The 144,179-nt window shown below is 37.9% G+C and overlaps 1 protein-coding gene and 1 pseudogene across 3 annotated transcripts; both read right to left on the reverse strand.

Annotated features, from left to right (window-relative positions):
• Positions 1-5,149: 5,149 nt before the first annotated feature.
• Positions 5,150-5,420, reverse strand: LOC116866525 (annotated as a pseudogene).
• A 22,774-nt stretch (positions 5,421-28,194) lies between these two features.
• On the reverse strand, positions 28,195-119,939 carry PPP2R2A (protein phosphatase 2 regulatory subunit Balpha). 3 transcript variants are annotated; one of them, XM_032855791.1, is made up of 10 exons: positions 119,623-119,939; positions 117,704-117,778; positions 61,563-61,660; positions 45,107-45,272; positions 38,725-38,837; positions 37,762-37,939; positions 36,370-36,534; positions 35,271-35,440; positions 32,245-32,336; positions 28,195-29,194 (listed from the first exon to the last, which is right to left on the reverse strand). In XM_032855791.1, the coding sequence occupies exons 1-10, from the start codon at positions 119,627-119,629 to the stop codon at positions 28,915-28,917; spliced, it is 1,344 nt and encodes a 447-aa protein (XP_032711682.1). In that variant the 5' UTR covers positions 119,630-119,939; the 3' UTR covers positions 28,195-28,914. The 3 variants fall into 3 exon arrangements, with proteins under 3 accessions (XP_032711682.1, XP_032711683.1, XP_032711684.1); XM_032855792.1 differs by lacking the exon at positions 119,623-119,939 and adding an exon at positions 76,797-76,935; XM_032855793.1 differs by lacking the exons at positions 45,107-45,272; positions 61,563-61,660; positions 117,704-117,778; positions 119,623-119,939 and adding an exon at positions 42,686-42,731.
• Positions 119,940-144,179: the final 24,240 nt, after the last annotated feature.

A 144,179-nucleotide genomic window follows, 5' to 3' on the forward strand; every position in this document is an offset into this window, starting at 1 on the left:
AATCCTCGTGCACTGTTGGTGGAACCTGCAACCTCGTGCAGCCACTCTAGAAAACAGTATGGAGGTTCTTCAAGACAATAAAAATAGAGCTACCCTAGGATCAGCAATCACACTACTGGTATTTAACCAAAGAATACAAAAACAATAACTCAAAAGGATACATGCACCCCTATGTTTCCTGCAGCATTATTTACAAGATCACAATATGTAAGTTTCTGTTAATAAAGTGATAAATGAGGTGATAGATGTATATACACACACACACACACACAAGGTCACACACAGTGGGATCTTATTCAGCCATAAAAAGAATGAAATCTTGCCATTTGCAGCCACACGGATGGATCTAGAGAGGATTATCCTAAGTGAAATCAGTCACTCAGAGAAAGACAATACCATATAATGTCACTCTTACGTAGAATTGAAGAAACAAACATACATAAATAAGGGAGAAAAAAGAGACAAACCAAAATACAGATTCTTAACAATAGAGAACAAACTGAAGGTTACCTAAGGGGAGGTGGACGGAGGGATGAGTGAAACAGATGAAGGGGACTAGGAGTACACTTTTCTTGATGAACAAGTAGTATATAGAATGACTTAATCACGCTATTGTAACCATGAAAACTAACATAATACTGTATGTTAACTCAACTGGAATTAAAATAAACAATAAAAAATATTTTTCTTTCAGTAATCTATTTGAAAAAGTTTTGGTACACAACATTCATATGCCCTAACTGGGAGTATTTCCTCAACAATATTTATTCACTTTATGCCTCAAATTCAAATTTCACTGAATCCTTAAACTTTAACTGTTAATCCTAGCCCACAGGAGCCATGGTCCCTTTCTGTCCAGGATCAACACCTATACATTCCAGAGAGTAAGTAGAGATAGGTGCCACTTCATAATCCAGAAAGCTATTATTGTTTCTGTTTTAGCATGAGATGCTCAGAGAGTGTGGGACAGGTTTCAGAGCAGGCACGTTCTCTATCCTGGATCACTAATTCAAGCGGTCTTTACCTGGATCCATTTGGCTAATAGGTTCCCTGTGGATGAGCTTGCTTCCAATCACATCCATGGGAAGGCAAAAGGTGGGTGGGCTCAGTGTGGGATAGGAAGAGGAACAAGTAGACAAGGGTATGATCCCTCCCCTGATCTAGAACTGCCATGGGTGTGGGTATGGGAGACAGAAGCAACAGGAAACCACTAAGCTCACCAGCTGAATGCAGGAGGCATAGGTCAAGGGATCTCAAGATGCGGGGCATGGAGGCTGCTCTGAGCTACCTCTGGGAAGGAGAGGGGAAAGGAACGAGAAAGAGAAACTGCTTGCACCTGGCCCATGCCAGCTGCCCACTGCTCCTGGCACTCATGAGTCTACACAACTGACATTGGGCTCCTGATGGGCTGGGTTGGGTCCCTCAACACTCAGTGGGATAGCTGGCTCCAGGGCTCAGGGACATGCTGAGGGAGGTGGTAGGGAAGGCTGCCCCTACGAGGTCATCCCCTACTTGAGCAGACAGCCCTGCAGGACTGCTGAAAACCCACTGAGAGTTTCAAAATAATGCCATGGAGGAACTAAGGCATGGAGAAACAAAAAATAATATTGGATTTTAAGGTCAGAGCTGTCAGCTCAGGAAGTGGAGACAGCTTCCCTGAGGAGGCTGAGGGGAGGGCAGGCCAGGCTGAAAAGGAAGACATGGCTTTCCTGATTGGGAACCTGCAGCTCCCTTCCAAGGCAGGGTATCGTCCTCACCTCACAGGGGATCCATGGAAGTGTTCTACCAGGGGACTGACAGAGCTGCCTCTTGAGAAGGCTACCCTGGCATTGGGTTGCACAAGGTAGACGTTGAAGGCCAGATGGAAGGAGGGCAATACCCCAGGGGGCCAAGGGGAACAGCAGAGGCTCATTACCATGAGGATGATGAAAAGTAGGAGGCAGCAGCATGGATGCCGGCTTGAAAGTGCCATGGGTACCCTGCCCACAGGTAGATTGACTGGGTGCTTTCTGAGCCAGGCATGGCTGACCTTGGTGGGCTCCAGACTAATCCTGACCACAACCTTAGGAAGTGTTCACCACCACTGCCCTCCTCTCCCCATGCTGCTGTTAGGAGCCATAGTCACAGACCCCCGATCAGTTTGTATGAAAATGAAGGAGTGGATCTCCGCCCCCCACCCCCCAGCACATTGCAACTCTGGTGGCAATCCAGTGCAACCCTGGTGCCTGACCAGAAACTGCTGTCTACCTGTCTCCACACAACTCAAAAGCCAGGAGGGGCTCCCTAATTCCACAGGATATGATGAGACAGATCCACAGGCCCCACTACCCCATTTACCAATAACAACCAGTGGGTCACTCAGAACCTTGGCTATTATCACAAAGCACACCATGCCCCGTTTCTGTCACTTCCAAAGGAAAATTGGGTTCTGATCTCCCAATTTACCTATATCCTGGTTGCTGACCTGGGACCATGCCATGAACACACATGGCACCTTTTTGTTAGAGAAGGCCACCCTGCACCTCCTACAAAATGTTTCTAAAGAAATACATGTCCATCAGGGCTACAGTGTGAACAGTGGTACACAGCCTGCATGGTCAGTAATTTGAATAAGGTTGACCCTGCCCCTCAACTCCAGTCTCACCAAACGTTCCTCTGTCTCCACATAACATGTGGTCTTCCCTCAGAAAAAAAAGCCCAGGAAACCAACCATTAAACTGATGCTCCCTTCACCCTCTGTTTCAAATCTTGTCCAACCACAATGGTATGAAAGTAGAAATCAGTCACCAGAAGAAAATGGACAGTCAGAATTATGTGGAGATTTAACAGTATGCCAATAAACAACAAATTGTCAAAGAAGAAATGAAAAGAAATTTTAAAAGTACTAATGAGACAAATGAAAAAGAGGACCTATGAAAACTTAGGGGATACAGCAAAAGTAGTTCTAAGGGAGAATTTCATAGAAATTCGGGTCTTCATCAATCCACCCGAAAACTCTCCAATAACCAACCTGATTTTACATGGGAAAGAAGTGAGAAGAAAAAAAGAAAAAAGCAAAGCCCCATAACAGTAGAAATAAGGAAATAACAAAAAGGAAAGTGGAAATAAATCCAATGGAGACTAAAAAGACAAAAGATCAATGAAAATACAAGCTGCCTTTTTTGGAAAGATAAATAAAATTGGCAAACTTTTAGCTAGACTCACAAAGAAAGGGAGAGGACTCAAATACATTGGGAAAGAAAGGTAATTGATTCCTGTCTCACATCAAGATACTAGAGGAAAACACAGGCAACAACCTCTTGGACCTTGGACACTGCAACTTCTTAAAGACATGTCTCTAAAGGCTAGGGAAACAAAAGCAAAAATGAGCTATCGGGACGTCATCAAGAAAAAAAGCTTCTGCACAGCAAAGGAAACAATAAACAAAACTAAAAGGCAACCTACAGAATGGAAGGAGATATTTGCAAGTGGCACTATGGATAAAGGTCTGGTATCCAAGATCTACAAAGAACTGCTCAAACTCAAAACCCAAGAAACAAAGAATCCACTCAAGAAATGGGCAGAAGACAGGAAGAGACACTTCTTCAAAAGAAGACATCCAAATGGCCAGTAGACCATGAAAAAAATGCTCCAGATCACATGGCATCAGGGAATTCAAAGCCACAATGAGATATCACCTTCCAGCAGTTAGAATGGCTAAAATTAACAAGACAGGAAGCAAGTGTTGGCGAGGATGTGGAGAAAGGGGAACCCTCTCACATTGTTGGTGGGAAGGAAAGCTGGTGCAATCATTCTGGAAAACAGCATGGAGGTTCCTCACAAAGTAAAAATAGAGCTACCCTATGACCCAGCCATTGCACTCCTGGGTATTTACCCCAAAGATACAGATGTAGTGAAAAGAAGAAACACATGCACCCCAATGTTTATAACAGCACTGTCCACAGAGCAGAACTGTGGAAGGAGCTGAGGTGTCCTTCGACAGACGAATATATAGAGAAGATGTGGTACATACATACCATAGAATAGTACTCAGCCATCAGAAGGGATGAATACCCACCATTTGTGTCAACATGGATGGAACTGGAGGAGGTTATGCTAAATGAAATAAGTGAAGCAGAGAATGACAATAATCATGTGGTTTCACTTATATGTGGAACACAAGGTATAGTGTGGACGACCACAGGGGAAGGGAGGGAAAACTGAATGGGAAGAAATCAGAGAGGGAGACAAACCATGGGAGACTAAATCATAGGAAACAAAATAGAGGAGGGTACATTGGGGGAGGGGTAACTAGCTGATAGGTATTAAGGAGGGGACATGTGATGATCAGCCCTGGGTGTTATATGCAACTAATGATTCATTGACCATTACCTCAAAAACTATACCTTGGCTAATTGAATTTAAATTCAATTTAAGTATGAAAAAAAAGAAAGATGAGCTATTACAATGAATACCACAAAAATACAAAGGATTGTAAGAGACTACTATGAGCAAGGAGAGGCTAACATCTTAGACAACCTAGAAGAAATGGGTAAGTTCCTAACAACAACCTAGAAAGACTGAACTGCATATATACATGTGTGTGTATGTATATATATGTATATATATATACATATATATACATACACACACATTTTGTATACATACACATGTATGTGTGTATATATATATATATACACATTTTACACACACACACACACACACAATAGAATATTACTCAGCCACCAAAAAAAAAAAAAAAGAAAGAAATCTTGCCATTTGCAACAATGTGGATGGAACTAGAGGGTATTATGCTAAGCAAAATAAGTCAGAGAAAGACAATTATCATATGATCTCACTGGTACATGAAATTTAAGAGACAAAACAGAGAATCATAGGAGAAGAGAGTAAAAAAATAAAGCAAGATGAAACCAGAGAGGGAGACAAGGCTTAAGAGACTCTTAGTCATAGGAAACAAAGTGAGGGTTGCTGGAGGGAAAGGAGGTGGAAGGATGGGATAACTGAGTGAAAGACATTAAGGAGGGCATGTGATATAATGAGCACTGGGTATTATATAAGACTGATGAACCACTGACCTCTACCTCTGAAACCAATAATACATTATATGTTGATTAATTGAATTTAAATTTTAAAAAAGGAAAATTCTTCTTTAATCAATACTTTCCAAACCCTTGGGCCCATAGCAACAATTAACTCCAGAGATGTGCCTATCTCTCTCCATCATACTCTGCTGATAGGAATAATAGGCAATTTTTTTTCTTGCCCCCCTTAGTGAACCTGTGGATGCGCACAGTGGCTATGTTGAGCATGAACAAGCACACAGCTAAGACGCCGATCCCAGGCAGAATCTCAAACCAAATTGCACCTTGGTTACCAAAGCTAAACCTTTCCTTTGTGGCCCCTTTAAAGAAACCCAGCATCGTTCATTGATTTTCTAATGTGAATAGCCTTGCATACCTGAGATAAATCCCACTTGCTTGTGGTATGTAACCCTTTTTATGCATTGTTGGATATGATTTGACAATTTTCTTTTGAGGAGTCTTCTCAATGAATGTGTGTACGTTCATAAGAGATATTGATTTGCAATTTTCTTATGAAGCTTTGTCTGCTTTAGATTTTGGTATTTGGTATTTGGTTTTAGGGTATGCTGGCTTATAGAATGAGTCAGAAAGAATTCTCTCTGCTTTTGTCTTCTGGAAGAGAGTTTAGAAAATTGATATGATCTAAATGTTTCACTTAGTTTATCACTGAACAATTCTTGGCCTGGTGCTTTCTCTTTTGAAGGGCTATTAATTTTAGATTCAATTTCTTTCATAGACATAGCTTTATCTCTTTTTATGTCAGGTTTGGTAGATTGTGTCTTTCAAGAAATGTATCCATTTTATCTAGGTTATCAAATGTAGGCAGAGAGTTGTTCATAGGATGCCTTTATTGTCCTTTTAATGTCCATAAGATCTGTATTAATGTTCTTTCATTTCTGATATTAGTAATTTGTGCCCTTTCTTTTTTTTTCTTAATTATCCTGTGTAAAGTCTTATCAATTTTGTTGGTTTTTTCAAAAACCAGCTATTTGTTTCATTGAGTTTATCCATTAATATCCTGGTTTTGATTTCATATTTTTATTACTTATTCTATTTGGTGTAGTTTGGGTTTAATTTGCTCTTCTTGTTCTAATTTCCTAGGGTAGAACCTTAGATTATTTCTAATCTTTCTTCTTTTCTAATATGTACATTCAATACTATAAAATTCCCTGTAAGCACTACTTTCATTGTATCCCACAGATTTTGAGAACTTGTGTTTTCATTTTCATTTAAGTCAAGTATTTTAAGATTTCTCTTGAGTTTTCCTCTTTGACCCTTGTGTCACTTAGAAATGTGTTGTTTAGGGATGCGTGGCTCAGTCAGTTAAACATCTGCCTTCAGCTCAGGTCATGATCCTGGGGTCCTGGGATCAAGTTTTGAATTGGGATCCTTGCTCAGCAGGGAGTCTGCTTCTCCCTCTGCCTGTAGCTCCCCATGCTTGTCCTCTCTTGCTCGCTCTGTCTGTCTCTCTTTCTCTAGTTGACAAATAAATAGATAAAATCTTTTTTTTTTTTAAGTGTGTTTGATCTCTGAGTATTTGGGGAATTTCCAGCTCTCATTCTGTTATTAAATTCTAGTTTAATTCCACTATGGTCCAAAAGAAGTCATTATATGATTTCTATATTTTTTTTAATTTTTGAAGGTATGTTTTATGGCCTAGAATGGTCTATCTTGATGAATGTTGCATAGGAACTTGAGAAGAATGTGTATTCTGTTTTTGGATGAAGTAATCTATAGATGTGCATTATATCCAGTTGATCAGTGGTATTGCTGATTTCTACTATGTATTCAGTGGTTTTCTGGGAGCTGGGTGTGTTCATTTCTGATACAGGTATATTAAAGTCTCCAAATATAATATGGATACATCTATTTCTCCTTGTAATTCTTTTTTTTTTTTTTTTTTTTTTTTTTTTGCCTGATGTTGCTTGAAGCTCTGTTGTTTGGTACATATATGTTAAGGTATGTTATGTCTTCTTGGAGAACTGATCCCTTTAATACTATGTAATGCCCCTCTTTATCCCTAAAAACTTTCCTTTTTATGAAGTCTTCTCTGTCTGAAATTAATATTGCTGTTCCCCCTTTGTTTGGTTTGGAGTTAACATGTTATCTCTTTCTCGATCCCTTTATTTTTAATCTATATCTGTTTTTGTATTTAAAATAAATTCTTGGGGTGCCAGGGTGGCTCAGTGGGTTAATACTCTGCCTTCACCTCAGATCATGACCTCAGGGTCCTGGGATAGAACCCCGCATCGGGCTCTCTGCTCAGCAGGGAGCCTGCTTCCCTCTCTCTCTCTGTCTGCCTCTCTGCCTACTTGTGATCTCTTTCTCTCTCTCAAATAAATAAACTCTTAAAATAAAATAAAATAATTCTTTTGTAGACAACATATAGTTGCATCTCTTTTTTTTTTTTTTAGATTTTATTTATTTATTTATTTGAGAGAGAGAGCATGTGCACTGGAGTGGGGGAAGGGGCATAGGGAGAGAATCCCAAGCAGACTCTGCACTGACTGCTCAGCCTGACTCAGGGTTCAATCTCATGACTTTGAGATCATGACTTCAGCCAAAATCAAGTGTTGGGTCCTTAACCAACTGAGCCATCCTGGTGCCCCTGGGTCTTGTTTTTTGATTCACTCTGAGAAGTGGCACAGTTACACCATTTATATTCAAAGTGATTATTGATATAGTTGGATTAATATTTGCCATATCTGTTACCTTTTATAATTGTTGCCTTTGTTCTTATTTTTGTCTTCCAATCTTTTTTTGCCTTGTGTCATTTTTTAAATTTTTTTGTAAACATATAATGTATTATTAGCCCCAGGGGTACAGGTACTCTCCCCAATGTCCATAACCCCACCACCCTCTCCCTACCCCCCTCCCACCAGCAACCCTCAGTTTGTTTTGTGAGATATCTATATCTATATCATCTATATCTATATCTAATATCTATTAGATCAATTAAACATAAGAACAATAACTTTTTATTTTATCTTCAATTATTCCTTCTCCAGTGCTCTTCCTTTCTTTTAGTAGATCTGAGTTTTTGACTTATATCATTTTCCTTCTCTCTAAAGAGAGACATTTTTTGCAAGGTAGGTTTAGTGAGAAAAAATTCCCTCAATTTTTGTTTGAGAAAGTCTTCATCTCCTTTTCACTCTTGAAGGATAATTTCACAGGATACATAATTCTAGTTTGGTGGGTTTTTTTTCTCTGAACCTTTTAAATATTTCACATCATTCTCTTTATGTTTGAATGGTTTGTGAGAAGTCTTGTGTTTAGATGTGTCTTTGTTCCTCTATAAGTAAGGTGTTTGTTTTCTTTTTTTTTTTTTCACCTGTAGCTTCCTTTAGGATTTTCTCTTTATCTCTTATTTTCAGTTTTGTATTTGTTTGAAAATGATATGCCTAGGTATAGTTTTTGGTGTTCAACATTAATTTATGGAAACTCTCAGTCCTTATTGTTTCAAATATTTCTTCTATTCCTTTCTCTTTTCCTTTCTCATTCTGTTTTCATCTTCTGTTTTAAGCTGTATGTGTTATGACAACTGTGAGTTGTCACACAGTTCTTGGATATTGTGTTCTGCTTTTTTCAGTCTTTTATCTGTTGGCTTTGCAGTTTGGGAGGTTCCTATTAAGATATTCACAAGTTCAGAGATTTTTTTTTCTCAGCTTTTCCAGTCTATTAATAAAGCCATCAAAAACATTCTTCATTTTGGTTAGTGTTTTTAGTCTCTAGCATTTCTTTTTGGGTTTTTTATTAGAATTTCCATCTCTCTGCTTACATTGCTTGTGTGTTGCCTAATTTATCTATTAGAGCCTTTAGAATGTTGATTATAGTTGTTTTAAATTCCCTGCCTGAAAATTCGAACATCTTTGCCATATTTGAGTCTGGTTCTGATGCTTGCAGTACTCTTTTAAGAGGTGTTTTTTACTTCTCAGTATGTCTTGTAATTTTTTTTTTTAAATAACAGCATGATGAATTCGGTAAAATCATTTGCTGTAAATAAGCCTTTAGTAAGGTACTGCTAAGGTGTAGGCAATGGGAAATGTTCTATACTCCTATGATTAGGTCTCAATCTTTTAGTGAGCCTATGCTTCTAGACTGTGCATTTCACACCTGATTTTCAGTCCCCACTCCCTTTAGGTGAGACAGGATGGCTAAAGTGGGCTGAAATTGGGTAGTTTCCTTCTCCCACATATATATATAGAAGGAGCTTGAGTAGCTCCTTTCCCTCTCCCCTTCTTTCTACCCTTTCTGTGAAAAGCTAGAGTCATCTGGGGTTGGGTATTTCCTTCCTGGAGGCCAATTAGGCTCTGATAGGAAAAACAAAACAAAAACAAAAAACAAAAACAAAAACAAAAAATCAGCATATATGGATCTGGTTAGTTTCTCCTGAAAGTAGACCTTGTTAAGAAGGACAGAATGGTCAGGCATATTCTAAAAAGGTTTTTTTTTCCCCTTTTCCTGATAAGCACAAGTGGATTTTTCTCCAATATTCACTGCGAGAACCTGGCAGAAGCCTAGGAGATAAAACTCACAAGTGTGAGAACCTCCCAGCGATTTGGTTTCCTTGGAGTTTTTACTCTCAGCGTGTTCCACCCTGAGCCTCCAGCAATCCATCAGTTATGTTTAGGCTTTCCTACCCCAAGCACTGGTTCTCAGGAAAGTTTCAGCTCAGTTTCCAGTACAGAAAACTGAGTCTCCGTGTTTACCTATCAGTCTTTCCAAATTTGGGGGCAGTGCTTCGCTGTGTCCTCACTTCTCTTATGGATCTAAGAATTGTTGATTTTTTTAGTTTGTTTCGCTTTTTACTTTGCTTTACTTTTTACTTTATAAGATGGAGTGGTGACTTCCAAGCTTCTTATTTACTGACCATAAACCAGATTTGGAATTATTTCTTTCTGCTCCTCAGACTGGATTTTCAAGTGTGCTCCTCTAATCTGTTAATTTATTTTTTCATTTCAATTATCGTACTCTGAAGTTCCAGAATTTTATTTTTTTAAAGATTTTATTTATTTATTTGGTAGAGAGAGACAGTGAGAGAGGGAACACAAACAGGGGGAGTGGGAGAGGGAGAAGCAGGCTTCCCATAAAGCAGGGAGCCCAACACAGGGCTCAAACCCAGGACATCATGACCCGAGCTGAAGGCAGATGCTTAATGACTGAGCCACCCAGTAGTCCCATAGTTCCATAATTTTTGTTTGGTTCCTTTTTACAATTTATGTTTCTTTATTGATATTCCCTATTCATTGAGATATTATTTTCCCTGTTCCCTTTAGCTTTTCTTCTCTGGTTTCCTTTAGCTCTTTGAGCATATTTTAAATAGTTTATTTAAAGTCTCATCTAGTAAGTTCAATATCTGTGCCTTGTCAGACACCTTTTTTTTTAAGATTTTATTTATTTATTTGACATAGAGAGATCACAAGTAGGCAGAGAGGCAGGCAGAGGGTGGGGGGAAGCAGGCTCCCCGCTGAGCAGAGAGCCTGATGCAAGGCTCAATCTCAGGACCCTGAGATCGTGACCTGAAGGCAGAGGCTTAACCCTGTGAGCCACACAGGCACTCCCAGACACAGTTTTTGTTGATTTTTTCTATGAATGGGCTATACTTTTTGTTACTTTATATGCTTCCTAATTTTTGTTGAAAACTGAGCATTTTGAATATAATATGGCAACTCTGGAAAACAGATTTTGTCCGTTTTAGGGTTTATTTTGTTGTTAGTTGTGGACTGTAGCTGTTTAGTTTTTTAGTGGCCTTTAAAAACTATTTCTGTAAAGTCCATATTCTTTCTCATGTGATATTTCTGAAGCCTCTGTCCCTTTAGCTTGTGATCAGGTGGTGTTTTGACAGAGATTTCTTTAAGAGTCTTTAACCAAAGGAACAAGACAAGTAAAGAAAGAAATGAAAAAAAAACCACTCTCAGCCTGTTTTGGGGCACTCCTTCAGGGTTTTGACAGGCCGTTTACAATGCTGAGCCTCTACTTCTTGCTAATGCTGAGCCTAGAGATCAGGCATGGTGAAAGTTTAGTGTCTTTCCAAGTCTTTTCTAAGCACACATCCCACCTTGGGCATATGCATAGCTTTCTTGGCTCCTCGGCATACGTAAGTACTTTGAATGCTCTAATTCGAAAAAAAAAACAAAAAAAACAAAACAAAAAACCCTCTTTCCAGCTTTTCCTTCCAGGCTTTAGGCACATCTACTGCTTGCCTCAGCTGTATTCTTTTGCCAAGGCAATAGCAATAGTTCATTTGCCTTGCAAGGATTACAAGAAGTTCCAACTGTATAACCACTTTTCTGCCCTGATGACTTCCAAGTTAGGGGGAAAAAAAGCAAGACCTTCCAGTAGCCCCCACACAAGTTAGAACAGACCAACATAGTTCTTTGAAAATGTGGTGTACTCTTCTCTCTCTGAGACCAAGGCCAGGGGTCTCACAGTGGTAATACAGGCTGCCATCATGAGGACTACCCTGGAATGAGGGATGCATGGGGCCAGGGTAAGTAGAAATGCCGCAAATCTTTACTACCATGTTTTTGGTTGCCTTTTTCATAATTCAGCATTCCTTTTATTATTATCCAGAGTTCTGAAAATTTTGGTTCTGACAGTTTTTACTTTGTTTTCCAAAGTTTTGGAAAGATATTTTTGCTGGGTATAGAATTCAAAGTTTACAAGTTTTTTTTCCCCCTTTCAGTACTTTATTTTTGAGAGAGAGAGAGAAAGGGAGAGAGAGTGCCTGCCCTCACCTGCATAGGGCATGGGGGTGTGGGAGGCAAACAGAGAGAGGGAGAGAGAGAGAATCTTAAGCAGGCTCCACATCAGCACAGAGCCTGATATTGGGCTTGATCTCAAAATCCTGAAATCATGACCTGAGCCAAAATCAAGAGTCCCATGCTTAACTGACTGAGCCACCCAGGCACCCCTCTTTCAGTATTTTTAAAATGTTGCTCTGGTGGTTTCTCGTTTGCATTATTTCCAATGAGAAATCTGATACCCTTTTCTTTGTTCCCCTATAAAATACTGTTGTTTGTTCTTCATTGCCTTTAATATTTTCTCTTTATTACTTACTTTCAGCCATTTGACTGTGTTATCTTGATTCAACTTCCTTTATGTTTCATATGTTTGATCTGTTTCATATGTTTGGGATTTATTTAACATTTTGGATCTCTGTTTATCATTTTGATCAAACTTGGAAAAATTTCAGCCATGATTTCTTTAAAAAAAATTTTTGAAGTCTTCTGCTCTCTCCTTTCCTTGTGGATGCTATTTATCCATATACTCAGTTGTTTAATGTTTCTTATAGTTCACTGGTGCTCTTTTCCTTATTTTTTCCCTTTTATATTTCATTTAGAATAGTTCCTTTTGGAATTGCTTCAGGTTCATTAATCTTTTCTTCTCCAATATTTAATCTACCATTAACTCATCTAGTGTATTTTTCACATTAGATCTCATAGTTTTTAATCTCTAGACATATGACCTGAATCTGTTTTCCGTCTTCCATGTCTCTAATTTTTTTAATATATAAAACACAGATTTACAGGTGTCTATAAATAATGGTGCAATAAACATAAGGGTGTATATATCTTTTCAGACTAGTGTTTTCATTGTCTTTGGGTAAATACCCAGTAGTGGAATTACTGGATCATGTAGTAGTTCTATTTTTAATTTTTTGAGGACCTTCTATACTGTTTTCCAGAGCAATTGCTCCAATTTGCATTCCCAATAACAGTGCATTAGGGTTTGTTTCTCTTTCTCCACATTCTCACTGACATTTGTTATGTGGTAGAAGCATTTATTTATCGTGCTTTTAGTAAGCGTGTCTGGCAGTGGTAGCACTAGTAAAGGCAGGTAAATCTTGGCCACTGGTTTCCTGCTCAGACATCATGCTTCCCACAGTAGCAGCCACACAAATGCAGTCTTGACAGCATAGCATCTGTGGGCTCTCAGCCTGGGAGCAGCAGGCACTTTGGACTCATGGTCTTCTGCAGCATCAGAAGGAATAAGCATTCCTGGGTATAAGGTAGTGTTGGCAGTTCCAAGAACTGCCCCATCATTACAGAAAAAACTGTGGGCTTTGAATTTCCCACTTTGGTTCTTCAGCTTCAGAGCTGGTAGTGGCTTCTTGAAGTAACTAGTCTATATATAACTATTTGTATAATCAATATCCTTTATTAAATTTTCTCTACAATCTATGATATTTCTTCAAAACATCCGCAATACTTTCTTTTTCTTAACTGAACACAGAGTATTATAGTATAATTGGGCTATACTTTATTTAAAGATTTTTGTCAGCATTACTCCACTGTCTTCTGGCATTCAGTATTGATTGGGGGAAATGTGAAGTCAGCTTGATTTATAATTTTAAATTATAATTTTATATATGTATAAATTATATATAAATATATATTTTATATAATTTTTATATATAAATTTATATTTATATATAAATTATAATTTATATATTTTATATTTTATGATTTATATTTTCCTTTAATATTTTTAACTGGAGACTTATGAATTTTTTCTTCATTTTTGACATCCATTAGCTTTATCCATTTTGTGAATATGGATTGTTTTGTATCAGGTTTTCCCAGATATCTGTATGTCTTTTTTTTAATGATTTTATTTATTTATTTGACAGAGAGAGACACAGCGAGAGAAGGAACACAGCAGGGAGAGTGGGAGAGGGAAAAGCAGACTTCCTGCTGAGCAGGGAGCCTGACATAGGGCTTGATCCCAGGACCCTGGGATCATGACCTGAGCTGAAGGCAGATGCTTAGTGACTGAGTCACCCAGGTGCCCTGCAGTGCCCCTGTAAGTTTTTTTGGTTTTTTTTTGTTTGTTTGTTTTGTTTTTTTAAGTCTTGGGTCTTGTTTCTGGAAATTTTTCTTGAATCATGGAGTGTATTTATTCCATTATTTTTTTCCAGATACAAAAATGAGTTATATGATAGAACTCATTTTCCTGTCTTTAATAACATTTTTGATCATTTTCCTCTTTTTTCCTAAATATTTTACTTCTTTTCTTCTGAATATTTTATATTATAGGCGGAATAGCTGCCCCTCCCCCCAAGATGTCCAGGTCCCAATCACTAGAACCTGTGCATGTGTTACATTAGATGGGAAAAGGGATTTTGGATGCAATTAAGGTTATAGACTCACAAAGAGGGATATTATCCTGGACTAGCTGGGTGGGCTTAGTCCAATCACATGAGCACTTAAAAGTAGAGAATTATCTCCCTAAAAATGGATGAATCAAAAAAGGAAGTTAGAGATATTACAAACATGAAAAGGATTTAACTTGATATTTTTGATTCTAAGATATCAGGAACCATATAGGGCTAGTCCTCTAGGAGCTAAGAAAGGCCCAAGTTGCACAAGCAAATGGTGACCACCATCTTAATCTACAAGGACAAGAATTCTCTCAGAAATCTTGTATTTCTGAGAATGTATTTCAAAGTGGATTCTTCCTAGAACCTCCTGATAAGACTCCAGCCAGTGAACATAGTGATTTCATCCTTGCAAGATTTGGTACAGAAAAATTAGCCAAGACCACATGTATTTCTGACCTGCAGAACTGTGAGATAAATAAGTTTGTGTTGTTTTAAACCTCTCAGTTTGTGGTGATTTACTTGGAAGCAATAGAAAATGAATTTATTATACATCATGCTTTAATACAATTTATTTAAAAAGGAAAAGATCAAAGTGATACATTGAAATAAGGAATGAATTTGAAATTTTGAACTAATACATCTGACTGTATATCTTTTCCTTTACATTCTAGTGTTAACATATTACAAATTTTACTGTTATTGTTCAGAATTTCCACTAAAATATGTGGTCACCCATGTTGATTTTTTTTGAGTAAGACTTTATATTTAAGTATATAAATATAAAAGAAATATACAGCAAAAGTTGTGTAAATATGGGAGAAACAAGTAAAAAAGTAAAAAATGCATCATTGAAGAGGTGCATAAAAAATTTCTAGACAAAGTAAGTGAGAACATGGATAGAACTATTTAAGCAGGATATGTTATGAAAATTATATTACAGTGTATAATTTCATCATTCCATGCAATGGTGGGAGAAACATGAGTTAATTCAGCTTATCCAATTAATAAATTAAGTCCATTACATCTTGGAATACTAACTAGGACAGGAAATAAAATTTTTAAAGTTTTTATGAATCAAGGATTTCCACTTATAGCTATCATAGAATAACAGGGACTAGATTTATCTTCTGATAATATAAATTAATAAATTTGATCAAATATATAGAACAATAATTTTTATACATTGCATAAAGTCCTATCTATTGCACAATTGCATAGGACTTTGATACATGAGAGAAAGGAAACAAGTAAGCCCTAATGATTACCATGGCTTCCTACCTGAAGGGAGAACCACAGCAGAAAAGAGAATCAAAAGCAGAACAAGGAAGACTTGGTGAGGTGAAGATGACATTGAGAGAGAGATCTGAGTCCAGGGAGATAAGAGGGTGGCAGAGTTGGGCAGAGTTCTGGAGAGAAAGAACAATGCATGAAAAAGAAATCCCTTTTATTCTTTGCCTAGTACTAAGCTATGCAAGCATAGAGTGAAATTCTTTAAGCAAAGAAGGCTTGGGAAATTGTAAGCTGAAGAATTTCCAGGGATGTACATTACTTGGGAATAAGATACATTTAGGTTCTGATAAGACAAACTGTAAAGTTCTCAATGAACACTCAGTAAAGACCCCAGAAGGATCATGCCTTAGGAGTAGATCTAGGGGCTCCTGGGTGGCTCAGTGGTTAAAGGTTTGCCTTCGGCTCAGGTCATAATCCTAGGGTCCTGGGATCAAGCCTGGCGTCAGCCTCCTTGCTCAGTGGGGAGCCTGCTTCTCCCTCTGCCCCTCCCCCTGCTTGTGTTCCCTCTCTCCTATCTGTCAAATAAATAAATACAATCTTAAAAAAAAAAAAAAGGAGTAGGTCTAAATTATCTCTAGAGTAAAAATATTCTAGGCCAGCAATGTCCAATACAGTTGCTACTAGTTGTATGTGGTTGTTGAATATTTGAAATGTGTCCACTAGGGCTATGGAATGGAATTTTTCGTTTTACTTAATTGTAACTCATTTAAATAATTTATATTGAAACTTAGTCAAATGTGTCTAGAGGCTACCATCGTGGACAGTGAAGTTCTATGGCTGACCTCATGCACCTTAACAAAGACGAGTCTTGAGGAGATGAAATTGAACTGCAAATAACTGCTTGCCATAACAATTCCCAAAACTCTTTAAGAGAAGAAAACAAAATCTGTATGTTCAACTATGATTCAAAATGTTCAGAAACTAATACAAAAATCACTAGATATGCCGAAAAGTAGAAAAAAATGTGAGCCATAACTAGGAGGAAAATCGATCAATAGAACAGACCTACAGATGACAGAGATGATGGAATAAGTAGACAAAGATGTCAAAATAGTTAGTGTAAATATACTCAAAGATTTTAAGGAACACCATTAATATACTGAGGAGAAAAATGAAAGATTTTTTAAAAACCAATAGAACGCTTAGAGATGAAAAATAAAATATCTGAAATAACAAATTCACTGGATAGGTATTAAGGACAATTGTATATCGCAGAAGAGAAGACTTGTAAATGAAGAAAGCAATAGAACCCATTTTTTTTTAAGCCAGAGAATAAAGATGGGAAAGAAAATGAACAGTGACCTAAGGGATATTATCAAAAAATCTGGTATACATATAATTGGAGTCCTAGAAGGAGAGCAGAGGGAAAGACAGAGAAAACCAGTAAAGAAGTAATTTCTTTGAAGAAAAATTTCCCAAACTGATATAAACTATGGTCCCATGCTTACAAAATACTCAACAAACCCAAAGCTTGAAAAACATGAAGAAAATCATACCAAAGCACATCATAATCCCACGGCAAATTTTAAAAAAAGGTGATAAAGAGGGGCACCTAGGTGGCTCAGTCAGTTACACTCCTGTCTTCATCTCAGGTCATGGTCCTGGGGTCCTAGTATCAAGCCTTGCATTGGGCTCCCTGATCAGCAGGGAGTCCGCTTCTCCCTCTCCCTCTCCCTCTCCCTTTCCCCCAGCTTGTGCTGTCTCTCTCGCTCACTCTCTCTCTCAAATAAATAAAATCTTTTTTAAAAAGTGATAAAGAGGGGCGCCTGGGTGGCTCAGTGGGTTAAACCCTCTGCCTTCGGCTCAGGTCATGTTCCCAGGGTCCTGGGATCGAGCCCCGCATAGGGCTCTCTGCTCAGCGGGGAGCCTGATTCCTCCTCCTCTCTCTGCCTACTTCTCTGTGATCTCCGTCTGTCAAATAAATAAATAAAATCTTTAAAAAAAATGATAAAGAGAAAAATCTCAAAAACAGCAGCAAAAAACACTTACCTTCCAGAGAGACAAAGATAAGATGTAACAGACTTCTCATTGGAAACCATGGAAAGCAGAAAATACTGGAATCTCTTTAAAGTGTTGAGGGTATAAAAGTCAACCTAGAATCTACACCCAGAAAATTTCCCTCAATAAATACATTACAAAATACCACCTCATCATTAAAAAGGCCAACATCATACTAGCTACTGTTTAGAGCCATGGCCTATGCTAGGCACTTAACATATATTCACCTCAATTGAGCCTCATTATTAGCATCACTTAACCAATGAGAAATCTAAAACCTACATCCAGGGTGGCTCAGTCAGTTGAGTGTCTGTATTTGGCTCAGGTCCTGGAGTCCTGGGGATCTAGTCCCACGTTCGGCTCCCAGCTCAGTGGAGAGCCTGCTTCTCCCTCTGCCCCTCATCCTGCTTGTGCTCGTTATCTCTCTCAAATAAATAAAATCTTAAAAAAAGAAAAAAAAAATACATCCATGGGGTAGCTTGGGCAAGTCTATGGAGGACAAATAATAAAAAGCCAGAATGTATTCATTAAGTCAACCAATAAGCAATTCTTTGTTTATTAGGTGCCAGACATGTTTTAGGGTCCAGGTTACTACAGTTAAGGAGTCAGACAGCTGTCTTTTATAGCTTCCTGTCTCATTAGTGAGACAGGTAAGTATCAAGTGAATGATTGACACAATTTTGGATAGGAAGAAAATTGGAGGCCTGGAGGTTGGTGATTGAGGTTCACTGAAGGGAATTAGATAGACTAGGCTTTAGTCTGAAGAAAACTATCTAAGGAGTAGACATCTGAACTAGGACATAGTGATAATAGAACCTTGATGTGCCCTTGGATGGGAACAGAGAGCCCAGGGGAAGGGTTGTGGAGCTGGAGACAATGACCTATATTGGTTGTGGGTCTGTAAACTATAGCAGGGTTTCCTTGGTGTAGTGAAGCAGGTTTCAGTTAAGGCAAACTGAATTACTGAGTAAAGCCTGAATTCCTCCCCACTGACCTGGTAAAGGTCCCATTCCCAGGTTTATTATAATGACGTAAGCCACATGCAAGTGCAATCCTAGTGAGGGGCAAAACGCATAGTCTGGCCAGCTCCACTTTGGAGGAAGGCCTGAGCATTGGTCTGTAAAGTATGTTATCATGAGGGGAAATCTGTGTTTTACGTGTTAAACTGGGTCTGGATGCTAAAGAATTTGTATGTACCACATTACATTTTACTTCCCCCACTGCCTTTACTCAAAACCAGTTAGATAAGAGTCAGGAAGAGGAGGGGGTCAAACATGTACAAATGTTTATTCAAAACCAGTTAGATAAGAATCAGGAAGAGGAGAGGGTCAAACATGTACAAATATGTACAATCCAACGTTACTGTGCCTTTCATATTCACTAGATTTGGTAAGGACTTCATAGGGTTAGTGTCCTATTTAATTCTCTCAACAGTCTCATGGGTTAGGTATTACTACTATTCTATGGATAGGAAAAGCGACACACTTGCAAAGTACCATCCACAAGACAGCACTAGTAGAGCTAGGACTTGAATCCAGAACCATTTGACTCCAAACCACAGACTCACAGCTACTATGATCCCTTTGCATTTTAAGACAAATATGGGAGAAGTGACTACTGTATTATAATTGTAGTCTAGTTTCTCAGGCTCCAAGGCACTATCTAGAAAAATGGCTCTGGTTCAGCCACATTATTCTTTACCCAGACTTACAGGGATTCCACCTGGACCCATTTGGGTTCTCCTACATCATCTGCTCTGCCATGCACACTTCCTTCAGACTCTCTCATTATCAGAGTTCCTATTTTAGAGTCTTATGCAAAGTTCAGTCATTGAAGTTCAATGATGTAGTACTTCTCTTGTAGGAAAGAATTTGTTTCCTTTCAAATGCTCAAAAAAAAAAAAAAAAAAAACCACCAAAAAAACCACAAGCAACCTGCTGGCTGCCTGTGTGTTAATCCAAGGAATGATCTCTTTCAAATTTCCTGTCAAGAGAAAGAGTCACAATTATATTGTGCAGATGTTTTACCTTGATATCTGGAATTTCACCCAGTTCTAGAACCTTGCAATTTTATTGCCCTTGGAAAAATAAGGGTCAAATTTAATATAAGTCAGTAAGGAAATGGACATTTTGATCCACTTCTTTGGCACCTGTCATATTGATATCTAAATTAGAACCTTAAGCTTCTTATTCATTCATTCTTTCTGCTTGTTTTACTTTCTAATAAAGCTTTGTCTACAACCTTTCTGGTGGACAGTTAAAACACTGTGTCCAGATTTAAAATGCAGCTGCTTGATCTAGAACTTTCATTTTCAGGAAATTGGTCTAACAGAATAATCAAAGAGTACTAGATGTCTGTACATGGATAGCTATTGCAGAATTACTTGCAACAACAACAAAAAAAACCTAGAAAAAAATCTAGACGTGGCCAACAGGAAGTCAACTTAATACACCATGGTATAGCTTTTTAATGCAGCAATTAAAAATGAAAATGTGAGGGGCACCTGGGTGGCTCAGTGGGTTAAAGCCTCTGCCTTTGGCTCAGGTCATGATCCCAGGGTCCTGGGATCGAGCCCTGCATCGGGCTCTCTGCTCAGCAGGGAGCCTGCTTTCCCCTCTCTCTCTCTGCCTGCCTCTCTGCCTGCTTGTGATCTGTCAAATAAATAAATAAAATCTTTAAAAAAAATGAAAATGTGTCTCAGTAGTGAGAAAATGTGGGCCACAATGTGAAAATAGTTTATAAAACAGTGAGTAGAGCTCCATTTTTTTTTTTTAAACACATGAAAGCAAAACGAATGCCCTCTGAGAGGTCGCATTATGGATAAACTTTATTATTTTTTTTCTGGCAGGCTAACATAGCGGTTCAGACTCTGGGTTCTGGAGGGGTGTCTGGGTAGCCCAGTTGTTGAACATTGGACTCTTGGTTTGGCTGGGGTCATGGGACTGAGCCCCGCGTAGAGCCCTGAGCTTCTCACTCTGGCCTTTCTGCTCATGCTCTTTCTCTCTCTCTCTCTAAAATAAATAAGTAAATCTTAAAAAAAAAAAAAAAAAAAAGACTATGGTGGGCTCTGGAGATGGCCCAACTAGGTTTAAACCTTGACTCTACTATTTATTAGTTGTATGGCTCTCTAGGCAAGTAACTTTTATGAAAATTACGTGAGTTACTTTATGTAAAATCTTTAGTACAGTGAAATCATCATCATCACTATAAAATGGGAACAAAGTTAAAAATAAAAAGTGCCTTTAATAACAAAGAGGCAGTGTCTTTAATATTATACCAAAGGACACATGGGAATGGGAGTAAGAAAAACTGGGTTTGAGCCAAAGCTTACCAAGTGGTGGAGATTCTGCACAAATCCCATCCTCGGAGCCCTGATTTCAAGGGTCAAATGGGGAGAGTAACACTCATTCACCATCTCAGAAATGTGGCTGGGATCAAATGAGAGTTTATAAGAGGACTACATAAACCATGATACACTCGGCAAAATATTTTATTATTATATTGAACATTGAATCCTTAATATCATACGCAATTATAAATAATTTTGTCCTAATTGCAAAGCAGGAAAGGTGCAAACTCAAATGGTTACAGAAGAAAGGGAAATAACTAGATGTAGTGGAATAAGCTCATCCACAAGATACGTCAGCACTTGGCCACCAGCAGGGAGAGTGAAGCAAGGGTAAGAGGAGAGAAATAACTTTATAACAATATTTTCTTAGACTAGCAGTGTTCCTAGTGTGGCATTCCATCACATCCTAACCACCTGTTCTTTGCTATTTAAGATAACAACTATATAATCTGATCAGTGGATCCTTTCAGGCATCACTGAGTAAACTGCTGGGCAGCAAGGCTTTGATCTAGATTTGGGCCAACAGATTAACATTCTCAAAGTTACTGGGAAGAAACAAAATGTCACCAGTAAAAGTTCAAATTATGGTGCTTCATTCTGCTGACTTTGCTGGGTGATTCAGAGAATAATAAAGTAATAGTACATTTCAATTCCCAGAAGGGACATACGTTACAGCTCTCTTTGTAGAGGGACTCACAGTTATGTGACTCGTGATGGAACAATTTTATGTTTTGCCATTTTTCAACTGAGGAGCTTGGCTTAATGGGGTATGAGGTCCCTTTAAGCGATAAAGTACTTTATTGATGTATAGGTCAAGATTATGCTAATAGGACATAGTATGTGGTAATTTGGAGTAGGTTCTTTACTTATAATTATTTTACCTATTATAACCTTGATGGAATTCAGAATTAAAATAAGAAGGAACTTTTGGAGAAGAAAGTAACCACCACAGAAATAAAATCCCCTTACCTCTTGCCACCCTACCCCCACTCTGCTGGAATTACCAAGAGTACACCTGATTAAAAGAAGCAAAACCATGCTAAAGCATTGAGAGAGATGAGACCATCTCATTTAATTTTATGAAGCTGGCCCAATCCTGACAACAACTACACACAAAAACGTCATCTAGTATACAGAAGTAAATTCCAAAAATATTATCCATCAATTTAGTAGTTTCAAAGGGAACAAAATAAACTCAATAGACAGCCACATCATTTGATATTATTACATTTGATAAAAAGAAAAAAAAAATCTTAGTGAAAATAGGACCAGGAAGATTTTTCTTCTTAATGTGATGAAAAGTATCTCAATCAACAGCCCACGTTATACTTTAACAACAAACACCAAAGGTATTCCCCTGCAGTCATAAATAAAACAAACAACTTCACGTCTGTTTTGTATTTAGCATTACTTTGGAAGTTACTGCAATTAAAGCAGAAAAGTCAGAGATTTGAAAATAGGAAATTCAATATTGGAAAATAAATGAAATTATGTGTAGACAACATACTTACACAAAACACCAAAGAATCAATTGACATACAGAGTAGAACTACTAAATGTTCTAGTTAATGGTTAAATTTAAAATAGAGTGAAATTAACAGCGCTCATATGTCGTTATTAATAGAAATGAAAATGCAATGAATAAAATGATTCATAATAAAAAGCACTAATTGTAAAAAATGATTAAAGAACTTTTTCTCATTTTCTAACCATAAATGAAATTAACACTTTGGTTGGAATACAAAAGAAGAAGAAGAAGGGGAGGGAGAGACAGAAGAAGGAGAAGGGGGAGGAGGAGGAAAAGAAAATAAGAAAAAACACAGTCTACAGTATTTTGTTTAGTAGCTTGACCACAGGAAGATAAAACAGAATGTTATGAATAACTACACTCATAAGTTTGGTAACTTAGATGAAATGGACAATTTCCTTGAAAGTCAAACTGCCAAAACTCAAGAAATAGTCTGCATAATTCTATTTAAAGAACTGAATTCAGATAAAAATCTTCCAATAAAGAGGCCCAAATGGCATCATTGGTGAATACTATCCAAACTGTAGGGAAGAAATTATATGAAGTTTACCCACATTCTTCCATAACTCGTGAAGGCAACATTACACTGACCAGACAATGAAATTAAAAAGGTAAGGAAAACTACAGATCAACATCCCTTATGGACATTGATGCAAATATACTCAACAAAATACTAGCAAAGGAATCTAAGCAATATTCTGGAAATACAAGGCTGGTCCTACAAAGGAAAATGAATGTGATTCACACACCAACATTATGAAGGGAAAAAAAGACATGATGGTTTCAATAGATACAAAAAGAAAAAAAAAATATCAGATGAAACCCAACATCCATTCATGATTAACAAGTCTCAGAAAACCAGGAATAAAAGGGAATTTCCTCAGTCTGAAAAGGCCATTTACAAAAGTCCTACAAATAACCTTAATGAAGACTGAATGCTTGCTTCCCAGGACTGATGACAAGGCAAGAATGTGTCTAACCTCACCACTGCTTTCACCATCACCTAGAAGGTCAAACCAGTGCAACAGGACAAGGAAAAGAAATAAAAGGCATTTGAAAGGAAAATTAGAAAGATTGTAAAGAAAGAAAACATTTATTACAAATAAGCTGCAGACAACACGACTGAATAGAAAACTTCTAAAAATCTACATAAGTGGATTTGGTATCAGGATACAAGATCAATGTACAAAAACCAATTGTACAATGAACAATTAGAAATTGAAAATTTTGTACATATACACACAGTAAACTAGTAGCAATGTATGTGCGAGATCTGTATGCTAAAAACTAGAGATACTGATAAAAGAAACCCATGATCCACATAAAACAAAGTAATATGCTGTCTTCATGGATTGGAGGACAAATATTAAGATGTTCGCTCTCCCTGGTCTATGCATTAAGGGCAATTATCATTAAAATCCGAGAGGTGTTTGTTTTTGTTCTCATCAAGAGGCTGACTCTAAAATGTATAACGGAAAGTTAAAGAAACCAAAATCGCAAAATGTTTTTGGGGGAAAAAAAAAAAACACGACTTACTGGCTTATGGAAAGCTACAGCAACCAAGGCAATGTAGTATGGGTGAAAGCACAGATATATAAACTACTGGAACACTTTTTAGAAAAAGACTAACATGGTGCCAACTGATTTTCAACAAAAGTACAAAAAAAAAAAAACTCAACCCATCTGTGGTGTTTATGTAATGTTTATATGTACCATATGTAAAAAGTAACTTAAATGGATCCCAGACCTAAATGTAAAAAGTAGAAACTAGTAAAGTCCTAAAAATAAAAAATCTTTGTCACCTTAAGGTAAGCAGTTTTCTTAGAGAGGACGCCAAAAGTATAATCCATTAAAGAAAAAGTTGCTCAAGTGGACTTTGTGAAAATTAGGAACTGCTGCTCTTCCAAGGGCTCTGTCAAGAGTAGGAAGAAAAGAGAAGCTCAGACTGGAAGAAAATATTTACAGAGCACATCTTGTATCAAGATTATGGAAATTAGTATCTGGCTAGAAATTAAAAAAATTAGTTACCACTTTTTACTTTTTTAATTTAATAAAGATAAGACATGGGATTTTTTTGGTCCATTAGTGAGAGTGTGATGATTTGGGTAAATCCCGTATACTTGGTGGAGCTTCCAGTTTTGGAAGGAAATCTGACAAGTTCTGTCAAATCTTAAATATACCCATATCCTTTAATACAGAAACTATATTTCTACAAATGTATCCTTAAAAATCTTATACTCAAAAAAAAAAAAAAACCACCTTACACTCAGGTACTTGTTTGCAAAAATGAAAAAAAAAAAAAAGCAGCCCTTACAACAGACTGATGACATAAATAGCAGATCCACCAATATGAGGCTATGCAGACAAGGAACTCTTGTTTAAAGTGTCTTCTGATCTGGGAAACTGCTCAAGACACAACATTAAGTAGGGAAATAGGACATAAAACTGTATACAGGATCCCATTTTCTATGAAAAAGGAAAGACAAATATGTTTTCTCTGCATGATGACATTGCCGGTGGGGTATTTTTCCTTTTTTGTACTTCCTGAAAAACATGTATTCTCAGGATATAGAAGTTACTTTGTAAAAGGAAATGGTGTCCCAGAGTTTAACTCCACATAAATTCGACGTAAGCCAACATGTAATTCCTGGGCTCCTTGTAAAGGAGAAAGCGAGCATGGCACGTAAGGATGGGATTTTGCAAAAGGGTTGGCAGATTGCATAGGCTATGACTGACAGCTCAAAACTTTTTTTGCTGCTTCCCCAGTAAGACCGTGACACACACTGTTAACTGACATGTGGGATCCCCCTCTATCACTGAGCCCTCAGTTGAGTACTCCTAGTATTCATGTTGAATACTGGTCTTATCTGGACTTAAATATCCTTTGGACTTTCCCTTCACTTGGCTCCCAACTTAGTTTTTAGTAATTAAGATCTTACAGTACGGGAATAGAATTCTGCTGATGCATTCTTAAAAATACCTGTTTAGGACTTAAACATTGCCCTCTAGTGGGAAGCCCTCAAATAACTTATTGCTGTTCACAGATTAGAGCAGAAACTGTAGCTAGAATATTAAAAGAAAAAAACTACTAGCTTCCCCCTCCATGCTAGTTTCTTTGCCAGGTTTCTCCTTTTGGAGGAATCTTTGTAGTGCACTCATTACGGTAAGTTCTGTGCTAAAGAGGAACTTTTCACATGTATTAACTTTAAGTCTGTAAGGTGGGCACTTATGTTTTTTTAAAAGTGGCCACTTCTTAATGCTTATACACACAGAGGTAAGTCATAGCGCTAACACCATTAAGCAATAAAATGTCAGGGAGACAAAAAATTTATCTTTTATTATTATGGCTAAAAAAGTATCTTCAGCAGTTGAGAACATCCCAAGACCTTTAATTTCACTTTTAATACTACAGTTATAATATTTTGGTCTCATATGCATTTTTACAAAATGAAGCAGGGTCAGGTTCAAAGGTTTTGGGTTGAGGTGTGTAAAAGAACTTTTTAGCCACAGTCTCTCTCTCTCTCTCACACACACACACACACACACACACACCCCACCCCCCGCCACAGCTTCAGTTATTCAACAACTGAATAAAGAAGATACCCCATAGAGTAGTGCTCTCAAATACTAAATAGATTTAAGTTCTCAATTACCTAGCATTCACCTTTTTTCTCTTCTCTTGGTTTGGTTTTGTTCTTTCAGAAGTCTACAATACTATCTCCACTTGAATATGTATGTGATCTTTAAAAAAAAAAGGATGCAGAAGCAGTGTTGCATAAGAAGGTAATGATTCCACTAAAAATACTGTCAGTAGTGTTCAGGTTTCACATATAAATTTTCCAAGACTAAAAACCTATTACTTGAAATAAATCCTGTTACACACAAGAACGTGTTTTCGTATTTCTCATTTTCTCTAGGAGTATCTGTAACCAGAATCCTCACATTGAAGATTTGAAAAGATCCTCACTTAAAAAAAAAAAAAAAAAAAAAGAAAGAAAAAAAATCCTCACAATTTGAAAGGAAAAAAAGTACACGAATGTAGTATTTATTTCCAAGACTAGGCTTCACAGAAGAAAATTTAATATCCAGTAGTTGTTAAATAAACTTTTGTTTACATACAGAGATTCATAAAGTAACTATTGCCCAGCCACTAAATAAAGATCAAAGGAAATTAACAGAATAAGCGTTTTTTTCCTACTCCAATTTAAGAGGAAAAAAAGTTTTAGATAGAAGGGATAGGATATGGAGGTGTCAAGAAAATAGGAGAATACAAGCAATTTGACAAGACTAAGTTTATTCTAAGCAAAATTTTTATTAATAAAAAGATTAACCATGACCATATGAGATGAGTGGCTGGGCTTAGAGTCTGCTACATCAAATAAATTAAAAACTGATAATTGAGAATATCATTACAATTTATAATAGCATTCTTTTATAGAGGCATTTTAACTTTAGCAATGTTTCTCTTAAACATAAAAAACTAATCCTTAGTGTCATGGGTGAGAATCATCATAGCTACTGCTGACTCAAAAGAGAATTTCCAAGAGCTGTTTAGTGATATTACCTTAAGACCTACACCCGAACTTTAGGGAAACAATCTTCCAAAAGGATCTGGGACTCCTGACAGGAAATAAGTATCAGTGTTTGATACTGTGGCAGGAGGATATCCCACTTCAAGTGTGAAGAATAAATAACACAAATTAAGAATGCACCCAAGACCCCCAAATAAGTTAGCAAAAGTGCTGTTACTTTAAGAATTATCAGACATATGTGTTTAAATACAAATTCAAATTTGTTAAGTCCAAAAGATACAGTAATTTTATTACATAATTTTTTTCCTGTGTGCTAAAAATGTTAACTTACAAGAACATAGTATTTGTATAAGTGTAGAGGGAATTACGGTCGAATTGTCTAATCATTTTTCATTGATGAGAATAGAACAGTAGGTAGTGGACATAGTCAAAGCACTCAAGAGTCCTCGAAAATTCAAGGTTGTCTATTACTGCTCAGCCAAAACACTAACCATTCTCTAATAATATAAATGCCTACTTGATTTTTATTTTTAAAAATAAAGTCCATTTGTTTCTCCATTAAAGCTTCTGCAAGACTGACAAAGGTACATTCTACCTATTAAAAATAGGAGTACTCTTCATCTTTGGATAGGGAAATGTAATCACATACAGATTACTAAATTTTTATTTGAGGCAGCTCTTGGGAGTCCATTAAGCACTTTTTGAACACTATATCTTTAAAGTTTGTCTTTAATAGTAATACTTTGGAAAACCAAAAATAGAGGAAAAACATCTACGGCAAAATACATTTCATTCAGATTTGATAGCAGTAAAGTATAAAAAAAAAAATAGTGCAGTGTCAATTTTCTCTGTAAATCACTTGAGAATAGTTTTATGTTTTATGATTGAATGACAAAAAAGGTTTTAACCTGTTAAAAAAGTTTAAGTCTTTGACTTTAGTAAGGCAAAAATGAAATTAAGACTGTAAAAAGACTTTAAAAATGAAGTTCTACAAATTTGGTTCCCATTTACAATTTCATTAACAGAGAAGTTAAGTGTAGATACAATGTATCCAATACTCATAACCACAGTAAAAAAAAAAAAATCTCTAGCAATTTGTAGATTGTGAAATCCTTAGTAATACCAATATATATTCAAAACTTGTTCATACAGAACCAAGACCTCTCCTTCTCCATGTAAAAGAACACTTGTTAAAGATAATTAACAAAAATACCAATTAAACAATGGAAACTCCTTTCATTTCACTGCGCCCAAAAGTATGACACAAAATACTGGCTTAAAGAGGTAGATTAAAAAGAAAAAAGAAAACCAGATTCTCCATTCTTTGTCACTTTTATTCAGTAGTAGTATTTTTTTCCTTATTTTCGGTGCCAGACACGGCAAGGAGTGATTACAGCCAACTGTTATTAAAACATTTGTTCGCAACATATACCCCCTTTACCACTGACCCCAAACTGACTCATTTTGTGTGCTTTCGTTCTTCCTTTTTTTAATATACCACCACCAAGACTGGGTGGAGGGGGCAAGGGTAAAAGAGATGAAGGGGAAGAGTCCAGGAGGCCAGAAGAGGAGGAATGCTACAAGCCACAGTAAGAATGAGCTGTATTTAATTTAAAAAAGGGGGAGGGGTGTACCCCACAAATGATACAGTAATGAGGATACACAATTAAATCCCATAAGCATGACTGAAGGCTTTCACTGTGTTTGACGTCATCACAATGGAAGGCATAAAAAGTGGAGTAAATCAATGTTGATACAGTCCAATCTAGTCCATTAGGCAAGATGGTGCAAGAAGTCATTTAAATTAAAAGTGCCCTACCCTTACCTACATGGCTAGCAGACATGGAGAACACCACAGTGATGAATCCACAGAGATTTCTCCATGTAGCTATAAAAAATGTGTTGTCGAATGGCACATTGTCAAACACTGGAAAGGGGCGCCACAATGGACCTCTCTCTGTTTTAGGTACGAATGCTAGATTCAACTATCTCAACTAAGCAGGAAGTGGGCTCTTCTGCTGGGAATGCCAACCCTAATTCACTTTGTCTTGAAATATATACAGATTGTTTGTAGTAGCTACAGCAATGATATTTTCCTTGGGGTGCCAGGCTGTATGAAGGATTTTCTTGTTGAAGTCTAAGCTGTCAACACTTATTTCATCTTTCTTTCGCTTGCCACTTGCACAGACTTTTCGTGGTTTCAGAACTGTGCGAGGTTTGTTGTTTTCCCGTGATGCTTCTAGGGTTATGTCTCGCTTTGTGTTCCTGTCAAACATTCTGAAGAAATTATTGTAAGATCCAGTCATGACAACACTGCAAAAGCAAACAGGATGCAAGTAAGTGAACAAAAGTTTATTTCCAGTAAAATGATTCAGTGATGAAACCTAGCCTATTACCACATAGGAAATAGCTACTTCAAGCTGATCTGGATTTAGGGAGAGGGTTGCTGACACCAACCCAAGGACCAATTATTCAAATAAACTAGTACTAGTCTGGCACTAGTTAGTGGTAGTTAGCTTGGATTTCTATTAATAGCTCCTTTTCAGGACTACCAAAACTATCACCGAAGTTGAAAATATTCTCGAAAGTAGCTTCTTAGTAGTACTGAAATAATCTCTGCTGAATATATTTTTGCAACTATAGGTTTTGTGATTAACCAAACTGGTAGCTTCTTCAAATACCAACCATGGGATCACAGGTTCTAAAACCCTTCAAAATTCATGGTATATAGCTATTCATAAGAAACCAATACATTACTTTGTGATTTAAATTATAAACTACAGAATTTGCTCCCAGGATGTTGTCTGATTGGGAAAATGCTATCTTATGAATGCTTTTAAGGTATCTGGGATGCCTGGGTGGCTCAGTCCATTAAGCGTCTGCCTTCAGCTGAGGTCATGATCCCAAGGTGCTGGGATAGAGTCCTGTATGGGGCTCCTTGCTCAGCAGGGAGCCTGCTTCTCTCTCTCCCTGCAGCTTCCCCTGCTTTTATGTGCTCGCTCTCTCTCTTAAAAAACAAACAAACAAAAACCTTATTCTGTGACTATTAAGAGTAGAATATAAATTTTTTTCTTCACAGGAAGTCATTTTACCTATTGCATTAAATACATTTAAAGCACTTTTTCTGGGGACAAATATTTTTACAGTATCCGTTTAATCATTGCCAAATTTTAACCTTACCCAGGGTACCTCTGTCAGTTCAACTTTCCATCCATCACTGCTCAATGTTTGCTAAGTTTAAGCACCAACAAGCAAAACCACCCAAGTCTGAAACTATTAATTTAGAAAGGGTCTGGTGCTACTATTACATACCATGTTCTTCCACATGGTTCAAATTATTTTTTAAGTAAGATTACAGAATATCAAGGAACTGTTTAAAGTAATGCTTGCAAATAAGTATTTTTATGTTATCATACATTATACAGATCATATATGAAATATAAATGATTACCATCTATTCAGTAATGTCAAGTCCTCCAAAGGACACTTGACAACATTTTAATCAAACTCAAATTGGTGCACATACCTGAGGGTAATAAAACTCTCTTTTAATATGAATTATGTATTTGGATTGGTACCCCCATATTATCTGAATTTGTGAGATTTTAATAATTAGAACACCTAGGTCGATGGCTCTTTGTAAATTTTAAAAGGTTTTGGTAGGTCAGCATTTCTATGGTATACCTGCCCAAAATGTATAACCTGAATCAAATTATGAGAAAACATTAGGTAACACTCAGATTAAAAAACGTTCTATAAAATCATTGGCCTGTTTTTCAAAATGCCAAAGTGGCAGTAGACGAGAAAAACATGAAGAACTACTATTCCAGATTAAAGGAGAACAAGACAAGACAACTAAATGTTATATATACTTTGGGACTGCATATTTGACTGGATTTTCTTCTCTGCTAGGAAGAACATGGCCAAGAGGGCTGGTGAAATTTTAATGGGCTCTGTGGATTTGATGGGAGGACTGTGCCACGGCAACTGTTTTGCTTTATATGACTGCCCTGTCACAATGTGGAAGAGACTCTTATCCTTTAGAAAATGCTCATTAAAAAGTTTAAGAGCAATGGGCCACCATGTTATTGGTTCACAAATAAAGTATGTGTATCTATTTGCGTGTCTTTACAGAGACAGATATAAAGGAAGAGACTGACACAGCAAACAGTAACAGGAGACCCTGAGTAAAGGCTAAATAAGACTGTGTCACTCTTACAAATTTTCTCCCAGTTTGAAATTATTTCAAAACAAGTTTTTAAACAGTAAGGGAAATCAAGAATTTCTTTTTGATAATGGAACCTAAATTAAAACCAGCAGCAATATGTTTCAACAACGTGAGAAGAGCTGGTGCAGCGGTGCATCAGATCCTAGTGTATCAGTATCTTCTTTCTCTTCCTGTCTGCAAACTTCTCCTTTCTCTTCTTCCCTTTCCTTCTTCCTTCTTGATGGCTTAGGGTTAAGCAGTGGCATTCAAAGGCAAACCTTGCTTGTTCTGAATCTAGGTTTACTGTGGCCAGCCTACTTCTGGGTGTCATGTTACATTCAGATGAAGGTAATATTAAACATCACAGCAAACATAAGTGATCCAAGTTCTAGCATCCTCTATTAACACAGAACACCATGATCCTTGAATGTTCTATCAAGCTTCACTGATTAAACTGTTAAAAAGTACATCTAATGACCATAAAGGCAAGCTTAAGTAATTCCAAAATTGTCTTTTCTAACGTTTTCTGTTCTACTGGAACACAATAAATGATAAATAAATACTGATAAGGAAAAACTGAAAGATTAAGACTTATTTGTCCTTCGAAATAATGGTACCACACATTTTAATGATACACTAAAAATGAATCATACACTGTGGCAAAGTTGTAGATTATAAAAACTCTAATTACTCAGGTAATATGGTTAAAATGACATATGGTAATCCCACTTCTAGGAGATATTGATGTGATATCTGGAAAAAACTGGTGTTTAATATTCCAAATGAAATATCTATTGCCTAAATATTTCTCAAAAGTTTCATAGATGAACCACCAGAGTGAAATTTCACCATTTTAACAGTTGTCATGTCAAAGATGTCACTGCTCTGGTTCATAAAAAGGAATATTTAAAGATGTTTAAATCATAACTTAAGATAACTACATTTTTGTGTATTTTCATATTTACTAATGAGACAAAGTTTAATTTTTATTTGCTATTATTGCTACAAGATTACTGAATTTATTTCAAGCAAACTGAAGGAAAAATGAAGTAAGGATTTGTAATTTATGTCAATCATACTAAAAGTGAAACAGAACATTTTTTTTCCTCCAATAAAAGGCCGATTTGAATGAGAAGTTCAAATTAAAATCAATTACCTGTCAGATCCATTCCAACAACATTCAAATTTATCAAATATGCAGTCATTTTCATACAGTGAACAAAGTTTACTTCTGAGGTATTCATGAACCTGGGTTTTAAATATAAATATATTATTATAGATATACTTAACTTCAAGATCTGCTAATTGATATTAGAAAAATATTTAAACAAGTCCTTATTTTTTTTTAAAGGAATATACAGACACACATACATACTCTGTAATCTTACTAAAACTCAACTCTCTTAGTAACAAACAATAAAGGCATTTTATCCTTTTCACAAACAAAGCTCTCTTCCATGAACACACATTTTCCTACTGTAGGACAGACAAAAATACCCTTTGGGGCATGACACATGAACTCTACAAGCTGGACTAAAATATTTATGCTAAAATACATTTGAAAGTGGTGCAGATAACAGAATAAGTAAAGACTATTATATCAATAGTTGAATATGATAACACCTGTTTTTTTCAGTCCATTAACTGCTGATTAAAAAAATATTCAATATTATGTTTTACTTCCTTTTTAAATACCATTTTCGGGCATAAATAACTGAATCCTACATTATCATTAAAGTGCATATGCTATGCAATTATAACTGACCCTTGAGCAGCTCGAGGATTAGGGGTGTTAATCCCCCTGCACAGTCAAAAATGCACATATGGGGCACCTGTGTGGCAGAGTCAGTTAAGCATCCCACTCTTGGTTTTGGCTCAGGTCATGATTTTGGGGTCTTCAGACTGAGCCCCATGTGAGGCTCCATGCTCAGGGTGGAGTCTGCTTCAGATTATCTTCTCCCTTCCCTGTGCCCCTCCAGTTTGCGCTCTCGCCCTCTCTCAAATAAATAGGTCTTAAAAAAATAATTCACATATACCTTTTGACTCCCCAAAACTTGACTACTAAGAGTCTACTGTTGGCTAGGGAGGACTTACTGATGACAAAGTTAACACACCATTTTATGTCTGTAGTATGTATTATGTATTGCATTCTTATAAGAAAGTAAGCTAGAGAAAAGAAAATGTTATTCAGCAAATCACAAGGAATATACATTTGCAGTACTCTACTGTTTTTATAGACAAAATATGCAAGTATAAAGTGGACCAACCCAATTCAAACGCTGTTGGTCAAAGATCAACTGTATACAGTTACTCAAAGCATGCATCACTGAAAAAATCTTATCACTTGATATTCCTCACAGAATATCAAAAACTAATGAAAATGTACCTCTTTTTTGAAGTATAATTCACTAGGATTTCACAAGGGGATAAACCAAAAAATAAATAAATTTGGTATTTAAAATATACTCTGAGAAATAATGCATTTCAATATTAACACTGTTAAATTAGAAAGGAGGAAAGTTCCAAAGCTTTTGTTGTGATGGGGTGGGAGGGAAGAGGTTGTCTTGATCTCACTAACCCTTTTAATTTAAGAAGAAACTTAAAAAAAAATTAACGATAGAAGAGTAGGTACCTTCCCAATGCTTAGAATTCCCTGTTCCTTATGAAGCAGCCTAAAATCATTTTAAGTGCCCATTTCAAGTTTTAAGTATAATGGAATGATTCAGGCCAAGTCTATGTGACATTACGTGCAAATTTGTTAACTATGAGGAACTGCAACTCAGGGAGGGGTCAGGATAGAAGGCAAAAACTTAATGAGATCAAAATACCCTTTAGTCACACAAAGCTCAGGAAGATGCTTATATAAATTCAACAACAGCTAAATCTGCATACATTGAGTATAAAATGTAACTCTACTCTGAATCACTAATCCAATTCAGCATAAGCAGAAAAACTGCAAATCAGGTTAATCATGACAATTCAGCAAAGTTCTAGAATCCACATACAGGGTTTCCCACCAAACAATTTTAAGAGTATGAAATTAAGATCCAAATCAATTTTATTCTCAATGGCAACGGGGGTGGTGGTGGTGGTGGTGAGAAACACCAGGAGATAGATCACAATCTTGGAAGTTATACAAATTTAACTGAAAACAAAGCAGTATGTATCTCTTTGCCTTTGTTTCAACGTAGCATTTCCTTTAAAATTTCAAACCAGGGGCACCTGGGTGGCTCAGTGGGTTAAGCCTCTGCCTTCAGCTCAGGTCATGATCTCAGGGTCCTGGGATCGAGCCCCGCATCAGGCTCTCTGCTCAGCGGGGAGCCTGCTTCCCTTTCTCTCTGCCTGCCTCTCTGCCTACTTGTGATCTCTCTCTCTCTCTGTCAAATAAATAAATAAATAATCTAAAAAAATAGAATTTCAAACCATTAAGGAAGAATCTTTATAGTAGTTTATGCTTGTAAAAGAGGAGTAAAAGGCTTGAGAAACATCATTTTAATTTTATAGAAAACACACAACATAAAGAAGGTACCATTTACAAATTCTGTATTCTTAAAACAGTGTTAAGTGTCTTCTATACTGTAGTTTAGGGTTTACCCCATGTTTCTGCTTGCCCCCATTCCTGTCCCCAGCTGTGCATGTCTTTATTCTCTTCTCCAGAAGAAAGGGATAGGGGATCGATGGTGGCTGACTGACAAGAGAACCCAGAACTAATATCTTGGGCTTTCAAGCCCTTCTCCTTTAGCCTAAGACAACAGTCATCCGCCGAAAGGCAGAATGTCAGTCTATTTGACTGGGCACGCCAAAGTTAAGCTCTAGTTCAACTACTACTGCTCATACTCCAACCAAGATGGGCCATTCTCTGCAATCTTCTTCCCCACCTAGACCTTATTAGAGTACTCTTCCTCCTCACTTTAAATGCAGACAGCAGTGTGGAAAAATGGTGTCAACAGTGAACCAAACTGGTAGCAAAATCACACTTTAACTGAACAGACAACACAACCTCTATAAAAGTATACATAAAATCAACATATGGAAAAGCAACATACTTATGAATCTCTGAAGGAAAACGCCTAAGGGTCCACCCATGCTGTACTGGGATTAACACATAGTACAAAATCCTCTTCTATGAAGACTTTGGAGTAAATAGGGCATATGCTAATTGAAAGAAAAAACTGCAAATACCTGGTATGTTTCCACAGGCCTGTTTTCCATATTTAAGTCCCAAATTTTGACTGACAAATAGTCTCTAGTCATCATATATCGACCACTATGGCTGAATTTTACATCAGAAATAGAGGAGATGATTTCAGAAAAAAAAGACCTGTTACTGGGATCTTCAGGTTCTTCAAACACTAAAAACAAGCAAAAAAAAAAAATTTTTAAAGGGCAATTTGTAGAATATTCTGGCTTGGACAAAGCACTTGCTGAGAAAACCATTCACAAACTTCTTAAGAGTGAGCTAGAGATGACAGGCTAGTGCAGAAATGAAAAACATCTGACTGTAAGAACATAACCTTCCTGAAAGTTTCTTAAGGGGAATGACTTAACATTGATATTGAAGATACAAAAGTATACAGTATCTTCCCAGGGTCTTATAGCTGATTTAGCAGAAACAGGAATAGCCAGGACTTCTGATTTCAAAGTGCACCAGGTTTGTAGGTTCTGCATGTACCTCCATAACTTTGCCTTTATGTTCACCACAAGGGAACACACCATCCGTATTTATACCAGATTTTATTTTTTTTAGCGGCCAGGTATTTTGGTAACAGGCATGTACCCATTTTTATGAGTTTTAAAAACACTTAACAACATGAAGACAATAATAATGCAACCCCTTAATTTTTTAACCCAGTGTTTTTTAGAAATTTTTTTTAAACCAAGGAAATCTCTTCTCAGAAAAATCTTCCTAGAAAGCTCAAAACAGAAAGCAACAAAGGAAGAGCAGGAGGAAAAGAGAAAAGGGAGGCAAGGAGGAAAGGAAAAAAAAAAACAAAACCAACTCTACTTAAGAGTTAGAGAGCCCAGCCCCAAGTTCTCCCAAAATCACATTCCATTTAAAATATATATCCTCTAGGACAACAACAGACATGCTCCCAAGAGAGCCTTTTATGACCTATAATACCTCACGTGGAGTCAGGCAGTTTATTACCAAAGGGTACAGGAGGCCCTGGGCACACAGGTTTCCAGATTTGTAAACCCATGTAAATGTAGTCACTATGCCTGATGCCACTTTCAAAGAGCAGAAAATGTTACCATTTGAAAAAAAGACGAAAACACTTACGTTTAGAATGCCTATCACAGAGGGCAGAGGCCCTCATATCACATAACCGAATAGTTCCTTTACTGCTGCTGTATACAAACGTGTTGCAGCTGTTTGGATGGAATTCTGCCGCCGTAATCACCTCTGTTAGCTCTTCCATATTGGCAGGCTTGATATCCACAATATCTGGATAGCATTTTATTAAGGAATTTCCACTTAGAAAAAAGGGCAAATATAATTTTACATTTCTCAAGTTTGAAATTAATTCATAAACTTAACCACAAGGATTAATTCTGAATTGCATTCTACTAGGAGTACAAATCCCAGAGGGATAAAAACTTCTAATGCTTGGGAAAAAATCTTAGAAGAAACCATGTTAGAATGTAGATGGGCCTCTTTTTCTGAGTATGATGCGAATCCCAGAAGCCATAAGGAAAAGACTGATTAAGTTTATCTTCCTATATTAACAGGACTTAGTGTAAATTCTAAACAAAAGTAAAAAACTTCAAGGGGGTAAAAAAGGGAACCTATCTGCAACACAAAGGAGCTGATTCACTTAATATTTTAAAAAAGTGCTTTAAAAACAAACAAAAACCCCAGTATGTATATAAATTCAATGAAAAAATGAGAAGAGAACAAAAAGAAATATAAATAGTTGATAAATAGGACTTTTCACTAACTAGACTGGTAATGAAGGGAAACAGGCTCTTTTATATACTATGGGCAGAATATGAACTATAGTAAAGTGTTGATTTTTCAAATGATGTCTATTTAAAAAATATAACATTAACACTAGCAGCAATAACTACATGTAACAAGACCTTTAAAGAAAGATACTTAAATATATTTATAAACAATCCTAGGTTTATATGTATATAGCGTACTGTGTATGCCAGGTATGTCTGAATCACACACTTGTACATGTACAGAAAAATCTCAGAAGGATAGTATAAACAATGAAAGTGGCGTCTGGAGAAGTATTTCTATTGCCTTTATACCACGATGACTTCTATTAATTTCTTTAGCCAACCTTACTAAGAATATTTTTATAATTATAGATAATACTCTACAAATTTGTTTTATTAAAAACTCAACCATTAAAAAAACTTTTTATAGGTAAAACTGTATTTAATATACATAGTATTATAGCAAAGTATTTAGTACTAAGTACTAAACTTACTATAATAGTACTTATAATTCTAAGAATCCTATTTTTTAATCAATGTATCATGCTCTTTATCAAAGAACTTCCCCCACTATTTAATCACTTAAACACAAAGAAAAAGTGTTATAAAGTAAGAAGCTACTTTTAAAAAGAAGAAATAAAAATATACGGAGAGATGAAAATAAATCTAGTATGGGGCACAACATGTCTTCTTTACCAAACACCAAAAAAAGAAACCAAACGGATACTAAAACTCCTGTCTGTAATCTCCAGATGCCAAAGATTAATCCGTAAATCGTCTGCAGATAAATATGTTTCATAATCACTATTAATAGAAATTGAGTTGATGTGATATGTATGAGCATTGGCAAATATTCTTCGTGGACTGGCCTCAACCATTAGGTCCATGGGCCTAAAGACTGGCACCTGTCAATAAGACACATGAAAAACGGTCATTACAAAATGCTCACTATTTACAATGGCACTTAAGGTTCAGCTCTTTATCCTAGTTTTTGAGGGAACACTATAGTATATTATATACATATGCTCTTTATCAAAGATAATATATAGTATTAAAGATATATAAAGATAAAGTATAATATAACAGTGCAGTACAGTTTATATAGTGTAATATTACACAGATTTAGCTTTATAAAGCAATTGACGTTGATCTTTAAAGTGTTGAAATGAGAAGAAAAATAAATAATTTTGTTAATTTACCTTTTTTTATAGATAGCAGTATTATTAGAATTTGATGTGCTTTCTAGTTCCAATCTTTTGCTGGAGACTCGCAAAGCTAAATGTTTCTGGTTTGGACTGGCTAAGAAGGAAATTAGCTCAGAACACCTAATTCTTGGTATCTCTTAGCTTGAACTAGATCTGGTCCATTTTTACCTACTTTCTTATCTCCAAAGCAAATTAATCTTGATACTTAAGGTCAGAATAGCTGACATTCAAACTGTAAGGGCAAAAAAGAGTGTGGTATTGTATAAAACGGTCTTGCATTGGGTCCTGGGTCACCCCCTGGCACAGACAGACCTTTATGTGGGACAGTTATTTAAAACAGGAATTTTTAATGTCCTATCTGGTTATATACTTTTTGAGAGGGGGCAGATTATCGTTAATCCTATTCAAGTTGTTTAGGATCTAGAATATGTAGTATGAATACAGAACACTATCAGAGTTACCATCATTTTTTCTTAAGTACTTACTCGTAGTGTAGTGACTGTAGTAGGATCTCTATACCTTCCATCTTCCTCTTTCAAGTTATACCCTTCTGGTCTTTTGTCCCTTTCACTGATTTTCCATAATTTTATTGTTTTATCTGGAGAGAAAAATGAAAAAAGTCCTCAAAAAAAGAATACTGGTAATAGAAGAAAAACATTTTAAGGCGTATTCAAACACACTATTTCATATTTCACCCAAAAGGATCCCAAGAATACAATCTCTTATATGACTTAATAAAAAAACAAATTTCCTATTACCTGGCGAATAAAGACACATACATAGAACTACAATACAGAAATGACAAATTATACATTAGTGGCACTCAAGGTACCATTTTTTAGAAAGATTGTATTTATTTATTTGAGAGAGAGTGAGTGCAAAAGCGGGCAGAGCAGCAGGCAGAGAGAAACAAGCTCCCCACTGAGCAGAGGCCTGACACTAGGCTTAATCCCAGGACCTTGGGATCATGGCCTCAGAGCCAAAGGCAGACACTGAACTGACTGAGTTACCCAGGTGCCCCTCAAAGTACCATTTGGTATTAACATCAAGTCACAACCAGGTCCTTGTCCTTTAGAACTAATTAATCCGGGGGGGAGGGGGGAGTTGTGTTTGTGTGTATAAGCACCTACATGTCTGTAAATACAAACACATACATACACATACACATTTTTTAGAAAAGAATGGAGTTACTACTATAGCCTATTATCTAGAATAAAAAGGATAAAGGAGTATCCATCTCCTTTATCTCCTAGGATTTCTAACAGATCCTACCAAAGACTCCACAAATTCCTACAAAGACTGGATGCCTCTGTTTGGATCTACCTTTCCCTGTTGTATTAGGGATTCAAGTCAAGTTGGTCATGGTCTGAAAAAAAAAAAAAAAGTGACCAATTAAAAGCTGTGTCCCAAGTTCTTTAAGACAAAATTCCTGGTATCAAGAATATATTAAATAGTATTTTTATTTTTTTAAATAGTATTTTTTAAATAAATGCTTATTTTTGGAGTAAATTTTGACTTACAGTAAAGTTGCAAAATTGTCCAAAGTGTTTCCATTCTACGCTTCACCCAATTCTTCTAATGTCAACATCTTAAGCAACCATGGTATATTTGTTAAAATTAAGAAATTAACATTGTACATTACTACTAACTAAACTCTAGACTTTACTCAGAATGCACCAGGTTTTCTCCTAACAGCCCTTTCTCTTCCAGGATCTAAGCAACACTGTATTTATCTGTCAAGTTTCCCTAGTCTCTCTGACTTTTAACAATTTCTCAGACTTTCCTTAGTTTTCATCATCCTCACAGTTCTGAGAAGAGCGATGCAGTAGGTCTGCTGTTTTTGCATGATCAGACTGGGATCACTGGTTTTTAGGAAGAATACCAGAGGTGCAGTGAAAGTATACACAGTATCAACAGGACTTTCCCACTGGAGATGACAGTTCTGTTCACTTGGTTAAAGCAGTATCTGCCAGGTTTCTCCATTTCAGAGTTAATTTCCCCCTTGCCATACTCTAGTCTCTGGAAATGAATCTCTGAAGTCCAGTCCACACTTAAAGGAACAATTAAATTACAGTCCCTGTGAGGAGGAGCATCCATCCATGTATTTTAAATTCTCCTGTAAGAAGCATCTCCTCTCCCTGCTTATTTATTTATTCAACTAACTTTTTATTTAAATCATTACAGACTTGTGCATGTTTATTTAATACTTTGGTTATAATCTTCGAACTGCATTCATATAAAAGTATCACATTCTTAATGGTCCTTTCATAATCCAAAGGGTACAACTGAAAAAAAAAAAGAAGTGTATAGAGGTACTTTCTAATACATTGTCTCACAGAGAGGTACAGGACTCCTCTAAGCCTACCACCTCTCTCTGCCTGGTAGTGAAGAGGGTGCTAGCCAATCCTGTGGATACCCTTTGTAAGGATGAAATGTAAGAAGAAAAAAACTGCTAACTTTACTAACTTGTAATCTATTTTATCTAAACCCTAGTAATTTACAGTTAAGTCATATGTGTTTTCTATGTAGTATGTCTAGGTAAAGATTTATGCATTTTAGGATATTCTACTTGTCCCCAAATGTAGTAAGTCAAGCCTAAACTCTTAATTTTCAGGGTAATTATCCAAAAATAAGGATGAAAAGCTTCTCCTCACCCAATCTCCGAAACTGTCTTATTGCCTGTCCAAATTCATCATCCTTACCAAAGATCCAGATAAAGAAATCACAATATACTTACCAAACTTTTCAAATAAGATGTAATTAGTTTATGGTTCCTAATAGTGTTTTAGGAAGAAAAAAAAATTTTTTTTTAAATCACGAAAAACCGGGTAAAAGGATTTTTTAAACGTTATTACCAAAAAAGTTGTCACTTAAGAGGTTAAAATAATTTGGGAGTCTGGGTGGCTCAACTGGTTAAGCATCTGCCTTTGGCTCAGGTCATGATCCAGAGTCCTGGGATCGAGTGCTGCATCAGGCTCCTTCTCAGTGGGAAGCCTGCTACTCCCTCTGCCCCTGCTTATGTGCTCTGTCAAATAAAATCTTAAAAAAGGGAAGGGAAAAAAAAAAAAAAAAAAAGGTTTAAAAAATTTAGTAACATAGGGGCACCTGGGTGGCTCAATGGGTTAAAGCCTCTGCCTTTGGCTCAGGTCATGATCCCAGGGTCCTGGGATTAGCGCCCCCCCCCCCCCCGCCCCCGCATCGGGCTCTCTGCTTGGCAGGGAGCCTGCTTCTTCCCCTCTCTCTGCCTGCCTGCCTCTCTGCCTACTGGTGATCTCTGTCAAATAAATGGATAAAATCTTTTTTAAAAATTTTAATAACATAAACACAGGATAGAAAAGTACTATACAATTTCAGTGCAATGCTTGGGAACAAGGCAGGTCAGAAATAAAATATTTTAATACGTGTAACAATTTTTTAAAAAAATCAAATTCTTAAGCTCTGTAGTTGTGACTTTTTTAGCTGTAGTTTTTGGCCTATTGGAGGTATGTGACAATAATCAAACTCCATAGGACCACATGCAAAATTATGCAAATATACATATTTTTCTATAAGGGGATTATTGGATTCCTCAAAGAAATCTGTCATTTCCAAAAGGTTAAGAACCACCGCTCTATGGTGTTTCCCTACAGTGCCAATACTAACAAGTAAGGGCACCTGGGTGGCTCAGTCAGTTGAGCATCTGCCTTTTAATCAGGTCATGATGTGGAGGGTCTTGGGATCCACCCCTTAGTGAGCCCTGAGTAGGGTTCCTTGCTCAGCAGGTAGTCTGCTTCTCCCTCGTCCTTTGCCCCTCCCCCTGCTCATGCACTCTTTCTCTCTCTCTCACAAATAAAACCTTAAAAAAAAAAAACAAAAAACTAACACATAAAGAGGGTTCCTAAAGTCTGTAAGCCCCAGTGTTGGTCTCACCATAAAAAGAGGATTGGGACAGGGAAGACCGCACTACCATGTTTCCTTTGTGGGAATGCAGTTTTATGATTAAAGAGATTCTTAACAACAAGCTGTTAAAATACACTTTACTAGTAAACTTTTTATTACTCATATATATATTACTCATATATACAAGACCCACGGTCAACAGGTTAGAGGTAGAATGAGGAGCAATGAGAAGAGTTGAGGAGAACTAAGAGAAAGCAAAAGAAGATGAAAAAGAAAGAGTACACCCACCTGAAGAAACATTAAATGAACTAAAACTATGAAGTTATTTAAGTAAAACCGATTTGGGAGACATGGGACAGTTTATGATGACCGTGGAAAGCCAATGCATAGACAAAAGTAAGATTACTTTCGGTCAATCACAGGTGATATGTTTAGTCGTTTTCCACCAATCTCCTACAGGAGTTCATCTTTTATGAGTGGAAAGGCCTGTTGTTATACGTGGAGGAGAGGTATTATTTTGCTCAATCTCACAGAGACAACTATACCAAATAATATAAAAAGTATTACTTAGATTTAAGCGATGCTGACATTCTCCCATGATTACTTTCTCTCTTCTTAAACAATAAAGCTTTCCAGATATTGCTTAAGTTTTAGTCCATCCATCCTTTCCCCATCCCACCACATCCAGACACAGCAGTCTGTAAAATTCCCACACTGGTTTTATCCTTCCAAAGTGGGCTCTATTTTCTAGCTTAAAAAAAAAAAAAAATACACAGCCCCAAATAAATGTATTTTATTTACTATTCATTAACAGTAACAACAAAAGACAGAAACCTACAATGCCTTGTGCAAGTGCCCTTTAAAATAATTTGTATTATAAATCAAGGGCTTAAAATTTACATGGTAAACATACTGGGGAGACTGCTGTTTCCGTCTACAGAAAAATACTACATAGAGTCACATACTTGAGACCCAACCACTGGAATTCCCAGTGGCCTCTCCCTCCACTGAGCCTTTGAAGAGCTTACTGCCTAGAAAAGCTTGTCTGGCTAAACACTGCCTTGTGTATTTCAAATCAGAGAGCATGTGGATACCTGCATGGAAGACAAATTTGAGTATCAACAGAGAAGTTAAAAGGTAATTAAGACTTAATCCATAAATGAACTAAAATGGGATTTGTTTCCAAACAATACTGAGAAGGAGGGGAAGTGGAAGTATTTGAAAAAACAACTGGCTATGAACTCAGACCTGCTGAAGCTGGCTGATGGGTACACAGGGCTCCCTTATCCTAGTTCAGCCTGTATTTTAAATATTTCCCTTTATAAAAAGAGAAGTAATTTATCCCATAAGAAATGAACTGCCAAAATTAAGAACAAATATCCCAATACATGAATTATGTATGTCCCAACACACTTACTGGGGGCATTTATTTCCAAAAGCAGAAACCATATAAATGATTAGATTATGATTTTATGTGAAAGAGCAGTATCTCAAGTGCTATTTGAAATAGCTCAGTTTACCATATAAATGAAAACTGAACCAAGATTAGAAGCCAACATTCAACAGGAATAAATACAATTCCTCCATCTATAATGCTCTAAGTCATAAGCTTGAAATCGTTTATTTTTCTTTTAGTAAGGAGAAGAGAGTCAAATACAGTGATGTGAGAAGAGAGGGGGTAGAGGGTTTTGGTGGACTGGCTGGGGAAAAATTTGACCATCAGAAAAACAAAATGGACACCTAAGAGGAAGTAAACTTGAGGTGTTAGCTAATGACACTGTGTTAAGGAATACACCTTTAAGAACTTGAAAAAGTGGGTGATGAGGCCTAAACAGGATGAAAGGGGCACTTTGCATTTTCCACCATGTCACCCCAGAAGTTTCCTGAGTTTATAATCAGCAAATGGTAAAAAATGGTAAGGTCTACCAAGTATTAAAATCTGATTTAATTAACAGTGCCTTATATCAGCTTCAAGAAAGTTTTAATTTAAACTTTTACAGACAATGGCTAACCAGAACCTATAAGTCCCCATCAATCACTCAATCACTCTAATGGTTCTCTTCAGACCCAAGCCCCCGAGGATTAACCAAGTCAGAAAAACCCGTAAGAAAAAAATTTTGAAGAACAAAAAGAAGGTGCCTGTGTGGTTCAGGTCATGATCCCAGGGTCCTGGGACTGAGGCTGGCATCCAGCTTCCTGCTCCACAGGAAGCCTGCTTCTCCCTTCCCTGTCTCTCATGAATAAGTGAATAACATCTTAAAAAAGAAAAGAAAAGTTCTTCAACTTGTCATGAAGTACTTTTAATTCTGGTATTCTCTTATTTGATAACTTTTCCCGAGCAGACTAAGAAGAATCTTCTCCCACCTATGAGGTTTGTTGGGAAGAAGGCAGAATGCAGACTCCAGTTTGTATCCTAACTAAACAATGGATCAAGTAGGAAGGGTGCTCCTCTAGAAAGTATCCTGGAATGGAGACCATCCTTTGGCGGAGTATTTTGTATTTATAGTTTGAGATATTCTTTGGAGAGTTTAGGCACACTTTAACATTTATGAGAACTTACTATGCATACCAGAAATTTTATTTACTACCCATAACAATACTACTACATAGATATTACCATCTCCAGCTTGCTGACAAGGAAGTAACTTAAGTGCTATAACCTCTCCAAAGCTAGTAAGCCAAGCTGGGACAAGCCATACCTGATCTAAATCCAATGATCAAGTCCCTTTTTTTTTCCACTACAGACTGTGTATGCACCATAAGAAAACTGACACCCGAGGACCTTTTTGTGGAATTTAAAAACTAAGAAGAGAATTTAAAAACGGAAGACAAAAAAAGAAGAATTTACACATTCCCTATGGGGAAGACATATTTCCAAGTGTCTATATGCAGAAATCTCTGAACACCTATCCCTCTTTGTAAAGAACTAAGTATCCTATCGGACATATGTAGATAGTGGCATACAAAAGGAAAAAAATTAACACTTACCATTGGTAGACAGTAAAAACTGAGCAGCATTTTTCTGGGGTAACCACCTAATTTTGTTGATCTTTTCTTCTATTTCTAAACTTTTCAAGTAGTCAAACTCTGGTTCATGGCTCTGAAAGGTGCTGTAAACATTATATTCTCCTCTGCTATGAGACTGGATTTTGTTCTAAAATGGAAACAAAAATATTTGGACCATTGTTGAAAAATATTTCAAAAAATAAACATGCAATCAATTTCCAACAGACCTTGTAAAATGCTGGTTAATTACTTGCATCTTAAATACAATTATATTGTTTTTTATATTTAAGGCCTTCAAGGAATAAGTAAAACAGCTCCCCTCAAAAAGGGAAAAGCTAAATAAAGCCTAATAACAATTAAGCCCAATTCAATAGAAAAGTGACATTAAAATATGATCATTTGATTATTATTTTACCATTATTTAATACACAGCAGAGAACTATTAAAAAAAATCTAAGCATCCTTAATGAGGGAGCACATCTGAAAAAGTAAGATTAAATAAAATTAATAAAAAGGGAAGATTAAGTAAGATAAGCGTGTCAGAATCAGCTGGCCACCGCACTCTTTCTCCACCCACTTTAAGGTCAATCAGTTATTTATTATGATGTATTGTCCTCATCTTCCTTTCTCATGCCTGCCTTTAAGTCATTTCACTGCTGAAAAATTCTTATTTAAGAGCTCTCATCAATGTAAAGGCATTATCTGACCCTGACTTCCCACCCCAAGACCACTGTTACAGAGCTCTGTTACTCACTAAAGACCACATTGAGCATTACCCAGCAAACGTCATTCCACAAACCCATCAACAATTGCTTCCCGTCCTTAAGTATGCCTTCTTATGAGCCTAGAACACACTGATTTCTTTCATTTAGTTATCAGTGTGAGTGAATATAGTTTAAGCTATTGGATAGAGACTACTTGTGAACTACTTCAGTTAACACTAATACCTTTGCAAAAGTGAGAATCAGAACCATGAAAGAATTTCATCTTTTCAACCTATTACCACATAACTAAAAACCTTTCCATCAAAAACATTAAAAGTCTAGTTCTAAGAACCTATGGGAAAACAGTTTATAAACAAAAGATATTACTGATAGTCAATTACTTTAAAGTAAAAGTGAATTTAACAAGTGAAATGTTTACGATTACCTGATTATAAGAATGGCTCATTAGTTATTGTTCTCCATATAGAAAGAAAACCTTATTGAATCATCATCTTAAAACCATGTTTTGGGTTTTTTTTCCCCCGCAGTTTGATTATCTGGATTGTCATTCATAATTCTAGTTATATTTGAACCCTCCGATAGCAGTATCAATTATTGAGTTTGCCAATATAAAGAATGCAGGGCATACCATAAAACATAATCCACACTGCCGATTCGAACCTTAGTCTCATTATCATACTTACACACCAAATCAAATAACCCTATCTATTAAATATATATATGCTAATATTGCTTTAGAGAAATTCCGTAAGCCTTCTATGGAAAATTGCTGTTTTAAAAGGTCTGTCATGCAGATGTTGGCAAGGATGCAGAGGAAGGGGAACCCTCTCTCACACTGCTTGTGGGAATGCAAGCTGGTGCAGCCACTCTGGAAAACAGTATGGAGGTTCCTAAGAAAGTTGAAAATGGACCTACCCTATGACCCAGCAATCGCATTACTGGGTGGCTATTTACCCCAAAGATACAAATGTAGTAATCCAATGCACCCCAGTGTTTTTATCAGCAATGTCCACAATAGTCAAACTATGGAAAAAGTCCACATGTTCATCGATAGATAAATGAATAAAGAAGATGGGATATATACACGAGGGAATATTATGCAGCCATCAAAAAAATGTGACATCTTGCCATTTGCAACTATGTGGATGGAACTAGACGGTATTATGCTAAGTGAGATAAGTCTATCAGAGAAAGACAATCATATGATCTCACAGATGTGTAAAATCTGATACACAAGGCAGAGGATCATAGGGGACGAGAGGAAAAAATAAAACAACACAAAACCAGACAGGGAGACAAACCGTAAGAGACTTTTACTCTCAGGAAACAAATGGAGGGTTGCTGAAGTGGAGGCGGTGAGAAGGATGGGGTGGCTGCGTGATGGACACTGAAGAGGGTATGTGTTATGGTGAGCACTGTGTATTGTGTAAGACTGATGAATCAAGACCTGTACCCCTGAAACAAGTAATACATTATATGTAAATAAATAGTTTGTCATGTTATTCTCCAAAAAAACCAAAATAGCAATTTGATTTTTAGCATGAATGCTATGTTTTGAATTTAAACAAGAAACTATGGTACTATGTACACATCAGGTTCTAGAAGTATGGAGATTGAAAAACACAGCATCTCTACCTTCAAGTAACTTATGTAAGTGAAACTTAAAGTAGAAATTAAGGTCCACATAACTTAGGTAAGCAATATAAAGAACTAAGGGCAAGCACATATAGTTCTATATGTAAAAACTATATCTATATGGATCACAACATAAAAGTAAGAAAAACACAAACATATGAACATATCTTCTAAAACAGAAAAGAAAAAAAAACCATCATCCTAAAGACTCAATAATTACTACACGGGTCTAAACATGATCCATTACAGAATACAAAACAAAACCATGGAGGTGATTAACAGTCTTAATGGATTTTAAGAAGCACTGTTGCTTTTCAACAGAAAAAAAATACATCACAGAAGATGAAAGTTATGTCTACAAGGTTAAAAATGCCAGCCTGGGCTCATATATTAGCATCCACACCCCTGAAACTCCACTAAAATTACAGTGAAAGAATTTTTAAAGACAAATCAACAAGAACAAAGTACAGCAGCAAAAATGACAGTAGCAGTAACAAAAAGCAGCAGCCATAAAAGAGACGCATAAATGGAGACTAGCTTAGTGAACTGCAGAGAGCTGTGAGCTTTTGCCTTAAGTGAGCAATCAGATTCTGCCTAAAACGAGGAGAGGGATGCGTTTATATTATTGTAATGATCATGACAGTGAGTAAGTACAAACGAAGTACCGTGAACAAAATATGAAGAAAAGGAAATATAATTCCCTGTTCTTAACACTGTGCCCCCCAAAAATGCATCACAGAATGCTTTTTTGTTTTAAAAATTCTCCTACATAGAGAATCAACACATTGTAGAAATGCTGCATATTTGTGTTTTCTTGCATAGCTGTTTGCAACTCCCTTTATCGTAGCTTGTTATGACCACTTAGAGAACTTATGTTCTTAACCAATCTCTTTACAGAATTATATATACAGCTAAATAAAATATTTTTATATATGAAAATAAATAAATCTAGAAGTGCTTTATCCTTCAATACATGTCATAGTGCCTGGCGTAACAGGCATTCAATAGATGACCAAAAAGAATAAAAGCTGGTGCTGGTATGGTAAAGGAGGTTGGAATTAACCCAGTAATTAGAGTACAGTGCAGAAATCAGAAGAAATGGGTTAGAGGTACATATAGTAAGACAAAAGGATCTTGAAAACATAGCTCTTCGTTTAAAAAAGTAGGGTATTGAATGAGATGTGAGATACAGTATTTTTCCTATATACTGAAAACACACATTACAAAAAAAAAGAAATCACACATTTCAACAAACAAAATTTATAAATATATAAAAGATACTATATCATGACCAAGTTTTAGAACAAAGTAATGAAGACAGTGTGGTACTCACACAGTACCGACAAATAAACCAAAGGAATAGAATAAAAGGCCCAGAAATAGCCCTGAATTACAACAAAGTAGCACTGGTGAACCAGGATGGTCTTACCATTAAATGGTTTTGGTTAATTTGCTATTCATATGTAAGAAAATGAACCTCAGGGCGCCTGGGTGGCTCAGTGGGTTAAAGCCTCTGCCTTCGGCTCAGGTCACGATCCCAGGATCCTGCGATCGAGCCCCGCATTGGCCTCTCTGCTAGGCAGGGAGCCTGCTTCCCTTCCTCTCTCTCTGCCTGCCTCTCCGCCTACTTGTGATCTCTGTCAAATAAATAAATAAATAAAATCTTTAAAAACAAAAACAAAAACAAATATAAATGTTCAATAATCAGGTTCTAGGACAACAATGCCCAATATAGCTTTCTGTAGCGGTAATAGTCTGTATCTGTGCTGTCCAATATGGTTGCCACTAACCACATTGTTGTTTTATGAAATGTGGTTACTGTGACTAAGGAAATGAACCTGATAATTAGAATTTAAACAGTCGCATGGAGCAAGTAACTACCATAATAGACAAGCACACGTCTAAAAGATCTGGCACATATGTCTTCCTGGACCTTGGTGTAGAGAAGTATTTCTGATGCAAGACAGAAAAAGCAGTAAGCTCAAGGAAATCATTGATAAACTGTACTGTGTTATTCTACTAATAACCTCTATTTATCAAAATCCACCACTGAGAAAAGGGAAAAGGTAAGACACAGAGTGAAAAATTCTTCCAACAAATTTTAATTAAAATTACAGTATGATATACTTAAAACCTCCAAAAATATTTGAAATTTTAAAAAGACTGACAATAATGAAGCACTGGCAAAGATGTGGAACAGCCATAATTTTCATATATTGTTCATGAGAATAAAACTGGCAGAACCACTTCTTACTCTTCTGTCTGCCCCATGACATAATTTTATGCATGATTATATTACCAAAAAACATAATCAGGAATATTCATAGCTGCATTTATTAATAGCCACAAACTGAAACAACCAAAATGTACACTTCTACAACAAAATGGATAAACTATAATATAGCAATACAAAAGAAATTATACAGCAATGAATGTGAGCAAATTATTTCTATACAAAGGTAATACTCAGACAAAAGGCCAGACCCAACACTTACTGCCTGATTCTATTTATAGAAAGTTCTAAAATTATAGATTAAACTAAGTGTTAGAAGACAGGCTTATAAATAGGCTTATGGGGGAGGAAGAAGAAACCAGTGACTTGGAAGGGGAATGAGAAGGGTTATGTAGAAGGGCAGGAAGTTCTATTTCTTTTTTTTTAAAGATTTATGTATTTCTTTGAGAGAGAGACGAAGAGAAAGCACACACACGTGAGCGGGTGGAAGGGCAGAGGGAGAGAGAATCTCAAGCAGACTCCCCACGAGCACAGAGTTCCACTTGGGGCTCAATCTCACGACCCATGAGACCATGACCTGAGCCAAAATCACAAGCTGGACACTTAACCGACTAAACCACCCAAGTGGTCCATCTCTTTCTTGACCTAGATGTCTGCTGTGTAATAATCTCCTAATGCTTTGTGTGCTTTTTTGAGTATATTTCAGTAAAGTGTAAAAATAAATATAGCACACAAAAGGTGCAGCCACTTTGAAAACAGTACCAGGGAGTGATTTTTTTAAATAAAACTACTCTGTGACACAGCAATTCTGCTTCTAGGTATATATCTGAAAGCACGGAAAACAGGATCTGAAAGAGATTATTCACAACAGCCATGTGGTGGAAGCAAACTTAATGTTCACTGATGGACAAATGAATAAAGAAAATGTGACATACAAACACACATGAATATTATTCAGCCTTATAAAAAGGAACTCCTATCATATGCTACAACTTAGAGGAACCAGGAGGAAATAATTCCAAATCAAACAATCCAGGCAGATAAAGACAAATACTTCATGATTCCACATATATGAGGTTACCTAAAGTAGCCAACTTCATAGAAACAGCAAGTGAGAATGGTGGTTCAGGGGCTGGGAGGAGAAAGGGGGCCGGAAGTTGTTCAGTGGTTATAGAGTTTCGATTATGCAGGGCTGAGGGGTAGTTTCTAGGGATCTGTTGTACAACAACATATACATGGTTGGCAATACTGTATCATATAGTTGGAAACGGTTGAAAAGTTCCATGTTATAGAATATTTTGCTATAGTTGAGTAAGAATTCAGCACACAAAAACAAAATACATATTTACAAGAACACACTGAAATGATTATCCACATGAGGAGGAGGTAATGTGCAAAGTACGTGCGTCTGCACACCTATGTGTACAGGTTCGTTTCCTTAAAGAGAGAACCTTGCTATGGTATGTCATGCACTCAAGTAGGCCCCTGAGGTTTAAGCAAACCAAAACAAAATTTATAAAACAATAATAAAATTCAATGGTGTTAGAACCAACCAACCATTGGACAAGAGGACTGAGCTTCATTTCTTATACGAAAGTAAATTCCAGAAAGAAAAATTAAATTCTTAAAAATAAGTAAAAGCACCAAAATGAAAGAACAATGGTGAATTTCTATGTATCTTGACAGTGAAGAACTTTTTAGTATAAATCACAAGCAAAGAGCAGAGAAAGGCTGATATCTAACTTAAGAAATAAATATTTAAAGGTTAAAAGAAGCATACTAGCAAGAAAATTGTATCTTATGATAGGTTATGGTCTTTCATGTATAAAAAGTCCTTAAAAGTCACTAGGAAAAATATTAACACCTTTCCTTGAAAGATGGCAAAGGTCAAAAGTTGGCAATTTATATAAAAAATGGTGAGATATTTATGTATAACTGATCATCAGTAATCAAAATTAAGAAAAATGTTTTGTCCTTAAACTGATGAATAAAAAAATTTTAATGTTCCTTGAAATATGGGCAAAATCATATACTACTAGCAGAAGTATAAATTTTTACAGCCTTTCTGGATAATTTGTCAATACTTACTGAAAGCCTTAAAAAATAACAGATACTCAACAATTCCACTTCAAAGTATAATATATGCAAAGATGTATCAACTTAATGCATAAACAACCTCAATGTCCATCAAATGACTTATGAAATTACTACAGAGCCAACTACATCCAATCGCAAATCAATGTTTGTCAACCATATTAACTTAGGCACAACGCTTCCTGGTACCCATTCTCTGCGGTGCCCACAAACTACATTTTTATTGGCACTTTTGTCACTTAAGTTATAAAAACAGACTGGACATATTCTTCCAACTACACATGTATTCCTTTCCTTTCAATAGTTGAAACAGTCTCATCACTTCACTTAGATTAACCTGAGTAAACATCAACAGATATAAAAACTGAAAGTTACAGAATGACATGTTCAACATGATTCTCTCTCATTCTGCAAAACAATAACAAAAACACCCAGAACATGCACAAATTGGTTTTTACTCATGAGATGGGATGATTTTGGATTTTTATCTTTTTCTTTGTGAAAATGATACATTTGTTCATATTTTCCATGATAAACAAATCAAGTATAATGAATTAAAAATGATCTTGGAAAAGAACATCACCTGATAGTCCATTAACAGTTAATTCTAAATATAAATAACTGCACTGTGCTTTTACTAACTTCTTCCTTTTTAGATGAAACTCTGAAAATGTAGGATTTCCTCTGCTCCTTGAACAATACATAAGTTTTAGTAAAAATGAACTGTATACTTCAATCATCTCATATAAATGAGAATGGATATTTTTTAAGCTTCCAAACAGAACACTACTAAAACTTAGTTACTGTTTAGTAATGCTACTTTAATCTTAGGTTTGTCAGGGAATCATTTGTTTTCTATTTCAAAGTAGTTTAAGAGACTTGTGAAAAGGACCATTCAGGAACAGTGAGATAAATCAATTTATATCTGATAACAAGCCACTATCAATGCAAACAAGTGGAACTTTCTAGAATAAATCAAATCACAACACCAATTACATCAATGATGTAAACAGAAAACAAAAAAAGAAATTTCAAACATTTTATAAACTGATCACAATAACAGTGACAGTGGTGGAATACCTTAAGATTTTGCAGGAACTTACTAAATTACATTCAGTAAGTTGTGCCCCTTCACTGAGTGCCTACTATATACATACTTTACTAAGAAACATGCACTTTATAGACAATTTTTTAGACTCTTAAGGAGTTGAGTTTCAAGATTCAGCAGATGGACCCCACTTAATGTTAAGATTTAAAAAAGGGGGGGGGAGAAAGAATTCTTTCTACTAATTTTGTGTGTTTTTACCTCACAGATTCATTAAATATAAAATCTTCAGACCTCAATTTCCTCACGTGTTAAACAGAATTTATCCTCACTACCTTTGGTGTGACAGGGCAGTTTTGAGAATTAAAAGAGAAAGTGAGTAATGTTGAAATATCAGTTTTTCTTCCAGATAGGTAGGAAGTCCAATCAATCCACATCATGCGGCTTAGAAACAACATGATGCGGCTTAGAAACAACATGATACAGCTAAACATTTAATGGCCTCAAAATCAAGGAGCCTTAAGTCAGTTTCTCAATTAGGAAACCTCCAACACGCTTTATTCTGACCAAGTCACTTATTTTGAAAAGAACATAAAGAGATATATGAGAAAGAAACAACTTCAATGAATTTCAAAACCTGTCTATACAACTCAATTACAATATGGGAAAAATGAGGGGAGCCTGGGTGGCTCAGTCAGTTAAGCGTGTGCCTTCAGCTCAAGTCACACATGATCCCAAGGTCCTAGGATCGACCGACCCCTGTGTCGGGCTCCCGGCTCAGTGGAGAGCCTGCTTCTTCCTCACCCTTTGCTGCTCCCCCTGCTCGTGCTCCCTGTCAAATAAATAAATAAAATCTTAAAAAAAAAAAAAGTTGTTTCATAAAGATACATTTAAAACAATCATTGTGAAAAGATTTTCACTAAATATGTTGGAATCACATGCCTGTCAATTTGGGAGTGGGCACAGAAAGCAGAGGCGGGGAAGATCCTGAAAACGTATTAATTAGGGTAATAAATCTCAACCATATAATGAATTGAAATGGGACAAATGAAATGTGAGTAAATGTCTAAATAATTTAGAGTCAGGAAAGCAACAACAAAAACAAAAAAGTGAACAAAAGTTAAAGGCAGTCAATCTACAAAACTGAAAAACACAGCGTCATGATAAAACTTGTTCTCCTCACAACACGTGGCCTATGAGAATCATTTTAACAAACACACCAACAGAAAAACAGGGCATAGAGCAAACAATTTTAAGAACTCCAAGTATTAAGAGGTTAGGTAAAACTAAAACCCAGTAAAAAATATGTTTTCAACTACCAATTTGTTTTATTTATCTCTATTGAGAAATTTTTGGTTGAAGTATAAATCGGTAAAATTTACTAAAAGAGATCTGGCCAATATGACTAAAAATGTGCACAACCTTAGATCCAGCTACTTAATTTCTAGAAGGTTCTAAAGCAGTAATAAGTTCTTCAAAGATTCCACCAGAAGAATATTTTTATAGCGTCATTTATGATAGAAAACAAAAAATGAACAGAAAACAAGAAATAAAACACTCTAGGTAGTATCTAAAAATAGAGACTACATTAAATAGTAAATGGAATCAGTAATGGAATACCATATAATCATTAAAAATGATGATTCAGAATCTTTGACGACATGAAAGGTCTTTACATACATTATGCAAGGGAGAAAAAAACCACACCACCCTAAATATATTATAACATCATTTTAGAAAGATAAACTTAAAAACACACCAAAAGTGTTTGTTTTTGTTTGGTAGTTGTAGATACTTTCTTTGCACCTTGTCCTTATTTCCTACATTATCTACAATGAGTATGATGACTTTTTTTTTAAGATTGTGTTTATTTATTTGAGATAGAGGGATAGCACAGAGGGAAAGGGAGCAGCAGACTCTCCCCTGAGCAGGAAACCCGATTTGGGGCTTGATCCTAGGACCCCAGGACCATGACCTGAGCCAAAGGCAGACGTCCAATCGGCAGCCACCTAGGCATCCCCCTGACGTTTTAATTAGAGATAAAAAATTACTTAGGAGAAAAATACAATGAAGTAGTATTGTATGATGTTGAGGAGACGATAGAAGAGGGAAGAAAAAGTAAATTCTAAAATTACTGGGTATTATTAGTTTGATAGATTTTGATCTGTTTGTTGCTGTTGGGATTTGGGGAGGACAATATAAGAAATATGGTTAACTCAAATTTCTGGGCAAGAGGTGAAGTGGAAAAGTAATTTTACTTTAATATGTCAAAATATCCTTTCAAGATCCAATCTAGTGTTAAGAAAAATAACACTTAAATGAATCCTACTTTGTCTAACAGTTGTTTAGTGACCACCATTCTGACAAGCTCAGCAATCAGCAAAGGTACTTTAAATGATAATCCACTTTTGAAAAATATAATATTCTAAATGAGATAGAACCTCAAAAATTAATAGGTAGTTTATAAGTGTGTGACAGCTAGTTGGACAGAAATGTGTAGACAGACAGATGAACGAGGTGAGGTAGCTGGATGAATCCATGAACAAACAGAAATGAAGACTACAGCTTCTCCAGGTATTTAAACTATCAATTCAAACTTTTTAATTTTTCCCTCCTTAAGCCTACCACAGAGAAGACATCATTCATTAATGGCTACTATTAAAAAGCTAAGATCCAGTACTTTCTTCATTATTATTAAGGGATGAACCTGATTTTCCTGTGTGATTTATACCACTTAGTCTCATTACTTAGCAGAGACAGATTTTTTTCCTTTGTTGAAAACAATACTCAGCGCTGTGGGTATTCTAACATTTATACAGAATTAGCTTTTTTTTTTTTTTAAAGATTTTATTTATTTATTTGAGAGACAGTGAAAGAAAGCATGAGTGAGGAGAAGGTCAGAGGGAGAAGCAGACTCCCCATGGAGCTGGGAGCCCAATGCAGGACTCCATCCCGGGACTCCGAGATCATGACCTGAGCCGAAGGCAGTCGTCCATCCAACTGAGCCACCCAGGTGTCCCTATACAGAATTAGCTTTTACCCACCTTCGCTAGCTGTGTGATCTTAGAAAAGTTAATTATCTTCTCTGATCTCAAGTCATTTATAAATTGGTGATACACTGAGACACAGACAGGAAGTATGCATACATCTTCAGTGTTTTGCTGTGAAGATTTATAATTAAGATTTAGCGACCTAGGCAGGCCTGGGAGAAAAACTACTGTTGCTATACCCAGGTCGAAATGGGAAAAGCTACAGGCAGGTAAACAGGACAGGGAATAAGGGTTCACCTTATTAACTGTTTGATTGTGGCCCATCATCTGGGCCCCTAATCTCTTTATTGGTAAAAGAAGATTACATTACTAGGGACTGTTAAATCGGGGCCCTATTACAATCTTATCCATGGACAGAACCCAGGGATTTTGTGAACTTGGATGTGGTGCAAGTTCACGTATTTATCCCACTAATGCCCAGCTAAAATTCGGCATTTCTTCTAATTATGGATAGAGGCGATAAACCATCATTATTAGGAGTACCTGTGACTTTGTCACTATAGAAATGACAGGTTTTAAAATCACACCCCAGCTGCTGTCCACAAAAAACACGTATTACTCAATGTGTTTTAACCTTGAAAGTATTTTTCAATATAGTTTCCTTCTATGTATTTTATGCATCTAAGACATTTTGAGAAGTCCACGGAATTGACCAGGCTGGAGAAAATCCATGACACCAAAGATGGAGAGCCCTTGAAAAATCCTGTAAATTTTAGCATTTAATTTCTATGAATGCATCATATAAAGTTCAATACAGGCAAAACAAGTTCACAGTTAGCTTTGGTAGAGGGTAGTAGTGACAAGAAAGGACAGAAAAGGCTTCTGATATGCTAGTAATATCCCATTTCTTGATCTGGGGAAGAGCTACACAAGTGTGTTTGTTTTGTGAAAATTCACAGAACTATACACTTGTGATTTTGTGCATTTTTCTCTATGTATCATAAAATCTACCTTGGGAAAACAGTTTAAACATATTTTTAGATAATATAAACCTGAAGCTATATTTTAGAGTTTGTATCATTACCCTGGTAGTGGAATATAGACAATTTCAATTTTACATTTTCTATCCGGTGAAGTTCCCAAAGGACTTAAAAAAAAAAAAAAAGTAAAAGTGGAATCTCATGCTTCCAGACATTCTGATTTAGTGGTTCAGAGACACAGCCTAGGAATCTGCATCTGAAATATACGTCCCCTGGTAATTCCAGTATTTTGCACTCTGAAAAACACAAACTTAGGTCAAACAGAGAATGGAAAAAAAAAAAAAAAAAAAAAAGACAGTGAAAGCCTGGTAGCTTAGAAAAGAAATCTCATTTAATAGATATGTTGATTTGGAAGATACCACAGTGGCATTTTCTTGAACTTCTAGTGTATTCTTTCTATAATACTCCTGATAGAAGGGCATCCAGCTCTTGTGCATTTATTTCCACATACAAAATAAACTAATCATTTTCTTCTCACGCGTATCTCTAAACATCAAGACTCTAAATCATCTCTTCTCCCAGCTATTACAGGCTCAGTCCCTTTGACCATTCCTCACTGGCACTGTTGAATCTGCTGTTCTGATTGGCACTCAGTAAATACACCACGTTAAGTGAATGCTGCCACATCACCCTAGAACAGTGAGTGGGATCTATTCCTTCACTTAAATATCAAACTAGATCAACTCCTTTGTACAGACAAAGTTATAGTTAATTTAATTAATAGTTAAATTCAGTTAAGCAACATCTTGTTGATTTTGAGCCCCATTCTAGTCTTTCCAAATAATTTAAAAAGAAAATTCAATCTTTTAAACCCCCACCCATCTTTTGTGATAAGCATGATTTCTAAGGTTTCTTCTATATCCTGTTGAGCAGCTTTAGGAATACCACAAAGCAACAAACAGAGAGAGAGAGACAGAGAAGGGAGAAAAATCCTAGCAAATTACTAGCACTCATAGAAAACAAAAACCAAAGGCTATAATAATCTAGGAAGAACTGAAAAGAAGGAAAAATTCTCCTTCTCACCTTTCTCCTTAATTATTCCTTTAAAAAATCACTCCCCACACACTTTAACTTATCGTGTACATCAGAAAGCCTTAGAGAAAACTGAAGATCTGAGCAATCCAAAGTCAAGAGAAAACCAGCTATTTCAACAACTGCAAACCACCTAATATGAGCACCCATAAAAACAAAGCTCCCCTAAAAAGTACAGAAACCAAGCACACCTAACATGGCTTTGGAATCGGCCAAGAACAACTGTATTAATATTTTCATTATCAAAAAATATATCCCACCATCTACTTTGTTGTGAAAAGCTATTACATACAAGCTATGACAATAAATTAGTAAGACTGTTGACTTATTTCAGGACATGCTATGAACACTTGATTGGATATCAAAACACAAGAGGAAGGATGCCTCGTGGAAATCATCTTATCCTTGTGCCTCAATTTCCCTACATGACTGCTTCTATCAAGAGATTCTACCAAACAGAAAACTTTAAGAACACATTAGTTAGGGGCACCTGGGTGGCTCAGCGGGTTAAAGCCTCTGCCTTCAGCTCAGGTCATGATTCCCAGGGTCCTGGGATCGAGCCCCGCATCGGGCTCTCTGCTCTGCAGGGAGCCTGCTTTCCCCTCTCTCTCTGCCTGCCTCTGCCTACTTGTGATCTCTGTCTGTCAAATAAATAAATAAAATCTTAAAAAAAAAAAAAAAAAAGCACGTATGAGTTAGAAAAGTATTACTGAATGACAGCAAAAAATGTTACAGGATCACCAGGCTGAAATATACTGAATTGAATGAAGACCTACCCTCAAAATGAATACCTAGTTTCTCTGACAGGGGAAAAGAGAGACAGGCAGCAAGAGGTACCTAACAGGATGACAGGCAGGGGTCTTGCCACATTTGAAGCACAACAGAAGTGAGAGTTAAAGGTATCAGTCTGATATGTCAGTTAAGTGAAGTTCTCACCCAGCCAATGGGTGAGAAGATAAAGACAATAATGCAAATGCCACTGTGTTTTGCAAACAGAGCAGGCTAGCATCATCATCAGAGGTGAAGACGTACTCCATGGACAAGCACCAGTGTGCCCTGAAATGTATGCATAATAGCTGTGATTGTTAGAAGGTGGACTGAAATTTAGAAATCAAAGTCCTAATTCCAGAGCTCTGCTATTAAACTAAACAATGCAGCCTTCTGATATAAACTTTTCCTATGATTATCTAAAAACTAGGAAAGGGCCACTTTTCAAACTGTATCACTGTTTCACAGATGTAGTAAGTGTGAATTCATAAAAATCTAATCTAAATATATTAGGTACTGACATAAAGGTGCCTCTAGATGTAAGCAGCACATATGGTATCAGTGACGGAAAGAGTGACTGTCCTGAATAAAGCACTATACTAGAAGCTCCAGTAAAAGATACAGCTTTAAAATGTGGAAAATAAATTAGGTAACAGGCACCATATTAATATTAACAAGATCAAGTTTCAGAGAAGGAAATCAATCACTACATCATCATTTAATCTATCACTTAAAAATACTGATACTCACACTAAGTAATTCTCAGTGGACACAATACTAATCTGAAGTTCTAGATAATGAATTGGTCTTGAATTCTTAAATGCAGTTAAGAATGATAGGTACCAGTGGCCCTTCTCAAAAAGTCATTTTGCTGATTCTCGTTATCAGGGCATGTATTTTAAATATCAGTACTTTAGGGGTGCCTGGGTGGCTCAGTCGTTAAAGGTCTGCCCTCGGCTCTGGTCATGATCCCAGGGTTTTGGGATTGAGCCCCGCATCAGGCTCCCTGCTCCGCAGGAAGCCTGCTTCTCCCTCTCCCACTCCCCCTGCTTGTGTTCCCTCTCGCTGTCTCTCTACCAAATAAATAAAATCCTAAAAATAAGTATCAGTACTTTAGAATCTCCTATAACATTTCACAAAGAAATTATATGCTTCAAAAATTTTGTTTCCCAATACAAGTAAAGTTCAAGCAGTTTCAAGTAACTCCGTGTTAGACCTTTTATTCCAATTTAAGGTATTACTGACAGCTTCAACTGTTACTCTTGAGTACATTTATCGAGAGCTCCAAATACCTTTCTTTAGAATAGAAGCAAAGCATAGACAAGTCATTAACTTCCAGGAAAAAAAAAAAAAAAAAAAAAGGGCAAAAAAACTCAAGGGCACAGAATGCTTAGGGGAATGCCAGCTCAAATTCTGAGTAACAAAATTAACATTCATTTTTTGGTTATCTAACATGAAAGACACTGAAGAATACTGAAAAGATTACATGTCAGAAGTTTTGGGTTCTAGTTGTTAGTTCTGCCACTAATCAAGTGATCTCTTAGTATCTTGACTTTCTCACTTATAAAGAAAGGGAAACTGTAATGATCTGTAAGGTTCCATTTCAACTCTATGTATTTCAAGATTCCTGTGGTCAAGATTTTAGTTGCTTGAAACAGGAACAGAAAATTGATGTTGCCCCCACCCCCAACCCCACTTCCCACAAGAACAGTCTCTGACAAGAAAAGCTTGAGTCTTTTCATCTTGTCTTCCAACCAAAAAAATAATAAAAGGAGACATATTTAGTGTTTGTGCATCTTCTAATCAGACACTATTAATCATTTCTTTTAAAATTAAATTACCTACCTCACTGGGGTGTTGTGAGGATTAATTCATTAGTGTTTGTAAAGCACTTTGAGATCCTCAGGTCAAAGGCGCTATAGAAGTGCAAAGTAGTAGTATTATTACTAGATTCTTTGCTTATTTAAGGAACTTCACAATCCTTTAAAACCTAACTCCCTGTTATGATTTAGACATCTATTTGTAAACCCTTGCAATTTATGCACATTATTTTAACCCTCTTTGGATCTACAGACAGGGACAGGATGTTTCAAAGCAAATTATTTTAAATAAGGTTTAAACTTTGATCTATAACTGGAGGGAGAGAACAAGGGAAAATCTAGTGTGACAAATTCTGTTCAGCATAAAATTTTAGTGAGAAATCCTGTCAATCAGATTTAGAAGTGTGCCTAAGCTATACCCAAACAAAATAAAACTCACTTTAATCTCAAGAGTCTTGAATGAGAAATTCCTTTCTTCAAAGAGAAAAGGAAACAATTTTCAAATCAACTCATCTTAAAAAGGGTACTGAGCTTATAAATTACATTACATAGGTATACATGCAATTGTCATTTAAAACCGATTTAAATCATAGTAACAGTATTAGTATGAACTAATATCAAAATAAGTGAGCAGTTTTTCCTTTAAACTAGCCTCCCACCCCAATTACACAAAGCAAACTAGGCACTGAGAAGACAACAAAGCAATTTTGCTTTACGGAGTTTTTTTTTGGGGGGGGCGCAGGTACAGGGGACCAAGGCTTCAAAACCAGTTCAACTCTTGGATTAATTCCACCACTTCCCACTCCTTTCTGTAACCAGATCTTCTAACAATTAAAGTGCTGTGTTTTTAAATCAAAACCACACACACACAAACACACACACACACAAAGCTAAGAAAAGCAGAGCTATCTATCAGTTAAGATATTCTGCTTGAATAAACAGGTACTTCTTCAAAAGAAAAAAAAGCGAACATCCTTCGATGAGATACTTCAGTGCAACACAAGTTCTAGCCCCAAGAGCAAACTGAAATTTAGATATTAAACTTTAAACACTTACCTCCTGCTCCTGTTGAAAGATGACAACTCTACCACCTTTATCTCCTGTTGCTAGTAATTCTCCAGAATGATTAAATTCTACCGTAGAAATTATATCTGCTGTATAATTGAAACAAAAACAAAGAGAAAAATATTAGTTTTTCTTTCCCAACTTAATAGTTTCAAAACTTAGCATGTTTTCCCTAACATGTTCCAAGCATATAGATCAAACCATCATCAGAAATAAGTAATTCTAAGGTTCTTTCATGAACATTTTGGTTCTCCAAAGAAACACTCTCTCCAGAATAAATCAATATGAGAATATTTTAATAAGTACAGAAGTAATAAATACTTAAATACTAGAGGGTTACTGGTATTTCACTAAAACAATTTGTGAAACATTTTGATCGCATCATTAAACATTAATAATTCTGTTAATTTTCTTTCTTATATACTTCTGATAAAGTTCTTTATGCAAACCCAAAGGCAGCCTACAAAATTAAAGCAGATATAACTGAAATGGGGGAAAATTTTAAATGTAAAAGTGATTTCAGATAGAATAGTAAAATTATTAATTCAAATTATGGCCTCTCAAACAAAAGTCTGCGAACAGAACACACATACAGCAGAAATGCATTGCACTACTGCTCCTTCAATATTGCACAGCTCTTGTGGCAACACAAAGGCTACTAGAATCAGTCATGTTACACCTGAAGTCAGTGCTAGTCACACAGTTAAGTTCAAATAAAATTAAAGGGTTTTTTTTCACTTGCTTTTTGACACTAGAGCCCTTTTGCTAAGGAAAAAAAAAATGCAAGTTACAGAATTAGGCATTAAGATAAAGCAGCTACTGTGTAAAACTTACCACTGTTACTAACAAGTTCTTCACTACAGAGTATTAAGCCAAATTACTAAAGACTACGTCATATGCACTTGAAGTAAGTAAACTTCCTACAAGAAAAGAGTCATTTTCTGGTCTACACAGGCTCACTGTAAGAATTTAAGGATGCTGACTTGATATAATAAAGAATGCTGTCTACCTTAAATTTTAAAATCACTAACATATCTTTATCAATAATCCATACAACACTGAGTTTTATAGTTTTCTTTTTAGTGATTTTTCCAAGACCAGTTTGATTTTGGAAAGCTTTCTTTGCTTTCTCCGTTGCCTAGGTCCAAGACACTTTACCTTTTTAGAACACTCTTGAGAATCTACTGAAAGTTACACAGCATGTAACTGCGTATGTTTTAAGTGTGCACAAAAATTTGCATATACCTTTCAGAAGGCATGGACAGCACCCCACCTCCAGGTTAAAAACCTTATTCCAGAAGCCTCCCATGGTCAGTGGTATCAGGAGGAAAGATTAAGTTTGGTGTTTGCGTATGTAACGTAAAGCTGTAAACTGAATATACTGCACTACTCTGTAAAGCCAAACACATGTAAATACTTCTTAAAGCCATTCTATATTTTATTGTTTTTTATTTTAGTTCCAGCATAGTTAACATATAGTGTTATATTAGTTTCAGGTGTACAATATGATTCAACAATTCTATATTCAGTGCTCATCATGATTAAGTTTACTATCAATCCCCTTCACCTGCTTCACCCATCCCCCACTCATCTCACCTCTGACATGATTTATTTTAAATGAATACCCTTAGTTAAAATTATTTTTCTTTTTCAACAAGAACATTTTTTACTTGAAGCATACTTCAGAATACATGATTCTAAAATATACATATAAAACATTCACAAGAAAAGCAGAATACATATTTTCTTCAAGTACAGAGAATCCCCTGATTAAATCACATAAAAAGAGATCTAACAAATACTACAAATTTAAGACTGAAATCACACCAAGTATTATTTTCCCATCACAACGGTAAAAAACTAAAGATCAACAATAAAATAATGTAGGAAAAGCTACACTGTAAATATTAAATATTTAATTTTAATATGTAAATACTGAGCAACACACGACTGCACAAGCAATGGGACAAATTAAGAAATCAAACATTAGGGGCACCTGGGTGGCTCAGTGGGTTAAAGCCTCTGCCTTCAGCTCAGGTCATGATCCCAGGATTCTGGGATCGAGCCCCACCCACATCAGGCTCTCTGCTCAGCGGGTAGCCTGCTTCCCCTCCTCTCTCTGCCTGCCTCTCTGCCTACTTGTGATCTCTGTCAAATAAATAAGTAAAATCTTGAAAGAAAGGAAGGAAGGAAGGGAAGGAAGGAAAGGAAAGAAAAGAAACAAAGAAAGAAAGAAAGAAATCAAACATTAAAGCCATTCTATTTGGTGCTGTGTACTGTACTTACTTCTGTACTGAATATGTTAAATGACTAAAACATACAAAGTCCCCTCACTTAAAGTACGTTACAGTACAGTTTGAGACAGAAAGTAAGTAGGAGCTAACGATATCAGACAGAATATATGGACTCACTTATATGAAGGTTAGGTTCTAAAATTGGGGAATAAGGTAAAAATCATACATAGTAAAATTATCTTTAAATTCAAACCTCTCAGGGCTTCTGGGTGGCTCAGCAGGTTAAGCCTCTGCCCTCAGTTCAGGGCATGATCTCTCCGTGTCAAATAAAATCTTAAATAAATAAATACGTAAATAAATTCAAGGCCCTCAGACAAGCATAAACTGCTTCTGCTGTCAGTCCAACTCAGCCAAGTTCCCCTAGTGCACTGCTAGTTTATGGTTTCTTTGGCTAATGCACCAAAAGAACTACTTAGTTTGAATATAAAGTCACGCTGCATCAAATGAACTCTAAAACTCTTGACTTGGTAAAATGCTCACACCTAACACCAGATTGATTTTTCTGTTCATCTAACAAATAATAGGCAGGATTTGCTCAGTATTTACATTATTTCATCTTTTTTCTGAGTACAAATTGTTGCATTCACTTAAATCACAACTGCTTGTTTAGTAGATGAGCTGTCATGGCTATACCTTAATACATGTCAATGATGATGGTATGACTAGCCTGACCAGCTTCCCGGCTGAGTAGTGAAAAGCAGGAGGGATAGGTATTCTGCAAGATGGGCTCTATTTCCAATGAACCTCCTTGGAGGACCGGGACAGGAAAAAAAATTGAGAGATGATCAGTCAGAAAGGAGGTTGTTATAGTAAAAAGGGCTGAAGAAAGATGTGGAATGGGGATGGTGGTGATGGGAAATCCACATCTAAATAATCCTTAGAAGACAGAACAGGGATCAAGTAATAAAGCAGCCTTTAATACACTACCCCTAGGTACTAAAGACAATACTGGGGGCACCTGGGTGGCTCAGTTGTTAAGCATCTGCCTTTGGCTCAGGTCATGATCCCAGGGTCCTGGGATTGAGCCCCACATCGGGCTCCCCGCTTAGCGGGAAGCCTGCTTCTCCTTCTCTCATTCCCCCTACTTGTGTTCCCTCACTCACTGTCTCTCTGTCAAATAAAAAAATAAAAATACAAAAAATTTAAGACAGTACTGGTCCACGAAGCAAGTTATAATGCAGTCACTGAATATGTGGTAGGGAGGGGAAGCAAAGTAAGTGTGTAGGTCTGTGTCTGTGTACATGTAACAGAGAGCCTATTGGGGTGGGGGGAGTAGAGGAGGGAGAGAAGAATGGAAAAGACCAGTATTTTAGTGCAAGCTGCAACAAGAATAATAACACATCTGTTCTTACATATGTTAACTAACTAGAATTTAAATAAAAATTTGAAAAAAAAAAAAAGAAGAAGAAGAAGAAATTTGTTCTCACAATGGTCACTCATCCCAGGAATGGTTATTTCGTAACAGCTAGAATGCCAAAGTAAAGTGATGTTATAAATGTTTAATACTGAAACAACTCTGCAGTAAAGATACAAAATATTTTAACAGGCACACTTGATAGGCTAAGAAATCCTATAAACAACTAATAACTGGCCTAACAATCAAAAGACACTGAACATTAGGGAAGGGCAGGAACCGAAGATAAAGATACCATACACCACAGAAATCAACCTACTTTAAATCCTTTCAGAAGGAAGAGAAACGATGGGTGAAAGGCATACAACTTTCTCAATTTACAGATATTCTTAAGATACTGGTGTTTGGGGCGCCTGGGTGGCTCAGTGGGTTAAGCCGCTGCCTTCGGCTCAGGTCATGATCTCAGGGTCCTGGGATCGAGTCCCACATCGGGCTCTCTGCTCAGCAGGGAGCCTGCTTCCCTCTCTCTCTTTCTCTGCCTGCCTCTCCATCTACTTGTGATCTCTGTCAAATAAATAAATAAAATCTTAAAAAAAAAAAGATACTGGTGTTTGTTATTATTCGTCTTGCCAAAAGTCAACGGACAAAGAGAAATTTTCAGAAATAGTCAACCAAATCACTGCTTAAACAGTGTAGAGCAATGTTTCTGGTGAAGGGGTAGGTGGACAGACTTGTAGCCTCCTTGCTGTGATTTTTATACTTCATGTATTTAATACAGCCATACTTGAGGTAAGTATTTTTCTGGTTTGTGTGATGGGATTTAAATAGGCACGGTGTCAATGGCATTCCTTCATCCCTTCCCCCAAAAAGAGGATGCTAAGCCACATGTATCAGCGTAAGAACCATCTAATATACACAAGCACCTATTAAATCTCCAAGTCTGTGGATGATGCTTTTTAAGTTGTTTTCTGACTCGTGAAATGCCAAGATCTCATAGGGTCTCACTGAAAATGTGACTATGTAAGGGAGGAATAAAAGGAAGAACAAAACCAAACGCTGCCTACAAAACCACAAAACCTCACTTATGAAGAGCACTATGAAACTGAGCTTTGAACTGCACAGGCCACGGCCTACTGGTGTGCTAAGATGGATTATGAGTTTGACTGGATACTGCAAAGCACCCAAATCTGTTAACCTCCCATCTGAACAGACTTTTTACCTCAGCGTGCCATACTGACACAACTGCCTTCTAGGGGCACCATGATGCACAAAAGGTGAGGAAGAAGCATGGCTCTAAAAAGAGTGCTCCCATATTACACTATATACTGGCGATGTTGACCAAATACAGGTAATCAGTTTTTGGAAAATTATAATAAATTCACTCCTAGAAAATAATCCTTTTAATGTTCCATACCATTTTTAAAAAATAGAGGCGATCTGTAAGTCCACAACAGGGTTATTCTACAAAACTGTGTTATAATTTAAGTATCTTGTATCTGCACTGTTTAATACTGTGATCAGAAGCCACACCTGGCTCCCACACTGGACAGTGAAAGTCTAAAACATTACAGCACAGACCCTGACTTCTATCGCAAAGCCAAGAATGCCGGACCGAAGCTACTTTTGAACCTTTAAACAATGAGTTATGGGTAAAATAAAACTATCTTACAAAACATGGACTGCTGCCCCAAGGAGCAGAAGGATGAAAATATAAATGTGTTTCATGAAAATTTAGATTCCTGGATACTACTTTTTAAACAAACTATTAACGAAAACTTGAGAACACTTCAGAGATTAAAGTAACTATAACATGCTTTTAAAAGCAAAGACATTAACCTCACTGTTAAGAGTCACACTATTAAACTCAAGGGATGTCTCAGTGTAACACATCAACTAGGCTATGTTCTCCCAAACCAATAGCAACAAACAACAAAACTCAAAGAACAAAAACTTCCTCTTTTAAAGAAAAAAGAAAGATACTGCCTATGGGCAATAAAAATGTTATTTCACAATGAAAAAACTGCCTATGTTAATCTTATAAAAGAACATTCTAATATAGTTATTAATAAAAAGAAAGGACTCCCTTTCAACTGCCCTCCTGTGCACTAAGTCACACAGTAATTTTAGGCAGAGACTGAATTCCAAGCAATATAAAGACATCACTTCAAGGCACAATCAAATTTTTAGTAAGAAAACTTAATATCCACAGTGTTTTTTACCTTTACTGTCAAATCTTCTATACTGTTAGTAAAAACCAACAATTTATAATGTATTATATAAAATGGAACTCATTTCTTCCAACACTTTCCTTCTAAACTATCAGTAGCCAAATCTCATTCTAAGAAAGCAAAATAACTGCTTTTGTTTGGCAGCAGAGTAGTAAGTAGTTGGTGGTGGTTAAGAGTGACAACCGCAGTATTATTGGTCTGTTTTTATTTCATCAGACATAACATTACCTACCTTCTCTATTTCTTAAGTGGTAAAATAAACAGGGTACAGAAATACAACATTCTCAGCAAAAAAATCAAACAAGGGAAAATTAACTTATGGTATGTATATTCATGGTAGTAATAAACAATAATTGCTATGTATTAGGTGAGGAAATAATTATTAGTTCTGACATGTGGGTGAGGGTGAAGAAGAGGGTTAGGATGGGTCTTCTGCTTCTGGCCATGAGAAAAAGAAAATAAGACAATCTGGATGGATCCTCCTGCTGGGAAGGACTAGAAAACGGAACAAAATACCATGGACTATGAACCGTTAGACAAGACAAAGAAATGGAGTCATATATTTAATCCCCTTTACTTTTGGACAGTGTAGTCAGACAGAAAGAATTCAAATACAGACCAGCACTCTCACTTAGTTGTGGTAACAGAAACTGGGGGTTAGAGAAAGCAGAATCAGCTGCAATTCGTGGCAGAGTACCGAAAGAACACTGGAGGGATTTAGAGAGGAAACTTAGGATCCTTAACTGAATACCCATCTGAGCATTCCATATGGCCTAGGAAAGAACCACCAGAAAGCTAATGAGGGCTCAGGATTGTTAAGGATCCCTACCAGCTGGAATAGAGAAACCTCACAATTAATGAGGCACCAGGTAAAGTCTTCAGAAGAGCATCCCCTTAGAAGTGGGACTAAATCAGCACTAAAGATGGAAATCTGTCCTAACAAAGCTAAAAGTAAACGTTAAAACAACCAAATTTACTTCAAGTAACGATGTGCTAGAACAAAATCCAATGCTCAACAGCGTAAACTGACAATGTCTGGCATCCAACCCCAATTCACCAGAATGTAAAGTAGTACGAATATGTGACTCATAACCAGAAGAAAAATAAACCAACAGAACCAGAAATGACAAAAAGGATGGAATAAAGGTCTCAGCAGACAAGAACCTTAAAATAGCTATTGTAAATATGCTACAGAACATAGAATTATCAACATGTTGAGACCTATGAAAGACAAAGAAGGAACACCTAAAAATGAAAAATACACTGGATGGCATTAATACTGAAGTCGAAAAGATCAAGAATTTGAAGGGCTAGCAATAGGGGAGGGAAAATTTTAAAAAGGCAGGAGCAAAGCAGGAAAAAAGAACAAAGACCTGACCTGTGGGATACAAACAGTTACCTACTGTATGGGACATTGCAGTCCCAGAAAAAAAGGTGGGAAATACTTTTTTTTTTTTTTTTTGAAGACCACTATATAAATGTTCAAGCATGATGACACTACATGTAGGATAACAACTGTAAGAGATCAGTTTTAAATGCAGACTTATACAGGTATAGAATAGTGATAACTTAAAAACTATCAATAGCCTGCACTGGGGACTGCCTTTGCAAAATCACAGAGAATTCTTTGTAAAATTCCAGTTTTCAGGGGTGCCTGAGTGGTGCAGTTGGGTATACAATTCTCGCTTTTGGCTCAGGTCATGATCTCAGGGACCTGGAATTGAGCAGTGCATACGGCTCTGTGCTTCGGACTCTGGCCTTCCTCCCAGCTCACTCTTTCTAGAATAAATCTTTAAAAAAATTTCTAATATTTCAAAGCACAATACTCCCTTGATATACACAGTAAACCTTAGTATGTACATTAAACCCATGTTTAACTAAAAAAATAGCTGATAAATAGAAAGTTGTATTTTAGGCTCAGAGTAAGTGATTGTTTCTTCAGCACCGTGAACTTTTGGCAGAATATTCTAAGTCATGTAGACCAGGACAATTTTTCCTTGTTCAACACCGTCCTGCAAGCTGCCAAATAGCTAATACACTTGGCCCATGCCTAGTAAATGCCAATAATGCCTCCAATCATGGTTAAAGTAAAAAAAGAAATCAATAGGACAAAAAAAAGTGTGGTAAAGCTGTTAACAGTCATGAATCTTTACACCCAGAGATTTTTACTATATGTAATTCAAGGTTATCAGAAATGAAGGAGCTGATAAAGATTTGACAAAAATTTAAACTACAGTGTAAGAATGACATATGCTTCTCCATGCCTGACAGATTTGAAGAACAAAGGGAGAAAGTGTATACACCTGGAAGACATAAATGATACACACTTGCAGAGAACTTTATACTAATATAAAAAATTAGTATCTTCCAAAGAACTATGCAATTTTTAAAAACTCATCCACTGAGCCACAGACAGTCCCTTAAAGAATTCTAATTACAAATTTAAAGACCACATTCTCTAACCACAATAAAATTAGCTAAAGATTAAGAACCACTGGTTCTAACCAACCACTTGGTAATCTTACAATTCTAAGGCAAAAGATAAAAATCAGTACCGCAATAAAAATACCGAAAAAAGACTTAACAGGAACCTAAGTATATAAATATTTAAGACAAATATTTAAGACAAGTGTCTTTGTAAAAAAAAAAAAGAAAGAAAGAAAGAAAGAAAAAGAAAAAAAAAAAGCGATCACTTTAAGTTAAAAAAAAACTGAAATAAGAAAACATGAAATCCCACTACTAAGAGATGACCACAGATGAAAGCTAAAGAGTCTTTCAGCAAACTTGTGAAATTATAAAATATGTATCTGATGTATGTATATACACTGTGATTTCTGTAAAATCTGTAATGGAATTATAATAACTTTACTCTGTTTTAATCACACAAACTGCTTTATAAAAAAAGACAATCATCACTCTTAACACCACTTCTGAGAGAACCTATTATATTAGTATATATCCCTCCAGAGTTTGTCCATGTATACCTTACATTCTCAGTCCAAGACAGTAATATCTATTTGTATTAAGAATGTTGTCTACATTGTATCACTGAGCTTAAAAAAATAACAAAGCATATTTGATCTTATTTGTGCGACCTAAATAATAAAACAATGAGCATTATGGAATTTGTTTCCAGAGCTCAGACAGGAAGACCAGGTTAATACATCTATAGCCATTACCATAAAAGTAACCTGGAAACTCTGACAAAAAATGAATCTCTACAAGCTTTAAAAAAAAAAAAAAAAGGAATGAGAGACCACTACACACCATCTGAATGACTAAAATTTAAAAAAGAAAAAAGATGACAATGCCTAGTGCCAATACTGAACAACAGAAACTCTCACATATAGCTGATGGGAACGGCACACCCACTTTGGGGAAAAGGAAAAAAAGTCTGGCAGTTTATGAAGTTAAAATACCATGTGACCTAGCAACTGCAATACTAGATACCCAAATGAAACAAAAACCTATGGTCATATAAAAATCTGGATGCAAACGTTTATGCAGCTTTACTGGATGAAAAACAAGAAACTGGACGAAATCACGAAAAACTGGACACAATCCAAAATGACCCTCAACTGGGAAATAAAGAGAATACAATATAACCATACAATGAAATAACACTCAGCAATAAAAAGCAACTACTGATACAAACAATAATATAATTAAACTCAAAATGCATTGTGCTAAAGCTAAAGGAACCAGATTAAAAGGTTACATACTATATAATTCCATTTATCTGACATTCTGGAAAAGGTACAATTAGAGGGACAGAAAACAGATCAGTGCTTGCTTAAGAATGGGGTAGAGGTTGAGTACAAAGGGACATGAAATCTCTTGGAATGATGCAACTGCTTTTCATCTTGGTAGTAACTTATGTCTGTATGGGTTTTTTTTTTTTTAAAGATTTATTTTTATTCATTTTAGAAAGAGAATAGAGAACACATGAGCATGCAAGTGCACATGCTTGCAAGGTGGAGGGGGAGAGTGAAAGCAAGGGGGGTGTTCACCAGACTCCGCGCTGAGCCTGGAGTCCGACATGGGGCTCAATCTCACCACTCTGAGATCACTACTTGAGTTGGAACCAAGAGTCGGACTCTCAACCACACAGGCACCCCATCTGTGTGTGTGTGTCTGTGTATGTGTGTCTATTTTTTTTTTTTTTTTTAAAGATTTTATTTATTTATTTGACAGACAGAGATCACAAGTAGGCAGAGAGGCAGGCAGAGAGAGAGGAAGGGAAGCAGGCTCCCTGTTGAGCAGAGAGCCCGATGCGGGACTCGATCCCAGGACCCTGAGATCATGACCTGAGCCGAAGGCAGCGGCTTAACCCACTGAGCCACCCAGGCGCCCTTTGTGTGTCTATTTTTTTTAATCAGACCTTGAAGAACTGTACGCTAAAAAGGGTGAATTTCACTGTTTGCAAATTTTAAGAACAATATGAACCTTTCCCCTGAATATACCATCTTCCTTTCTAGTTCCATAGCACTAGCCAAATTCTCTAGAAAACATGACGTTTTACATAGAGCTTCCACATTTATACTTATGCTCACTCTTATACCTCCTCTAGCTTGGGTGTCTTGTCTGCCTTGCTTGAAATATCACCCTTCCTACCCCCATCCTTTAACCCTTCTGTATGTGGCCCATCAGGAAAAAAAAAAAAAAATTGTATCAGATCTTTAGAGGGGTGGAAATACACCAGAGATAATCAATATAGATGTAATAAAAGAAAATGTGATTTTACACAATAACTAAAGACAAGTGGACTAGGAAAAAAATGCTTGTATTTCCAAAAACAGTTAATATACAGCATGGTAAGACAATTCACAGAAGAGCAATAATGGTAAAATCTAAGAAAATATCCACTCAAAAGTAAATTAATTTTTAAATAAGACACCATTTTCTACCCAACAAGAGAAAAAATATAAACTGTTCTACTTACATTGTAGAGAGAAGTGTATCTGGTTATTTTGGAAAACTATTTCGTAATTTGTATAGACAGCCACAAAGCACTGATTCTCTTGGAACTTTATGTCAGGTTCCAGAAGTTATCCTACTGAAATAATCCAACAATTTTAAAAATGTATAAAGATGTTCACTAATATCTTCAGTAATCTAAAGTGTCAGAGAATATAAGGGAAACATCCAATGTTCTTATTCTGCTAATATCCTTTCACATTTTGCTCTAATTTTCCTCGCAATACTCCTCCCTTTCTACTCTTTTCCCTTGGCCCTTCATTAACCATTAGGCAAGAAGTAAAAGACCCCTGGAGACGTAGTCTCAACTGTACTATAAGATATAATTCGATCGTGAGTAAGTCATTTATGAACTTCAAAATTTGCAAAGAAATTTCATTTGCAAAGAAACACCAAAAGATGATTTTTCTTTTCAGAGGATTTATCTTTCACAGAGCATATACCATGTATTCAAATACTTAACACATCTAGGAAAGGAAGAAAACAGAATAAAAAATGGCTGGAGAAAAATAATGTGCTTTTATCAGGCAACTTGGAATATGGAAAATTTTAAGACCTGAAAGGACAACACATCTGCAAATGCTAAGTAACTCCACCCATGACCATGTATCTCTCTCTGTCAGTCCACTAGTCCAGAATGCACTGCGACAAAATGGATCTCAGATTTGTTTCTTTGTAACCTGGAATTCATCAACAACACTGATTTAACATAAGTTACTTTCTGTAACTTATAAGCCAATCAATGGTGAAATCAGAACAGAACTGAGGCAGTGTATGTAGCATGATTCTGCTCTATTCAACTCCCACCACTGCTAGAGCAGTCAACCATGGTACTAGAGATTCTTGAGTCACTCACTGATCACTACTCACTCTTTTGAGATGAGGCCTTTCTCGCTTTTAAAAAGTCACACACATAAAAGTCACATGCTACTTAACTCCAAGTGATAATGCATAAATACGTAAGAGAGAAGTTCCCCATATTTCAAGACACGGGATGGTTTTTCAAACATCACTGAACCAAAGTTACATAGCACAAAAGTTAACCAAGCTGAATCTTTGTTTTCCATAAATTAACTTTAGCATAATTTTAGAATTACGGAAGAGTCCCAAAGACAGTTCCCGTATACCTTCACCTAGGTCCTTCCTTATTTCCTGGCATCTTACATTTGCTATGGTTTATTTGTCACAACTGAAGAACAACACTGGAATATTAACTGAACTCCACACTTCATTCAGATTGCAGTCACTTTCTCTAGTGTCCTTTTTCAGTTCCACGATCCCACATTACATTTAGTCCTCTTGTCTCTAGCTTCCTCTGGTCTGTGACAGTTTCTCAGACTTCCCTTGTTTTGGATGACCTTTACAATTCTGAGGAGTACTGGCCAGGTGCTTTACAGTATGTACCTAAATTTGAGACTGTTCTTCTCATGGCCACACTTGCTATTATGGCTTACTGGCAGGAAGATCACAGGGGTGCAATGTCATTCTTATCCCATCAGGCAAGGGTACATTTTAACAGTATTATTTACTGATGACTGCCAGGTTTCTCCACTATAAAGTCATCCCCTCCCCCCCTAAGGTGGGAAGTCATTAAGTGCAGCCCACATATAAGGACTGGGGGTTAAGCCCCACCCCTTTGAGGAGTATCCACATAAATTACTTGAAATTCTTCTGTTGGGGAAATTTGCCTCCCTCCCCCACTTATTTAGTTATTTATCTATATGAATTCATATTTATTTATTTCATACTCTGGGTTATACTCTTATTATATCATTTATTGTTCAAATTATTCCAGATTTGGTCACTGAAAGCTCTTTCAGGCAGGCTCCTGCATCCCTTTATGGGATGCTCCCACCCTTGGTTTTTTTTGTTTGTTTGTTTGTTTGTTTTTTTTTTGAGCACTTCAGGAACTTTTAAAAATGTATAATTTTCACATATTCTTAATATTACCACAAACTGAACATGACTTCTAACTTTTTCATTCTATAATTACATACTAACTATGTATGAGTTCTGAAGAGAAGAATAAACCATACTGAGAACAAGAGGAGTACATTTGGTAAAGGTCAGCAATGTAACTACATTCTCATCCATGGGGTATCTGACCAGAACTAAGATTTCTGTCTTCAAACAGATTTTTCATTTGGTCAGCTGAGGTTCTAAAACTTAAAATTGTATGTTAGCTTTCTTAGGTTTTAACATACGCCTGCAATTTGGACTTTGGCATATCAACCTTCTGGTACTCACTGAAGCTGGGGAGGTGGGGTAAGAACACAGTGTGTATAGTGATCATGTTTAGCTCTCCTAAAGTCAAGGCCTGCTGTCAGAACGTTCTGATAGCACAGAAATTCATTCTCATTTTCATCCGGTTTGCTTCAACACTCAGAGCTCCCATTAAGAAGCATGCTCTTTTGTTTGTACACAATCTATTTTCAAGATCTTTTCTCCTTTACTAGTTCAATATACCCTAAAATACAGCAAACACTGAATATTAGGATTGACCCCACATAGCTTATTACAGTTATGATTAACCCAAATTTCTTCTCAAAGGTAGCTAACCACTCCCCAAAGAAAATATTTTTCCAAACACTGCATTGATAAAATGCTAGTTTCTTGCTAGCTTCTTTCATGTAGGCTAGCTGTAGGTTCAATTTTTTTCCCATTATGATGCGCCTTTCTCACTGTTGACCTCTAGAGGGAGCTCAAAGGTTTTGTTACCTTTTCTCAAAGGTCAGTCCACTCCTCCCACAAATGCGGTATATTCAAGATTTAAGAACATTTTATTATGGCCTAAAAGCAAGTTAAGTGTGTGCACTCCCTTTAGGAATCTCTTGTTCCTGTTATGTAAATAAGGTCTTGACCCACTCACCCTGGGGGGGGGGGGGCTCCAACCATTTCTTTCTGTCTCCCTTCCAGACTCTCTTAACACTCTTTCCCACTTGCCACTGACTAGCACTTATTACTGTAGCCAGAAAGGCTGACTGGAGGATGGCTGTGAGAAGTGGGGACAAATGCTCTCTCTTGCCGACTCTTGTTGCTTTCAGTGGAGCAGGCCAGTGCATCTCTATTTTCCTCATGTCAGCACATACACAGAATATAGTATTTGTATGGCACACCAGTATAAAAGATTAGGCTGTTCATATCTATTCAGTCAGACACTCTAGTCAGCTAAGCCCCCCCCCCATCCAGCCCAGTAGGCATCCCCCAGGATCAAGTGATCATTATCTTAGCACACCTGTAATACATTCTTGGGGCCCCATCTCTAAAAAACTTGTTCAAGAAATGAGAAGTCATACTGGACACTTCTTCACTTCACCTGCCTGTATGACTCTGAGGAAGTAACTAAGGCTTTTAAAGACTCAGCTTCCTCATCTTTAAATACCTATCTCTCAGAGTTGCTCTGAGGACTAACCAAGCAATAAACGTAAAGAAATGAGCACTGAATGTGGCACACAGTAGGCACACTGGTAAGCAAAAGGTGTCAGCAGGGGTTTAGGCTTTGCTGCACAAAGAAACAAACATTTACTGATTCTAGTTCTAAGCTACTGAGGCCAATCTGGCTTAGGTAAAGTTCTCCAAATGGTCCAGCAAAGCTCCCTGGAGCCTGAAGCTAAAGCCGGAACTACCAACAAAGTGTTACAGCTGACCGGCTTTGCTGCTTCTTTACATTAACAGTCTTGACTGAAGACAGGGTTACAGCCCAATAAACCCATCATAAATTGAAAATACCATAAACTGAAATGCATTTAAATGCACCTACCCTACCAAACACAGCTCAGCCACACCTACCTTAAATGTGCTCAAAACACTTACATTAGCCTACAGTTGGCTAAATTATCGTACTGGATAATTTTGTATGAAAAGCCTGTTTGATAATGAAGTGTTGAATAGCTCATGTAAGTTACTGAATAACTATCCTGGCAGTGAAAAATAAATGGTTATATGGGTACAGAATCACTATTAAATGTACTGGCAATTTACCCTTGTGGTCACATGGCCAAACAGTAGTGAGTATCATACCGTGTATTGCTAGCCCAGGAAAAGATCAAAATTCAAAGTACATCTACAGAATGCATACAGCTTTCATACCATCACAAAGTTGAAAAATCCTAAGTCAAACCACCATTAAGTCGGCAACTGTCTGTACACTCAAGAAGCCTCAGGCTGAAAGCAGGACTGGTCAGATAAGATTCTGTACTCCTAGGTCTCTGGACCAAATTATCACTTTGATTACACCATTATTTCCAATAATAAAGCAACTGCTAACAGACTTTATAATATCCTTTTTCAACCTCTGACTCAGTGAACAGGAACATGTTACGTGATAGGCTCAACAAAGACCACTGGCTATTGATGCTCATATAAAACCTACATTGTAATGTTGCCATGAGAGTCAGGGTCCATAGGGTAATTTCCAGAGATGTGTTCTGGAACCAGTCTCCCTTCTTTTTAACTTGTTCCTGGATAATCTGATATCATGTTTGGATAAAATGGAATGGAACCATACCCTCCTGCAACAAAGAACAGAAAGATAAACAGTTGCTAATGCATTTACTCTATAGGTGTGATCTTAACAAACAAGCCTTGGTGTATTAAGGTTATATAATGTTAGAATGAAGAGTTCGAAACTGACCATTCTAAACCTAAAGTTACCATCTTTGTTAGATGTTCACTAACTCTTAACTGGCTCATAATTCATTCCACAAAGCAAATCACCTCATTAAGTTGCCTTAACAAAATATAATGCACATAGTTTCCATGGAGATTATACAAAGTAATACTGCACAAAATTTGTACATCTATGCATGCCCTAAGATATTTTTATAATCAGAATGGGCATCTGGTTATTAATATCACCTAAAATCTTTACAAACTAGGGGCACCTGGGTGGCTCAGTGGGTTAAAGCCTCTGCCTTCAGCTCAGGTCATGATCCCAGAGTCCTGGGATTGAGCCCTGCTTCGGGCTCTCTGCTCGGCAGGGAGCCTGTTTTCCCCCTCTCTCTGCCTGCCTCTCTGCCTACTTGTAATCTCTGTCTGTTAAATAAATAAATAAAATCTTTAAAAAAAAATCTTTACAAACTAGAATTATTATGGCCATGCTTTAAGAAACAGAAAGCCCTTCCTTGTTCATCTGTCCTGGCAAAGTCACACTCAATTCTATTTTGTTTTGACAGGACTCCTCCCTACTCACCTATAAACCCCGCTACAAAAGAGCAGCCTGTTCACAAAAAGAAGTCAGAGTTCATAAGGTATGTTATAAAAAAAAGTTTCGCAGATGTTACTCCAATGATAAAAGGAGCCCACTGAGAAGTTTTAAACAGGGAAGTGTTAAATACAAGTAATCCAAACAGGTGTGCCTTTAGATTACTCAGGCTGAAGTGAAGAGAACTGGGAACTGGGCGAAGACTAGACACATCCTGGTAAGGAATGAGAGTGATCTGAACCAGTATCTACAGTAACAGTATTAGCATAAACAGCAAATATTCAAAATGCACTTATAGTATGTTAGGTATTTAACCCTCACAACAAACGTATTAAATTGGTTTTTTAATATTAACTATTTCATTAACTAAACCACAGAGGCAAAAACGGGACAGAAGTGAAGAAATTTTAAAATACATCTATGAAGTTTAGAATGCAAGGCCTGATCACTGATAAGGTGTGGAGAGCTAAAGATGAAAGCAAGAATAATAATGTCCAGCTTCCCATCATGGCGCCTGAATATACTTAATACCATTAGCAGACTGATATTTGTCTAATATTAAGTATTATTTAACAGCACCTAAATGGCAGATACAACTTTGGTTTAAAGAAAAAAGTTTACCTCCATTGGCTAAATAATACAAAAGATTATGTCACGAATAAGAAAGCACCAAAATGCTTGACTAAAAGGAAAACATTCTATGACATTAAAAGGAAATTTAGTTCAGAAAAAATCTTCTCGTCCATTTTTCCCTGTTTTTTAAATCCTTTTTCTCTCAACTCTGGCAGGTTTGCTCAAGGTCATACTCCTGACCTTCCTAACAACTGTATTTACACTGCGATTCACTGTCTCCACCATACTTTTTTTTTTAATTATTTTTATTAACACATTATTATTTGCTCCAGGGGAACAGGTCTGTGAATCATCAGGCTTATACATTTCACAGCACTCCCCACTCACCATAGCACATACCCTCCCCAATGTCCATAACCCAACCACCCTATCCCTACCCTCCCACCGGGCAGCAACCCAGTTTGTTTTGTGAGATTAAGAATCTCTTATGGTTTGTCTCCCTCCCAATCCCATCTTGTTTCATTTTTTCCTTCCCTACCCCAAGCCCCCACCTTGCCTCTCAAATTTCTCCTATCAGAGAGAGCATATAATTGTCTTTCTCTGATTGACTTACTTAGCTCAACTAATACCCTCTAGTTCCATCCACATCCTTACAAATGGCAAGATTTCATTTCTTCTGATAGCTGCATATATATACACACACACACCCCACATCCTCTTTATCCATTCATCTGTTGATGGACATCTAGGATCTTTCCAGAGTTTGGCTATTTCGGACATTGCTGCTATAAACATTCGGGTGCACGTGCCCTTTGGATCACTACATTTGTATCTTTAGGGTAAATACCCAGTACTGAGATTGCTGGGTTGAAGGGTAGCTCTATTTTCAACGTTTTGAGGAACCTCCGTGCGTGTTTTCCAGAGTGGCTGTACCAGACTGCATTCCCACTAATAATGTAGGAGGGTTCCCCTTACTCCTCATCCTCATCAACATCTGTCATTTCCTCGCTTGTTAATTTTAGCCATTCTGACTGGTGTGAGGTGGTATCTCACTGTGGTTTCGATCTGTTATTTCCCTGATGCCGAGCGTTTGGAGCACTTTTTCATGTATCTGTTAGCCATCTGGATGTCTCCTTTGCAGAATTGTCTGTTCCTGTCTTCTGCCCATTTCTTTTTTTTTTTTTTTTAAGATTTTATTTATCTGACAGATCACAAGTAGGCAGAGAGGCAGGCAGAGAGAGAGATAACAGGAAGGAGGCTCCCTGGGGGGCAGACAGCCCCATGTGGTGCTCGATCCCAGAACCCTGGGATCATGACCTGAGCCAAAGGCAGAGGCTTTAACCCACTGAGCCACCCAGGCGCCCCTCTTCTGTCCCTTTTCTTGATTGGATTATTTGTTCTCTGAGTGTTGAGTTTGTTAAGTTCTTTATAGATTTTGAGTACTAGCCCTTTATCGGATATGTCATTTGCAAATATCTTCTCCCATTCGTCAGCTGTCTTTTGGTTTTGATGACTGTTGCTGTGCAAAAAGCTTTTGATTTTGAAGTCCCATATTTTCCTTGCTTCCCTTGCCTTTAGCGATGTTTCTAGGAAGAAGTTGCTGCTGCTGAGGTCAGAGAGTTTGCTGCCTGTGTTCTCCTCTAGGATTTTGATGGATACCTGTCTCACTTGAGGTCCTTTATCCGTTCTGATTCTACTTTTGTGTGTGGTATAAGGAAATGGTCCAGTTTCATTCTTCTGCATGTGGCTGTCCAATTTTCCCAACATCATTAGTTGAAGAGACGGTCTTTTTTCCATTGGACATTCTTTCAGCTTTGTCGAACATTAGTTGACCATAGAGTTGAGAGTCTGTGGGCTCTCTATTCTGTTCCACTGATCTATGTGTCTGTTTTTGTGCAAGTAACATACTCTCTTGATGATTACAGCTTTTTTTTTATAACATTTTATATAACTCATAAAATGATTACAGCTTTGTAATAGAGCTTGAAGTCTGGAATTGTGATGCCACCAACTTTGGCTTTCTTTTATCAACATTCCCCTGGCTATTTGGGGTCTTTTCTGCTTTCATATAAATTTTAGGATTATTTGTTCCATTTCTTTGAAAAAAAAAATGGATGGTATTTTGATAGGGATTGCATTAAATGTATAGATTGCTTTAGGTAGCATAGACATTTTCACATATTTGTTCTTCCAATCCATCAGCACAGATTATTTTCCATTTCTTTGTGTCTTCAATTTCTTTCATGAGTACTTTATAGTTTTCTGAGTACAGATTCTCTGCCTCTTTCTTATGGTTTGGGGAACAATTGTAAATGGGATCAACTCTTTAATTTCTCTTTCATCTGTCTTGCTGTTGGTGTATAGAAATGCAACTGATTTCTGTGCACTGATTTTATATCCTGACACTTTACTGAATTCCTGTATGAGTTCTAGTAGTTTTGGAGTGTAGTCTTTTGCATTTTCCACATAAAGTATTCTATCATCTGCACAGAGTGAGAATTTGACTAGTTCTTTACTGATCTGGATGCCTTTTGTTTCTTTTTGTTGTCTGATTGCCAAGTCTAGGACTTCTAGTACTATGTTGAACAGCAGTGGTGATAGTGGACATCCCTGCCATGTTCCTGACCTTAGGTGAAAAACTCTCAGTTTTTCCCCATTGAGAATGATATCTGCTGCGCGTTTTTCGTAGATGGCTTTGATGATATTGAGGTATGTACCCTCTATCCCTACACTTCGAAGAGTTCTGATCATGAAAGTATGCTGTACTTTGTCAAATGCTTTTTCAACATCTATTGAGAGTATCATATGATTCTTGTTCTTTCTTTTATTAATGTATTATACAACACTGATTGATTTGCAGATGTTGAACCAACCTTGCAGCCCAGGAATAAATCCCACTTGGTGAATAATGCTTTTAATGTACTGTTAGATCCTATCAGGTTGTATTTTCGTGAGATTTTTTAACATCCATGCTCATCAAGGATATTGGTCTGTAATTCTCCTTTTTGGTGGGGTCTTTGGTTTTGGGATGAACGTAATGCTGGCCTCATAAAATGAGTTTGGAAGTTTTCCTTCCATTTCCATTTTTTGGAACAGTTTTAGGAGAATAGGTATTATTCTTCTTTAAATGTTTGGTAGAATTCCCATGGGAAGGCGTCTGGCCCTGGGCTCTTGTTTGTTGGGAGAATTTTAATGACTGCTTCAATCTCCTTACTGGTTATGGGTCTGTCCAGGTTTTCAATTTCTTCCTGGTTCACTTTTGCTAGTTTATATGTCTCTAGAAATGCATCCATTTCTTCTAGATTGTCAAATTTGCTGACGCATAGTTCCTCATAATATGTTCTTATAGTTGTCTGTATTTCTTTGGTGTTCGTTGTGATCTCTCATCTTTCATTCATGATTTTATTTATTTGGGTCATTTCTCTTTTCTTTTTGATAAGCCTGGACAGGGGTTTATCAATCTTACTAAGTCTTTCAAAGAACCAGCTCCTAGTTTTGTCAATTTGTTCTACTGTTCTTTTGTTTCTATTTCATTGATTTCTGCTCTGATCTTTATGATTTCTCTTCTCCTGCTGGGTTTAGGCTTTCTTTGCTGTTCTTTCTCCAGCTCCTTTAGGGGTTAGGTTGTATACTTGAGACCTTTCTTATTTCTTGAGAAAGGCTTGTATCGCTATATACTTCCCTCTCAGGACCACCTTTGCTGTGTTCCCAAAGATTTTGAACAGTTGTGTTTTCAATTTTCATTTGTTTCCATGCATTTTTTCAATTCTTCTGTAATTTCCTGGTTGACCCATTCATTCTTTAGTAGGATGCTCTTTAGCCTCCATGTATTTGAATTCTTTCTAGCTTGGTTGAGTTGTAGTTCAGAACACTGTGGTCTGAAAATATGCAGGGAATGATCCCAATCATTTGGTACCGGCTGAGACCTGATTTGGGATCCAGGATGCAATCTATTCTGGAGAATGTTCCATGTGCACTAGTTCAGAATGTGTATTCTGTTGCTTTGGGATGGAATGTTCTGAATATATCTTTTATGTCCATCTGGTCCAGTGTGTCATTTAATGCCTTTATTTCCTTGCTATATTTTGCTTGGATGATCTGTCCATTTCAGTGAGGGGGGTAAAGTCTCCGACTATTATTGTATATTGTTTGACTGTCGATGTGTTTCTTTGATGTTGTTATTAATTGGTTTATTTAATTGGCTGATCCCATGTTAGGGGCACAGATTTTTAAAACTGTTAGATCTTCTTGTTGGACAGACCTTTTAAGTATGATAGGGTGTCCTTCATCATCACTTATTATATAGTCTTTGGCTTAATATCTTATTCATCTGATATAAAGATTGCTACCCCAGCTTTCTTTTGATGTCCATTAGCATGGTAAATTGTTTTCCACCCCCTCACTTTAAATCTGGAGGTGTCTTTAGGTCTAAAATGAGTTTCTTGTAGACAGCATATCGATGGCTCTTGTTTTTTTATCCATTCTGATACTCTATGTCTCTTAATTGTATCATTTAGCCCATTCACATTCAGGGTAACTATTGAAAGATATGAATTTAGTGCCACTGTATTGCCTCTAAGGTGACTGTTACTGTATACTATGTTACTTTCTGGTCTATTATTTTTTGGCTCTCTTCCCTTAGAGTACCCCTTTCCCTATTACCTGTAGGGCTGGTTTGGTGTGTGCAAATTCTTTTAATTTTTGTTTGTCCTGGAAGCTTTTTATCTCTCCTTCCATTTTCAATGACAGCCTACCTGCATATAGTATTCTTGGCTGCATATTTTTCAAGTTTAGTGCTCTGAATATATCATGCCAGTTCTTTCTGACCTCCCAGGTTTCTGTGGATAAGTCTGCTGCCAATCTAGTATTTCTACCATTGTATGTTACAGACTTCTTGTCCTGAGCTGCTTTCAGGATTTTCTCTTTGTCACTAAGACATGTAAGTTTTACCATTAGACGATGTAGTACGGACCTATTTTTACTGATTTTGACTGGGGGATTCTCTGTGCCTCGTGGATTTTGATGCTTGTTCCCTCTGGAATATTAGGGAAATTCTCTACTATAATTCACTCCAATATACTTTCTGCCCTTCTCTTTCTTCTTCTTCTGGGATCCCATTTATTCTAATATTGTTTTATCTTATAGTATCACTTATCTCCCAAATTCTCCCCTCGTGGTCCAGTAGTTGGTTGTCTCTCTTTTGCTCAGCCTCTTTATTCTCTGTCATTTGGTCTTCTCTATCACTAATTCTTCTGACTCATTTATCCTAGCAGTAAGAGCTTCCATTTTTTATTGTACCTCATTAATAACTTTATTTCAACTTGGTTAGATTTTAGTTCTTTTATTTCTCAAGAAAGGGATTTTAATTCTCCATAAAGGGATTCTTTAATATCTTCCATGCCTTTTTCGAGCCCAGCTAGCACCTTGATAATCGTCACTCTCAAGTCTAGTTCTGATATCTTACTAATGTCCATATTGATCAGGTCCCTAGCAGTCAGGACTGCCTCTTGTTCTTTTTTTTGTGGTGAGTTTTTCCACCTTGTTATTTTATCCAGATAAGAATGTAATAATGAGAGAGTAAAATACAGTAAGAGTGGCAAAGACCCCAGAAAAATGTACACTAACCAAATCAGAAGAGATCCAAAACCTGGGGGAGAAGGGGGGGTTAAAAACAAAAAAATAAAAAATTACATATATGTATTAGACTGGTGAATAGAACAGAGCCACCCACTTGATTTGGGGTGTATTATGGTCTCTTAGCAGAAACCACCTCCTAATTTTTAGAGAAAGAAAAACATATATACACAAAAATAAGGGTAAACACGATGAAGGGATAGAATATACTGTGTAGATGAAAATTTTTAAAAAAGATTCTAAAAAAAGAAATGTTAAAATAATTTGGTTAGAAAAAGAAAAAAAAAGAATGTGATCAGGCTGAAGACTGGAAAAAAGCCATGTGCTAGATTTAGGGTATATTTTGAGCTATTAGAAGAAATTGTATCCCAAAATTTTAAAGAAGAAAAACCTATATGTATACAAAAAATAAGGTTAAATACAATGAAAGGATAAAATATGACTATAACAATGAAAATTAACGATTTTTTAAAAAGGTAAACATAAAATAGTTAAAAAAACGTTAAAGAGGTAAGAAGGATAAATAGAATAAGAAAAAAATAAAATAAAATAGATTTAACTTTTTAAGACTAAATCTCGTTTATCAGTGAACTTGGTCTTGGCTGGATGTTCTTGCTGATCTCCTAGGGGAGGGGCCTGTTGCAGTGATTCTCAAATGTTTTTGCCCCAGGCAGAATTGCACTGCCTTTGCCAGGAGTCAGGCTAAGTATTATGTGTGGGTTCAATCTCCAGAGCTTTTGTTCCCTGCATGTTTTCCCTACAGCTTTCAAGGAAGGGAATGAAAATGGCAGCCTCCCAATCTCCAGCCCCATCAGAGCAGAGAGCTTGAGGCCCCACCCCTCAGTGCACCCTCAGAGAAAAGCAGTCAATCCCTCCCGTCTCCTTGGTCTCCAGCCACACTCCATGTTCACCTGGCCTATGACCAAGCATTTCTATCTCTGGTGCACAGCCCCATTTGGAATCTCCAAACCCAACAGATTCCTGCTGCGCACTCCTGTGCTGCTCCTCTCGGAGGAGGAAGGGAGGAGGTCTCCCCGATCTGCCGCTTATGGGTTCCCTGCTAAAAGAGCAGTGGCCCAAATGTGCCTTGGATCACGGTTTAAGGTAACCACAAGCAGCGAGCTCACTCTGGGCTCCGTCTCTGTAGCCGGCTTCCTCACTCAGATACCTGGCAACTCTGTCACACTCCCGACAGCGTGACCCCACGGGTCCTGACACCACATTGTCCCTGAGAGGGCTCCACCCCCGCTTAGCCTCTGGAGCTATGTCCCTCAGTGGAGCGAACTTCTAAACATTCTGATTTTCTGCTCCGCTGCTCCACCACTTGCAAGGAGCCAGCCCCTCCCACCCCAGTCTATCTTCCGGTCGCTTTAGATTCACTTCTCCGCCCATCCTACCTTCCAGAAAGTGTTCTATTTTCTGTTCCTAGAATTGCTGCTCTTCTTTCTCCTGTTGAGTTTGTAGTTGTTCAGAATAATTTGATAACTGAAATCCTGACCTAATGATATTTCAGTCTGCTACTCTTCTGCCACCTTGCTTCCTCCACCATACTTTTTAAATAATTGTAATCATGCTTATCCAATGACTTGAAATTTTCACAATTCCATTTTCAAAGATGCAATTTCTTTCATTAATTCATTAAGAGAGAATTAAACATTAAAGATCTTCTCCACTTACTAGAACTAAACATTTACCCTCTAATTCTGGAAACTGGTTTTTTTGTTTGTTTGTTTGTTTTTAATCTCATTCACTTCTGTGGTTTTGCTCATTTTAGGGAAAAGCCTCCCTTCAACAATAGTTTAGTAAGCATCTATTTATATGCTAGTACAGTACTCTGGGTCATGCTCAGATTTCTAGCTGCTAGGGATATAGGAGTTAAATAAGACAGACAAAAAACATCCCTGCCTTCATGAACATATACATTCTAGTGTTGGGGGCTATTATAAACAAATATAAAATGTTTCAAATAGCGTTAACTACTATAAAAACAGACCAAGAAGAGAATGTAAGTAATGACAATAGGGCATTATTTCAGGTAGAATGGTCATAGAAAAGCCTCTCTGAGGATGTGACTAAAGCAGAGACCAAAATGAACAGAGAATTAGTCATCCAAACTTGTGAAGGAAAATACTTCAGGCAGCCTAAGTAGAAATAAGTTTGCTGAATTTGATAACACTAATACAGAGTAATGTGGTAGAGGAGATGGCTCAGTTAGCAGAGGCCTGATCAGACACAGCTTTGTATGCCATGGTAGAAGGACCGTGCATTTAAGAGTGGTTAAGAAGCCACTGCAGGGTTTCTACCTTGTTCTGAGGTAATTATCTGTTGTGTGAATACAATGCAAAACTGGAAAAAAGGAGACTGGTTCCTGAATTACTGCTGTAACATAGGTAAAGATAATGATGGTCTGACCTCAGGGGCAGCCACAGAGAGATGGATAAACTCAGAATACGTTCTGAAGATAGCACGGCCAGATTTAACTGGTGGACAGAGGAGTCAGAGGATAAATCCAAGGTTTTAGAACCAAGCCCAATGGAGGAAAAGGCAGTTCCATTTACTGAGGAAAGACACACCAGGAATGCCCAAGTCTGGGGTAAGAAAGGAGCATACAGGCCCCAGGGCACCGGAGTCAGTTGGGCGTCTGACTCTTGGTTTCAGCTCAGGTCATGATCTCAGGGTCTTGAGACCTCAGGGTCAGGCTTTAGCTCAGTAAGGAGTCTGCTAGGGTTTCTCTCTCCTCCTCCCTCTGCCCCTCCCCAAACTTGCTCCTGTGCTCTCTAAATAAATAAATCTTATTTTAAAGATTTTATTTATTTATTTGACAGATAGAGATCACAAGTAGGCAGAGAGGCAGGCAGAGAGAGAGGAGGAGGAAGCAGGCTCCCCGCTGAGCAGAGAGCCCCACGTGGGGCTCAAACCCAGGACCCCGGGACCATGACCCGAGCCGAAGGCAGAGGCTTTAACCCACTGAGCCACCCAGGCGCCCCATAAATCTTATTTTAAAAAGAGAGAGAGAGAGAGAAGCCAAGAATTTCATTTTCACCTCTTTGGGTATTGATTTCAATCACACATACAAGCAGAAGAAATGTCATATAGGCAGCTAGACAGATTTAACAGCAGTTTAGGGAAGGAAGAGGACATATAAATTAAAGTATCATCAGCTAACAGAAGACATTTAAACACTAAATGTGATTTCCTAGTGAGTAATTACAGAAAACAAGAAGTCTGGCCTGAGGAGTGAGCCTTGAGGCCTCCCACATTTAGCACTAAGGAGGAGGAGCCAGTTAGTGAAGGAGACTGCACAGGGAACTACTGGTAAGGTAGGAAGAGCTTTTCTGGAAGCCAGGCAGTGTTTCTAAAAGGAGACAATGATGAACTGTGCCCAAAAAGTACACAGAGATTGAGCAAAGTGAAGACTGAGAAGTCAGCTTGGATTTGGCGGCACGGAGATATTCTGTGTGATTTCAACAAAAGTGGTTTCAGTGGATTAAGTGTCCTTAAAATACAAACTGTTTTCTGTGGTTTTATTTAACAACCGTCAGAGGGAGAAGCAGCTCTGGAGTTGAGATGTTGTTGGTTGAAATCATTGCTCTCACAGCCTGAAATCTGGTTTATGAAGGATATTCTCTTTAGATTTGCCATCAATGAAGATTTTCCCTTTAATAGATCTTAGGTTATTCTGAGAAACAGAGGGTTAAACAAATACGACTCTGAAGCTGATTCATCATCCTTCCGAGCTGCTGACTCCCCAGGTGCCTGGATTTACAGAGTAGGATTTTTTCAAGAAAAGTACTCAAGAGACATACTTCCAATCATCACAAGCCTGAAAACTGCCATACTGTTATCCTGACTATTTGAAGGATAGTTTCACCAATTTAAAATTCTTAGGTTATAATAGCTTCTTCCTCAGGATTTTCTAAATGCCATGCCACTATCTTTAACATGGTGCTATCCAACCAAACTTTCTATTATAATGGAAATGCTCTATTCTGCACTGTCCAACATGGCAGCCATACGCCTTCCATTGAAGGTAACCTGTTTCTTGTCTGCATACTTGTACTATTTATTTCTGTATTTCAAAATTTTTAAATCCACTAGGCTATTCCTAGGTATGGATCTCATTTATTTTGCTTGGCATGCATTTTAGTTATCTGTAGAATAACAACATTAACAGATCCTACCACATATGGGGGTGGTAGAGAATTTCAAATGAGTTTCAAGGTGAAAAATACTTAACCCATAATAACTGTTCATAAATGTTAGCTATATATATTCTCTGAGCCCTTTTGATCCTTCCTCTCTAGGTCAAGATAATTTTTACTGTTTCTCTGACTTTATCTTTTATATGTTTGCTCTGATTGCTCACTCTGAACCTTTATTATACACTGGATCTATTCTTTGTTGTTTCTTACACTTGTGCCTATAGTGTCCATTTCAGATTTTCCTCTTAAAAATGGGACTATTTCTAAAGCCTTCTGCTACCTCTCCAAAAACAAATCAGTTAAGAATCACAAATCTCTATGAACACTGGGGAAGGTATGTGCTATGGTGAGTGCTGTGAAGTGTGTCAACCTGGCGATTCACGGACATGTACCCCTGGGGCTAATAATACAACATATGTTAATAAAAAATTAAAAATAAAAAAAAGAATCACAAATCTCACTTAAGAATTTTCACTCTTTCCTGCTGTCTAATTCTTTTTCTTCAAATGTTCATGACACTCCTTGAGAATACTGATTGGTTCTTCTTTAAACTGCAACATTTTCTCTCATTTCTTGCAATAAGTCTGTATCACAGGATATCACTTGCTCATAATAATGGTCATCTTCTTTTAGACTACTGAGACTGTATGTGTCTAGCTTTTTGTATATTCAAATTAAAAGAGAAAGATCTATGTTTATACAACATTTGGGAATTGTGTCAGGTTCAATCAGAAAACATTCAGAACCAAGTTCAAAACTTGGGGGCAGGTGTGTGTGTGTGTGTGTGTACGTGTGTGTGTGTTCACATTGTTATTTCCTGTCTTGGCTCTCAAACTGCTGCCTAACAAATTCCCCCAAATTTAAGAAGCTTAAAAAAAAATCAAACACGTATCTTCTCAGTTTTTCTATTTTCTCAGGAATCTAAGTGTGGCTTAGCTGGGGGCATTCAGCTCAGGGTCTCTCACAAGACTACAGTCTATGTGTTCCCCAGGGCCTCTGTCATCTCAGAACTTAATGGTGGAAGGATCGGCTGGCAGTCCAAGCTCATACACATGACTACTGGCAGGCATGAGGTCTTCACTGGCTGTTGGCCAGAACACTAGGTCCTTGCCTCATGAGCTCCACAGAGAAGTTTACAAAATGGGAGACTGTTTCAGAGAAAATCAGAAAAGACTGATCAACATGAAAGCCAAAGCTTTTTTGTAACCTAACGTGAAAAGTTTTGCTGTTAAGTTAACCCATTCACTTCTGTCATACGTGGGAGAATCAAGTCACTAGCTCTAGCCACACTCAAGGGGAGGGGAATCTGATACAAGGCATGAATACCAGGAGGCAGGGATTATTGGGGGCTATCTTACAGGCTGCCTGTCAAACTTCCTTGGTCACCAGAGAGACTCAGCAATATGTAGTCAAGTAGCAACAATGCAGACCACAGGCAGATTTCAGAGCAAGCGAACTTTGAACTTTGTGCTTCACGGTTAGTCTCTCCCCTGCTTCATGCTTCATAGTTAGTCTCTCCCCTGCAACCATGATCACTGATCATACTGCCCTTGGTAATAACCATTCTGAGTCATTTAGTTTTCAATCCTTGCTTCAAAGTACAATATATCAAATCAACCACCTACCCCATGGACAATCCTTAAATTCTATCTCAAAATAGGTCTTTACCCACAACCACAGAGGGCTTCTCAACCACCAAGTTAACCAGAAAGAACGTCCCTCGCTGCATTTCTCATTTGTACCTTTTCCTGCCAAAATTCTCTTTAGTTTAGTTATGGCACCTTTCCAGGGTTTCCATGGAGACCAAACTCTCCCCTTATCTTGTTGGTCATTTCAGTGTGTGTTTGTCTGTTTGTTTTAACATATGGGCTTAGATCATCATCTTCCACAGGAAGTCAGCACAGCGATTTGTTTAAGTAAAGAACTTTACACATTCTTTAAAACACTGTTTTGATAAATATGGCAGGAAATGCCTGTTGGTCTTCCTACCCATGAATTCAATTCTATTGTTGGATAAAACAAAGATGTTTTAATCTGCATCATCAATTCGCAGGATACATTCTACTATGGTAATTTAAGTAACTAAATCTTGATGATTTCCCAAAAAACGCAATGTCCAAACTTAGCATAGAAACACTTTAACAAAACACTTATAATCTTAAAAGGAATCAGACACGCAGCTGCTCAGAAGCATGAACTAGTCACACATGGTTGTAAAGAAGCCCCTACAACTATGTGCCCAGCAGCAGGTACCTAGCACTGTCAAAAGAACCTAATGCTTAATCAAAGACAAATCTTAAGTCAGAATACCAACAGAACTGTAATTCACAAACCAAAATATCCGGTTTTGGTTTACAATGAAAAAAATTTTTCCTACACTGTACTATTCCTCTACCCCACCCTTATTCCCATCATTTATTTGCCCTATTTTCTTCGAATACTAATAAACATGGCAGGAGGAGAATCAACAAAAACTATTATCAGATGTCAACAAATTTTCTCACGTGATAATATCTGGTACAGAGTGTATACTCTTCTGGGATAATCAGAATTATGGTTTCTTGTCCTCTGCTGATGAATATACAGGAAGTGGAATTAAGAAGGGACTTAACACAAATAACATTAAGCACCAATAACATACTGCTGCACTGGACCTATCCTATATAGCAGCCAACCTGCACAGACAGGTAAGGCAGAGCGCCTGAGGGATAAACCTCTGAGCTCTGATCAGATTTCTAGGTGGTATGTTCTTAGTCAAAGAAAAGGGATTTTCAAACGTGTTAGCACTTAAGGAATAAAATTACTTGTTATCTCAATGAAGTTGCAGGACACAAAATCAACACACAAAAATCCATGGTGCTTCTAAACAATCCCAAAAGGAAATCACGTAAACAACTGATTTTACAACAGCATCAAAAAGAATAAAATTTAAAAAAAAAAAGTTAAAAAAAAATAAAATATTTAAGAATAAATTTTATCAACAAGGTGAAAACTACAGAACATTGCTTAAAGAAATTTAAAAATAAAGTGGAAAGACATCCTTTGTTCATGAACTAAAAGATTTAATACTGTTAACATGTCAACATTATCCGAAGTGATCCACAGATTTAATGCAATCCCTATCAATATCCTGATGGCATTTTTTTTGCAGAAAACTAAAGGGACCTGAATAGCCAAAACCATGGGGGAATAAAGTCGGAAATTTTGCACTTCCCTATTGCAAAGAGTAATACAAAGCTACAATAGTGTGATACTGACATAAATACAGACATACACACCAATGAAACAGTGACCAGAGAGAAATACTACTCTATTCCACCTATGGTCCCATGTGACTGCACATATAGTCAAATGTTTTCTGACAATGTCTTTTCAATACATGGTGATAGGGAAACTGGATAGCCACATGCAAAAGAATGAAGTTGGATCCTTTCCTTACACAACCTACAAAAATGGATCAAAGACCTAAAACTAAGACATAAAACTTTTATAAGAAAATAAGGAAAAGTGCCCAGGCCATGAGATTTGGCAGATTTCTTCATCAGGATGCTAAGAAAAACAGGCAACAAAAGAAAAAGTAGATAAACCGAACACCATCAAAATTAGAACTTTTTTGTGCATCAAAGGACAAAAGTGAAAAGGTAACCCATGGAACGAGAGAGAAAATGTATGCAAATTATGTATCTGATAAGGAATTATATCCAGAACATATAAAGAACTCCAACAACTCAACAATTAAAAAAAAAAGCCAATTTAAAAATAGGCAAGGTGAGGGTTGCTGGGGGGAGGAGGGTTGGGGGGGTGGGGTTATTATGGACATTGGGGAGGGTATGTGCTATGATGAGTGCAGGGAAGTGTGTAAACCTGGCGATTCACAGACCTGTACCCCTGGGGAAAAAAAAATATATGTTTATAAAAAATAAAATTTAAAAAAATAAAAAATAAATAAATAAAAAATAGGCAAGGGACATGGAGAAACATTTCTCTTAAGATATACAAAAACATGTAAGAAGATGTGTAACATAACCAGTCATCAAGGAAATATAAGTCAAAACCACACTGAAACACCACTTCACATCCATTAGCATGACTATTATTGAAAATAAATAGTGTTGATGAGGATGTGAAGAAATTAAAACCCATGTACACTGCTGGTGAAAAGTAAAATAAAATGGAGCAGCCACTGTGGAACAATATGGTGGTTTCTCAAAAAGTTAAATACAGAATTACGTTAAGATTCAGCAATCACACTTCTGGGTATATAACCAAATGAATTCAAAGCAGGGACTTGAACCTATACCAGAACATCAACGTTAAGAGCAGCATTATTCGTGATAGCCAAAGGTGAAAACAATCAATGGATGAACAGATCAATGGATAAACAAAGTGGTATTAAAATACAATGGAGGAAGGAAACGGACACATTCTGGAACATGGATAAGTTCTGAGCACTATTATGGACTGAATGTTCTTTTTTTTACCTCCCCCTTTCTGTATTTTGTATCTCTCTTCTCTTACAATGAGAACCTCAGTTCCCCAATCTGTAGCTAACTTTTGACAGAATGTAAGGTGAAAATAACCTGGGTCTCTGATGAAATAAGCCCAGAATTCATGCTTAAATCCTAACCCTCACTGTGGTATGAGGATGTGGGGCTTCTGGGAGTTAATTAGGTCGTAAGGGTAGAGCCCTCATGAATGGGTTTAGTACCATTCTATAAAAGATCCCAAAACGCTCTCTCACCTCTTCTGCCATGTGAGGACACAGTGAGAAGACAGCGGTCTGCAAACCAAGAAGCCAGCCCTGATCAAATACATAATCTGCCAGCACCGTGATTTGGGGCTTTCCACGACTGTGTAAAAATATTGTTATGGCAGCCTGAACAGACCAAGACAAAGACATTATGCTATGCAATGTCATACATTATGCTATGTATGACAAAGACATTATGCTATGTAAAATAAGCCAGTCCCAAAAGGACAAATACTATGTAACTGCACTTTTATGAGGTACCTAAAGCAGTCAAATTCCTAGAGACAGAAAGTAGACCGGCAGTTGCCTGCAGCTGGGAAAGGGAAGAATGGGAATTTACTGTTAAGTAGGTATGAAGTTTGAGTTTGTAAGATAAAAAGATCTGGAGATAGATGGCAATGATGGTTTCCACAATGTGCACATACTTATTAAACTGTACACTGAAAGATGGTTAATACAGTAAATCTTATGTATATTTTATTACAAAAAAAATTATTTGTTATCTCCCATAAGAATGCCCAAAGTAAGGCAATTAAATGCAAGGTTAGTTAATTCAGTGGTTTATTTCATCAAAGACCCAGGTTCTTTTCATCTTCATATTTGGCCAAAAGATAGCTATGGATTTGGGAACTGAGCTTCTCAGTGTAAGAGAAAAAAAAGATACAGATAGAGTTGGGGAAGGTAATAGAGAACTCTGGTAGTAAATCGAAATGGGCAGATCAGTATAAACCAGTATTCTACAAATTTCATCACGAATTATTTTAATTATATATGAAAGTAGGTAGAAGAGAAAACTCACGGCCACTCTTGCTTTATCCATAAAACCATCCTATATTATTTTGTGCATATCCCAGATACCTAATTATTTTGCCCATAAAAATTTTTCAAAGGTATCTTTGAAAGATAATACCATTTTAAAAACAACCAAACACCATTATACATGGGAAAACAAAGCAAAACATAGTACTTCCTTAATATCAAATATCCAGTATACTGCATATATTCAAATTTCTAATTCTTATGTTAAAAAAAAAAGTTTACCTGTCTGAATTACAATCCAATAAGGTTTTCAAACTACAATGGATTGATATATTTTTTAAGTTTTTTCTTTCATCTATAGGATCCCCCTCTATTTTTTCTTGCAACTTATCTTTTGAAGAAACAAAAGTACTGTAGTTCATCCTGTATGAACTCATAAATTAAACACAAAATGGCAAAATCCTTTTAATAGCGGTCTTAAAAAAAAAAAACCAAAAAAACAAAAAAACAACAACCTGACATTCCAGCAGTTAAGAACACACTCAGCACATAAAATGGTTTCTAAATACCATGCCCTCCTAAAAGAACCCAAGACTTCTTATGATTCCAAGTCTTAGGAAGAAGAATTGTAATCTGAAACATCTCTTGTCAGAAAATAGGGAGTGATCAAAAACTGGGACATGTGAAACCTGGCAAAGGAGGGACTTGAGGTTCTCTCTCACAGATCAAATTTAAGACAATCTGAGCAACAAAAGGACAATGGCATTAACAGACTGGGTGACATTAACTGATTAACACACTGAACAACAAAAGAACCTATCAGTCCACAATGATACCATAAAGGAGAGGAAGAGTTAGAAGATTAGGAAATCACCATTCTGCATCCAGAAATGGAATAACTAACTGCCTCAGGCAACGACCATCAATGAATGTTTATTAATTACAAAGATGAAAAAAGTGTCTTTCTTGAGAGATCAGGCATACAAGTGATCAATAATGGGACAAATTTACAAGATTTGATGTACCAGGAAGTACACATTATGTTTTGCTAAGAATGTTTAACATGGATTTTATTATGAGGAAACAGTGAAACCAGAAAGTATGATGTTTTAGATAATAAGCTTTGACTCTTCAAAATTAATAGAATGCTTTGACTGGATCCTGGATTAAAAAAAAAAATTAAATATAGTTTTTGAGCCACCTGGGGAAGTTTAAATATGAACTGTGCAACAAAGAACATTTCTGAATTAATGTTAAATTTCTTGGGTATGATAATGTTATTGTGTTTCTGTAAGAGAATACTTCTTAAGAGATTAATGCTAAGTTATTTAGGGGTAAAGCATATGCTGTTTCCAACATATTTTCAAAAGATTTGAGAACTTAAGTGCAGGTCTAAGTGTAAAAGGAGGTAAAGGTAAAGCAAATGTGCCAAAATGTTTATAACTGGTGAATATAATTAAAGCATAGTTATAGGGGCACCTGGGTGGTTCAGCTGGTAAGCATCTGACTCTTAATTTTGGCTCAGGTCATGATCTCAGGGTGAGATTGGCTCAATGCTCAGCAGGGAGTTTTTTCTGCTTGAGATTCTCACTCTCTCCTTTTCCCTCCCCACCGGTGCACACACTCTCTCTCTCTAAATTAAATAAATAAATATTTTTTTAGTAAGATTTTTAAAATTTATTTATTTGAAAGAGAGAGCATGTGCATGCACCATCATGGGGGGTAGGGAGAAGGTTAACTCCCCGCTGAGCAGGGAGCCTGATGAAGGATTCCATCCCAGGACGCTGGATGGTGACCTGAGTGACCAAAGGCAGATGCCCAATCTAACTGAGCCACCCAGGTGCCCCAATATATACATCTTTAAAAAAGAAAAAAAGAAAAAGAAAAAAATTGCAGCCCTCTTCCTTGGGTTTCTTTTTAAAGCCTTTGCAAAGCCTTTCATGGAACCACCCCCTTGGCTTCTACCCCCAAGAAAGAGCTCTTTATTATTTCATTGTATAGATCTAATATTATCTGTCTGACCTCATTTCATATTTAGCTTAGTCCTAAAATCATGAATACACCTCCAACGAGGAAAAAAAATGTCAGACTGGACTTTTCCCACCTAACCAGCAGGAAAACCAAGATCTAAGCTGGTATGTTTTTCCCAAACCATTACGGAGACAAAAAAAATCTCCCCTACTCTATCTAACACCAGGCTATATAAGGGCACTCGTAATTGGGGAAGGATTCTTGCCTCTTAAAAAGGACATGTAAGTCTTTTCCATCTCCCATCAAACAAGACACAATCAAACCAAAATTGAAGACTGTTACTCTTTTGTTACTGCTCTAGAACCTACCCCATTCTGGATTAACCAACATTTTATCTGACAATGAAAGTTGCAGAAATATTTTTAATTTTTAATTTCCTGAAAAAAATATCTAATGTTAGATATAAATGAGGTGGGAAGGAAAGAACAATGCACTAAGGAGTCAAAGGCTTGAGTAAAAGTTCTGAAAATTACTAGCTATAGCAGAGACTAACTGTCCTTCCAAGTGGCCATGTTTCCCTTTCCTCCTTTTAGTAAAAAAAGGTACCCTGGTACCCCTTTCCTCCCCAGCAAAACCTCAGAGTTTTCAAGTAAATTAGAGGTTACATTCCTTGGGCTCTCCTAACGCCACATGACCAAATTCTGAACAATGGGATATAAGTGTAAAATTTTCATGTCACACCCTTACAAAGAAGCTACTTGCCCTCCTTGCTTTGTCTTCCTCCTGTGGGCTGAACACAGATGTGAGTCAGATCTGACCATGCAGACAAGAGCATACTAAACACCAAGACAGAAGAAAAGAAACCTGGGGAGCTGGAAAATCTCTACAAAAGCAGCTTATCCACTTTGGACTCCTCTCTACCACTGGAGAATTACGTGAGTAAGAAATTAGCTGATTTTCAGAACCACTGTATGGGTCTTTTCCAGCAGCTTGGACCATAAGAGCTTGTATGACTGGGTACTTCTCTGGGCCTCATTTTCCTAGTTTACCCAAAACTGGGAAGACGGGTATCAGTGCTGTAACTTCTTCTTAGCTTACTGTATTTTTTTATTTAAAAAAAAAAAAATGTACATTTAGTAAAATTAAAAACTGAAGTTTCAAATATTTTCAAATAGGATGACATGTGAAAACACTTTGTACAGTTTACATAACCCTTGAACAAATAATTACAAAATGTCCACCAAGTGCCAGATACTGTTATGTGCCTGAAACTGTTCAAAATGCTAACAATAAAGTGGTAAAACAAAAGAAACAAGAGTTAATTCCTTCACAGGTGAAACTTAAAATGTGAGAGGAAGCCTATAATAAGCCAGCAAACAATAAATAAACAAGATTATTCCAAATAACAGCAAGGTTATCTGAAAAACAGAAAGAAAAAAAAGCAAATAACACTGAGTTATCTAGGTTTAGGAGGGGAAATCAGTTAATTTACACAGGGCCACACAAAAAATCTGGGTGAAGTCTATTACAGGTTAAAGGGCAAGTCTGAGGCCTTAAGCAAGAACAAGATGGTGTTTGTTTAGGAACCACCAAGAAAGTCCCAGTGGCTTGGAGCTACTAGTGAGCAAAGGAGAGAAAGAAAAGCTCTAAAGCAGGCAGGGGCAGTGTGGTATTAAGTGCACAAACGTTATATTACTGTTAGCAGGGGATGAGTGCTCCTCATGAAAAGCAGGGGAAAAACAATTACTCCCTTAATTCTGTGTGCTGGTTTCGGGAACAACTAATAGTCCCAATAGAAAATTATGATCTTAGCTGCCCTTCAATCAGTAAGTGACTATAATCTTACATTCTACTTATAAATGTCTTTACTGGGGCGCCTGGTGGCTCAGTGGGTTAAGCCTCTGCCTTCAGCTCAGATCATGATCTCAGGGTCCTGGGATCAAGCCCCACATCAGGCTCTCTGCTCAGCGGGGAGCCTGCTTCCCCCTCTTTTCTCTGCCTACTTGTGATCTCTCTCTCTGTAAAATAAATAAATAAAATCCTTAAATGTCTTGTCTTGGGGATAAATGTTTTCATTAATTAAAAGCAATTTTTGGAGTAGAAATAAAACTTAAACTCACTGGAATCCAATAAAGCTAACACCTTCTCTGGTATTTTAGATATGCAAACAAATTTCACATATGTACTCAGTCAACAAATACTTCATGAGGACCTACTGTGCATGCCAGATATGGCTACAAGCACTTTATTAACATACAGACCCACTCCTTGTAGAGTTTAATAAATCAGAATACATTTCAAAGTTTAAATATGGTAATAATAAGTTTTTTAAAACCTCACTGCCTTTGGCTGATTCCTTAAAGGTGCCTAAAACTTAGGTTTTGAAAATCCAAGTTAGTATCTTAATTTCTATCATCTATTGCTGTACTTGAGGGAAAGAATTCACAACTGTCTAAAGCTTAGTATATTAAAAACAATACTACACAACCTTAGAATTTAGATCTAAGAAAGCAATTTTCTAAAAAGAAAAACAGAAATATGAATTATGTGAATTCTCCTTTTTTTTGTTAGATAAAGCAATTATCAAGTGTTTTGGAACATGAAGGAAACAGTACTAGAAATGTTTTATTAATACACTTGTTAAAACACAGAAATCCGAAACTGTTCTCTCTCCCCTCTGGATCCCATTAAAGTGACAATAAATGAATAAAAACAGTTAAAGACTGTAAGAACAATGGAGCATGCAGGGAATGAGCAGAAGGAAGAAAACAATGAATGTGCTAGAAAACAGAAACCACGTAACTTAAGAATAAAAGCATGTGGAAGGGGTTGCCAAGCAGAGGCGAGCAGACTCGCCTGGCAGACCCCAAGAAGGGTCAGAAAAGGAAAACAGAGAGGAATGGGGCTCAAAACGTGGCTACTGGTTAAAACCTCTGTGTAAGATGCACAGAAACCCCATTCTCATGGGAAAACGACTTTACTTTCTGAAGTAGCTGGACCAGAGCAATCAGAGCTGGAGCTGAGGCTGATGGTGAAGTACCAAACTGAAAACAAGATTAAGTGGAAGGACACAAACAAAACAATGAGCTGTTCAACGCAGGGCTTGAACACACCACCCTGAGACCAAGCCTGTTAGTTCCTCATTCTTAAATGTTACTGACAACCAAGGATCGCTAGATACTGTGGTCTGCTGACACAAACAAGAAACTTGAAAGAAATGGAATGCCAAAACCAAAACACTTTTTTAAAAATTTAGCCTTCTCAAAAAGAAAGGTCTACTGGAAAATGAACAGAGTTCTTAAAAACAACTGGAAATGTAAAAATTAGTGATAAAGAGTTGGAAACAGAACTGAAGAATTCTTCTAGAATGTAGAACAAAATGGAGAAGAAAAAAAAATTGGAGGATCTGTTCAAAACTGAAGGAAATGAATTCACAAGTTGAAAGGGGCCAAGGAGAACCAACCCAGTATCGAAGCCCATCATCCAAATTGGAAAAAAGAAGAGTAAACAGAGTGGCATTAGGCTTCTCAAATCCAACAGCAGACAGAAGAAATGACTTTCAAATTTTGAGGAAAGAGGACTTCCGGTTACCAGCCAATCCTTGAAATAGGCTAGGATAAAGACGTATTTTCCAAGCAAGGAAGACCTCAAAAACTACAACCCATGAAATCTTTCTCACAAAATATTGATGGTGTGCACCACTAAAAAGAGGAAGCAAACCAAAAAAGGAAAAGATACAGTTCCAGGAATAGAGAGCCAACACAGAAGAAGCAAAAAGTATTCCCAAGATGATGAAGTAAAAATAAGAATGAAGGAAAATCCAAGGAAAAGAGCTATGCAAAAACTTAGAAAAAAGCCAGGCCAGACTGAAGGATAGAGCCCAAGACAAAGTAAAACTGGTAGAAATTTGACATACCTCAATATACTGACAGGAGATTTAGTAACCTGTCAGAAAAAACTAAGGATGATTTAGTGATAGAGTCACAGAGAACAAAGCAAATCACTTTAGACTGAAACATGATGGAGAATTCCAGAAGGTGGGGTGCGTATATGTGTGATATGATTCTCTTGACCATGTAGAAGATTATATTGAAAGGTGCACAAAGAAAACAGTGATGATGTATTAAAAAATAACTGAAAAACAAGGTAATTATTAACCCTAGAGAAAATAATGTCAGAGCAGAAAGGATATAACCACAGTACCTGGCAGCAGTGAGTATATAGACATAATAATGTCCACTCTTCTATAGTTTCCTATGCAACTGTAACAAATTACCACAGATTTGTTGGTGGCTCAACAGTATGAAGGTTACTCAAAGTTCTGGAAGCCAGAAGTCCAAAAGCAGCTTCACTGGACTCAAGGTATCAGCCAGTCTAACTCTTACTAGAGGCTCCAAAGAATAATCTGGTTACTTTCTTAGTTTTGGGAGGCTACCTGCATTTCTCAGTTTCTAACCCTTCCCCTGCATCCATCCTTCCAACCTCTTGCTTCTGGTATCACATCTACCTACTTCTCCTCCTTAGATCTTACCTCCCTCTTTTCCTTGTAAGGATCCTTGTGATTACATTTAGGGCCTAGGATAATACAAAATAATCTCCCTATGTTAATATCCTTAATTTAATCACATCTCTACTCCCTTTGCCATATAAGGTAAATTCACTTGTTCTGGGAGGACATCATTCAGCTTACCAAAAACCTGAATACTGGTTTAAACTGTAACAGTAGGGGTGTCTGCCTTCAGCTCAGGTCCTGATTCCTGGGTCCTGGGATCAAGTCCTACGCTGGGCTCTCTGCTTCTCCCCCTACCTCTGCCTGCCACTCTACCTGCTTGTCTCCCTCCCCCTCCAAATTAAATTAATTAGTTAATGAAATTTAAAAGAACAGTAACAGTATAGCAATACTGAAAAACAGGAGCAGTAAGAGGGGCTATCATCTACATATGAGGACACCTAAAACTGACAAACAGCTAAATGAACATACTCTTTAGAAATAGGAAAATAAATACCTGAAGAAACTAGCTGAAAGTCTGAGGAAGGGGACTCCAGGGTAGTTACAGGTGAGGAAGACAGAAAACTGTCACTTTTCCCCATAAGCATTTTAAAATTACTAACTTGTTGAACTACGCACACGACCTATAGAGATAAAGTGAAAATCAATTTAAAATAAAACTAAGATTAGGCAGGGAGGGAGAGAAATCCTGATTGGAGATTGAAAAAGTATCTCCCAGGCTAACAAAACAAACAGAAAAATCAGAAAAATAAAAATAAAAAAGTTAATCATTTATACTTCTAAAAATCTGTTAGAGATTATAAAACAACCAATTTAGGAGTGAAGATTTTATTTCCTAAATTCATCTTTTCACAGCACTAGGAGGACAACCTATTTAAAAAGGCAAAAATTACTGGGACACTTGGGTGGCTCAGTGGGTTAAAGCCTCTGCCTTGGGCTCTCAGGTCATGATGCCAGGGTCCTGGGAACAATCCCCACATAGGGCTCTCTGCTCAGCAGGGAGCCTGCTAACCGCCCCCCTCTCTCTGCCTGCCTCTCTGCCTCCTTCTGATCCATCAGATAAATAAATAAATAAATCTATCTTTTAAAATAAATAAATAAATAATAAAAAGGCAAATTACTAGCAAAAGCAAACCTTTAAGTATACTGAGATATCGGGGCGCCTGGGTGGCTCAGTGGGTTAAAGCCTCTGCCTTCGGCTCAGGTCATGATCCCAGGGTCCTGGGATCGAGCCCCGCATCGGGCTCTCTGCTCAGTGGGGAGCCTGCTTCCCTTCCTCTCTCTCTGCCTACTGTGATCTCTCTCTGTCAAATAAATAAATAAAATCTTTAAAAAAAAAAAAAGTATACTGAGATATCGATTGGTATGAGCTAAATTTGAAATACAAACACAAATTTAATCTAACAATTAGGGATGGCTAACAAGTAGTACACTATGGTGCAAGCTGCTCTTTTAACAGCTAGTACAAAGCTCCCCAGGAGGTATTTATTCATTTATTGAACAAATGTTAAATGATGTGAGAACAGTACAATGAATCTATTCAGTCTGTCAGAAATGCTGAGTAAGATACTACCCTACCTGTTCTCCCTTCCCCGAAAAACGGCAACAAACTGCCTTTTCCCTGTAAGTGTAGACTGCAAACCAAGTGAGCAGCAGTGGCGGCAACATGACAATCACTGGAGTGAGTAAAATCATAGGCTCCGCCCCAGATCTATAAGCAGAATCATAATCTGCATTTTAATAAGATTTCAGGGAAACCCATAAGCACATAAAGCTTGAGAAGTACTGATATCCAGCTAATACAGATCTTTTGACAATAAAATAGTGCACTTCTGAATAAGGAATCAGAGAGAGAAATAAGGGTGTTCACTGGTACAATAATATGCACTTTCTCTTCAGACTCCTGTAAAATTTTTTATGGGCTCAACATATATTCATCAGCCTACTCAAGGCCTGGTAAAAGATTCAGATCATCACAGAACATCATAGAAACAGAGAACACTGCCACAGAGGGGGAGGAATAACAGGGGTTTTTTTTAAGAACCTCCGCAGTTTAGGGTCAACACTTCTCATGGGATTTTCCTGAGATCACACCTTCAGGTGCTTCCAAACTCCACTCCTACCAGCTAGGGGAATATGTAACCACTAGTATGAAGGATGCTTTGGCTCTAGTGCCCGCTGAAAGCCCCACCACTGATGCAGAGTATCCAGTCCCAGGAAAGAAGAAAACCATGGAGGGACTTGAGAATAGGAAAAGGAAACAAAAAAAAATTAAGCAAGCTTGAACTTTTACTGTAAATTAATCAACCTAATAATCAAAGTGCCAGACCCCAGCCTAACTCAAATTCTGATGAAACTAATCTTCCTACTTTTGTCTTTGGATTCCCCAAACTCCGAACTCAACTAAGCTAAAGCTGTATTCATTAATGCAACATGTACTTACTGAAAGTGCCTATAAATCGCAAAAACAACTGGTCGATCTTGGTTTGTGGACTTGAAAGACATTTATTCTGTTAATTGTTAATCTGTTATTTCTGTTAATCATGCATTAAATAACTAACTGGGCCAACTAAATTTTCTGAGCACTAAGTATATGCCAAAACTAAGCACTCATGTATATTTAATCCTTTAAATAACAATGCAAGTACTATTAATCATCCCCATGTAGATAAGAAAACTAACAAACAGCAGTTGTCCAACTTTTCTTACACTCTGCCTTCCACTGCCTGTCAATAACAGACCGACAACAACAACAAAAAAAAAGCCACTTCATTTAGACTTTCCCCTTCTACTCTAGACCCAAATTACTTCTTTGAGTTTTCATACAACTTTCCTCAGCTATGATGATGGGGGGGGGGGAGGTTTAGCTATTACAAATGAGTAAGAAAAGCACTGACAAGGAGCAACAAAGGACATGAACAGAATCTACATACTTAAACATGCTCAAACAAGTAAGTGGAAAAGATTTTACTGAATGGCAATATTGTGCTAGACACTGTAAACACATCAGGAAATGGGTACTCCTATTCATTGCGGGCGGAAGTGAAAACCCACACTAACTTTCTAAGGCAATTTAGCAATACATTCTTTAAGCCATAAAGAAGGTCACATCTTTTGACCAGAACTCCCGTGTCTAGAAATATACCCTGAGTAGTAAGATTCTCACAAGGATGTTCATCATAAATTTACAATAGCAAAAACTGTAAAAACTAAAAAGCCCAAATTAAGTACAAAAGCCATTTATCTTCTTAGACATTAACTGAGGGAAAAAAGCATTATATAAAGCCTAACATGTAATGCTTGTTTTTAAAATATACATTCACAGTAGAAAAAGGACAGACCAACGCCAATATGTTAATAGGTGTTACCTTAAAAATGGTGAGATTATGTCTGACTTTATTTTGTTGTTTACTTATGGTAGTTCTAAAGTCAGAAGAACCAAGGTTCAACCTCTGGCTCCCCCACTCACCATGTGTAACCCTGATCAGGTTACTTTATCTAATTCTTGACTTCCTTATCTATAAAATGAAAATACTATTAAGACCTATCCTCAGGGGCGCCTGGGTGGCTCAGTGGGTTAAAACCTCTGCCTTCGGCTCAGGTCATGATCCCAGGGTCCTGGGATTGAGCCCCGCATCAGGCTCTCTGCTCAGCAGGGAGCCTGCTTTCTCCTCTCTCTCTCTCTCTGCCTGCCTCTGCCTACTTGTAATCTCTGTCAAATAAATAAATAAAATCTTAAAAAAAAAAAAAAAAAGACCTATCCTCAGAAGCTAGCTGTGGTGATTCAATGGTAACACATGCAAAACACTTAACACTGGTTGGCAGTCAGCTAAGTTTCTTGAGCACTTTTTTTTTTTTAAAGATTTATTTATCTATTTTAGAGAGAGAGCGTGCACACACCAAGCACAGGGGTGATGGGCAAAGAGACACAGGGAGCCAGAGTCTTAAAGGAGACTCTGCCCGGAGCCCAATGCCTGGGGCTTGATCCCACAATCCCAAGATCATGACCCGAGCCGAAACCAAGAGTCTTAGATCCTCAATCAAGTGTACCACCCAGGTGCCCAGCACTTACTTTTAAAATATATGTTTATGCTGATATTGAGTTGTTTTTCCTTAAAAAAAAAAAAATCCGTAATATTAACAAATCATCACATAACAAGAATTTAATGAAGCTGTATTGTCACTAACTTGAGCAGTGTCATTTTACACAACGTTAACAAAATTCCCAAGCGATCTGGTCAAAAATCAGAGATGGTGGACATATGAATAAAAGGAGCTATGCATTTACTGAACAGTCAAAGACTCAAAAGGAGAGGGGGGGACAAAAAAAGACACATTTAGGTCTTTAGGATCTAGCATACTTAATAACGTCTAGTTTAGTTCTAAATAAGCACCCAAAAAAAGACCAAGTCACTTCAGACATCAAGAACAATTCAAGGTGTAGTTTAATGGAGTATGACACAGACTTCCGCTTCAGGTATCAATGAAACCAAATTGTTATTTTTTAAAGATCAGGGTATCTTGGACATTACTACTTTATTATTAGACATTATTATTTCATAAATTTTACTTAGCTTTAGAGTCTACTAACTGCACATCTAGATGCACATTCCGAACATGTACAACCTTCTCAGCAATTCTTCAGAATGAAGCTATAGAAATCACAGGATAGTTAAAAGAAAATGGTAGCTACCTGAGCAATTCATTAGATCCTCTCTAAGATAAGGCCTATATACCTTGCCTATCACAGATCTCTGGAATATAATTTCCCACTTTCAAATCTAAAATGATGAACACACTCTGTTAAGTTAAAAACATGCAACTATGAAAAAAAAAACATGCAACTATGAAAAACTTCGGAAACCATATATAAGAAATTCATGACAAGATCTCTAGGGACAGAGAACCTGGGAGAATGGGGTTAAGAGGGAGACACATATTTTCACTCTATACCTCTTGCACTGTTTGGATTTACCATCTGTAGGTGTAACCTAAAAAGTTTACTTACTATTTTTCATTTGTAAATTTCAGTGTACAATTCAGCATTTATTACTATATTCAAAGAACTGTATAACCATCACTATCTAATTCCAGAATATTTTCATCCCCCTTTTAGAGAAACGCTGTATCCAATGGCAGTCACATCCCTCACTGGTCTTATCAACCACAAATTTACTTTGTCTTGATAAATTTGCCACTTCTGGGTATTTCATATAAACAGAATCATTTAATATGTGGTCTTCTGTGCCCAACTTCTTCAACTTAGCATAATGTTTTCCAAGCTCTTCCATGTTGCAGCATATAACAGAATTTCATTCCTTTCTATGGCTGCATAATATCCCATTGTACAGATACACCACCTTTTCTGTAAGCATCATCAATTAACAGACGTTTGGTCTGTTTCCACTTTTTGGCTATTATGAGTTATGTTGCTATAAACATTCATGTCTAAGTTTTTATGGACATATGTTTCAATTCTCTCAAGTATATACCTAGGAAGAGAACTGCTGGATTGTATGGTTAAATCTATACTTAACTTTTTAAGGATCTGCCAAATTAACCAAATGCAGGCTTGAAACACACAGGATAGAGGAAAGAGAGAAAAAGGCTTATGGGCAACTACATTTACCTGGAGAGATCTCCAGTAATATTCATTTGTAAATTCAACTCACAAGCATTTAAAACCACTGAAAAACATAGTTATATCTTAGAAAAACTTGAGATACATGTGATTCTTCATTTAATTCCAAGAACTACTAAGTATTTGTACTACAGCACCATCTCAACACCAAAAAGCATGTCAACTCAAAAAACGGAAAATAATTAATTATTCACATTCCAAAACTACCTGTAAATTTTTTACATAGGATTAGCCAAGGATCTCCCAATAATATGAACAGGTTAATACCACAAGCCAGAAAATGTTATGGAAAAGGCTTAGTGTAACAAATTGATGCTCTTAATATACCTAAAGTGAAGGATATATATATATATACCTATGTTCCTCATATCCTCCACAGCACTGGGCACTCACTATATTCTTGTTGACTTGTGGATGAGTAACTATCACTCTACCCTTTCTCTATGAGAACCAGAGATTTAGATTTTTAATCAAATAGTATTTTTAAAAACTGAACCACAGAGAAGCAATGGGGAAGACTAAAAAGCAGACAGAACAGTTTTACTCACTCATAATCTTGTGTACAAAATGACAATAATGTCTACCTCAAAGGCTACTTCAAGAAATACAACTATGATCATTCCTTATACAGGTACCAAATTTCCCTAGTATGCTAAAGATTTTGCTTTATTAAAACATGTATGAGGGGCTCCTGGGTGGCTCAGTGGGTTAAAGCCTCTGCTTTCAGCTTGGGTCGTGATCCTGGGGTCCTGGGATCGAGCCCCACTTTGGGATCCCTGCTTGGCAGGGAGCCTGCTTGCCTTCCTCCCTCTCTGCCTGCCTCTCTGCCTACTTGTGATCTCTGTCAAATAAATAAATAAATAAATAATCTTTAAAAAAAAATAAAGCATGTATGAAATAACATGTTTTTCTCTCTGCCTGCCTCTCTGCCTGCTTGTGATCGCTCTCAAATAAATGAATAAAATCTTAAAAATATATATTTTAAAAAAAAAAAAAGCAGAGGTTCACTGGTCCATGAACTCCCTTGAACTGGATAGAAGAGATCATTCAAAGATTTCAGAAGAGAAAATCTTAGCCATCTTACTGTTAATATAAGGTTTACAATAATGAAATGTGATTTACAAAATTCATGGGATCTTCTATTTTTAAACTAGAAAATGCAAAACAAATGAGGTAAAACTCTGGTCAAAAATTTAGATTTTTCGGGGTGCCTGGGTGGCTCAGTGGGGTAAGCCTCTGCCTTCAGCTCAGTTCATGATCTCAGGGTCCTGGAATCGAGCCCCACATCAGGCTATCTGCTCGGCAGGGAGCCTGCTTCCCCTCTCTCTCTGCCTACGTGTGATCTCTCTCTCTCTCTCTCTGTCAAGTAAATAAATAAATAAATAAGAATCTTTTAAAAAGAAAAAAATTTAGATTTTTCCTTAATCCTATCCTGTAATAGCCTACAAAATAAAGTAATCCATTTCTGGTTTTCAAACTGTTAACCTGGGATAAACAGATTTATCACACAGCAGTACCCATCTGCCTTCTTTAGTATCTTCTGTCCAGGGCTCTCTTTGTCTACCTCCGATCATTTAAAGGAAGTACTTCTGCTGTTCCTTCCCCCAGCAATAAATAAAGACTAGAAGCACACACTTGCTATAAGGTAGAAGCTACCTAAAATGTCCACAAATGCATGAATGGATAAACAAAATGTGGTATATATATACACAATAGAGTATCATTGTCTTAAAAAGGAAGGAAATCTGGTCACATGCTACAATATGGATGAACCCTGAAGACAAGTAAGCCAGTCACAAAAAGACAAATACCATATGATTCCATTTGTAGGAAGTATCTAAGGTAGTCAAGTTCATAGAAACAGAAAGCAAAATGGAGGACACCAGGGGCAGGGGAAGAATGGGGAACTGTGAAACAGGTCTAGTTTCAGTTTTGCAATGTGAAAAAGATCTAGAGATAAGTTTCACAACAACGTGAATATAGTTAACACTACCAAAGTGTATGCTTAAAAATGGTTAACATGGTACACTGTGGGGTTTTTTGTTATGTGTTGTTTAACAATAAAAAATGCATTAAAAGAATTTATTTTATAAGCTGAAAAATATTTTGCTTGAAGAACTGGTTCTGTTGCTAGAAAAAAATTAATTCTCCTTTTATGTCAAGGGAGAAAAAGACTAGGAGCAATCCCTTCTCAACTACCAATTCCCATAATAACCATTTTTGCATGCTGCATCCCTAGATAAAGAATTTGACAAGATTTATTGCCTGCAACAGATTTCTCTCTTGAAATAGAGCCTTCCCAATCTACTAGCCAATAAGAATGTATTAAAGATTCCTCTTGGGGCGCCTGGGTGGCTCAGTGAGTTAACTTCCCTTCCTCTCTCTCTGCCTGACTCTCTGCCTACTTGTGATCTTTGTCTGTCAAATAAATAAATAAAATATTAAAAAAAAAAAAAAGATTCCTCTTATGCTATCTTAGAAACACATCTATTCCATACCCATAGGTCTCTTACCTTGTGGTAAACTGGAAAAAGAAAGAGACAGGCAACACCAAAAAGGTTCTATTTCCACTCTGAGACAAAGGACACCTGATACTCTAGAATGTCAAGTTCTAAAAGTTAACATTTTTCCAGATCTTTAGAGAATTTAAAAAATTTTCTCACTAATCATTTTTATCTACTTTGGTGTCTCTCTTAATAGGGGCTACTAAAGAAACTTAGATTCCTTCTGAATAAAGTATAAAACAAGCCAAGTTGTTCAAAACCCAATATATCCCTCTAATAGTTTTACCCATGGCTAGAGAGACAGAAGTTTTTAATTAAAAATTTTAAAAAATGGAATACACTAAAACTGTCAAGTCCTCTATCTTAAAGATCCATACCTCTAATATCATAGCAGAAACAATAAGTACTAAAAGGATTCCTAAGAAAAAGATTACCCTCCTAACAGTCTAAAAGCTATTATTTCCATATAAAATAATCTCAACTCTTCCATATTTCAGTAGGCATATAACCATAGGCAAAACTTTAGGTTAAAGCAGAGGTTCTTAGGGGCGCCTGGGTGGCTCAGTGGGTTAAAGCCTCTGCCTTCGGCTCAGGTCATGATCTCAGGGTCCTAGGATCGAGCTCCGCATCCGGCTCTCTGCTCGGCAGGGAGCCTGCTTCCCCTTTTCTCTCTCTGCCTGCGTCTCTGCCTGCTTGTGATCTCTCTCAAATAAATGAATAAAATCTTTAAAATATATATATATTTAAAAAAAAAAAAAAAGCAGAGGTTCACTGGTCCATGAACTCCCTTGAACTGGATAGAAGAGATCATTCAAAGATTTCAGAAGAGAAAATCTCAGTTGATACTGGAACGTTCAGAGAGGGAAACAACCAAAAGAAACTAAAAATTACAAAAGTACCACCTCTGGTACAGTGGGTTATAGAAAAGCATTTCATCATGATTTCCCAAGGATTCCACATATGAAGCAGGCGAAGACCTGGGTGACACTCTAATCAACTACTGTTAAAATTAACTAAACACATGTTATGAAAAGTAAGTTTTTAACAAACTGAACATTTAAACAAAGATTGGGAAATTGGTGCAGCCAGTTTTAAAAGGTGTACGTACTTTGACAAACATTCTCTGAAGGACAGAAAAACAGCCACAAAAATACTGAAAATTCTAAACAATAAATAAGATTGGGAAATTCAGCAACTGCTTTAAAACAAATTACGCTATACTTAAAGTAAAATTTAGGAGTACCTGCCTAGCTCAGCAGGAAGAGCATGCAACTCTTGATCTCAAGGCTGTGAGTTTGGGCCCCCCAATGGGTGTAGAGATTACTAAAATATAAATAAATTTTAAAAAAAAAGTAAAACTTAAAGAAAACACTGTTCTCTCTCCCCTTCCTCCCTATAATAATGAAGAGTTGGGAAGTACAAAGTTACCATGCCAATTTTATGCCTTTCTCCCAAGAAAAAAAAAACACATCAAACTGCTACATATTGGCCTCAAAATTAAACACAATGCCAAGGTCACCAATTCATTTCTAATAACCAGGCACCAACCCAGAAATGGCACCACACCAGGCTCTGAGGAACTCTGTAATCCTACATTAAGTATTAATGTTAACTGGACCTGAGCAAATAGTGGGAAAAGCCCTAAAAAACTTTAAGCTAAAGTATTTTGGCAAATATGTACTAGTATGTAATCTCTGCAAGGGAGGTAAATTTAAAAATAGATTTTTTTTTTAAAGACTTTATTTATTTATTTGACAGAGAGAGATCACAAGTAGACGGAGAGGCAGGCAGAGAGAGAGAGAGAGAGGGAAGCAGGCTCCCCGCTGAGCAGAGAGCCCGATGCGGGACTCGATCCCAGGACCCCGAGATCATGACCCAAGCCGAAGGCAGCGGCTTAACCCACTGAGCCACCCAGGAGTCCTAAAAGGTATCCTTCCTTCACCAAGATCACCAGATGAAAGAGCTTAATTAAGGCAGATCTAATTTGGTATCTAAAGAACAGCGAGAGAGTAGGCTGAAACAATATCAAGTCACAGGAAAGCTTTTATAGGAAAGTTTAGACATTCATGCACAAAAGCAGCATACTGCTCTGATCACTTATCTTATAGTCTGTGAGACTCTTTTAAAGCATTAATACAGTGAAACCTATTAACAGACTAAACCAACTGCTGTCAAGTATTTCTGGATGTCAGGATTTCTTTACACCTAAAATCTGAGGACGCCTAAGGCCTTTCAAATTTTCAAGTATTTATCGATTTTAAAATATTAGTGATAAACCCTACACATTAATAAAAAAAAAAAGATGAAAAATGACTTTACTTTCCCACAAAACATTAGCAAAAAGAATGGCACTGTTTTACCCTGCTGCAAATCTCTTTAATGTGTGGCTCAACAGAAGACACCTAGATTCTCTTAACTGCTTCTGCATTCAATACACTGTGTTGTGTTGGTTAGATATGAAGAAAACACCCTCATTCAGGTATGTGGTTGAAAAGGCAGGAGTATTTTAACAGGCCTTTCAGGTTATGGATATCCCTTTGACACTACACCAAAACTGGACAAGTGATAGTTTTTTGAAGGTCTGTGGAATCTGAAACCATTTATCAGTTGTGTGTTACATTAAAATCCAATGCTGTATGATGCATTTTTTACTTATGCATTTTTTAAACATCACAGGCACTGGGTAGTTTTAAAACACTGATTCAGTCATCCAAATATTCAGAGGTTCCAAATGTTGACACATTTCATCACATTAAATCAAAAAATTGCAATCATTAATATTACAGATCGCATCTGAAACATCTTTACGTATTGGTTAGTTATCCAACTCAGGATGGCATATACATGTTTTCTAAAACTCTCACTTTTGCTTGAAAGCTTAAATTTTATCGTGGGCAACAAGTATTGTCCACTGAGGCAACAAATTCACTGTTTACTTGAGAAAATGTCTGCCAAATAGCCAAGTCTAAATAACCATCGTTTATTTGTCATTAGTTCTTTCTAACAAAACAATGTTCCTTGAAAGGAGGAGCTAGGTAAATGAGCTCAAAACCCAAGTTAAGTGCACCAGTGCTTTTCCTCCAGACAACATGTACTCTGGTCTGTGGCATTAGTGCTGTGCTTCTATCTCTCATTTTGCCACACAGAATGTTTAACAGACATGTACTCAAGAATCAAGATTTAATAAAGTTCGTTTTTACTGCTTCATCAGAAACATTCCTATGTAAAACTGGCATTTTCAAGTCGCTGGTACATGGTGAAGATTATTACCATGACCGCTGGGGCCAGCTGCTGCCAAGGCCTTGATTCACCAAGATGCCAGCAGCTTTACCCATACTGCTTTTGTACCATTGCTGCACAAGCCGACACTGTCAAAAAGGCAAATATATTATAATGCAAATAGTTTTGACTTCATGGACCTTCTGAAAGAGTTGAGGGGTCACCAGACCACACTCTAAAGTAGCTGTTTTGATAATGGTTATGGACCCTCTCTAACCAGAAAAGTGCACATGTGTACAAATATACACACTACTTTTTTCCAAAGATTTTGAGAGTGTATGCACGCATGTGAGCACACTGGGGCAGAAGGAGAGGGATGGAGAAGCAGACTCCTCACTGGGCAAGAAGCCTGATGCAGGACCCGATTCCAGGACTCTGGGATCATGACCTGGGCTAACGGCAGACACCCAACTGACTGAGCCACCCAGGAGCCCTAAAACCATTAAAATTTTTTATGATATCCCAAAAACTGTTTTTCACAATTTTATTTAGTTCTTTATTTGGGGAATATTTAGACTCTACAACTGAATTTTTTTTCCCTGAAGAAACGGTCTGTAGGTCTAAATCCTACCAAAAATAAACAGAAAGTAAACTGTTGAAAGACGCAATGCACGTGGACATGGATATGCACTAGATATGCAATGCATATCCAAATTCCATAAAAACAAGGCTTCATGTAATAAAATCATATCCTAAAATAATTTACTATAAAAAAATCGAGACTGTCAAATATGGAGATAAGGGAAGATATACTTGTTTTAAAATATTATAAATCTAAAATTATTAAGTAACTTTATTAAATAATGAAAATGTACAAAAAAAGTCATGCATTTGAATTTTTAGTATTTAATATTTCCACAAGTAAAATTTAAGCAAGTAATAGATTACCAGGTATTGATACTGCAAAAAAAAATTAGGAAAACTTCCTTCCTGTTGCACTTTAAAATGATGAACTTGGTTTTCTAGTGTTGAATCCAGATTTTAAAAACAAAATCAGTAATGTTTCTACTACTAAATACAAAGGACTGAGAAGGGATCAAGTGATATATAAATAGGTTGCACTGGCCATGGGTTGATGATGTTGGGTGATGGGGGTTCAATACACTATTCCATACACTTTCCATAATATTCAAAATCTCCCATAACAAAGTGTTTAAAAAAAAAACACAAATACAAAAAAATAAAAATAAAAGCACAAATACAGAAAGAACCAGACCAATTAAAAACTGGCCAATTACTACCTTCAGGACAAATGAAGGGATGCACAAGAAATACTGCAGTCTTGGTTCAGCAGTGAACATCCACATGGTCATCATAATGTAAGCACTGACTTCTAATTTAATCATATACATGGTATGGTTAAATTAGGGTATGGGGATGATAAACTGGGGTATGGGGTGATGGAGTGATAATATTAACAGCTTCATCTTCATCTACTAGAGGAAAGTCAATTGGAAATGTCTAACATGCATGAGAAATAGAAGTTATCACTTTATTCACAAAATATTAAGCAACAGGGAATAGTGGAAGAGTTGAATATAATCGCCTTTAGAAGGACAAGGGAGGATTAGGGCGTGGATGAAGGTAGGGACTGCCAGTTTTCACTCTAAACCCTTTCTAGCACAGTACTAATTTAAAAACATACAGACAGACAGACACACACACACACACACTTTTTTTGGGTGAAATCTAACAAATACAGAAAATCAAAAATCAAAAGAGAAATGTCCAGAATAATCAGTTAATCACTACAGCCACCCCCCAGTCAAAACACTATCTCCATGAGGCCCCCAGATTCCTTCTCAAGAACAACTCCCTTCCATCACTTAAAAGTAACCACCACATACTGGCTTTTATAGCAATTATTTTGTAGCTATTCTTCAAAGTTTACCACTTTAGTATGTGTCTCTAAGGCTATGGTTTAGTTTTGAATGTTTCTTAAACTTTGTATTAGTGGACTCAAAGAATATGTATAAAACACATATATACCATCTCTTCACTCTGGCTGAGGAGAAATTCTTAATAAATTCCCCAGTTTTCTCATTCTCCAACTCTTCCTCACTTGCCATAAATGTTCCAACAATAACAGCTAAACCCTTACAACACTTTATGTGCCAAGTTACTGTTTTATGCATACTAACTCATTTAATCACCAAAACAACAGCGTAAGGGAGATTTTATTGTGATCTTCATTTTAGAGAGAAGAAAACAGGCACAAAGAGGTGAATTAATTTGCCCAAGATTACCCAGCTAGCAGAGGACTGTATTATGTAGAGGATGTAATTATGTAGCCTAGCACCAGTGTCTGTGCTACCTACTATCTCATGAGATCAAGTTGTCAATAAAGGAAATTTTTCAAGTATGGAATATGGTAAAATGTTATTACCACTACTACGATGATTGAAAGGAAAACTGCAGGATTAGAGATTGTCTAAGTGATAGAGACTTCAGTACCTCACCCTTCTCCCAAAGAGCTATACCAAAGATAAACCACTTAAAAGTGCCTGAGGAGGGGCGCCTCTGTGGCTCAATCCTTAAGTATCTGCCTTCAGCTCAGGTCATGAACCCAGGGTCCTGGGATCGAGCCCCACAGTGGGCTCCCTGTTCTAATGGAAGCCTGCTTCTCCCTCTGCCACTTCCCCTGCTTGTGTCCCCTCTCTCACTGTGTCTGTCAAATACATAAAATCTTTTATTTAAAAAAAAAAAAAGGTGCCTGAAGAGACCTGTGCATAGAATAAGTATCCCAATAAGAGTACCCCATCAACCAAAGACCAATCACAGTTATCTGGTCAAACATAAAAATTCTTAGTTCTGCAATGCACTTAATGAAAAATTCTGAGCCTTCATTAAGTCCAATAAAGACTTCTTTGTAAATTAAGGCCCCCAAAGAGCCCAATATCTCATACAACTTAACTTACCGGTAGTAATAATGTTGGGCTCTTTCTTCTCTAAAACATCTTTGAGTGTTAACAAGATTAGCATATAAGGAACAATGGAAATCTAATCCAGTCCTGTGATCTTAAGGCTAAGCTTACTGGAACCCAAAGAATCACTTATTCCAAGTTACATATACTTGTTTGTCCCCAGGATAAAAACTCAAGGTCTCCTAACTTCTTTCTATTACACAGCTGTAGAACATCAATCCAAGTAAATACATCCATGACATCCAGAGTATATCACAATCATCTTTTCAATGGATCTCTCTCCTTTTCAAAACCTCCTAACAGTAATCACATTCCTTCATTCAACAAGTACTCAACATTTACTGGTGTGCCAGGCACTGTTCTAAGTACCATAATTTGTATAGGATACTCTGCATAGAGCAGATGCATTAGTCCTACACAGCGTAACAGCAGAGATTTAGGGTAAATTATAAATAAGAAGGGCCATAAAGAAAGATTTTTTAAATATTTCCAAGAAAGGAAGATAAGGAAAAGAGTTACAGACATGACCTGAAGAATTCTAATAAGTGATAAATTGTGGGATGACTGTAAGGCATTCTGAGGTGGGAACAGCAAAAAAACAAAGACCGAAGAGTAAGACTGTACAAGACTTGTTTGAAGAACAGCAACCATTTAGCTGGATCATAAACCGGATTAGCAGATGAACTTAGAGAAACAGGGGACATACTGTTGAAAGATCTCGTATTCTAGGCAGAAATAGCTGAATGTAATTCATAATCCTAGGGAAGCAGTGACCACTAAAGATTTCTGAGGAACATAAAATTGGGACAGCATTTAATATCAACTTAGAAGCAAAACAGAGAACAAGAAGCATGGAACCATTTAGGAAGTTACTGCAATGTGGATGAAAGATACCGAGATCCTGAACTAAGGGAAGTTGGGTATGGAAAGAAGACTAAAGCATCACAAAAGTAACAATGGTATGCCATGACAGCTAGCTGTGTGCGAGGGGAAAGACAACCCAGAGCCTTTGATGGGAAAGAACTTGCAATACATCATTAACAGAAAACAGGCAAGCTAAACTGAAGATCTAGCTAGATGTAACCTGTTTAGAGATTACAGTCTAAACCAAGGGGGAAAACATTAATCTATTTGAGAAAAGCTAATCTTCCCTTAGGAACATAAACATAATAGACCATGACATGGAAACTACAGTATGCAGAAAAAAAAAAGAAAAAAAAAACCCAAATTAAAGGAGTATAATGTGAAAATTAGGGGCTTTTTTAAACTTACTACACTAGCATAAACTTAGGTACTTAAGTCATGTTTTTATTAAAATACACATACCAAGCCTCAGCATGCTAAGATGCTAGGAATGCACTGTATGTTAAAGTATTATTTAACAACCTCAAAAAAAAAAAAAAATCATTTAATGAATCAGTAGCAAGGGGCACCTGGGTGGCTCAGTGGGTTAGGCTGCTGCCTTCAGCTCAGGTCATGATCTCAGGGTCCTGGCATCTCAGAGTAACACACTGGGCTTTCTGCTCAGCGGGGGTGCCTGCCTACCTCCCTCGAACTCTCTCTCTCTCACTCTCTCTCTCTCTTTGCCTGCCTCTCTGCCTACTTGTGATCTCCCTCTGTCAAATAAATAAATAAAATCTTAAAAAAAAAAAAAAAATCAGTAGCAAAATGTAGCTACTAAGTATTAGCAGAATAGAACTACAACTGATCCCATCATACATATCACAAACCATCATTTAATTCAGTTAGATAAGTTTAGAACCATCAATTTCTTCTAATTAAAACCCATGTGGTCTCTTTGCCTACTGTTTAAAAAAAAACTACAAGCTCCTTCAGGGCAGGGTTTATGTCCCAGATACCTTGCAGCCCCAATGCTCAACATTTCGGAACCCCCTCAACAGATCTTTGCTATAAAAAATAAATGGAAATCAACCCAGGAATAGTTTCCAAGTATACAGCACTCTCATAAGTTGAGTATTATACAACAGCACAAATGATCCAGTATTCAGTGGCTACTATTCAACAGATAATGGAATTACAAAATGAGTAACACATGAGTCCTCCCTTGAACTTAGAGGATTTCTCTCAACAAGTCAACCACCACAAGCTTCACCAGAAAACCTTGATTTGCGCTATTTATGCGACCATCAGTGAGTCTCTTAACTAAGATTTCTCGTTTCTCATCTGAAAAACAGATGAGGATTCAACAGAAATGTGATAGTGCTCCATAAAGTATCACAGGTACAATGTATGCCAGCTGGCTCCCAAAGAACACGAAACTGATCAAACACTTCACTGACAATGACACTGACACAGGCAAATCCAAGCATTTGACTGGCTCAACCCAAGTCTATCATCCTACCACCACTTGAAGAAATCCTCAAAACTAACAGTACTGCAGAGAGTAGGTTAGAAATAGGATCTTAACGAGGACAATACAATCTAGAAGATGATTTATAAACTTAAAGGAAACTTTTAAAATTAGAAGTACATTTTAATTCATTTGAGTTTTGTTGGAAAATTCTTACTATAATTCAAGACAGAATACCATTAAAATTCAAACTTTAAACAATATTTCTGAACAATGAAATGATACAACTACTTTATGGGAAATAATGCCTCCAGCACCTAAAACCATCTCAAATGAGTGCAAAACTGACATTTCCAAACTTGAAGTTTTTGAAATACACTAATAAATTTGGGAGAAGAATTAAGACTTAAGTAGTTTAACTGATCAAACCTAGCTTCTAACCGCAAAAGAATAGGCTCCCCAGAACCATGGGTGTTTCCTTACCCACCTAAATTAATCCTTACCAGACAATAAAATGTATCATTTGAGCCATCATTTCTTTATAGAACGTCAATCAACACCACACACTGAAAGCAGGCAAGTTAAACACTAAAAAATCTTACCTCAAAAATGAAAGACAGTCATTCAAAAATGTCTGAGGTAAATGTTGATGCCCTTTTTAATATAATTATCTAAAAATGACGTCTGAACATGAAAATGCATCACCATTTATTTGTACATGAAATTTACAGTCAGAAAATCTTTACAATATGAAACTTAGATTCTTCTTGTGACAGTTTTATATAAATTATCATCTAGTACCTTCACTTAATAGATAAAAAGTAATGATATAAGGTATTACTAATAAAAGACTAAAGACCATTTTCCAGAAAAGTGACTTTTAAAACTGTTCCTCCATTGCTCAGACATTAAACTCAGTCTGTTCTTAAACTGTAACAGATCGAGCTGCAAGGAAATCATTCAGTAATAAAGATTCTGACTCCATATTCAAATTTTGCATTATTAAGTGCTTTCTTACCTTCTGCTACATCATCATCTACTGCTCCTTTCACCTGAGAAAAACACCACTGAATATCGTTCCCTCCTCCAGCTCCTGGAAAAAGAAAACATAGCAATTAAAACTGAGTTCTGTTCATGTTTACTCTCGTAAACACAGAGATGGTATCCATGGTTGGCATGATACTAATAGCCTGGTACTGCCCACACATACAACCACCAGCCCAGAGCACTAACTTGGAAGGAGGTTAGTCTCCAATAACTGAGTGCATTTAAAAAGAGAGAGAGATTCCAGGTATGAAATATCTGAAGGCCACGTACTATCATTAACACTGCACATGTGTTTAAAACTTCCATTTTCCCTTCCCCTCAAATACAGTAAAAGCCTCACATTCACGCAAGACCTACCAGAGAAAAGTAAATACCAAAAGTCAGACAGTTTTCCTTTAAGTTTACAAAAGCCTGCAGAAGGGTTAATAAGGTTAAACTACCATAAAACATGGAACGAAGAGAAAACTTCAGGAACATTACAGCCTGGGTGAGGAGTAATGATTCATATGAACCCCATCACCAAAGCGCACACACAGCAAACACAACACTCACCACCCATTTCTTTGCATTTCATTACCAGCAAATCACTGGCTCCAGTCAGGAAAGAAATTGAAATAAATGCTGGTGAGGAGACTGTCAGAGGAAGCTTGTTTTGCCTCCTTTCACCTTATCCCTCAGAATCCAGAGGACCTTGCAAAGAATTTCCCTAGTTTGTCATCATCTTGTGCAAAACAGTTTTTATTTAGCTTAATTATTCAACAAGGCCAAAGAGCAACTTGTTTACAGCAAAACATAGGTCAATCCAACACGTTAACTTTTTTGAAGGTTTATTTAAAGGTTATCTAAATACTGTAAAAAGCATGGAAAATTGGTTTCGTTCCTGAATGTCTCTATTTCACTTCCAAGCACTGTGGAGAAAATGTCCCGGATCTAAGGAGGAAGAAACTGAATCAACACCTAAAATTGGTTCTCAGAAGAAGGAAGACATTCAGCAACATCAAAATGTATAAAAATCACTCTCAAAGCAATTACCTTTCTCTTCCTTCACCTTCATTCCTTGCTAAATATTCCAAACTGGATTTCTCTATGCAACCTCCCCCACCCCAAGCTTTTACCTAAATCTCTCTCCCCTTGGCTATTTATATCACTGAACTCCACAACTATTTTAACTAACTCTACGAAACCCTTTTGGGAAAAGGACATCTGCACAAAAACTAACATACAAAAGGCAAAGTTTAAATTACATTTTTCATGCAACTTGGTGTATTAAAGACCTTGCACTCTTGGACACGAAGGGTAAGAAACCAAAGGGAACTAGTTCAAGACAAAAAAATTGAGGCTTATGGTCTCAAAAATGTACGTACCCACAGTGGGGGAAAAAAATAGACCTAGGTCCCCATTGTATTTCAACTTGCAAAGTACTCTTCCTTCTCAGTACAAAATACATTAATATGAACACCCAAGAAGGCTTGCAGCAAGGGAAAAAAACAGGAATTGTATTAAGGAAAAACCCTAAAAAAAGCCCCAGGGAGCTGGGGGGAAACCGGGGAGAGCGGGGGTTATAACCGGCTCTTCCAAGCAGTAGGGACAAATCTGCACTCGCCCCCACCCCGCCCCACCCACGCCTTACCCCCCGGCTCGCCAGCACACACCCCACCCCCACCCATGCCAAGGTTCCAGCCCTCATTTTAAAAGCCATTTCTGTATCACAACGATCCCTTGCCTCAGCAGAACCCTCCCCACCCCCACCCCACCCCACTTGACCAATTCCCTGAAATCCAAGGGGCGCCCCGTGGCTCTACGAGAGGCACAGGCGGTCGCTAGGGGGTGATGGAGGGAGAAGGAAGGAAGCGGTGCCTTGTCAGTGGACGAGGGTGATTTCTCCTTTACCTGCCATGTTGCGCTGCAAATGGTGACCCTGCTGGGTTCCTCGGGGTCTCTGCTTCCTGAACTCACCCCCCTCACCTGGGGATGGGGGGGTAGAGAGGGCGGATGGCGGCGGATGGCACCTGTGGGGGGAAAGGGCGGGGGTCAGGGGAGAAGGAAGGAGGGGCGAGCAGATCAGCCAGCAGGATGGTGGATTTCACTCTGGGGCTTCCCCGCTCTCGCTCTTTCTCCAGCGGCGGCGGCGGCAGCTACGACAGCGACGGCGGCGGCAGCGGCAGGGGTAGGCGACTCCACTTTCAAAATGGCGCCGGCTGGCCTGGCCAGTGACGTCACCCGGGGGCGGAGCGGCCGGGCCGGGCCGGGCCGGAGGGGCGGGGCGGGGCGGGGCGGGGCGAGGGCCGGGGCGGGGAGCCGCGGGCCAGACTCCGGGTCCCCGCCCCTTCCTCCCCCGCCCCGCGCGCTGCGTCCCTGCGGGCCTGGCCTGCGTCGCGCCCTATCCCGCGCGCTGTTGGTCTGAGGTCTTGCAGTGCCGGCTCTGCCCTCGGTCCCTGGCCCGGTCCGCTCTCCTGTGCACATCGCAGTGTCCCAAACCCTCGCACCTGTGCCTGGACTCCGGAACGGGCTCAGCCGTGCAGTTACCATGCTCGCTCCCTGGGATTCGTGGGATCCTGTGTCTTTGAGCGTACCGTGTTTCTACTTAAAATAGTGACTCTGTAGCCAATGAAAAAAAGGACGGGGGTGGGGGCGCCGGATAGACTTGGCGGCTCGGCCAAGGGAAGAGTTCGCGGGTCTGAGAAGGACGCAGCTGGCCTGGTTCCATGCGGGTGAATTAAATACCTTCTCATGGGCCCCGGGACCCGAGGCAAGAGTCCTTGGCGACTGAAAGCAGTTGAGGGTTTCTGAACAGAAAGCGGAGTTTGCTGGTAGCAGACATGGCGGAAAAAGTCGCCCCGGTCGGTCCAGCTGAGAGAGTGGAAGCGGTGGTTAAGCAAAGAGCTGGGCTCTGAAGCCAGGCTGCCAAATGCTGACGCCATGCATGAGATGAGGTTAACAGTCCTACCTCATAGGATTGTTTCAAAGATTAAATGACTTAATTAGAATACATGATGAATGTTTGCCGCCGTTATTGTTAGATATTTGTTGAAAGCATCTTCAACAGAGTTAAGAGGTATAAGAAAAAAAAAAAAAAAAAACAGGAGACACTAGTCATCATCCAAGAGAGTTAGCATAGGTACCTCATTGAAAGATGCATTAACGATGCAGTCGCTATATCCTACTGGATACTTTACATATCTCAGTCCCCGCAACACTCCTAGGATACAGATAGCATATTTTGCACATGACCAACACCTGTAAAAATATCCGGGATTTGACCTTAAGGCTGAAAGGAGTGATCAGGCATTCAGAGACTAAGGGGAAGTTAACAATTATTTACATCTCCTCCTCATAGCTCCACTTTCTACCTTGGTCTTGATTTCTAGAACAGTTCGATTGTAAAAACAAGTTTCAAAACGTATCCACACAGGGATGCCTGGGTGGCTCAGTGGGTGAACCTTCTGCCTTTGAATCTGGTCATGATCTCGGGGTCCTGGGATGGAGCCCCACGTTGGACTCTGCTGGGCGGGGAGCCTGTTTCCTCCTCTGCGTCTCTGCCTGCTTGTGATCCCTGTCAGTCAAATAAATAACGAAAATCTTAAAAAAAAAAAAAAAAAAAAGAATAAAACAAAACGTATCCACACAGAAAAACTGCACCATTGGGTTATTATTCCTCCATTTCTATCTTAGTATTTCTCCCTTAACCAGTGAATAAGCAAACTAAAACTCCACCCTGTATTTGTCATCTTTCAGCTACCTATACGAAACATGAACGCACTGTGTGCAGTACTGACTTCTATTTTGATTGATCTCATAAATGTGTCTCTCTGCCTATGCCTTTACTACTCATTTTTCCTTTTTACTTTCCATGCCATTGTTTAATAATTCAATCCTAGACTCTCCAGTGAACCTTAATCAAAACTGAGAGACTAGACCATTATACTAAAGGACTGGCACCCCTAATACACAAGTCACTTTCTTGTTTTATGCTTCAGCTTTTGCTATGTGTAAGATTTGTATCTTCACGCTTCCTAAAAAATGATTCGTTCTACATAAATGATTTGTTCTTCTTAGAAGCCAATGAAGCTTGCCTAGAAACTAAGATAATTATAACAGAAGTTCATACAGCACTATGTGCTGGGTGCTGTCCTAAGAACATTGTACGAACTCTTGAGGGTACTACATGCCTATGGGACAAGCTGAGATAGGTCTAATGGGTCTAATAATCAAGAATTGGTGACCCTAAGCTAGTAGTCCAAAGACAAGGGTTGCTCTTGTTGGTCCCTGCTTCCTTATCTTACGTTCTATCTTCCGTCTCTGTACTAGGGCCCTTTCCTTACCATTTCATGGAAATGTCTTCTGTCAAGGTCATTAATGATCTCCATGTAACCAAATCCAATGTTCACTTCTTTGATTTTTCTCTTTCTCGACTTTCCAACAGTATTTGAAACCACTCACCACTCCATGCTTTTTGAGACCCTTTTTTTTGCTTGTTATATGATTGGTTTACACCCAATCTTGACATATACTTTAATTTCCTTTGCTGGCTTCTCCTCCTGGACCACCCCGTAAATATTAGGGTGATATGTCTTCCTGTCTTCTGCCCTATATACGCCTCTCTATCCCAGGCAACCTCATTTAGTATTTACAGATGTAAATACCGTGTATATACCAGTCACTGCCAAATCTAGACCTCCAGCTGTCCTCCCCCTGGAATTGCAGACACATACATCTACCTGCCTGTTTGACATTTCTACAGATGTCCAATAAGCATATCAAACAAGTAGTGACAGAACATAAATCTTGATTCCATATCTGCTTCATACCTTGGCTGATGCTGGTTTTTCCCTGGAATGTCACCATTCCCTCTAACCCACCCCTGCCTCAACAGACCCACATACCTGTCTCTTTCTCCTTCCTCAGCCAGTAAAACCCTTCCTGGTTCTTTAAAAATCAATTCTGATGTAACTGCCTTCAGAAAGCCTTCTTTGATATTTTCCCTCATTCCCTATCAACCTTAAGCTAGGTTGGGTGCACTTCTGAAATATTCTCATAAAATCTAATGTACTTCACTCTTACTAGATTATGTTAAAATCATATAAATATGTGTCTGTTACTAATGGAGTTCTTTGAGGAAGGAGGTATGTCTTACTCATCTCCATATCACCAGCCACATAATTTGTTGGATTAACGGATGAATGAATAAATCTCTCTGGCTTGGGAAGAAAACCACTGAAGTATTGTCTCCATAAAGCTTACCCAATCATACTTGTTTTCACTTACTCTTCTTAACCCTGGAAAAAAGAGGCATTTTACAAATTATCTTGTTCATTCCGATGTACATCTATTAGGCATAGTTGGTTAAATTTCTAAGTTGCTTAGGAATAGATTCATCCCAATTATTTCCAACTGCTCCTTTGTCCCTGAATACATATTAACCAAGAGAATCCCACAGGACATCCCTCCTCATCCATATGATCCACACACCTTCACGCAAACATTTTGTCATTAAACCCCTAGTCAGAACTTCAACACCTGACCATGGGTAAGATGTCTAAAGTAATAGTTCCCTGCAGAACTGAGTTCAACCTAGACACAGCAAGAGGAAAACTCCAGGTTTTCCCAATGAGGTCCTGGAGAACCTACAAGTCTTAGAGGTGTTTTGGTTCCAATCTAAGCTGAGAGGCACTAAGGGCACCTACAATCTCACCAGCAGAATGGAGCTAATGGGACTCACCAGTGGGGTTTCGCAAGCTGGCTTTTTAAAGCATTTCGTATAAGGAGGGGAGAATCACTTGAAAGTTGTTTGTTTCCTTGGAGTGAGGTTGAATACAAACCCTCCTTCACACTGAGAAGTGGCACTGTCTGTCTAGATGCTTCTCCTCTAGGCAGTTAGAATTAGGAATGTCTAAAAAAGACCATGAACTCAAGGGTAAAAGGAGAAGTCCTTGATTCCTTGATTAGTAAATGACACAATTTAAAATTTTGGCAAACTCACTACAAGCCATGCTTTCTAACATAGAACAAGTTCAAGGACTTCATAGGGAAAATTTTAAGCAGATGTCAGCTTCTTACATACTCTCTTAATATCTACAAATTTGGCCTACAAAGCAGTTTTCCAAAACCCCGCACAGAGTCTAGATTATATTGACAATTCACATCACAATATTCAAGGTATAGAACACACTATCAGTGGGTGCCTGCGTGGCTCAGTTGTTAAGTGGCTGCCTTCGGCTCAGGTCGTGATACCACGGTCCTGAGATCGAGCCAGGCATCGGGCTCCCTGCTCAGCGGGAGGCCTGCTTCTCACTCTTGCACTTGCCCCTCTTTCGCTATCTCTCTCTCTGACAAATAAATAAATAAAATCTTAAAAAAAAAAAAGAATGCACTATCAAATCACTAAAATATCCTACACTAGCAGGTGTTTAAAGAAAACAATAGTGAATCTACCAAGAGGACTTTATGTAGCCAAATGTTTGTAAAAACAAAGGAAATTGCTTACGCTTTAGTAACAGGATACGAAATACAAATACAATACGATCATAGGTATGTACAACAAACATACACAAAATACATGGAACTGAAAAAGACAGGAAGGAAAGGTACCAAGGTGTTCACAGAAATGTCTCTAGGCAGGGACACAATGGTAATTTTTTCTTCTTTGACATTTGTGTTTCTCCCAATTGTCCATAATCAATAAATATTAAGGGAAAGAATAAACTTTAGCTTGAAAGTTCTTTGAAAGTACATTCTAATGCTGGTATTAGAGTTTGTTGATAAAATCTGTGTTATAGATACCCCACCTTAAAGGAAGAGTTGTAGTCCATTATAAATAACTATGTTCAAAGATGTGACTTAATCCACGGTTTTACCATAAAACAAAGAAATATTTTCTTTTGGCCTTTTAACAGTGAGCATTTTTTTTAAAGATTTTATTTATTTATTTGACAGGTGGAGATCACAAGTAGGCAGAGAGGCAGGCAGAGAGAGAGAGGAGGAAGCAGGCTCCCCACAGAGCAGAGAGCCAGATGTGGCGCTCGATCCGAGGACCCTGGGATCATGACCTGAGCCGAAGGCAGAGGCTTTAACCCACTGAGCCACCCAGGGGCCTAAAACAGTGTGCATACTTAAAGATGAAGAAAAGATCAGTAAATTCTTGCCGTTACCTTGAGTTTGTAAATTGCAACCAAAAATCTCGTTTTGTGCTTTCATTGGATATACAGTGTATAGATATATATAAGCTGAATATCTCTTTGATATAAAATGCAAACTTTGTGAAATTAAACATTATCTCTGAAATCTATATTCAATATTGCTTATTAAATAACTATAAATGCTCTGCAATGTAGATAAATTATTATCCAAACCGCTTGTTCGATGTATAAATCTATTTCCACGCTGTAGTTTTTTTAGGAGGCATTTGAGTTTAACTAAGACACTGGCATGTGTTTTATGCCTAAGTAATAGAAACATACACACTCAAGATTAGAAGGAACTTTAGGGACTAACTAGCTCAGTTCTCATGATGCATGAACTCCCTATTCAACACGCTTTCTAGTGCTCATTCAGTCTTTGCTTAGAAACTTCTAAGTAATCAAGAACTAAGATCTCTTCTGATTTTACTAATCACTGAGTAATTCTTCCCTATATTGTATAGCAATGCACTTAATACAACTTTATTCTACAGACCCTGGCTCTCCCATCTGGGATATCTTTTACGTGAATATTTAGGTCATTTGAGTATTAGGATATAACTATGTCTCTCAAATTTTCTCTTCTCCATAATCATTGCCCCAGCTTCCTTAAAGCTTCCTTCCTTAATCCAGCTTTGATCTATGTATCAATGCATTATCTCAGTCAATATCCTGTACATACAGGCCAATTGTTCCAAATGCCTCATACAATCATGCGGAGGGCTAAGTACAACAATTCAGGCCCAACAATTACACATCTGTTACCTGCTCTCACTTGGAAACCGTGTTTCCATTAATGTAGTCAAGAATCCCTGGGATTTCACAATCATGTATTGTGATCTGAGTTCCTCTTCCATGCTTAGCTGTTAAAATAAAGCTCCCTAATCTTTTCCCCTAATGGTTCATTTTTCAGATTGATACATAATCTCTGGAACATAGTAGGAACTTGATAAATATTAGGATAAACAAATACAAGTCTTATTTTCCATTATTGTTCATCCTTCATAATTGAAGTTTTATTGATCACAATTTGATGAACGGTTCATAGAAATTATGAAAAATATATAGGTAAAATCTAAAAAGCCATGCAATTGTAATTCTTCCTAGAGAAGACTTTTTAGCTTAAAATTTGGTATCAAGGGGTGCCTGGGTGGCTCAGTGGGTTAAGCCTCTGCCTTCGGCTCAGGTCATGATCTCAGGGTCCTGGGATCGAGCCCCGCATTGGGCTCTCTGCTGAGCAGGGAGCCTGCTTCCCCCTGCCTCTCTGCCTACTTGTGATCTCTCTGTCTCTCTCTCTCTATGTCAAATAAATAAATAAAATCTTTTTTAAAATTTTGGTATCAAATGTTATTTAAAAGAGAAGTTCTTACATCTAAAGTCCCCTGAGTTCACAGTTATCAGTTACACTACATGCTCAAGAATTTATACATTACACATTAGCAGATTTTTTAAAGATTTTATTTATTTGTTTGTTTATGAGAGAGCAAGAGGGAGAGAGCACATGCAGCAGAGGGAAAGGGAGAAGCAGGCTCTCTGCAGAGCAGGGAGCCTGATGCAGGGCTCCATCCCAGGACCCTGGGATCATGACCTGAGCGGAGGCAGACGCTTAATGACTGAGCCACCCCCGTGCCCCCACATTAGCAAATTATTAAGAAAAATTCATCTACAACAACCAAAGACATTACAGATAGTTCACATGTCTGACAGAGAAGATTTTAGGGCCCAACTCCGAAGATTCTGATTTAGTAGGTCCTTTAAGAAGCTTCCAACCATATGATCCAGCCATCCCATTTCTGGATATATACACAAAGGAAATGAAATTAATACCTCAAAGAGGTATCTGTGTTCCCATGTTGATTGCAACATTATTCACAACATCCGAGATATAGAAACAGCCTAAGTGTCTGTCAGTGGAAGAGTAGATAAAGAAAATGTGAAATATATATATATAACATATATATATAATATTAGTATTATTTAACCTTAAAAAGAGGGAGATCCTGCCATTTGCGGCAATATGCATGAACATGGAGGACACTATGCTGAATGAAATAAACCTGACAAAGAAAGACAATACTGCATGATTTCACTTATATGTAAGGCCAAAAAGTTGAACTCACAGATGCAGGGAGGAGAATGGTGGTTGCCAGGGGCTAAGGGGAGGGAGAAGTGGGGAGATATTCGTCAAATGGTACAGAATTGCAGCTATGTAGAATGAATAAGCTCTAGAGATCTATGTGCAGCATAATAACTGTGGTTAATATAGTGTATTATATACTAGAGATTTGCTAAGACAGACTTCAGGTGTTCTCACCATGCACACAAATACACACATGCACACACACAGAGCAGTAACTACGTGAGGAGATGGCTATGCTGATTAAACTTTACTAGTAATCACTTTATATATGTATATTAAAACATCATGTTTTAGGGATCCCTGGCAGGTTCAGTCAGTAAAACATGTGACTCTGGATCTCAGGGTCGTGAGTTCAAACCCCACATTGAGCGTGGAGCCTACTTAATAAAATAAATTATTTTTTACATTTTAAATAAATTAGCATGTTTTACATTTCATAACAAGCAAGCTTCTACACGAATCTTATACACAACCAAATTTGAGACTCACTGATTTAGCATATCCACACACTTGACTGACATGCTGTAAGGTGTCTGACTGAAGTCCTTAAAGACAAATATTGAGGGACGGGGTACTTCCTGCCTACTCACAGAGCAGTGTTTTTCAATCTATTGTCCACGAAATATTAAGTACTCTGTAGAGGAAAAAAGGATTCTACAGTCAAAAAAGTTGGGGAACATTAGGTGTAAAAGGGTTCTTTACTATGTAATATTTTAAAGATTTTATTTTTTTTTATTTTAGAGAGAAGGAGAGCACACACGTGTACATGGATGGAGAGGCAGAAGGAAAGAAAGAAGCAGAGGCCCCGCTGAGGGTGAACTCTGCACACGGCCTACATCCCAGGACTTGAGATCTTGAACCTGAACTGAAGTCAGACCCTTAACCCACTGAGCCACCCAGGCGCTCCATTACTATGTAATTTTTAAGTGTACGTCTTGAATATGCAGCAAATGAGATCTAACACGAAGCATGGAACAAAAAAGATGGATCCAGAAGCCAGCATTATTTGAGCATAATCACTCTCTAGCTGAGTATTAACTTGAATGGAGAAGGATCTAAACCCACATTTCTCTGTATTTTTTTCATAGAGAAAAAAAATATTTCACTACTCTTCCTTTATCTTTTTATCTTTCCCTAAAGAGGTTCTGATGTTCTTTAACTCACAGCCAATGCTGTCCTAGAGCACTTCATATTGTCTCTCAAGAGCTGGTTGTTAAATTTTTAGGAATTTTGCAAGTTGGTAGTTAAACAGACACTATTAAAGATTAAAAACTATATCACAACAATCAAATTATTTATATTACAAACAAAGATAATACATGCTCAGATCTCATTACTTTCTAATCATTTTACCATTTTACTCTTTTCTATGCTTTTGGGGTTGTTTACATCTATTGCAACTGTATGGTAGAAACTGGTCATGATGGGAATATTTATACCTTGGGAAATAGCAAATGCTAGAAATTAGCCCACAGTCCTCCGAGACCCCCTACAACCCTTGCCACTCCCACCAGAAAGCTGGTGGTTAGACATTTATTAGCACATCACCACCCACAGATTCAGGGACTTCCTCATAAGTCCTAAGTAAATCTCTTTCTCTCTTTTTTTTTTTTTTAAATTGAGATGACTACACATGAATATGTGTAGTCATGACTGATGACCAACCAACCAACATCAAAAGAAATCAATTATTTACAAATAAAGGCTGTTTTTGAGTTGCAATAAAGATCAATTTGGACATGCTAGAAGCTGTTCCTTATTTGTATCTCACTATACTGTCAGTCGGTATCGCTCCTGTATTTCTTCCCAGAAGTTGCTGCACAACTCTGCCCCAATGTGTGATAAGCCACTTGCGGGCTTAAGCTGTTTGTTTCTGTGCTTTAACCTCATTTTGGTCATCCACTATATTAGGTTTATTGTATCCTGCCATGGCCCACTCCCTACTCCTATCTAGCTCAAGGCATTCTGTAGCAGGTCATGAGAAACACTTCAGAGCTCACAGTTCTTCCAAGCCTCCTGGCGGGACATCCCGCACAGTCCGTTCATTATTCCTCTGGACTCACAGACAACAGTGATGAAACAGTACTTCCATGAGTCCTTATTACACACATTTCCTTCCTTACATACATTCTTAGCCATGGTACATTCAACCCAAAATAGCAAATCCTTCTACATGTTTCCACCAGACCTTCTATTCATCAGTTTTGCATTAACTATTCAGATAAGCATTGGGTCTGAATACATTCAAGAACCTAGGGGTCCTCTAATATTGATTACTGGATCCTGTTCTACTATATCCAAGGCCAGTGCACGTTGCTTCGAGGTCCCTCAGAGCAACAAAGAATACACATGTCACTTAACCATTCAGAAAATAGCCTTTGATGTCGACACACACTTCACAATGTCTTATCTCCACAGTAGCACTTCTGAATTCGAAGCCTGGTTCAACAGTGAGTTTGCCTGGAACATGAGGGAAAGTGTATGCAGGTCTTCCTGGGTTCACCTTCCAAATTCTTGAGTGAGCCAGGTCTGCTCATTTCAGTTTTCACCGTAATTCAGGTTTCACTTATCACGTCATTATGAATGACAAGATCAACAATAGTTTTCTGCATTGGGACAGTATGTTAGTTTTATTTGTCATGCCTGTTATCTCACAGAGACCTTTATTGAGAGAAATGAGAACACTGGGATTCTAAGAGATTAAGGCATTTGTATAAAATGCTGGTAGCTTGCTTGAGGTCACCCAGCTAGTTCATGGAAAGTCTGGGAATTAGAAGCCAGTTTTTGGCTCTCAAACCGTTTGATCTAATGCTCTTTCCATTTTCCCACCAAACTACTGTTTATCTCAGTCACTTTCCTTGAACCAGAGCACTTACAGAAGATAGGTCCTCAAACACACACATTTTGAAAACAATCAAACTATAATTGCCTGAGTAAAAATTGCCTTGGGGGTAAAACATATAAACCCATCTATGAAGGCCCCAAAGGCGGCCTGGTATGACTGTACCCCTCATCCTTGAATAGACTCTCACCCCCCGCCAAGAAAGGTTACGTATGCTTCCACAAACACTTTGGAAAAAAATTGAAAGCTTAATGAATCAAATCCAGCTTATACTTAATAGACCTGCAAAAACCTCTCTGACATGGTATGTTGGTAGCTTTGCAATAAAAATTTAAATTTAATAACTTCTTAATTTGGAAGGCAATAAAGCTACAACAGAAGTTAAACTTCAAAATTGCTTTCAGAAAGGGAAATTAGATAAGACACCACTGTGCAAATGCTATTTGAAGCACCCACCTCCACAACTGAACCTCCTCCACCACAGCGAAGTTCGCCATCCCCACCAAGTTGCAGAAGGGAAAAGGTGTGAGTCTCTGGAAGGTCACATGAGAATACAATTGTGTGTCCCACCTATGTTCCCTGCCAGAGTCCTTTCCAAACTAAGAAGACTTCCCTCCAGCACACGTACCCACCTCCACAACTGAACCTCTTTTACCACTGAAGGCTTCATGGCCCCAGGCAAATCATCCAAGAGAAAGGACAGCTGTGTCTGAAGGAGGCTAATAAAAATCAAGACAACTCGGTCAGATAGTGACAGTTCCGTCAAAGTTGGAAGATTGCTCCTCAGCTAAAATCCTGACATCCAGGAATAAATGGGCTTAAGCTACTTCCGTAGAGCAGAAGTCTACTGTAAGAGCAAACTGAGGGGGGCCAATGGTTGGTAAGCCACTAGGAATTAAGATAACTGAATTAACTGGCTGCTATGTTAATCAACCTGAACATGAGGCCACAACAGCTGGATAGGCATTGGCTATTGATGACTGAAATCTATGTATTTCATTAGAATTGTATAAACTTGACTGAATCCTACCCCGATTGGTCCCAAGGTGGATTATAAATGGAGTCCCAAAAAGCCTATGTTAAGTTTTATAACACAAATTCACTCTATATCAGTACAGAGTGATTATAAAGGGGTTTACCAAGTATCTCAGACTCTGGCAACTACCCTTTTAGAAGAAAAAACAGATGGCACAGGAGACATATATAATTAGCCATTTGGAAACATAAGGAAATGCACTCTGTTCTTGGAAGGTCCCAAAAGAGTAAATTTTTAACATGCTAACATAAGAGCAGCACCTACAGAGAACTAACTAGAAGTACCATTGTCGTCACTGATCCATATGTGGCAGATATTTAAACCCAGCCCTAAGGGCTTCTTGGTGGCCCAGTGGGTTGAGCATCTGACTTTTGGTTTCTGCTCAGGTCATGCTCTCATGGGTCATGATCTCGGAGTTGCAGGATTGAGCCCCATGTGAGGCTCTGTGCTGGGCATGGAGTCCACTTAAGATTCTCTCTCTCTCCCCCAGCCCCTCTCCCGCTCACATGGGCAAGCATATGCACTCTCTCTCTCTCTCAAAAAAACAAAACAAAACAAAACAAAACAAAAAAAACAGCAGATTTTCTTTTTATTGACAGCTCACTGTTCTCAACAGGAAGAGCTGGGAGATGAGTTAGAGGTCATTGAAAAGCTGCTAAAAGCCACTTTCCAATAGGATTACTGATGGTACAATTATCAATAAGATGACAAATAATGCAAAATAAGATAGATGACAGGTGAATTTTAGGAAGAAAAGAAACCTAGGTTTGCCTGTTGTCCCTTTTTATTCTCAAAAGTGACTATGTCTAGAGGTGCATGGGTGGTTCATTATTTAAGCACCCAACTTTTGATTTCGGTTCAGGTCATGACCTCAGGGTGGTGAGACTGAGCCTGAGTTGGGCTCTGCACTCAGTGCGCAATCTGCTTGAGATTCTCTCTCTCCTTCTTCAACTGCCCCTCCCTCCCTGCTTGCATGTGTGCTCTCTCTCTTTCTCTACAATAAATAAATAAATTAAAAATAAAATAAGTCTAGGTGTGATCACCTTTCCAGCCATGAAAGATGAGAGAACTCTCTGTATTCAGAGGCCTGGGCCCATGCCTGACCCACCCACTACCAGCTGAGACTTTAGACAGGGGTATCACCAAGCTGGGTTGCTTTCTCATCTATAAAACGAGAGAAATAGCACTCGAGTAGCTCAGTGGTCCCTTCTAGCTCTAAAATTATGACTTTATAGGAACTTTTTTTTTCTGCCTACTTAATCCCACCTACTCAGGCTTCACCTTACTCTTCACCTCTACCGATGAAAGAAGCAGCACTTCTTAGATGTTTCTGCCTTGTCTCTGGACTTCTTTACTCATGCAAATTTAACTGAGTCATCTACCTCTTCAAAATCAGCTTCAAGAATTTTTTTTTGGCCACCACCTCCTCTTTGTCTTCTGTTCTTTCAGTAAAGCATATCCATGAGCTTGGATGGCGTTTAATAATCCAGAGTAGCTTTCGTTTTCTTCTGCTTCTTGTTCTCCCCATCATAACCTCTGAGTCAAATGAAATCTTTCTTGACTGGTAGCTGAACAATACGTTTCTTAGTGACATTCTAAATAACAAGGTGAAAGGCAATTATTAGCTTAGAGAGGAAATTGTTATACCCCACACAGAAAAGACACTGAAAGTGTCACAGAAAGGCACAGAAGACAGAGGAGTTTGCAGAAGCTGGAATGCCCATACTAACAGAATTATTCTCTTAAATATGGAGAGGCAGAAAAGCAGTGTTTCTTAACCTGGATTTAACATCCAAATTATCTGGGAGCTTGAAATACTATTGATCCCTGGCTCCTACCCTCCAGAAATTCTGATTTCATTGATCTGGGGTATGGCTTTGGGCACACGTTGGGATATTATTCTAACATATGGCCAAGGCAGAGAACCACTGCAAGAAGAGAGGTTAAAAATAATGGCAAAAATAACCGGATTGCAGGTTTTTACCTTATGAAGGTATAGCCCTAGAACTTGGCATATTAAGCAGTCACCATGGAGATGGGCCTCAGAGAATTTTGGAAAGAAGATCCATCCCAGAACTTTCTTTTTCTATTTCTTCTATGTCTATAGCAGGGGAATTCTAACTTGGGGTGAATGAATCCCATGATATAGCATAAAAACTATTCCATGCATATAGGCATATATGCTCTGTTCTAAGCAGAAGGTATATAATTTTCATCAGATTTTTTTAAGGGGCCCAAGGCCCAAAATATTAAAAACCACTGATTTATTGAGGGGGGGGAGGTCATATGGGATGGTTCATACTAAATAGTAAAAGTCCTTATGTTGGTAGAATACAAGCCCTTTATGATTATTCCCTGTGCTCTTGTGTAAAAAAGTATCACTCACAATAAAGTGTTGTCTTTTTATGAGACCTTACACCCTTATGAAATGGGGCGAATACCACGTGTTCTGTCCAACAACTAGCAACAAATGTTTTGGGAAAATGTCACCGGTGCAAAGCAAGTGCCGCTTTTCATCCTTCCCACTATTACTTAGCTAGAAATGCAAGGCTACAATAAGACAGTGGGATGTATGAAGATGATAATACTATAGTTGAGGGAACTGGAGTATGACAATAAAATGCAATCCCTTTCCACTTAGTTGCAAAGAGTTTCCACTCACTTAAAAGCTGCTGCTGAGAATTAGATGATGTTGGTGACATTGCTCCCAACGGCTCACCAGAGACATGTTTTTGAAGAAAGCAGAATGGCGACTCCAAACCTTGCAGATGACATGCAGGCTACATCCTTTGGTTTTACATGGAAGAGTCATCCCCAGTCTTTTTCATCCCTCTGCAGAAAGTCTGAGAGTACAGTCATGAAATACATGTCATCATATACCACCCCTGTCATCTTATGCACCTTAGATGAGTCCATGCTCAATACGAGTCCTACTGGTTACTAGAGCAAATACTTCCTCCAGGTCATGCTTGGAGATGTGCTTCACAGCTTTGGATCTCAAAGGAAGAAGAACTTTGCATGCCCTTCAATGTGAGCTTCTGGTTCCTTCCAGAGAGATCAGCTCTTTGGCCAAATCCAAGATGTCAGTGACCTCCATTTTGTCACTCCAGCTCTTAAAAATTGATGGAAAGTGCTCTGGTATTTGTGCATGTTTCTTTCTTCCTTCCTTTCTTTCTTCTTCTTTTTTTTTTTTTTAGTCAGCCAAAACTTTGCAATTTGGAATTTCCCTGTTAAAAATCCTGAAATTTCTTGTGCAACTCAATGGCATGCACTTGCTGGGCCAATGACTCACCAATTCTGGCCAGGCAGACTCTCCACAGTACCTCTGTGGCCAGCAGTGTTGAGGGATATGCTCTCCCCTGTCACCACACAGAATATCCTCAGGGACTGTGCAACCATTACTGACCTTGTCTGTCTGTGTGACCAGAAGTCACATAGTGACAGAAACAAAACACAGGGGATCAGAAAGGCAGACATGTGATACCCTTACCATCCTGGAGGAGCTGAACATGTTTCTGTGTCAGAAACATGATAGAACTGTCAAAAGTTGACTGAATGGCCTATCTGTTGTGAAGTGTCACAGGTTTTTTGTTGTTTGTTTGTTTCAGTGACAACGTCACTGCAAAATTTTTCATCAAAATAGAAAAAGGAAACAAAGAATACCTATAATCACATTGGTGTAATCCAACAGATGACCATAGCACCCTCATTGTCCCATCCTCATTTGGCTGTTAAGAGATGCCAAATCTCTAGAAGTTTTCCTTGGACTCTTTCCCCAGTTACCTGGCTTCTTAGCAAACACTGGACTGCTGAATGTAGTTAAAATAGACATACTTCCCTCCTCCACCCCAAGCTCCTTATCCCTGACCCGTACCGCTATATAACAGATGAAGACCAAATCTTTGACTTGAGAGAGAGAAAAAATATATTTATGGGGGTGTAGAAGGGAACTTTTGTCATTTGATTAGCTGTCTCAAATGCAAAGAGGACTAAGGGGCCAGCCAGTCAACATCAATCCCAAAGTTGCATTCAACCATCACTGGGGTAAAGTTAAATGAGCCCAGACAAGAGAGAATACCTAATGAGTGAAAAGTAAAGTGGGCCTGCTATCACCAGAGTGTGTCCTTGAAAAAATACTAAACCCTGGGATGCCCGGGTGGCTCAGTTGGTTAAGCCTCTGACTCTTAATTTTGGCTCAGGTCATGATCTCAGGGTTGTGGGATGGAGCCCTGGGCGGCGCTCCATGCTCAGTGCTGTGTCTGCTTGTTCCATGCCCTTCCCCTGCCCCTCCCCCTGCTTGTGTGCCCAGGTATGTGGTTGCTCTCTCTCTATAGCTCTCAATCAATCAATCAATCAATCAATAAAATCTTATTTTAAAAAATACAAAACCCTTCCTGGGTTTTGTATCCCTAGTAACTTCAGCATCTTATGACACATGCCCTTAAGGCCCAGGTTGAATAAAATAGTGCTTTATTCAGGACCTGCCTCAGTCGTGAGAGCTCACAGCTAATGGTTGCCTGAGTAATGGATGACATTGTGTCATTTATCTGAAACAACTTCTTTTCATTTAAATTTGAAGCTGTGCTATCTGCTTCCTAAGAAGTCATCAGAAAAAAAAATACGTCAAAAATCCCTTATTTTGAACAGAAAGAGGTATGCAATATGTATTTATTTCTTCAAAAAATGAGCTCCTCTCTAACTTCTCTAAACACAGGATAAAAAAAAAGTATCAGTTTACAGGGTGCATGATTACTACTCGCCTGAGGCACTGTTGGTTTAAATCAAGCTCTATATACTCACCTTATATCACCTCGTAAACTCCTCTGATGATCTGCTGTCTTTTGAAACAGTCGAAGTGATACACCAAATCACACTACGTGAGAACTGTTAGAAAGATCTAATAGCAAGGCCTACGTTTTGTCCTGCACCAGAATCATCTGGAAAGATTTCCTTTTTTTTTTTTTTTTTTTTTTTAAAGCTACAAAGCTAGCTCAGAACTTCTGAATCATTCAGGAGTGGAGTCCAGGAAGGCAATCTGTATCTTTTAAAATCCCAGTACGATTCTGCTGTGGGCCATTGGAGAACCAGGATTTGAGAACAGCTAATTTAGTCCACTGACCCCAGTGAACCAACCTCATACCGGGTGAAGAATGTGAAGCCCAGGAAGATCCCAAGCAAGCACTTAACACGCGTCTGGGGAGGGCCTGCTCTGTGCCAGGCACTATTCCAGGAGCGAAGCCTCCATCAGCAAATCGAATAGGCAAAAAGCTACTAGTCTGATGGCTTGTTCGAAGTAACCGATTAAACAGTTATCATGTACCTATGATGTAATGTGTTAAGCTAAGTTCTGCCTTCAAGGAGCTTACAGACGAGTATGGAACCAGGTAATTATAACATAAGAAAAATCCTCCGTAGTAGAGATACACACCAGGTGGGCCAAAAACAGTAGTGGGAACCCTGAAGTCTAGAGTCCCTGTTTGCCTGCGCTGCACTTAACTTCACTCTCTCTCTCTCTCTCTCTCTCTTTTTTTTTTTTTTAAGATTTTATTTAAGAGAGACAGTGAGAGAGGGAACACAAACAAGGGGAGTGGGAGAGAAAGAAGCAGGCTTCCCACGAAGCAGGGAGCCGCATGTTGGACTCTATCCCAAGGCCTCCAGGATCATGACCTGAGCCGAAGGCAGATGCTTAAGGACTGAGCCACCCAGGCACCTCTTCACTCTCTATTTTTATGTAGTTTTATTATTCTGTTAGTACAGCATTTAGTTAGTCATTTGGGAGCTGCTAATAAGATGTTCGCCTAGAATGCTGATTTATGTTTTTGGTGTGTCTGAGGGAATGAGGCCTATATGATTAAACTACAATATAGCTACGTAAAATTAAATACTAAGCTGGTGAGGTACTGATAAAAAGTGCCATTAAGGGGTACCCAAGTAGTAGTGTGGGTTGGACTGGAGGGGGGCGAGTGTCACGATGGGCGGGGTAGGGAAATGAGCTTGTTTAGATATTTGCAACCCTCCCAGCGCTGCCCACCTGCTGCCTTATTAAATGCTCAATGGAGCCTTCAAGGCAGTTGTTATTACCAAGCCACCCCCTCCTGTGGTAGAGGAAGATAGGGAAGTTCAGAGAGGCTGTGTAACTTGCCCGAGGTCACACGGTGCAAATCCAGTCCTCAAGGACTACCCACTTTAGGATTTTCCTAGTTCACCGCCCAGGGACCCTGCACTGCACTGCGTTCACGAGGTGCAGGAGCGGGACTGAGACCCCTTTCCTGGTGGAACAAAACTCTAAGTGCTACCCTCCGCACTTGATTATTCACTGGATGGGGAACAAGAAAGGAACGTGAAGCACGCACGGTTACCCCGAACCTGTGCACAGGGAACCGCCCGGGCGTTCGAGTCCTCACCCGGGGTTCATTGAGCTAGAGGAAAGCATTGTTTGAGGAACTCGGCGCCCGCGATGGGTGGCCGGGGTGAGATAAGATTGCTGAGAAGCGGTTGCAGGGGCCTGCTCCATTCAAGCAGGAAAATGTGTCACTTCCTCCCGGCTCCTAGATCATTTCTCCGCGGGGGAGGAGGGGGGAGGGACCCGAGCCTCGAAAGAATTTAGAATGGGTCCGGGCGGGGTGAGGGGAAGGCCAGTCCGAGTGGAAGGGTAGGCTTTAACCGGCTCTGGCTACACCCTTTTTAAAAGCCCCAGCATATTTTTACTTCTTGGCTCATTCTCAGCCTACCCTTCTGTGTCCTCATTCTTTTTTTAATTCAGTGCTGGAATCTCAGCACATTTCCTCCTCCCCCACCTCCTTCTCCTATGCAAAATCTTGCTCCTCAATCTTTGCTGCATCTATTTTTCTGCAAATCTGAAGCATTCAGAGCGGGCTGAATGCTTTTTCCCCTCGACACAGCCCCACCCAATAGAAATGTACACACACACACACACACACACACACACACTCGGCACGGAGTGCCTGATTCCCACAGAACAGTTATTTTAAAGAGTCCTGGCTTCGCTCACAGCCACACTTGGTTATTTCTCTCTCACTGTCTCACTGGAGAAAGTCATGGAAGGAAAGGAAAAGGTGGGGTTAATGCTAAACCAATTCGAGTTTGTAACAGAGCTAGAGTACAGACGGTCCCCGGGATTACAGTGGTTCGACTTAACATTTTTCCACCGTATGATGCTGCGAAAATGATACGTATTCAGTAGGAACCATACTTTGGATTTTGAATTTGGATCTTTTCCCGGGCTAGCAACGTGCCACACGATCCTGTCTTGTGATGGGGCGCCATGGCAGTGAGCCGCAGCTCCCAGTCAACCACGCCACCGAGAGGGTGAACGACTGATAGACTTCCAGCTCTGTACCCATGGAGACATTCTGGTTTTCATTTTCAGTACACTATTCAATTACGTGAGATTGTCAACACTCGATGATCAAACAGGCTTTGCGTGCGACGATCTTGCCCAACTGTAGGCTAATGTCAGTGCTCTGAGCACGTTTAAGGTTAGCTGGGCTGAACCCTGATCAAGGTAAGTTAGGAGCATCAGAGGCCTTTCGACTTCACGGGATTTTCATTTACCCGGAGGTAACTCCACATTCAGCCCAGGGACATCTGCAGCTTAGAAATGGAAGAGCTTATCATGCTTTAACTTTTTTTCTGCAGATGAGAAAATCAGGCCTCACAGAGGTGGGATGACTGACTCCAAGCCTCACAGCTGGTTAGGAGCAGAACCCGGGCCACGGGCCGTGGCTTGAGTGCCATCTGTGGCTTTTGGTACCGTTGCTACAGAATGGGCTGGAGGTGGCTTCCTCTTGAGAGGTTTCCAGTGCCCACAGCTCTTCGTCATTCTATAATTCACCATGGGTGCATAATTGCCCCACTAGGGCTTTTATGGGCATTGAAGGACCCTCTTTAACCCCGCCTTCAATCACTGCTTTCCTCAAACATATCCGAAAGCCCAAAAGCCCAGCTTGCCACTCAGATGCATGCTGAGTTTCACCAGCAGTGACTCCACTGACCTCTCCTGCTCTGAAGCCGCCGGGATTCTGACAACCACCAGTTTCCCTCTTTGCCTCGTTCCTTATTTGGAAGCAGCTGAGCTTTCCCCAAAACATGCTGGGACAGTTCTAATGGGCAAGGTGTGTGTCAACACTTCTAAACTCACCAGCCAACTTACATTGTTCACCTCTCAAAGTAGTTCCAGGGGAGAAGCCGGTTCCCTTCCCAGCCCTCGCTCGGTGCCACACATGCCCAGCCCACGGGATCAGAAGGGCTTGTGCAGGGAGAATTTCCGGTTCTGCTGACTCATCTCCTTCAATGAGATGGAAGGCAAGCTTATATTTTCTTTTCCAGCTTTTAAAGGGAAATGGAAGTCTTCTGAGTTCAGACCTCTTTGAGACAAGATCAAGTACCGGCAACGCCTGGCTCAGAACACTAAATAAATGAGCGTCGAGTGTATTTACGATGGCCCAAAGAGCCGACCCAAAGTGGTGGGCACTGTGGTGGGATAGGGTGCGAGGCTGGCTCTGGGTGCAGCATGGCTCAGGGGTTGTGAGCTTTCAGTTTGCAGGGAGGCTATTGGCCAGGAGGACAGTTGGAAGGGGGCAGGCCCAGATTTCACTTGCCAGTGGGTAACAATGCAGCAGTCAGACCCAATATCCCATGTGCTTTCTGACTGAGAACAAAGGCATTCCGCTTCTGGCCAAAACCTAAATCGAGGGAAGGATGATTCAACTCAATGTAGGAAACAGCAGGAAATCCGTCAATAGCATTTACATTTGGGAGGCAATCAAGCCAGATTTTTGCCAAACAAGACTGGAATTAAGAGAAAAAAGGATCTGGATAAGATTTGTTCATTTCAATGTATGTACATTTTACCGTAAAAAAAAAGATATATATATATATAAAATAATGAAGTAGGATGTGGGAGTGATAGTACATGGGAGTCCATTATAATATTCTATTTACTTTATAAATGCTTGCATTTTTTGTAATAAAAACAATTTAAACACTTGAATCCTATTTTGGGCTTTAATTTACAATGTTTCCTTTATGATCTTTATTTCTATACTTCAAAATCTTCATCTGTAGTTTAGGGATACCTGAACGTATCACTTCTTGGTTAATGGATGTTTGGAGTATTTGTGAAATCATGCTTTGGAAAATACTTCGTAAATTATAATGTTCTATTGAAATGTGGTGATGACTTTATCATAATAAAGATAATATGCACACATAATAAAAAAAAATTCAAGCCATAGGAAAGGTATGACACAACAGTTTCCCTCTCCCAGACTCTCCTCCAGAAGCAATTACTCTTGTAGAAATTCTGTAGATATGAAATTTCATATGCTCATGTAAGTCACTTGAAACTTCTAGGCCAGCCTTTAAGGAAAGATTTGCTGAGAGGGAGCCCGGAACTCCACCTTTCCAACCGGTCCTTTAAGGATGTAAGAATCCCCTGGAGATATTGCTGAAATGGAGATTCTAGTCAGCAGGTAAGGGCTGGGACCTGAGACTCCGCATTCTAAAGGGCTCCCACACGCTGCAGGTTCAGGACCACACTTGGAGTATCAAGGCTCCGTAGACTTCTACTCTGCCTGGAAAACTCCTTAGGTTTATTTCACACACTTTCAGTGAAACAGTAAAGCACACAGAATGTAAGAATGAAAGCCATATTGAGAAATTCCCTGAAACAGACAAACATCCCTTCTCAAAACAACTCACACCTGCACGGCTCTGGTCCTGAGCACCAGCGAACAGCCCCTCAAAGAGGTCATGCTCTTATAAGCATCATTTCTTCTGTGCTCTAGAATCTAAAGCAGAAATAAAATCCTCTGTGCCTCCCACAGCTGATGCCTCCCAGGTGTAAAATCACATTTTTGTACCGACGTATAGCCCCCAATTTTATCCCTTCACTGCCTTTTGCCGATGACAATTGATCTCAAAAGATCTTTTGAGCTTTTAGTCTCAGCTTTTTGTGGACTAAAGTTGAACCAACAGGTAAGGTATTTACAAATTTGTATTGGGCTCTCTGCAAGGAGGGAAGAGGGTCATTTGGCATACATATTAACTAAAGTTTTGGGAAATATTACAAACAGCACCTTTTTTAATATTTAGAAGAACACTTATGAACTAGTCCAAATTACACCACAGTAGCATAAAAATTATTTTGAGCTGAAAACATTTGAGAATCAGCAGATGCAGAAAGAAGCTTTGTCTAACTGACCACCACTGCCCCTCACGACCACCCCCCGCCGGCCCAAACACACACTTACCAAACTAAAACCAGAAACTCCTGAGAAAGAGACTGTCATAATTCCCCTCTTCTGGGCAGTTTTACTCCCGGGAAGGATATCGAGGATGGAATGATCATAAATCCCCTCTTCAGGGAAGTGTCGCGCTCCCAAGAAGATAAAGAAGACCACTTACACCTGCATAAACAAACATTGTCACAAACTATCTTACCTCCCTTGTTTTTCTGCTAAAAGCCCATTTGTTTTTCCTAAAGAAACCATTTGTTCTTCCTGTAAAATCCTTTTCCTACCCCTACCTTTTCCCTCTGTTGTGTCAGGTGTGTAAACCCTTAGTTTTAGTTGTCGAGCTGAACAACTTTCTTTGTGAGCCCCCAAATCCCTCTGTAAATAAACATTGTCTTTTCTCTCTCCCATCTGGCTTTTGGCAATTTAATTCACTGGTCCCAAGTACCAAATCCGATAGGGTAGATAAAAAGTTTTCCCTCTGTGACACCTATATAATTCATATATGAATCCAAAACTCCTTTTTTTTTTTTAAAGAATTTATTTATTTATTTGACAGACAGAGATCACAAGTAGACCGAGAGGTAGGCAGAGAGAGAGAGGGAAGCAGGCTCCCTGCCTAGCAGAGAGCCCCATGCGGGACTTGATCCCAGGAGCCCGAGATCATGACCTGAGCCGAAGGCAGCGGCTTAACCCACTGAGCCACCCAGGCGCCCCTGAATCCAAAACTCTTGATGGAGAACACGTATTACTTCATTTCTATTTAAAAATTTTTCCTAAGTTATGATAAAATGTGTATAACACAAAATGTACCATCATAATCAATTTTACGAGTATAATTCAGTATGATTAAGTGGATTCACATCATGATGCAACCAATCTCCAGAACATTTTCATCTTGCAAAACTTGAACTGTTTCCATTAAGCAACCACTTACTATTCTCCCTTCCCCCTAGCCTCTGGCAACCACTATTCTACTTTCTGTGTCTGTTCAGTTGACTACTCTAGATACCTCATATGAGTGGAATCATACAGTATTTGCCTGGTTCATCCATTTATGTGAATTTTTAAACAAAATGAATATTCATTCATAGAGATATTCCAGAGTCACTATTCTATGAAGCTTCTTATTGTCAGATTTTATTTTCGTGGGGATAAGTCTTAGCTTCCGTGTATGTGTGGCTGTGTGTGTGTACCTGTGCACATGTGGCCTGGGCATGTGTGTATTTGCACATGTGCACGCTTTGTGCCTGTCTATGGCTTGTTCTGTTTTTCTAGTCAAGGCTTGTGCTTTACGGTCTGAAAGGCTTTAAGTGATTCATGTCATTTTACCTCACACTATTTCTGTGAAGTCATGAAGCCAAAATAAATAGACATTTCAGGAATAGTAAGTTGTTGGTCGAAAGTCAGGTTCCAGGGCTGTTTTGTTTATGGTTCAATTGGCTCTAGCACTGTCCTAGGGGAGGTAAATCTAGGTTGTAAGCCCTGAGTGGGTCAGCTTTCTGGTGCTGTGTGTTCTCAGATGACAGTGTCCATCTAGCACCCACCACCCTCTTGATTCACAAGGGGGTGCATAACCACAGGAGGGCTATCTATAAAATTAGTCAAGGCCATGTCCTATGGGCTTTGGGACAGTGGCATCATCTCTACAAATAAGGACTCATTCATGTCCCTGGCTTCCTCCCAAATATCCTTCAATTCCTGCCAGAAGGGACTGAGAAAAATGAGGCTCCATCTTCCTGGAAATGGTTTTATTTTTATCACTCTGAATGCTAATCCTCTGAGGCAGCAAGGCCAGAGGTCCCCCAGAGGGGACTGTAGTGGAGGATGGTGGGAGAGGACAGAACTTGAATCCCAGCCCTGGCACTGTCACTCATGCTCCTGATAGAAACCCACAGGGACAGGCTGGACACATGGTAGACACTCAACAATTACCTCCTACGAGTGAATTTTCCCACGTGACCTTGGACAAACCAGTTGACCTCCCTCGTCTTCCATTTTCTTTCTGTCAGATGAAATAACGGGGTAGAATGAGCTCTGTTTTTCCTCTCAGCTTGAGTATTCTTTGAGAAAGAACTTTCTAAATTTAACTGTTATCACTTCTATGTCAGCATGTTCAGGGTAGGGATAAATTTCAAGAGAACAGTTTTAAAAATTTATCTTCCCTGAGAAAATTGTTTTTCTCCTTAGGGTAACACTTTGGTGTTGAGGGTTGGGTGGGGAAGAGGAGTAGAATTTGGGAGATTAATTATCAGCCTAGCATAAGAGTCTAGAGATGATTGCTTGTCACTGCCTCAGGTCATCATTTGGGATATCAGGAGTATCTTGTTAAGAAAGACAGATGGGGGCACCTGGGTGGCTCAGTTGTTAAGCGTCTGCCTTTGGCTCAGGTCATGATCCCAGGGTCCTGGGATTGAGCCCCGAATTAGGCTTCCTGCTCAGTGGGAGGCCAGCTTCTCCCTCTCTCATTCCCCCTGTTTGTGCTCTCTCTCTTGAGTGTCTCTCTCTGTCTAACAAATAAATTAAAAATGTTTAAAAAAGAAAGACAAATAGTTGTTCTATTTTTTTTTTTTTTAAGATGTTCTATTTTGGGATACCTGGGTAGCTCAATAGGTTAGGCATCGGCCTTTGGCTCAGGTGGTGATCCCAGAGTCCTGGGATCCAGTCCCGTGGCTCCTTGCTCAGCAGGGAGCCTGCTTCTCCCTCTGCCTCCTACTCTCCAACCCCCACCCCCCTCTTGTGCTCTCACTTTCCCTCTCTCTCTGACAAATAAATAAAATCTTTAAAAAAACATTTTTTAAAAGGGAGGAGGTTCTATTTTAAAAATCTCACTACAAAAGAGACAAAATCAATAATCAAACTATTCAAGGCATCTAAACTATCCAACAAGGGTATTATATCATTACATGCATCTGGAAAGACCACTTTTTAAAGATTAGCTTATTAAATATATTAAGTATATTTAATATATTAAATATATCAGTTATATATAAAAATT

This window comes from Lontra canadensis, unplaced genomic scaffold, assembly GCF_010015895.1.
Source record: "Lontra canadensis isolate GAN:19392208 unplaced genomic scaffold, GSC_riverotter_1.0 scaffold10, whole genome shotgun sequence".
Classification (NCBI taxonomy): Eukaryota; Metazoa; Chordata; class Mammalia; order Carnivora; family Mustelidae; genus Lontra; species Lontra canadensis.

Coding starts and splice junctions, on each gene's coding strand:
- PPP2R2A (XM_032855791.1), bottom strand. Junction 45,273..61,562: donor TCTTTCAACAGGAGCAGGAG/GTAAGTGTTTAA, acceptor TTTCCATTTTAG/AACAAAATCCAGTCTCATAG. Junction 32,337..35,270: donor GGCCTGTGGAAACATACCAG/GTATTTGCAGTT, acceptor TTTAAAACCCAG/GTTCATGAATACCTCAGAAG.